Source organism: Xenopus laevis, chromosome 5S, assembly GCF_017654675.1.
Source record: "Xenopus laevis strain J_2021 chromosome 5S, Xenopus_laevis_v10.1, whole genome shotgun sequence".
NCBI lineage: Eukaryota > Metazoa > Chordata > Amphibia > Anura > Pipidae > Xenopus > Xenopus laevis.
In genome coordinates, this window is record NC_054380.1 from 12,925,999 (window position 1) to 13,057,341 (window position 131,343).

At 40.7% G+C, this 131,343-nt stretch overlaps 1 protein-coding gene across 3 annotated transcripts; it reads left to right on the forward strand.

Annotated features, from left to right (window-relative positions):
• Positions 1-35,634: 35,634 nt before the first annotated feature.
• Positions 35,635-120,186, forward strand: susd4.S (sushi domain containing 4 S homeolog). Of its 3 annotated transcripts, none has more exons than XM_041564240.1 (9): positions 35,635-36,095; positions 36,939-37,093; positions 85,670-85,882; positions 99,665-99,844; positions 100,504-100,644; positions 112,054-112,245; positions 113,550-113,694; positions 115,978-116,339; positions 119,179-120,186. In XM_041564240.1, the coding sequence occupies exons 2-9, from the start codon at positions 36,973-36,975 to the stop codon at positions 119,205-119,207; spliced, it is 1,383 nt and encodes a 460-aa protein (XP_041420174.1). In that variant the 5' UTR covers positions 35,635-36,095; positions 36,939-36,972; the 3' UTR covers positions 119,208-120,186. The 3 variants fall into 3 exon arrangements, with proteins under 3 accessions (XP_041420174.1, XP_041420172.1, XP_041420173.1); XM_041564238.1 differs by having other exon boundaries at positions 35,637-36,095; positions 100,456-100,644; XM_041564239.1 differs by having other exon boundaries at positions 35,639-36,095; positions 100,456-100,644; positions 115,978-116,333.
• The last annotated feature ends 11,157 nt before the right edge of the window (positions 120,187-131,343 follow it).

A 131,343-nucleotide genomic window follows, 5' to 3' on the forward strand; every position in this document is an offset into this window, starting at 1 on the left:
GCACAAATAAATCCACATAGTAACCCCTTGCAACCAATCATATGTTTGCTGTCAGACTGCAGACCAGTACATGCTACCTTCTCATTGGTTGCAGTGGGTCGCTAAATTATGGGCAAACATTATACCTTTTATAAAAATGTATATTTATACTCTGTTCTGCTTCCATATAGGTATTTCTACATAAGTGAAGTATATGTACATATCAAATTCTTTATATCTAAACTGTAGGTGCACAGATTTGTTTGCTGTTAGAGACTCGGTGCCCCACTCATGCCAAATGTATTTTTTTAATAAAATTATTTCTAACCATGTCTCCCCCACTTTATTCATACACACTATTTACAGAATGGCGTCGCTTTAAAAATCACATGGCAAAATAACACAAAGGACCAGTTCAAACCAATCCCCTGGTTATATCAGTAAAGGCCTGGAATGGCAGTATTGGCACTAGGACTGACTTGCCATTTGGTTGTTTAAAGGGAAACTTTACCCAAGAGCTGTTATTTTTTGCATAATGAAAGAAAATGTCATGCTAAGCAACTTTTCATTATACATTCAAAAAACTTGACTCCTGAAGCTAGTTCTTCTCCGTGTCTGTTAATCAGCTGGCTTCTGCTACATTGCTTCGCAAGTCATAAACAGAAGTGCAAGAACAGCCAGAGAAAAACTGCTTCCAGTAAAAATGAGAGAGTTGCTTAGAACTGTATTTAGTTTCCCCTTTAAACTGCTATTTGGAATGGAGATGAAATTGAGGTATTTGGCTGTATGTAGTTTCAGGGGACTCGGTAGACAATGCAAATTTTTTTTTTGCAAAATAATTGTCTGCCCAGTTCTCAAGGTTGGGGTGTGGGGGCAGGTCCGGATATCCTGGGTTGTGATTCTAATTCACTGCCCCACCCACAGGCCCGATACCTCCTATACTGCAAAGTTGTACAAATCAATTGAGGTTTGTTTTAAAAATGTTGAACTCACTTTTGTACTTGAATAGGCAAGTTACATGATTATTTTCCCCTCCTCTTTATCACATGGCAGCAAATCCATCATTCTATAGACTCCAGTGATCAGTGACTGTTGCTTAGGAAATGCCATAGTCCCACCAAGTCATTTAGAAATCTGGATTCATTGGGCATTTTGAAAAACTGTTACTAAGCCCCATCCTTATGCCTGAGATTGTAGCTATAGAAAGGTTTCAATTCTCCACTTCCAACCAGTGTAAGCAACAGCTGTGCCCTGCTTTACAGCTGAGATCTAACTATCTTTATAACAGAGCATTCTGTCCCAGTGGCTGCACAGATCCTACTGATCCCCAATTGTAAGCAGCAGTCCTGTCCTGCTTTATGGCAGCTGAGATTCTAGCTATCTGTATAACAGAGCATTATGTCCCAGTGGCTGCACAGATCCTATCTGATCCCCATTGTAAGCAGCAGTCCTGTCCTGCTTTATGGCTAAGATTCTAGCTATCTGTATAACAAAGGCTTGAGAGCACAGGTCTTAGCAAGGAAATACATATATAGTAAAAAAACACTACTAGCTTAATGTACTGATTGATTAGCTAAGGATAAACAAAATATACATATTACAAAATCATTTTCCTAAGCTGCAGGCATTTCAGCATAATTTAAGACATGCTCCTCTGCGCAGAAATACAATGTTCGGTACCGGAAACATGTACAAGGCATTTATGCTTGGCGGTGCCAGCTTGGGTACTGATACTGAGCGTGAACAATAACACAGTCGTTAGCATATTTGCAAATGAGGTTAGATTGCATGAAGCAAGAACAGACGACCCTCTCAATTCAGTCCAATTACACATTAGCCTTGTTCTTCGCTAATTGAAACAGAGAATCAATCTCCTCGCCCAGCTGTGCCCGCTAATAATAGTAGGATGCCAGGCAGGGAGTGTGGAGCACCAGCATATTCCAATCACACTGGAGCTCTTATAGGAAGAGAATTGCTCTCCAGTTAATGTAAATTGGGCTACATTATATAGTTCTCCCTGCCAATCAGTATGACTATCCAGGATGTGCTTTGTTATTTAAATGAGGCTATTTCTCCAGCTGATTCTTAAACTCATATTGTCTGTATTAATGAGATATTTCCCTAACTTTCACTTACCAATCCCTCAATAACCTGTTTCCTTCATTCTGTTTCCCTAAGTCATGTAAGATGATGTTTGATAATACGTCTTTGCTCTCCTAGATACCCAGCTAGAAGGCTAGTTAGGGTGACATTTGAGTAGCACACTTATTGGAGCCCTGGGTACCTCTGGAACTATAGCAGGGTGACTGTTACCCCAATATTTCTATATATCTGTAACCTTGTTATAAGCTAAGGGGGCCCAACCTCAAGGCCAGTTAGGGTGAGATTTGGGGTGAGTGCTTATTTGTGCCCTGGGTACCTCTGGAACTATAGCAGGGTGACTGTTACCCCAATATTTCTATATATCTGTAACCTTGTTATAAGCTAAGGGGGCCCAACCTCAAGGCCAGTTAGGGGGAGATTTGGGGTGAGTGCTTATTTGTGCCCTGGGTACCCCTGGAACTATAGCAGGGTGACTGTTACCACAATATTTCTATATATCTGTAACCTTGTTATGAGCTAAGGGGGCCCAGCCTGAAGGGCAGTTAGGGTTAGATTTGGGGTGAGTGCTTATTTGTGCCCTGGGTACCCCTGGAACTATAGCAGGGTGACTGTTACCCCAATATTTCTATATATCTGTAACCTTGTTATGAGCTAAGGGGGCCCAGCCTGAAGGGCAGTTAGGGTTAGATTTGGGGTGAGTGCTTATTTGTTCCCTGGGTACCCCTGGAACTATAGTAGGGTGACTGTTACCCCAGTGTTTCTATATATCTGTAACCTTGTTATGAGCTAAGGGGGCCCCGACAAAGATTGGGTTTGAAACAAAAAAGTCCAACAACCACAGTGCAGTCATGTATATCTGGTGGGGGCGCGGAGGTCTATTCTACATTTTTTAACTTCACTATCATTACGCAGAAGAGCATCCAGTGTTTTTGTTTTTTTTAGTTAAAAGTTTCTCTTTAAATGTGCTTTAAGTATTCCAGTGGCTTACCTTCTATCTAACAGACTAGCTCCATTCTGCAGCAAGGTGAAGTACCATACTGTCTGTCATCTGCCCAGCTGAACCGCATTCCATATGACAAAGCAGCAGGTTTTTTGGCCAGTAGAGGGGGAGCTGCCGCATCTGCTGAAAGGCTCAATGTTCCATATGTGGAACACGTTGGCTTTCCTGCTGAGAGAATGCTCTTGGGAAGGATAAAGGGAGATTTATTTGTTCCCATAAAGCAGTTGGCAGAGGGATGATTCGGCCAGGCTATTCCTTTATACAAGTTGAAGTAAGTAGGTCACTTAACTGCGCAGGCTCCTCACATGCAATGGCAAGTCTGTGCCAAAATAACTATCCACATAAAGGTTAAATTAAATTTCCAGCAGCCACCAACAGGATATCATTTAGGGTGCCACATAGATGTCAGTAGCCTTTTTATAGATGTGAGGGAGAACAAAATCAGAAGGAAATTATACATTCACCTCACCTAGCTTCCAGTTTCAGTCTTGTATCTGGCTACAGCCTTTTAATATATCCTTACATAGACCTGCCACAAATCTTAAGCAGTGAATTTACAGATTATAAGAAAAATAACACCATTGAGTGGGAAGTTGAAGGTTGTAGACCAAAGTTATCTATTATTTATATATAGAGTTAGCAATCTATTAATGATCCAGAGTTGGTGAAGGTGGAGAACTAAGACTGTCCAAATAAAAACACACTTGTGTTACTCTTGCACCCCCTAGTGGTAAACCGATGTAAAGTCACATTAGCCTTTAAAAAACTTAAAGCTATTACAGGGTATTATTTATAAGGGCTCTTATATAGGGGTTTACCAGGCCCGGACTGGCAATCTGTGGGTTCTGGCAAATGCCAGAGGGGCTGCTGTTCAATGCCATAGAAAGTCACTATTTAGTTGGCTGGTTGAGGACTGTTTAGGCCTCTATGTACTTGAAATGGCAGGGCCTATTTTGACTCCCAGTCCAGACCTGGGGTTTACAGTAGTGATGTGCAGGTCAAGAAAAACTCAACACCAACCCTACATGCGCCCGCCTACTGATGACATCACAAAACATGTGGTGCAGGCACCCACCTATATAGCTGGAAGTCGGAAGCCGGAAGTATAAGATCGCAGAGGGTGCAGCAAGGTTGGCCCAAACCCAACTGGCCCGTGGGTACTATCTGGCCGGCCCGCAAATCACTAGTTTACAGGTCCTTGTAGTGCTTTAAAGGGGTTGTCCACCTTTGAATGAACTTTTAGTAGAATGTAGTAAGTGATAATCTAAGGAAATCTGCAATTGGTTTTCATTTTTTATTATTTCTGTATTTTGAGTTATTTAGCTTTTTATTCAACAGCTCTCCACTTTGCACTTTCAGCAACCGGGTTGCTCGGGTCCAAATTACCCTAGCAACCATGCATTGATTTGAAGAAACTGGAATATGAATAGCAAAAGCCTGAATAGAAAGCTGAGGAATAGAAAGTGGCAATAACTATACATTTATAGCCTTGTTTTTAGATGGGGTCAGTGAGCCTCATTTGAAAGCTGGAAAGAGTCTCCCATTGCCCCCCCCCAATGTGACCATTGGATTATACAACTGATGTGTTGCCTGCCCCTGGTTGACAAGGATTCCAATGTGACATTGATATATATATATCCCTGCAGGTCTGTGTCCCGGGAAGATAATTGTTATCAGTCAGAGGCAGCTGTTCCTTTTGTCCAGCTCAGCCTTTGTTATTGGCCAGTGAGGCAGCAGGTACCTCATTCTCACCCCAGTATCACCAGTATCACCAGTCAGCTCTGTAGCAGACAGACAGACAGAGTGGGACACACAAGCACAGCCAGAGGCAGATCCCAAGGATGAAGGTCCCATCTCTGCGCAGAAGAGCAGGTAGAACTCCCTACCCAAGGCTGGAACCTACAGCAAAACAGCCACTAAAATGGGAGCAGTGGGAGGTAAGAGACCCGCACATGTGTGTGTCATATTAAAATGTAAGCTCTTGTGCTGTATTTACTGTTCTTCTTCCACCATACCAGTTACAACTTTCTCTCCCTTCTCGCAGCTCCTAGTGGTTTGTGGCTCCTTTTTGGCCCTGATGTACTTGTGGTTTTGCTACGAGAATTTCCATTTCCATATCACCCACTTCTACGCCCACTTGGGCTATCCAAATGCCCAGCACTTAGTGGGACAAAGGTACCTGAGAGGTAAGTGGGCATATTCTGGGTGTTTACGTGAGCAGATGCTATTTGGACTAGCAACAAAAGGATTAACTGCATTGGGACATCTCACTGGAACCCAGTTGTTCGCTGGTCCACTTATAACACTTTCCCTTGTTTCTGTCACTTTATATTAGGCAGCTGTGGAGTGCTACCAATTCCTATTCCTAGGGGAAGTGAGAGCAGGCAGTAACCCTTCCAACACTTTCCCCTTGCCCCTTTAACTATATATTAGGCACCTATCTAGTGCTACCAATCCAAATTACTGTAGGGGAAATGAGAGCAGAGCAGGCAGTAACCCTTCCAACACTTGCCCCTTTCACTATATATTAGGCACCTATCTAGTGCTACCAATCCAAATTACTGTAGGGGAAATGAGAGCAGAGCAGGCAGTAACCCTTCCAACACTTGCCCCTTTCACTATATATTAGGCACCTATCTAGTGCTACCAATCCAAATTACTGTAGGGGAAATGAGAGCAGAGCAGGCAGTAACCCTTCCATATACAGTATTAAGTACCTATCTATTGCTATCAATCCCTATTTCTGTAGGGGAAATGAGAGCAGAGCAGGCAGTAACCCTTCCAGTACTCTTACCTTCCCAACGCCCGCACTACCCTTCTTTTATTTCCATAATAATGAATAAAAAAAGCAATAAAATTAAGATTATTGTGCAGCTCACTTGATGGCCTCATAATGAGGCATTTTATTACTTTGGGGTATCTTGTTAAGTAAATGATAAGTAACTCCAACAAGTATATTCCATATTGTTTGCACAGGGGTCGGAGTGCAGAGGGACGAGGCTTTGGCTGATCACTGGTTCAGGTGAGTTGCTGCTCTTTTATACAAAGGTTACATATCAACTTTAGTTGGAGGAGATGAAATTCTCTGCATTACATGCAGGTGTGAGTTAGAGAGTCTGTGGTTGAACTGACCCCGGTGCTAGAGGAGGACAGGAGAACAGTGACAGAGATGAATGTGTCTCTATGGCTAAAGGCAAAGTAATACAGATAAAGAGACATTTATTTCCAGAGCTGGAGTTTGCAGATAAGGATGATTTTTTTTCACTTGGGTGCTGGGGATTGGATTATGGGGTATTGTTGTAATAAAAAGCCGTCATATGCCAGAATTTCCAACAGCAATAAATGAATGTCACTTAATAATACAGTACATTCATCTCCTGCGCTGCAATGCTGACAGCAGAGGATCACCCTCTATTTACAGCCTTATATCACTCAAAGCAGCTGAAATCAGAGAAAAGAATGCAGATGTGATAAGTGCTTGTCTGTTTAGTGCACTGAGCTTTATTATTGTAGCTGGGTTATGGAGTCAGCCTCAGGTGGATACTAGCAAGGGTTAACATGTCAGCCCTTTAAAGGGGAACTAAAGCCTAACTAAAGAAGTAGCTAGAAATGTTGTACATTATGTTTTGTGCTTCTGTACCAGCCCGAGGCAACCACAGCCCTTTAGCAGTAAAGATCTGTGTCTCCAAAGATGCCCCAGTAGCTCCCCATCTTCTTTTCTGCTGATTCACTGCACATGCTCTGTACTGCTGTCACTTACTGAGCTTAGGGACCCACTCACAATATACAGTACACATAGAATATAACAACAAGGCTGACAACTATATAGGCCTGGATCATTGCAGTTATAGGGCTATAGTAAGTTCGTTATGTAAGAGACAGCATTTCTAGCCGTATTTTTTTTAGGCTTTAACTCTCCTTTAATAGTCACATATTAAATCCACATCTTGCATTGCTAAGCAGCAGTTTATTCAGTTGCATGACTTCATGGTAAGCATTGCATAACTGCTAAGTAGTTGCGAAGGATGTGGATTCTTTATGTGGCATTAAAAGGCATGTAAAGGCAAAACATAAAATCCCATTTTTACTTTCTTTAATGAAAAAGAAATCTATCTCCAATATACTTTAATTAAAAAATGTTTACCGTTTTTATAAGAAACCTGACTGTAAGCAGTGAAATTCCCCCTTCATTTACTGCTGTGGATAGGAATTGTCAGACAGTCCCTAACTGCTGAGCAGGGAAACAATCATACTTATGAACAGCAGGGGGAGCCCCCGTCTTACTTCCCAGCCATGCAGAACTCAAGCAGCTTTGTTTATGACGATCCCTAAGCAGCCCAGACCACACTGAGCATGTGCACAGTCTTAGTCTTGCAAAGATGTATAACAAAGTTACAAGATGGTGACCCCCTGTAGCCAACTTTGAAAGCATAAATCATTTTTTTGATTAGGCTTGTGGTGCAGTAAGTTCATGTTTATATTTAGTATACAAAATACAGCATTTCTAGCCTTATTCTATTTTAGACTTTACATGCCCTTTAAAGACCCAAGTAATAAGAGAATTTGTATAAATTTGTAGAAATCCCGTATCCCCAGGTGAGTGAAAGTGACATCCAGTAGCTCCTCCCTATTTATTATTCCCTGTTTCCTCAGTCGGGCGGTACAGAACTCTGGGCCAATGAGCGGGCAGCAGAACCGGACGCTGATCATGTAGGAAATTAAATCAGAGATGGATTTTGAGCAGAAAAATGGAGTCTCGTATATCAGAGTATTCTGGCAGCATCAGGGTTAATGATGATTTATTACTCTGCAAGGACTTTTCTTCACTTTTGATGAGCATGAGAACATTTAGTAGCTGTTGTACTACAACTCCCAGCAACCTGAAGGAACACAGCATGGACATCTAACAAACAAGTTGACCCAAGAGCAATGTTATTGCCAGTGTTCTTTTGTGTTCCCTCTATCACCCCCCCCCCCCACAGTCACATTGGTTCTGTCTGAAATATATTGATAAAAGCGGTTTGATCATACCGAACAACATTTTGGAAACAGAACAAAATATTTGCCGCACGCAGAATATAAAAATCAGATAAAATGCATCCTATTAAACTCCTATTAATGTATAATAAATATTATTAAAAAGTATCCAGCTTGGCCTTATTTAATTATTAGGCGTAAGTAGGTGCTATTTATAAATTAATTTTCTAATTTTTAAAAAAAATTTCACCACACCCATTTTTGTGGCCACACCCCCTCATTAACATGTTCATTTTACAAAATGTGGCAGGTTATGAAAATTTCTGGGTTTTTTATTTGTTATTACAGTTTTGCTAATGAAGGTGAATTGCCCTTTAAGCTGCAAGTCACATTTTCTCCAAGAGACCTGCTTATCTTAAATTGTTACAATTGCTTCTTTGCTTATCTTAAATTGTTACAAAAGTGCACCTGCCACTTATTCTGGGCTCTCTGCCAAAAGCCAAATAAGTTTTAGAAACTTTGTATCTTTTTCTGGCTGCTCAGGGCAGGAGATCAGAGAGAAAGTCGGGACATTTCAGTAACAATCCAGGACTGCGGGCTGAGCTGTCAAAATCAGGACTGTCCCATGATAAATGGGACAGTTGGGAGGTATGGTTTGATATGTATGTACTATATGCCTAACTCACTCATCTCTCCATTTTTAATTAGCATTTGCCTTTTTCTCTTTCTGGCGAGAGACTGAAGTGAAAAATATATACTCTTGCCTTTTTTCACCAAAATCTGCCCCATGTGTCTGCACCCAGGCCGACCCCGGAGTCAGCTCATTATACACAGGGTGAGAATAAGCCCGGTGTGACACTGGCCTTAGGGGCCCTTACACATGGGTGTTTTTTCATGCAGTTGGTCTCCTTTCCTATAGGTACAGACCCATAGGTAATTACTTTATGCTTCACTGGTGTAATTTATAGGAGCACATGGTGCATCTGAAATCATTAATGATCACTCATGGGCAGTGTCCCCTTTAACCATAATATAGGTGTATATCTACTATGAACGATTCGGGCCGAATACCGGATCAAATTAAAATTTGCATATAATTAGGGAAAGAGTGGGGAACATTTTTTGTAACTTCCTTGTTTTGTGACAAAAAGTTTCGTGATTTCCCTTCCCGCCTCTAATTTGCATATTTGCATATTCAGTTCAGCCAGGCACAAGGATTCGGCTGAAACCGAATCCTGCTGAAAAAGCCTGAATCCTTGCCAAATCCCTAACCGAATCCTGGATTTAGTGCATCCCTAATATCTACCTCTTTATCTACAGGGTCTCGGCAATCCCATCCCATAATAATATCATATGCTCCTCCCTTCGTTTAGCTATTTGTTATACACAAATACACAAGCAATGTAACGCCATGATATATCATTCATTTCAGCTTTTTGTTCTAATATTTCTCGACCATCGAAAAATACATTTGTAGAAATATAAATCATTTATACGCTAGAGTAAAAAAATGGCATAAACAAAATATAGATATTCCAAATAAGCATTTCCTTGGTTTTTTTGTATATGGTAGAATAGTTAGATTCTGTTTGAATTTAAATCTGACAAAAATGTGTTAGGAGTAAAAACACTGCAAATGCAGATTATTACACAATGAATTCGCATTTCCTGATATCTGGTAGCACACACACATCAACACAACATAAATGTATATATAGTAGATGGCTTAGGGCCCACAGGGATTTTTGTGGAATGTTCTGTCCAAAGATCTTTCTTAGGGAAAGTTGGAAATACCAATCCATAAGAAATTTCTCTGAGAAAACAATGTGCCAATCACTATGGTCCACACACACACACATACATACAAATCTCTATCTCCCTCTCTATTTAATTATTGTTCTTTATTGTACTGGTAAATTCCATTGACAAAAGGAGTTTATAGTGAGCACCATAAGCAGCTTTTGGCACATGGGAAATTGAGAGCATTTTGTAGCTCTGAGGGAAGGGAACAAAGAGATTCCATGTGCCATATTGTCCTTATCCATGATGAAACCACCACCTTACGGCTACTGAAAATTAAAATTAACAACTGAACAGAAAAACTAAAATAGTTTATTGTATATATATATTTATTCAGGAATGGGATTTGTTATGCAGAAAACCATTATCCAGAACCTCCAAATTACGGAAAGGCCATCTCCCTTAAGGTGGCCATACACAGGTATGCTCACATTGAGGTGGGCGATATTGGGCTGATCCAATCGTGGGCCCTAGGGCCTAATGATCGGATCAGAATGGAGGTGATACAGCGGTCAGATCGACCAATGGGATTTTTGGCAGCTTTTATCGCCCCGTGTATGAGGGCCTATAGACTCCATTTCATCCAAATAATCTCTTTTTTTCTGTTATAATAAAACAGTACCTTATACTGGATCCAAACTAAGATTTAATTAATCCTCAATGGAAGCAAAACTATTTTCTAGTAGATGTAAGGTCTGAAGATCCAAATTATGGAAAGATCCGTTATCTGGAAGACCCTAAAGGGTCTTTGCATTCTGGATAACAGGTTCCATACATGTATGTGTGTATATATATATATATATATATATATATAGATATATATTATTTTTTTGTTCAAGATGGACCAGCACTCCAAATATTTCCAAGTAAATAGTTTATTATAACATAACTCGTGTTTCCCCCCCCCAACGAGGGCCGAAACGTTGGATACACGGATGATGTTATAATAAACTATTTACTTGGAAATATTTGGAGTGCTGGTTCATCTTGAAAAATATACACCCCATTTGACAAAGCAACCACGAGTGGATTGAGGAGTAAGAGTGCAGGTACTTTAAGAAACACTCACAGGATTTGCACAAAGAAAAAATAGGTTTATTAAGCCAATATTACGGTTCCGCACAGGAACCTTTCTCAAGGAAAAGGTTTGCGGAACCGAAACGTCGGCTTAATAAACCTATTTTTCATTCAGTAAATTTTTTTTTCTGTTTGTGCAAATCCTGTGAGTGCCAGTACTTTGGACAATTTATATATTATTTTTCTACTAGAGCACGCAGGTCGTTTAACTAACTTTAAGGTGTGCAACCGCCAACCTGTTCCTACCGTTATATATATATATATATATATATATATATATATATATATATATATATATGAGGAACCTTGTATTTGTCTATATGTTTTTTGTGGTCACACCCTCATTGCACCCCCGCCTAATGATTTTAAAAACTAGTGGTGAGCACAACTTTCCCTTGTTTGTTATAGTTATACAGGAGCAGTGACCAGCTCCATGTTGTAGCTCCCACCCTTCCCAGCTATAGTCAGGTGATCCCACTGGTGTCTAATAAAAGGGCAGCCAAGTTTGGGAGTTTTACTTTGAAAGCAGCTAGTAAGTTGCAGGTAAAACATATTCGTCCCTTTTATAAAATGTATAATGAAACCATAGAATTCTTAATGAATCAAATGAAAATTGAGCATAGGACTGGCCAGATATGGGATGACTTTGACGTAGTTGGCAGCTTAAATATATTGCAATATATGGACAAACAATCCCTGTTTTGTTTAAAGGGTAAGGCATTTTTCAGTAGCAGTATGCACAAAATGTCTCAATGTCAATATATTGATAATGGGTTGAGTGCAGAGGACTCTTGTATTTGTCTATATATATATATATATATTTATTTTTTTGATGTATGCTATATATGAATTTTGCATTGGAGTGTGGGCACACAGTGGACGGTATATATAAATAAATCTCAGTTTGCACAGTTCATACTATCCTTTTTTTAGCCACCAGAGGGAGCTGTTAGATATCGTTTCTGCAAATCTCATTTGATCAACTCCATCTTTTATTTCCAGAAGGAGCAAATGGTGGTACAAAAATGTATATGCTGCACAAAAAAAGTACAAGCAAATTAGAGCAGGTTCTGTTAAAGGCTGCATAAACCTACCGTACAGATTAAAGTAGTGGTCTTTTAAGCACTTGATTATTTAATTTAATGTCCCTTTTAAAGAGAACTAAAAAATGGACATGGCTAGAATTTCCACATTTTGTATATTGAACTTATGGAACCAGCCAACACACTCACATGCTTAGTGGGATTTTAGCAGCTGTTGATAAACTAAGCTTAGGGGTTGTGGCAAATCATCAAGCAGAAAATTTGGTTGGCCTGTAACATAGACTGATGCTACAAGGCTGATTCTAACACTAATTGTACTGGTTTCTGAGCTGCCATTCACAATTAATATGAATTATTTACAAATTAGCCTTATATTGTGACATTTCTATTCTTTGTGTACTGTATATTGTGAGTGGGTCCCTAAGCTCAGTAAGTGACAGCAGCACAGAGCATGTGCAGTGAATCAGCAGAAAAGAAGATGGGGAGCTACTGGGGCATCTTTCCAAACTATTATTCCTCCTCTCCTCACTCCTTATTATATAACCTCTTTATTCTCCCAGTCTTTTATCCCTACATACTATACTCAATTATTCCATTATTAAGCTTATTAAAGAATGGCCATGAAATAGGCCAACTGGTTAGAAGCACCTGGGCCAACACTGATTGTAAACACATGATACATTTCTGTAAAATAAGGATAATTCCTGTTCAGCTGAAATTTTATGTGAATCATTTATACCATCCATTTAATCAGATCTACTGCTCCATGCCTTTAAGCAATTTGCTTAACACTTAGGTCTTAGGGTAACACTTAGGCTGGGGTAGGAGGGAGGGGGCTTTATGTAAACTAGGGGGTAGGTTTTTTAAATTTAGGGTTGAATTCTCCTTTAAGTCTGCTAATAATCACTAAACAGTAAATAAACCCTATAGGATTGTTTTGCCTCCAATAACAATTATATTTGCATTGGGATCAAGTCCAAGGCTCTGTTTCATTGTCAAAGACAAAAAGGTAATACTTTAAAAATAAAAAGTTACATTATTTGCTTTAAATGGAGTCTATGGGGGATGGCCTTCCCAAAATTCAGAATTGTCTGGAAAACAAGGTTTCCAGATAAAAGATCCCATATTGGTAAATCTGCATGTTCAATGTATACACCTATTTAGTGCATTGCGCTGCAGAATATGTTGCTTTATAAGTATGGGGTATTAATAATAAAATAATAATATGAGCTGGATATACAATAGCCAGCGAGCTGCCTATAAATAACCAACTCTGAGATATTTCGATGTTTTGATGATGCTGCTGGCACAACGTGATCATAGAAGCCTTTTTCTTCTGCTAAAGCCTCTCAGCACTTTGCTTTATTCCTGTAATCACACACTGTAATTTGCCGAGTTATACACTTACTGTCCTTTGCAAAATGATCATTTCTGTTTCTTCTTCAATTCACCAATTAGGGGAAGTTATTTGTCTCTCGTTTCTGTAACTAAATGCCGATTTAGATGTCAATGGCAGCGACAGCCGACTCCCTGCACAGAATGACATAACGAACCAAACGCACGACTGCGGCAAATATGGAGGGGAAATGTGTAGCTTACTGATCATATGTTGTGTATCATGTGCCCGAAGAAATCCTAGAAATACTCAACATTCAAAAGGATTAATCCATAACCTGAATTTCCTTTATCAAACTCTAAAGTAAATCGACATAGTAGCTTATTATGTGCACTGAGATGTCTCTAAGTTCAGTTGTATTAATACTAAATAATGGGAGCTGCCATGCTGTTGCTAACTGTGTACACAGAAAACACAGAAGATTTTCCTTTTTTCTCTATAGTAATAAAACAATAATTTGAGCTTGATCCAAACCAAACTGCATAATTCCATACTGGTGGCAAAACAATACAATTGGGTTTAATTGATATTTAAATTATTTTTTAGCAGATTTAAGGTATGGAGATCCAAATTACAGAAAGATCTAGAAAACAACAGGTTCCAAGCATTCTGGATAATATATCCTATAACTGTATGAAAAGAAGATTCATTCTATGTATCTTTATTTATAGGATTATAGGAACAGACATATTGTTGAAAACACTGGACTTTACCAATGAGAAATACTTTATGTATCAATATAGTGAACTATAAATCTTCCAGAGCAACTGCTTCAGAATAAGGGAAGAGACTGTGGAATAGCAGGTATAGTAGGGAGAGATGGTGTCTATAGTAACAGTGGATAATAGTCTCTGGGAAGGGAGTGTGACTGTGGGATAGCAGGTATAGTAGGGAGAGATGGTGTCTATAGTAACAGTGGGATAATAGTCTCTGGGAAGGGAGTGTGACTGTGGGATAGCAGGTATAGTAGGGAGAGATGGTGTCTATAGTAACAGTGGATAATAGTCTCTGGGAAGGGAGTGTGACTGTGGGATAGCAGGTATAGTAGGGAGAGATGGTGCCTATAGTAACAGTGGATAATAGTCTCTGGGAAGGGAGTGTGACTGTGGGATAGCAGGTATAGTAGGGAGAGATGGTACCTATAGTAACAGTGGGATAATAGTCTCTGGGAAGGGAATGTGACTGTGGGATAGCAGGTATAGTAGGGAGAGATGGTGCCTATAGTAACAGTGGATAATAGTCTCTGGGAAGGGAGTGTGACTGTGGGATAGCAGGTATAGTAGGGAGAGATGGTGCCTATAGTAACAGTGGGATAATAGTCTCTGGGAAGGGAGTGTGACTGTGGGATAGCAGGTATAGTAGGGAGAGATGGTGTCTATAGTAACAGTGGATAATAGTCTCTGGGAAGGGAATGTGACTGTGGGATAGCAGGTATAGTAGGGAGAGATGGTGTCTATAGTAACAGTGGATAATAGTCTCTGGGAAGGGAGTGTGACTGTGGGATAGCAGGTATAGTAGGGAGAGATGGTGCCTATAGTAACAGTGGATAATAGTCTCTGGGAAGGGAGTGTGACTGTGGGATAGCAGGTATAGTAGGGAGAGATGGTGCCTATAGTAACAGTGGATAATAGTCTCTGGGAAGGGAGTGTGACTGTGGGATAGCAGGTATAGTAGGGAGAGATGGTGCCTATAGTAACAGTGGGTTAATAGTCTCTGGGAAGGGAGTGTGACTGTGGGATAGCAGGTATAGTAGGGAGAGATGGTGTCTATAGTAACAGTGGATAATAGTCTCTGGGAAGGGAGTGTGACTGTGGGATAGCAGGTATAGTAGGGAGAGATGGTGCCTATAGTAACAGTGGGTTAATAGTCTCTGGGAAGGGAGTGTGACTGTGGGATAGCAGGTATAGTAGGGAGAGATGGTGCCTATAGTAACAGTGGATAATAGTCTCTGGGAAGGGAGTGTGACTGTGGGATAGCAGGTATAGTAGGGAGAGATGGTGCCTATAGTAACAGTGGGATAATAGTATCTGGGAAGGGAGTGTGACTGTGGGATAGCAGGTATAGTAGGGAGAGATGGTGCCTATAGTAACAGTGGATAATAGTCTCTGGGAAGGGAGTGTGACTGTGGGATAGCAGGTATAGTAGGGAGAGATCAATAGCAAATGGAATCGCTGACTGTCCTACATAAGCAGATCAATAGCTACACCCAGCGCAGCAGTTTCAGGGTATTTACCAGACAGAATAATATATTTTTATTTGCTGAGTGCTTGGGGTTTGTACAGTACATCACAGAGAAATGCATCTAATGCTGTGGGACAGCTAATTGTACCATAAAATAGCAATGGCATAGAAATGGAAATGCCAGGAAAAATCATTTTCTTTAATAAGCATTTTTTTGTTTTTAATTTATTTATTGGCAGCAGGATTTTTCTCTTCCTAATTTTAGGAACACTCTATTTCTATTTCTCTATAATAATAAAGCAGTACCTTGTACTTGATCCCAGCTTAAATATAATTAAAGGGTGGTTCACCTTTAAAAGTTGAAGAATGTTATAGAATGGCAACTTTTCAAATGGTCTTTATTATTTTATTTTTTTTTATAGTTTTTGGATTATTTGTCTTCTTCTTCTGCCTTGCTCCAGTTTTCAAATGGGGATCACTGACCCATCTAAAAAACAAATGCTCTATAAGGCTACACATTTATTGTTTTGGCTACTTTTTATTACTCATCTTTCTATTCAGGCCTCTCCTATTTATATTCCAGCCTTTTGTTTAAATCATTGTGTGGTTGCTAGGGTAATTAGGACCCTAACAACCAAATTGCTGAAATTGCAAACTGGAGAGCTGCTGAATAAAAAGCTAAGTAACTCCACAAATAATAAAAAATTAAAACCAACTGCAAATTGTCTCAGAATATCCCTCTCTACATCATACTAAAAGTTAATTTAAAGGGGAACAATCCCTTTAATCCTTATTGGAGGCAAAACTATTCTATTGAGTTTATTGATGTTTTAATGATTTTTTTTAGTAGACTAAATGTGCAGAGGTCCAAATGATAGAAAGATCCCTTACCCATAAAACCCAGGTTAAAAGCATTATGTATAGCAGGTCTCATACCTGTACTTATTCTCCCATAGGTACAAACTGCATAACATTTATTAATTGGCTCAACATTATTGCTCCCAAATTATCAGGCACAAAATTGTCGTTGATTTGTAATGAGCACAATTATTCTTGGATTCTTTGGTGGGGGGGGGGCTATAATTGTCCAACATTGTGGAAATAAACATGGCAGACTTTGCATATTTGTGCAGCTTGCTCCCATAATAAAAGGAGGTCCAATGTGTAGAAATTAGAATAGCTGTGTGTGTGACACTGGCCTGTTAATCATTGTGTACAAATGTTGCTTTTCGATCATTGCTCTGGGTGCAACATTCCAGAGGAACAGCATTGTTCTTTGCACAGCATTGCTTTCTGGCACCATTGCTTTCTGGCGCCGTTGCCCTCTGTGCAGTTGAACTATTGACTCCTGGACTCCGACAATGGCAGTAGCGCAGATTCTTTTACAATTTCCTTTTGTTATACATTTTAAATGGGAACATATTACACCCTGTGATTTTGAGAAAAAAGGCTAATTTATCTTAAAAGTAAGTATACAGCATATATTCCTTTCTATTTCCTTTAAGCTGTTGGTTCTAGTTGTCTATACAGCAGAATATTAGGCAAGGCCAGTGATCAATATCTAAAATACTAATTATTGATACACAACCCTGTAGCCTGGAGATATATGAAAAGTTAAAGAAATACTATCATTGCATGCAGTCATCTCTAGTGATGGGCGAATTTGTCCCGTTTCGCTTTGTCAAAAAATTTGCGAAATTCGCAAAATGACGAAAAAATTTCGAAATGCTAATTTGTGCCTGCCGAATAAATCCGCCCATCACTAGTCATCTCCCCTTTTTATTCATATCACTGCAGAGACTGTTCTACAGTGCTGGACAGGTGATCCAACAGGCATTTATGGAATGCCAATGTATAAGGCTTTGGGGGTTTTCAATGTTTTATAAATTACATTAGAAAAAATTGAAAGTGTTATTTGCTTAACCTGAACCCTGTAGAAAATGTAATATGTATTTCGGAGCTTACCAGGCTTATCAGGCCTGGACATGTCTGGGGCAGATTTGGGGTCTTTCCTAAACTGTTGCATTTTTCTTATGTTTAAAATATTTTATTTGATTTTCACATTAAACAATAGAAATCAATATGACAACAAATAAAATGCAGACTAAGAACATTTTCTGCAATTAGTACAATGGCCTGTTATTCAAAAATGCACAACTATCAACGAAGAAATACATAAAATAAACTAACTAAAACTAACTAAAGGTGGCCATACATGGAGAGATCCGCTCGTTTGGCGATGTCGCCAAACGAGCGTATCTCTCTCCGATATGCCCACCTTGAGGTGGGCAATATCGGGCTGATCCGATCGTGGGCCCTAGGGCCCAACGATCGGATCCTAGCGAACGGGCGGTCGGATCGCGGGACCACTTCAACGAACAGATGTGGCCGCGATCCGACGGGATTTTTAGTCCCATCCGATCGAGATCTGCCCGACTTTCGGCCAGATCTCGATCGGGGAAGCTCATCGGGGGCCTCCATACACGGGCCAATATACTGCTGACTCGTTCTGTCGGCAGCTTTTATCGGCCAGTGTATGGCCACCTTAAACCAGTGGATGTAAAGACAATCAAAAAGAAAAAAAAGCCCACTGTCCTCGGGAATTTCAGATTGCCCAATATATTGTATAATCATTGAAGGAACTGAGATATTTGACTTCTAGCACTGGAGTCACAGATCTCAAAGTAAGGAGACCATATAAGGGCAAAGAAACACGCTAAGATTCGGGGAGATTAGTCACCCAGCGACAAATATCCTCTTCTTCGAGGCGACTAAGCTCCCCGAACCGATCGGCGCGGTTCGTTTTCCAAAGTTGCTTCACGAGGAAGCTTCTGGCGACTTTGGAAAACAAAGCACTCCCAGTGCCTAGAATCTACATTGCCGGCGGGAGGCAGTTCTGGGAGGTTAGTCGTCCCCGAAGAAGAGGCAATTTATCGTCGGGCGACTAAATCTCCCCGAATCTAAACGACTCTTTGGAATTATTTCCTTTTGTTTTTACTAATAAGGCTTCCTGCCAACTAAGCTGGTTCATGTAAGAAATTATGGGGTATATTTATCTAAGAGTGAAGTTAATAGTGAAGTTCCGCCACTAGAGTGAAATTCCGCCACTTCCCATTCATTTCCATGGGGTTTTTAAAGGCGTATTCATCAAAGGGTGAACTATCACTTTCACCCATTGATAAATACGCCTTTAAAAATCCCATAGAAATGAATGGAGAGCTGCGGAATTTCATTCTAGTGGCGGAACTTCACTCTTTGATAAATTTACCCCTATGTCTGATAATGAGAGGGACTCTTTTTGTAGCCAATAATTAAAGAAAGGCTTCCTGGAACAGCCAAAAATAGGGTTGTCAATATTTTACTCTCTTGGGAAATAGATTTTATATTAGAAATTGAAGAAAGCCTATTCTTATCTAGAAGCAAAAAAGATAATTTAATTCTAATTTTCAGACTAATGGCCAAAAAACTAGTGACTTCCCTTCAAAATATACTAATCTTCGGGCAAGTCCATGGCTAGAGGAAAAGGGACACATTGATCTCGTCACACTTAGATGCTCCATTTTTGGGGACTCAGGTGCTGGGCAGTTCCCAGAATGGCAGCATTATATTTCCTCATGTCAGTGCCCAGGAATATAGGGGTTTGTTTAATCCGGTGGTTCTGTTAAATCCAATGCTTGGATCAATATCAATAGTTTCTGGTTATCTTCATACAGTCAGACAAAGGAAGCCTGTAATATTCTATAGGGCCAAACGTCTATTTTTTATATAAATTTAAGCTGAGAATATGGGATAGGATTGAGACAATGTAACGTCAGTACATTAAATACTACAAATAAATGGGAATTGTAGAATAAAATCCAGAGAGAGTAACTATCCCAAAGTGCTTTCTGTGCTTCCCTGGTGGGCTCTTATGCATTTGCATTATCAGTGCAGAGCCTTAATTACCCTTCTCTCTCTTTTGCTGATTAATGCGCTTCTCATTCATATACTGGAAAAATAAACAAGGACGGTTCAGCGTCACTGACCAATGGCGGGGGGGAATGGAAGAGAAAGGTGAAAATCAATGTTAGGGGGGAGATATTAGCACATCAAGGTAAGACATAGGCCATGGCTCTTTTTTAGATTCTTAAAAATGCCATTTTAGAACTGCCTATAAATATAGACTTTTTCTAACAAGTATCTCCATTCACTTCTCTTTCCTATAAATATTCAGTACAACATATTGGCACATGTTCTTTTTCCTCATTTATCTGCATATTTTATTATTCCTGTAAGTGGAAGCTAACATTCATTCTAAATTGCCATTACGAGTAGCAACCAACCAGCCATTCGTTTTGATCAGTCTGCACAAAGTGAGACATTGGAAGCAAAGCGAATAGATGGCACAGATCCTGTCTGATCCCCATTGTAAGCAACAGTCCTGCCCTGCTTTATGGCTGCGATTAGAAGGAATTAATTAGAAGGACTTATTTGAAAAATTGGGGCCTTTAAATGTCTTTAAAAGAGAACTAAAGCTTAATCAAAGAAGCAGGCTAGAAATTTTGTACATTTTGTGTTGAGTTTCTGTACCAGCCCAAGGCAACCACGTCCCTTTAGCAATAAGGATATGTGTCTCCAAAGATGCCCCAGTAGCTCCCCATCTTCTTTTCTGCTGATTCACTGCACATGCTCTGTGCTGCTGTCACTTACTGAGCTTAGGGACCCACTCACAATATACAGTACACATAGAATAGAAATGTCACAATATAAGGCTGATTAGAAATTAATACAGATAATTACTACATGGCAGCACAGAAACCAGTGCAATTAGCATCAGAATTTAATAATCAGCAAACCTGTAGCATCAGCTTATATTACAGGGGAAGCTCATTTTCTGCTGGATAATTAGTGACGAGCCCTAAGCTTAGCTTCTCAACAGCCAATCAGAGCCCACTGAGCATGTGAGTGTCACAGACACTTTCCAAGATGGTGACCCCCTGTGACAAGTTTGAAGTCCTGGATCATTGCTGCTATTGACAAGCTGAAACTTTAGGCATTTTTAGCCATATTAATTTTAGAGTATGCAGTCTCTCCTGGGCTTATATATACCATTTGCTTTAGTCAGAATAATAAATGAAAAACACCATCCATAACATTACGTGACCTCTGTGCTTGGAGTTGGGAAACCTTAATTAAAATGTTTATTATAACCTGTCATTCATTAAATATTGCCCTGTGCTTGTCGTTGCTCGTGCTCAGCTGTATATCTGGCCAGTAGGTTACTGTATGTCGGTCAGCACTGCCAGATTCTAAACCTCAGAGAAGAATGTGAATAGCAGATCAGCTCCAAAGCTCAGGAAAACGTCAATTATTTGCCACTGCATTCCTAATCTATTGGCACGATCTATGAATATTTACTGTTAATATCTCACTTTTCATTAATCAAATATTAATGCCTTGGCTATAAGCTGAGCCTGAGATTCCTTCCTCATCTCTCTGTACTGCCATTAATCATAATCTAAGAGATAAATAACTTATTCCTAATATTATGATTGATCTGCTTTTAGGCTTCCTTCAGTGAATGTGCAAAATGGATTTAAAATAACAATCTAAATTATATATTACTGCATAAATGTTAGACTTGTATTAGTTAACATTACTTAAAGGGCATGTAAAGTCTAAAATAGAATAAGGCTAGAAATGCTGTATTTTGTATACTAAATATAAATATGAACTTACTGCACCACAAGCCTAATCAAACAAATAATTTATGCTTTCAAAGTTGGCCACAGGGGGTCACCATCTTGTAACTTTGTTAAACATCTTTGCAAGACCAAGACTGTGCACATGCTCAGTGTGGTCTGGGCTGCTTAGGAATCATCATAAACAAAGCTGCTTGAGTTCTGCATGGCTGGGAAGTAAGGCGGGGGCTCCCCCTGCTGTTCATAAGTATGATTGTTTCCCTGCTCAGCAGTTAGGGACCATCTGACAATTCCTATCCACAACAGTAAATGAAGGGAGAATTTCACTGTATACAGTTGTTTCTTATAAAAACGGTACACATTTTTTAATTAAAGTATATTGGAGATAGGTTTCTTTTTCATTAAAGAAAGTAAAATGGAATTTTATTTTTTTGCCTTTACATGCCCTTTAAATAACCACATGCCTAACGTTGGTGTATAGTATATGTTTTCACCCACTGTGGCTATTGAAAAAGACGTTACAAAGAGATAGATGTATTTTAGTTATGCATTAGCTGACTAAAGACAGGACATTAGCTTCAATGAAAATGATTGTATGTAAAGCATTGAAATAACTAACACAGGTATGGGATCCATTATCCAGAAACCTGTTATCCAGAAAGCTCAGATTTATGGAAAGTTCGCCTCCCATAGACTTTATTATAATGAAATAATTAAAATTTTTAAAAATGATTTCCTTTTTCTCTGTAACAATAAAACAGTAACTTGTACTTGATCCCAACTAAGATATAATTAATCCTTATTGGAAGCAAAACCAGCCTATTGGGTTTATTTATTGTATACATTCTTTCTAGTAGATTTAAGGTACGAAGATCCAAATTATGGAAAGATCCCTTATCTGGAAAACCCCAGGTCCCGAGCATTCTGGATAATAGGTCCCATACCTGTATAAAAATTAATAGCAGGTGTTACTTATCCTTAAAAACAAGGTTACACCATGGCTCGTTTTATAGGGAGGAAATCATTTATCCACAGGTTAGGATTAGTAACAGCACAGAGTAAAGGGACTAAATCTAATGCACAGTTTGCTGCTGAGCCTTAACAAAAGAATTTAGGAACAGTGATGTATATTTGTATTGAATATTGATATATCTCCCTTCGATAAGGAATATACCTGCAGATATTTAGCACTTGCCTGATGTGTGAAGCTGAAGTTTTCAGTGGAGCTGTTCTATTGAAGGATTATGAAAGATTTAAATGGGGAACAGTTAAAGGAAATACTGTGCTTCTAAGCAGCTATTATACACATCCATTAAACACAGTGTGGTGTGTAATCTATAAGAATGCATATAGATATCTATCGACATATATATATTGTACAGGACTCCAGGGGTGGGTCCTGGACGACAGGTATATTTCCCCTTTATTCAGGTACCTGGAGGGTGCACAGCAGGGCTAATTACTGCAGGTGTGCAGGCGTTAAGAGAGCCCTTAGAGTTCAGGACAGGGGTTGGGTAAACACGTGAGGTCTGCACAAGCAGAGTGTGTTGGAAGCTGCTCTCCTGTTTAAAAATGGATTCAACGTGGATATTTAATGTCTCTGTCTTAAGTATATTGATAATGAGTTGAGTACAGAGGACTCTTGTATTTGTCTATATGTATTTTGTGGTCTGGGTCTCATAGCACCCCCGCCTAACGGTTTTTAAAAATGAGTGGTGAGCACAACTTTCCCTTGTTTGTTATAGTTATACAGGAGCAGTGACCAGCTCCATGTTGTAGCTCCCACCCTTCCCAGCTATAGTCAGATGATCCCACTGGTGTCTAATAAAAGGGCAGCCAAGTTTGGGAGTTTTACTTTGAAAGCAGCAAGTAAGTTGCAGGTAAAACTTAGTCCCTTTGTAAAATGTATAATTAAGCAATAGAATTCTTAATGAATCAGATAAAATTGAGCATAGGACTGGCCAGATATGGGATGACTTTGACGTAGTTGGCAGCTTAAATATATTGCAATATATGGACAAACTATCCCTGTGTTGTTTAAAGGGTAAGGCATTTTTCAGTAGCAGTATGCACAAAATGTCTCTGTCTTAAATATATTGATAATGGGTTGAGTGCAGAGGACCTCTTGTATTTGTCTATATATATATATATATATATATATATATATATATATATATATCTATATATCTATATATATATATAATCCAAAAAATGAAGGAAGCACTCACGGCAGATTTTTCTTAGAAAAACTTTTTACTGGATCATGCAAACATCAACGCGTTTCGGTACCTCAAGGGACCGTCATCAGGATGTCACATCCTGATGACGGTCCCTTGAGGTACCGAAACGCGTTGATGTTTGCATGATCCAGTAAAAAGTTTTTCTAAGAAAAATCTGCCGTGAGTGCTTCCTTCATTTTTTGGATTGTATGCTTTACCTGGCTAGCACCCGGCCCCAGTGACTATTGGTGAAGGTGAGTGCCGGCTTCACATGCTGTTATATATATATATATATATATATATATATATATCTATATCTGTCTGTCTATAAAGTATATATCTACGTGTCATCTATTTTTTTAAATTCTTTATTTTGTTTGCCTGCATTCATTAAAAATAAAATATGTTCACACTTCAGATTTATGCATATTACGATATCGTATGTAGTATATCATAGTATAGTCCACTTTACAGTCATGACACATCTCTTTTACAGAATACAGTTCAATTAAAGGTATATTTTACATACATGTTATGCATGGTGTTTGCTAATATTATCTATATTATATTTATCTATCTCTCATCTATCTGCCTATCTATCTGATAAATATAGGGTATAATGTAAATTTATGCAGTTTGTTGGATCTCCATTGTGATTGCTGATATCCTAATATTAAAATATGTTATACAAGTTTTAATGCATAATGTGACATCCTTTAACTTGATCATAAATGCTAACACCACTAAGCACCTTTTATTAGAAAATATAAAACAGCTTATTCATACATAGCTCTTGTGTGATATATACACCTAATTTATCAGGGTTGGACTGGGCTGGCAGTACACCAGGAAAAAACCCGGTGGGCCACCCAGGTCACCCTTCTTCTGTTGGCAATCCCACATTCGGGGGTTTGCTGTTGCTTGCAACTGGGGTGGCGGCTCCCATGCAGCAGTCAAATTACAAAACAGAATGAGTCCCTTCCAACTTCCAATGATTTATATATGGGGCATTAAAATGTAATTATATTATACAGACTCCCTTTTAGGTAATGTCTAAATCTTGCTGTGAGAATTTAATAGCCTCCACAAGACAATAAATGTTCTCCCCCTTAGGGCATAAAAACCTGGGTGTATATACCCCAGGTCCCACGCTGCTGGGCACACTCTATAATGAATAGATAGAGGATTTGGGAAAACCCGCACTCACCAGGAAAGACGAGTGGCCCGGGTGCATCGCCCCGAACCCGTAGCTATGGGTGATGTGCGCTCCAAACGAAAATTGCTGGCAAGCACTCCAAGGTCCACTCGTAGGGTAAAATCATCAAAGTTTATTTCAACAGATTAAAAGAAACATTTTTGTCCTGACGCATTTCGTATCAAGGATATGTAGTCATAGGCACAATATACATTGTATCAAACGGCTATTTAAATCTAAAAAACGGAAGTGACTTCTTTAATCAATGCATGTTAATTAAAAACATCAGTTTACCTCCCCCTGTTTCCTTGATCGGCTGAAACATTTTATGACATTGCATGTACAAAAAGATCGCTTGGGCACAATTCATATTTATCTTTTAGACTAATTATTTACATTCCACAGACATATCGCATTCAAAGATCTATGCACACTTGTATTGATCCTGCTAAAGTTATATAATATATAAGTTATCACTATTAAATCTTTCTTTCAATAGTCATAAATTTGCAGCATTTTATGATCAAATACAGTTTATCTATATATATATATATATATATATATATATATATATATATATATATATATATATATATATGTGTGTGTGTATATATATAGAGGATTGGTTCAAAAGGTGAAAATAGGACCACTTAATTTAAATTCAATCTAACAGATCTTAATTCATACGATTTTTATACAGCATTTCATGAATATAAAATTTATATCAGTATCACCTTTAATTGCCAAAGATGTAATATACGTATATTATTTTCAACTATAAACAAATCAAAAGATTTAGCCCTAAACACAGCAGGCTATGTCAAATTTCAAATTAAGCCCTGCTGGCTGTCGCGTTCCCAAGGTAAATATCCAGAACGCCTCCCTGTGAAAGAGCTTGGCTGTCAGATCACCGCCCCTAACCGAGGATTCAATCTTCTCAATCCCTTGTATTTTTAATTGCCTAATATCACTTCCATTACACTCCAGAAAATGCTTCGATACTACAGTGACCTCACTACCCAAATTAATTTGGCTAATGTGCTCCCTCATTCAACATTTCAAATTACGTGTGGTACAACCCACATACTGCTTGGCACATTTTAAACAGGTGAGTAGACTACTAGCCTAGTATTGCAATTGATTTAATTCTTTATTTCAAAGCACTTTCCTGTAATGCTGCTAGTAAAAGAGGTCGAAACACTCATGCTCTCACAGGTGACACACCTATTTGACCCACATTTGTAAGTACCTTTGGTATGAACTGAAGCCAGGTTCTCCCTATTCCCTCAGTTTGAATTCCACTGGCAGCCAATATGTTTTCCAAGGTCTCTGCTCGTCGTGTGACGAACTTGCTGTAAAATCTTATGAAAGTTTTCATCTCCGTATAAAACAGATAAGTATTTGTTTATAATACACAAAAGACATGAATATCCTGTAAATTATATCCTTATAAACGGTGAGTAGTGATGTCATCAGTTATAAACGGTGAGTAGTGATGTCATTTCTGTCACATGACTCACTAAAAATTGTGTATTATAATAAATAAAGTACCCCCAGTTGTAAAATATGAGGATTTTAGAAGTTACCTCGGAGTTCCATGACCTGTATAAAAACACTCGGCCTTCGGCCTCGTGTTTTTATATGGTCATGAAACTCCTCGGTAACTTATAATATCCTTATATTTTACAAGAGGGGGTACTTTATTCACTATATAATACACAAAAGCCATGAATATCTTGTAAATTATATCCTTATAAACGGTGAGTTCTGATGTCATCAGTTATAAACGGTGAGTTCTGATGTAATTTCTGTCACATGACTCACTGAAACTTGTGTATTATAATAAATAAAGTACCCCCAGTTGTAAAATATGAGGATATTAGAAGTTACCGAGGAGTTCCATAACCTGTATAAAAACACTCGGCCTTCGGCCTCGTGTTTTTATATGGTCATGAAACTCCTCGGTAACTTATAATATCCTTATATTTTACAAGAGGGGGTACTTTATTCACTATATCATTTTCTTAACTTGCGGGTATTGCCTACTGTAAGATGTTATAAACATCGCCACATCATTGGTTCTCTCACCTACCACTTTTTTACGATCACTTATTAAATTCAATCTATCCTGCCTCAAAGCTTTTGTGAATGCCACCTCTAGGGAAGCTAAAGGGTAACCTCTGGCTAAAAAACAATCTCTTAGTTCCAAGGATTTAGACAAATATTCAGTATCGGTACTACAATTTAGACGGAGTCTTTGAAACTGTCCAAACGGTATGGCCCTAAACACATGCCTTGGATAGCACGAGCCAGCCCTCAAGAGAGAATTCCCAGCTGTCTCTTTGCGATACACTGTACTCACAACTTTTGTACCCTCGTGTGTCAACTCTAAGGGGCCGATTCACTAACTTCGAGTGAAGGATTCGAACTTCGAATTTCAAAGTGTTTTTTTGGGCTACTTCGACCATCGAATGGGCAACTACGACCTTCGACTACGACTTCGAATCGAACTATTCGAACTAAAAATCGTTCGACTATTCGATAGTCGAAGTACTGTCTCTTTAAGAAAAAACTTCGACCCACTAGTTTGCCATCTAAAAGCTACCAAACTCAATGTTAGCCTATGGGGAATGTCCCTATAGGCTTTCCTAAGTTTTTTTGATCAAATGATATTCCTTCGATCGTTGGATTAAAATCCTTCGAATCGTTCGATTCTAAGGATTTTATCATTCGATCGCACTATTTGCGCTAAAATCCTTTGACTTCGATATTCGAAGTCGAAGGATTTTAATTCCCAGTTGAATATCGAGGGTTAATTAACCCTCGATATTCGACCCTTTGTGAATCGGCCCCTAAATCCAGAGCACCCAAACGTGATGGTGAATTTTAAATTACAATCATTGACATTTAAACTCTGTATAAATCCAATGAAATCATTTTCAGTGCCAGTCCATATAAACAAGAGGTCATCCACATATCTTTTGTAAAAGTGCACTTGATCCAAATCATGGGAAATACCTCCAAAGATGTGAGTCTCCTCCCACCACCCCGTGAAGAGGTTGGCGTAGGTGGGCGCAAACTTCCCACCCATCAACGTCCCACATCTTTGGAAGTAAAATGTTGAATCAAATTTGAAAAAATTGTGCATGAGCAAATACTTCAATGCTTCCAAAATAAAATTATTTGTAACGTCATCATAATTGCTATACATGGACATGTGATATTTTACTGCTTCTATTCCCCTTTCATGCAGAATGTATGAATATAAGCTGACCACATCCACTGTGGCCCAACTCAAATGACGACCCTCCCAAGTGACCCGTTCCAAAAGTTGCAATACATGCTTGGTATCTCTTAAATACGAGTCTAGCCGTTTCACTAAGGGCTGTAGCAGCATATCAATAAGCTCTGATAAATTTTTGTTTAGGGAGCCCACAGACGATACAAATACACGACGAATAAATATCTAGATTGATGGCGTTTGCAGTTCTGCGTGTGTCATCTTCAGGCTGTAGGCAAACAAAGACAAACAGCAAGGAAATGTTTATGAATGGTCTCTTGACAAGAAGGAGAAAATCAATACAGTGTGATAGAAGGCAATTTGCTAGCTGTGTGACAGGCAGCATTCAGCAGTAGGGGGGTGAAACTACATACTGTACTCTCTGCTGGGAACCCACAGATCTGCTTCCATATCCTCCTGCCTATAGCTGACTATAAGCAAAAAAAAAAAAAAAGGCATCTGTGGACTTTTGTTTAAACCATCTGATTACCCAGTCCAAAATATGCACAATGTTGTCCCTTTTAATTGTAGATTGACTGCAAAGTCTTGTCCTGAAATGTTAGCCCTGATAACTAATAACCGCATGCAGGGGTCCTCAACCTTTTTTGCCCTTGAGCCACATTCAAAAATAAAGAGTTAGGAAGCAACACAGGCATGCAAAAACTTCCTGGGGTGCCACATAAGGGATCTGATTAGCTATTTGGTAGCCCCTATTTGGACTGGCAGCCTACGGGAGGCTCTGTTTGGCAGTACAACTGTTTTTTATGCAACTAAAATTTGCCTCCAAGCCTGAAATTCAAAAATAAGCCCCGGTTTTGAGGCCTCTGGGAGCAACATCCAAGGGGTTGGTGAGCAACATGTTGCTCGAGAGATACTGGTTGGGAATCACTTACACATAGGATGACTATAGGATGTTATTCACTTTGCTACCTTCCTCCTCTCCTAGCCTATGTGCCTAATAAAAAGCAGCAAGATCTAAATCAATAGTTAGTCCATGTGGGGCCAGACTGTTAAGTTTAAAAATCCATTACCTTTCTCTTTTAGACTCAAGGATATCTGTTTTAAGTCCATGAATACCAACCCTTGAGGGCTCCTCACCATGATGCACTTTAAAGTGTCTAGGGAGTCTATGGTTCACTTTAAGCCCTTTGATATTTTGTATGTGCTCGGCTATTCAAGTGCCCAACGATCTGATGGTTCTACTGATATAACATTTTTACAGGGGCAAGTAAACTATAGAAATTGATTGACAATTAATAAATGTATCCACTGTAATGCTGTGTTTCTTTCTCCAATATCTTTTAACGCAGAAACACAACATTACAGCATTACCAGCATTGGATAGGTTTATTAATTGTCGATCAAGTTTTGTAGTTGCCCCTGCAAAAAATGTAATGTCGGTGAAACCATCAGATCGTTGGGCTTGCTGCTTTTTAATTGATTATGTGCTATGTACAGTATAAGGTTGATCCCCTATGGTTAAAGTATTTTTGATTGTTTACAGTTTGTATTTCTACTGCTTGTATGTAAATAGATCTTGTATATTTATATATAATAACTTTAAAGGGGGTGGTTCACCATTTAGTATGTTATAGAAAGGCTAATTTGATGCACCTTTTTGCCCTTTCTTTTTTTCCCCATTTTTTATAGTCTTTGAATTATATGCCCTCTTCTGACCCTTTCCAGCTTTCAAATGAGGGCAGCCATCTAAAAACTGATGCTCTGTAAGGATACAAATTTATTGGTATTCCTACTTTTTATTATTCATCTTTCTATTTCAGCCGTCTCCTATTCATATTCCAGTCTATTATTCAAATCCATGCATGGTTGCTAGGGGAATTTGGACCTTAACAATCAGATTGGTAAAATTGCAAACTGGAGAGCTGCTGAATTAAAAGCGAAATAACGCAAAAAACACAAATAATAGCATGCTCTACGTAATGCTAAAAGTTAATTTAAAGGTGATCAACTATTTAAAGGATCAACATCTTTTTTGTTCTGTTACATGCTCCGTTACAAACAGCATTTCTGCTTTAGTATTATATTCTGTAGTTATCAACATGTGTGTGACAGAAAAACATTGTTGTTAAGTCTATTGTGTGGATGCTCATTGCAAATAGATACTTAACATTTTTTAGCCTACCCAAACAAAAAATTCACCATCCGCCTTTGTGGAGCCTTACCAGCGCTCTGTACAGTGGAAAAATAATGGCAGCCACGTTTATTAGCTACGAGGACTCCAAGGTCCTTTTCCATTATGGATTTGCCTAGTGCAGTCCCATTAAGGGTATAAGTGGCTTGGATATTTTTACATCCAAGGTGCATGACAGTTATCGACATTGAATCTGCAGACACTGATACATCACTTTCTACATTCATGTCCCTTTTCCACTTTCTAACAAAAGAATTACAAAATACAAGAGCCCAGCTGGTGGTGATAAGGAAACTTGTGACCAACCCCTTAGAGAGGCAAATGGCTGCTTAGGTAAGGTTAAACTTCTAGCTGAGCTGACTCAGAAACTAGGGGAAATAAAGCAAAAGGAAATGAAAGGTACATTCAGTTCTTAAAGGAGAAAGAAAGCTACCAAAGCAGTTTATTGTCAATAGATTAGCCATAACAGAACAAGCTATAACACTATATTTATTCTGCAGAATGCTTTACCATACCTGAGTAAACAACTGTAGAAGTTCTCTGTTTGTTTAGGATAGCAGCTGCCATTTAAACTTGGTGTGACATCACTTCCTGTCTCAGTCTCTCCCTGCTTGCTCATAGCTTTGGGCTCAGATTACAGCAGGGAGGGGAGAAGGGAGAGGAGCAAACTGAGCATGCTCAAGCCCTGCCCTGGAGGTTTCAGCTGAGAAAAGGAAGACTGATACAGAAGCCCATGTGTACACAGTAGAAGAAAAGAAATGCTGTGTTTCTTTTGCTAAAGGTCTCAGAGCAGCATTACTTTGAGGGTTTAATGATGTATTTATATAGACCTTTCTGATAAAGCTTACTTAGTTTTAGCCCTTCCTTTTCCTTAAATATTGCCATCATACAAATCCACAGGAGAAATAAATAATGATGGTATAGTGTCCCTTTAAAGGTATAAGGTGACTGCCCTATGGGGTGATGGAAGGCAGTGTGGTTGATTCAGAAGAGGACAGAGTGGGATAATGTATATGTGTGATCGCTTTGTAGAGAGGCTTCACTATAGAATAACCTACTATAACGGCACAGAGGTTCATGAATGTCACACTCTGACTCTATTCTTTCTGTGGGGAAATCAGCTTCACAGCATGGAATTCTATGGCAGCTGCTTATTAAAGGCGATTGTGACAGCTTCCTTCAAATCCCCTATAATCGTCTAAAGAGAAACTCCTCATTAGGGTCTGCAAGATTCTGTGCAGTTAAGTGGCGCACCCAGTTAAGTTCTGCTTTAAAAGATTTATTTTTTTCACTCTGTGTATTGTCATATCTATCAGATATTGTGGGTTCCAAATCCATTATGGCCAGTCTGTGCCTTTACTAATGAGAGTGTCTGTCAGGGCGGCACAGGAGTTATCCTGCCTTCAGACTTAGATTCATTACGTTTGAGCTTTCCTAATGCTTTCCCTCTATAAAATTATCTTCTGGAGACAATGGACTTCATTTATCAAGCATCCAAGTGGTTCATGTAGTACCAGTTGGTGTAATTTAGGGTCCATATAAATACCATGTACAGATAATGAAATAAGATTCACGTTACTCTTCACTATCTCCCTCTCAGCAACTGCCTCTCAGATTTAGATTGACAGGTATGGGACCTGTTACCCAGAATGCTCAGGACCTGGGGCTTTCTGTAATTTGGATCTTTATACTTTACCTCTACTAGAGAATCATGTAAACATTAATTGTACCCAATAGGCTGGTTCTGCCTCCAATAAGGATGAATTATATCTTACGTATATTATATCTTAGGCTCACTTGGATCAAGTACAAGCTGCTGTTTTATTAGTACAGAGAAAAAGGAAATCATTTACATATTTGGATTATTTCATTATAATGGAGTCTATGGGAGACGGCCATTATGTAAATTGGAGCTTTCTGGATAACGGGCTTCCAGATAATGGATCCCACACCTGTAATAAATAGATGTTCCATGATAATTAGTGCTTAGTGTTGAATTTGTTGCACCAAGAGTGGCTATATAACTCTGACTGCAACTGCATTTCAAGTAATAATGTTAATGGGGGATAAAAGTCTTCTCAAGAATGAATGTAAATATGTAGGCTTCAAAGATTACAGAACTGATGAAACCTAACCCTTTAATTATACTTGAATGGATTCAAATTGTACTTCTAAAACTCTTTTACCAAGTATTACTGTGTGTTTTTAGGTAAATACATTAGAAACATACTCGGTGCTCTAATAATGAGCGTCAGGAATGTTGATCTATAAAGCTCTTTGAGTCTTGTAAATCCACTGGGTAAAAGTCTTATAAATATTTCTTTTTGACATTTTATAAACACAGATGCTCTCAATAATACTGTAATTCAATTATTATACCTCCAGCCACAAACAGAGCTCACGTGCAGGATGAATTAGAATCCTGGAAATCTTTGTGTCTCGCACTCAAGTAAATGAAGATATACATTTCCCACATTCAGTCTATGAACAAGACACCATCTGGATTCAGGGTCCTCAGAGTAACTTGTTGGCAGTAGATTGCACAGCTCAAGCATTTGCCAAATGGCTTATTTTCTCTTAGCCCACAACAGTTTACCCCACTAATGATGCTGTCAATATCCTGGGCATAACCACATCATCTAATTATACCATTCCCTTTATAGAATCAGCTGTCAATTTCTTGTGCTGCAACATTTTTATTTCTCTAAAATAAGAACAGTAACTCAACCTAACCAATCAGAACTGCCAAATCACTGCTCATTTCTGACTGGTTGCTAGGGGCAACTGCTCTAGAGTGGATTTACTTTGGGTTTGTGAATTGCCCTTAAACATCCAATCTATTGTGTTAGCCAACAGAGAAACATATCCCAATACATCCATACATTATTATCCTGCATTTGCTATATATATATATATATATATATATATATATATATATATATATATATATATATATATATATATATACACAAATACAAGAGTCCTCTGCACTCAAAATATAACAACTTTCCCTTGTTTGATATATATATATATACTTTGAGAAAGGCTTGAGTGCAAGCCGAAACGTTAGTTACTTATATTGAAATAAACACCATTTTTGATTTTGATAAGTCCTGTGAGTGCGAGCTTCTTCACTTCTCTACTTAATTTTTGGGCATATTGCACCCAGGCAGCGATGACTTTTTGACGTGCTGTGCCGGCTTCCTGATTATCTTATATATATATATATATATATATATATGTAGTGCACTGATATATCACACAGTAATTAATAAGAATAATTAATAATTCCCATCAATCCCTGTAGAGTTTACAATCAAATGCTATGCACATTAGAGTCCAGGGCCACCATTAGAAATCATGGGGCCCCGTACAACAACATTTTTGGGGCCCCCTGGGCCCCGCCCACACTGCCACCCAAGCCCCACCCAATATCCCGCCCACTCCACATCACAGTTAAAAGACGACACAGACATCAGCGCTTAAAAAGTAACCCCCCCCACACACAAGTTATAAAAAGCTATTGATGGTCCTTATAACTTAGAAAAAAAACATTGGTGCCAGGGTCCTTATAACTTAGAAAAAAAACATTGGCGCCAGGGTTCCCCTTAAAAGTTAAAAAAAATTGGTGGCTAGGCCTCCCTTCCAAGTTAAAAAATAATTGGGGCCCCAACAAATTTTTAAAAAAAAAACATTGGTGGCAGAGGCCTATAGAATATTAAAATAATACATTGGTTGCCAGGGGATTAAAAAAAACACAAACTAGTGTTCAGTAGAAATTAACTCATGGCTTCAGGGCTTCAACTTCGCCTCCTTTCGTGATTTCAGGTCTTTTCGCTGTTTCGGGTCTGTTTTTGTGGTTTCAGGTCCTTTTGCTTTTCGGCACTTCCGCATTCGGGACTTGAAAAATGGCCTTACGGCGCTCGTAAAGGGGGCCAGGCTCTTTCAAAACTGCAGCACTGCCCGGCCCCCCCTTCATGCCTGGGCCCGGGACACTTTGATGGCGGTCCTGTTAGAGTCACTTTCATTAGAAGACAATTAACATACCAATATGATTGTTTCTACTGTATCAGGAAACCCAGGGAAACAATGTACATTCTATTCACACAGTATCCTGCTCAGAAAGGATCCCAAGTGCCCACATACCCAGCCTGCATCTCTTTTCCTCATAATATATTGTTTTTACCATGTAAAAAGCTTCTGGTCACTAGGCCAAGCTAATACCTTTCTTTTCTGTGAGAATATTCTATAATCAATAGCAGAACAAAATGATTAATTGCTGGATGCTGAAGTAACAACACATGGGGCCCCTTTATATTCATTTAACATATGTTATTTTCTCATTGTATGTGTTTAATGGAAATATCAACAAGGGAGTGCTTTGTTCTCTCTGAATTCTATTAAGATGTTATTGAACCTGCAATTTTAGTCTTGTGTATACACCACTGCTAACTCGGTTTCTGGCCACTTCACTGCTTATAGTCCTGTAGTATCAGTATTCTTCAGTACTAAGCACTAAACTGAAGCAGCCCCCTAAGTTTGCTCATAGTCTGTACAGAGAGATACCATAAAACTATGGCAGCATAGGTATTCCCCTGTACTAAGCACAATTCAGCAGGAACAGCCGCTAAGTTTGTTCATAGTCTGTACAGAGAGATCCCATAAAACTATGGCAGCATAGGTATTCCCCTGTACTAAGCACAATTCAGCAGGAACAGCCCCTAAATTTGTTCATAGTCTGTACAGAGAGATCCCATAAAACTATGGCAGTATAGGTATTTCCCTGTACTAAGCACAATTCAGCAGGAACAACCCCTAGATTTGTTCTAATTACGGGGCACATTTACTAAGGGTCGAATATCGAGGGTTAATTAACCCTCGAATTCGACCCTCGAAGTAAAATCCTTCGACTTTGAAGTCGAAGGATTTACCGCAAATACTTTGATCGATCGAAGTAAAATATCGTTCGATTGAACGATTAGAAGGATTTTAATAGATCGATCGAACGATTTTTCTTCGATTAGAAAACTTATGGGGAAGGTCCCCATAGGCTAACATTGTAGCTCGGTAGGTTTAAAGTGGCAAAGTATTTTTTAAAGAGACAGTACTTCGACTATTGAATGGTCGAATAGTCGAACGATTTTTAGTTCGAATCATTCGAGTCAAAGGCGTAGTAGCCTATTCGATGGTCGAAGTACCCAAAAAAAACCTTCGAAATTCGAAGCTTTTTTTACTTCGAATCCTTCACTCGAGCTTAGTAAATGTGCCTCTACGTGTGTGAACCCTAAAAAGCTTTGTTGCAAATAAATGAGTTAACAATTTAACCTTTACAGTAAGGACTAAAATGAGAAAAAGTAAAATATATCCTTGACCTCTCTAGTGCAGAGTAAGGGGTTAAACCAATAAGAAAAATGAAAATATATTTTATAAAACCCTCCTCAGTTATGTAGTTTCCTACAGACAGACACAAAGGGGGTAACAAGTGATCGGCTCCAGTGAATCGGCAGAAACCTGCAGGCAGAGATTCAGCACCACGGAGAGCTCAGAGTGGCCCGGCTGCGCGTCCCCAAGAACAAGTGCACGCGCATCCCAGGTGAGACTTGTGCAATTGTGCAGTTTATGGAGCAGGGGGAGCTGCGTGCGGCGCGTCTGTTGCAGGTAACAAGCGTCTGATACAGGAGGAGAGAGGCTGTCGGACAGTTGTCATTCATCTCCAGCGCTCGAGCAAAGAGGATCTGTTTGTTTTATGTTCCCAATGACCTTATCAGGATGCAATATCCGCGCAGAGGAGGAGGAGGGAGGCATGTCTGATCGGGGAGGAGAATGAGGAGGGCACAGCTCTATACTGTATTCCCGAGCTTTGCTGCTGACGAGCAGAACGTGTCAGGGAATCAGTGAATGGAAAGCAGCAGCAGAGTCGGCTTTGTTGGAGCAGAGACAGGAGTTGAGTACAGCAATGCCCCTCTGCTCATTGGCACCCAGCACCCCCTCTTACTGGAGAAACCCTGACAAGTAAGTGGCACATTCTATCTGCTTATTTATCCTTTGTTACATGGGCACCTGCACCCCAAGCTTGTACCTGGCCAGAGCTTTATGTAAGAAGGAACAGTCTGGGTCCCATAATTGGTGTGTACCCCCCCCCCCCAAACACACACAGATCAGCAGTTATAAGCAGAATGAACTTGTATCCCACATATTCATCTCTTTTCTGGGGAGGGCTAAAACTGGGGGATGGTGTGTATAGTAAGGCAAGGTGGTGTTGGCAAGAGGCTGTAGTTGTAGGGATGGTGCTTATAGTAAGGAACAATATTCTCTGGGGAAGAGGTGGTTATTGTGGGATACAGTTTATAACAAGGTACAACATTGTCATGGGAAAGGATTCTAACTGTGTGATAGTGTATTGTAAGGCAAGATTGTGCCCTGCAACACAGTGTGGGTAGTAGTAAAGTGTGGGAGTGCATAGTTACTATGGTATTGTGTGAAGGAACTGTAACTCTGGGATCATTAATTACACGCTAGCATTTATTTATAAAGAGCCAGGACAGGTACATACTGCTTTCAACAACTTGCTCATGATATGTGTATAGTAAGGCAAAAACGGCATTACTAGACTTTATATCAGAACTGACAAACTAGCCGCCTCTGTTATTGAGCTACTGTTCCTAGCAATGAAGGATTTTAGGAATGCTGGCAGTTGAAATGCAGCAGGTTGGATAGTACTTGCCTATATAAATAATAGGGCCCCATCCCATGGAGACTCAGCTCTGTGCCTGACAAGCACTTGCCTTGATGCCCCCTGACCTTCCCTGGATCTGCTCTGCACACAATGAGCCTCCTCTTGCCTCTGTCCTACAGGTCTGCGCGCTTGGATGCCTCTACTTACTGAAAGATGTGTCATGGAATGTGTGTGCGGAGGGCAGATCTCTTTCTAGGTCAGCAGCAGTCTCTCCTGGTTCTGCTCCTCTACGTTCAGCTGTCTCTGTGCTTCGGCCCTGTCCATCTGTCTGTGGGTGAGTGACTCTTCTCTATGAGCGGGAATGGTGCAAAGGGAAACCTTTCATAGCTGCAGCCTTTCTGCCTATGGTTGGGGGTAAGAGACAGATCTCTTTAACATAAATGCGTTGGCTAAAGTTCAGTGCTTATTTGTAACTAGCAAAGTTTGATCCAGTGTCATTCCTTCTGGGGTCCCAAATGTTGTGCAACTGTCAGCATGCTTTAACCATGTGCTATATATCGGAGGAGACTGGGAGAGGAGGCAAAGTAGCATCTGGGGAGCAACAGTTACCAAAAAACCTCCTTTAATGTGAAGTTTGTCCCCCTAGTGCTCTAAAGTCACTGAGAGTCTTTGGCAAAGAAGCTGCTACTGCAACATAGTTTCATTGCCAGTGTCTGTGTGTCTGTATGTCTGTGTGCGTGTTTGTCTGTATATGCATGTGTGCCTATGTGTGTGTGTGATGTGTCTGTATGGCTGTGCATATTTATATGTGAGTGTGCTTGTGTGTTTGTATGTGTGAATGGATGTGGGTTATGGTATGTGTGATTATTTAAGGATAGATATGTAGATAGATAGATAGATAGATAGATAGATAGACAGACAGACAGATGATAGATAGATAGATAGATAGATAGATAGATAGATAGATAGATAGATAGATAGATAGATAGATAGATAGATAATAGATAGATAGATGTTAGACATAGATGGATATAGATAATAGATATAGATGATCAATAGATATAGATGATAGATATAGATGATAGATATACATTATAGATAGATATAAATTATAGATAGATGATAGATATAAATTATAGATAGATATAGATGATAGATATAGATGATAGATATAGATAGATAGATAGATAGATAGATAGATAGATAGATAGATAGATAGATATAGATGATAGATATAGATAGATAGATAGATAGATAGATAGATAGATAGATAGATAGATAGAAAGATAGATAGATAGAAAAATAGAGATAGATGATAGATATAAATTATAGATAGATATAAATGATAGATAGAGATGACAGATAGAGATGATAGATAGAGATGATAGATAGAGATAGATAGATAGAGATAGATGATAGATATAAATTATAGATAGATATAAATTATAGATAGATGATAGATATAGATGATAGATAGATAGATATAGATGATAAATATAAATTTTAGATAGATAGAAAGATATATAGATGATAGATATAAATTATAGATAGATAGATAGATTAGATAGATATAGATGATAAATATAGATGATTGATAGATCTAGATGATTGAGATAGATAGATGATAGATATAGATGATAAATATAGATAGATATAGATGATAGATATAAATTATAGATAGATATAAATTATAGATGATAGATATAGATGATAGATAGATAGATAGATAGATAGATAGATATAGATGATAGATATTGAATATTGTTATGGGGTTGTGTGTGTATGTGTATCAGTGTGTGAGTAAATGTATGTCTGAATGTGAGATTTTATTTGTCTTTGTGTGTGTGAGTCTGTAGGACTGTGTGTGTGTATTTGTAAGTCTGTATGTGTTCTTGTGTGAGAGACTGTCTGGCTCTGTGTGTATGTTGGTCTGTGTGTGCTTGTGGTAGAGACTGTATGACTGTGTGTGTGGGTCTATTTGTATATGTGTTTGTGTGCATGGCAGAAGACAAATTGGTCTTCCAGTTCATCTCTTCTTCACCTATTGTTTGTCGTGAACTTGACAAGATGAGAGAGAAGTCTCATTTCGCAGACCAGTAATCATTGCAGCCAGTAGCCATACAGAGCTCCCCAGCTGAGAGAGCAGAAGAGAGGGACGGCCTGCAGGGTGGGAGTTGCTGTCGGAATCTCCTTTGTTCTTGCGGCTGCAGTCGGAGGTGTTTGCAGGTGGAAACTTGAAATTTCCATGACTCTGTCTGTTTATTACAGTTGCTGAAGCTTAACTCTGTCATTTGCTTTGTTTTGCTTGGCATGCATGGGTTTCTATTGAACCAGCCAGTGCAACCCTCCAGCAGTTATTGAGCTACAGCTCCCAGAATCCACTGGGTGACCTTGGCTGCAGTTCAGCAACAGCTGCAGAAAATGTGCCGCATGTTTCATGCATTAAATGTAATGCATTTCCCTGTTTCACTTATACAGGAGTACTTCTTTATTCTGTATATGTGCTTTTCTGGTCCAAAAAAAGCCCCTTCAATAGCACCTTCCCTAGGTACTTTCTGGAGATGCTAGACTAGTCTGTATTCCTATAACCTGTATCGTTCAGCCAAACATTAATTGGATTTTTTTCATAACAATTAGAATTTAGGACAAGGATCTGACAATTGAATTTAAAATTTCTATAAACTTGTCCTTTGGTTGGATGAATTAGGGGCAAATCTACCCAATAGCAAACACTGAGACCCTTTTGGGCAATGGCACATGGGGCAGTTGTGAGCATTTTGCTGTTCTTGTGAACTCCAGCTTGGCAGGTGGGTGGCAAAACATTTAGAGCTGCCCCTCCCTAACCCTAAATAGTTATCACCTAGATTCACAGGTCACTTAATCACCTAACCTCTAATCCACCAGTGGTGCACAAACAATTGCTATTCAGGGCAATGGATGGGGTGTTTTGCCGCCTGCCCGCGGCGCTGAGTCAGAAATAAAGCAGGACTCAAAAAGCTTTGGCATTGCTCTTATGCTCTCTATTTGTATTCATAAAGAAAAACCAATGCAAGTCTTTGGGTGATTACAAATCAATAAAATACTTTTCTGCATCATTACGACACTGTATTGGCGCCAGAAAAAAAACATAGATGGAATGATGGCTCATAAAAAAGAACATACATGTTAAATGTGCCCCTAAGGGAATGTGCAGATAAGAACATATTCATTGCATTGGCTAAATTCAGTATATGTACAGATGGTAGTGTTACAGTTAATTAATTTAGTAGAAAAAAAACACACACATACATATGTATCGATATATAATATAAAAGAAAGGTTCACACTGTCATAAACTTCTATAAATAATATTGTTTGGTCATTTAATTACTGCAGAATTATACTATTTTTGACTTGTGACATCACTTGCAAAAATTGTGATGTCACCTTAGAGCCCCCGGACCCTTATTCTGTTTTATAGGCTACAGGATGAATCAGTGTTAGACTGGCCAGTGTCGGACTGGGACACCAGGGGCCCACCAAAAAACCTTAGACCAGGGGCCCATATAAAGTTTTTAGACCAGGGGCCCACTCTCAGTACTATTTTCTTCCTCTCTTTATTCACCTAGTCCCTTTTCTTTACATAGTATAATCTATTATTCCACTTATTTAGCCACTTTGTTCTCATATAAATAGGGAATGGCCATGAAATAGGCCAAAAGTTTAGCAGCCTGAGGGCCCACTGACACCTGGGCCCACCGGGACTTTTCCTGGTATACCGGTGGGCCAGTCCAACACTGAGATTGGCCCACCGGGATGCCAGGAAAACTCCCTTGGACCTAGGTGTCAGTGAGCCTCTTGCTGCTAAACATTTGGCCTATTTCATGGCCATTCCCTATTTCTATGAGAACAAAGAGGCGAAATAGATGGAATAATAGATTAAATTATGTAAATAAAAGAGACTAGGAGAATACAGGTTGAGTGAGCAGAGGAAGAAGAATAGTACTGAGAGGGTGCCCCTGGTCTAACATTTTTTGGGTGGGCCCCTGGTGTCCCAGTCCGACACTGAGCTGAGTTCCTCTCTAACAGCAGTTTCCAAACTTTGGGGTTCAGAGCCACGGCTGGAAAAGAGAAAAACATAAGCATCAGGTAGAGTGAGACTTTTGGAAAATGTTTTGTCTTTTGGAAACTGAGGTTAGATTTGGGGTGAACTCTTATTTGCTGTGATAGATATTGTATTATTGGAGTCATGGCCATAACCAGGTCAGGTACATCAAGATTATAAAGGCCAAGTGATTTCTAGTGATGGGCTAATTTCACGAAACGAATGGGCGTCTGTTAATTGTTGCCAGCATCTAAATTGGCGCCAGCGTCCAAAAAACTTTGATTTTCTCTGCAAATTTATTCACCGGCAGCGAAATGCACCAATTCGTTGCAAATTCCGTCACTAGGGATTTCTAATACAGCTTATAGTTTTCAGCAGCAGGTACAGTATCTCAAGGCAAACAAAACAGAATATTCACGTCGAAGGTCATTGTGTTTCTAAGATGATTGTTGTGCGTCACCTGTAGAAGAATGTTAGAGGTTTTTAGTTCAGCAACAACCAGAGAACTGTAGTGTGGATATGACTTCCTTGTATCTTAAGGGTATTGCCCATTATTCCTTATAGCAGAGAGACGTCACAATAGTTAACATCATACAATTGTGACCACACCATTGCTTGTCTATTACAAGTTATACATTCATTATATCCTATATGATACACAAAAGCCATGAATATCCTGTATATAATATCCTTATAAAAGTCTCTAAGTGATGTCATCAGTTATAAATGTAACTTAGAGATGTAATTTTTGTCACGTGACTCACTAAAACTCGTGTATTATAATAAATAAAGTACCACTTGTTGGAACATATGCAAATATTAGAAGTAACATCGAAGTTCCATTGTGTATATGGTCATGGAACGCCTCTGTGAGGGAGTACTTTATTCACTATATACACACAATGTGTGCTGTCCAGTCTTTCTGATTGATTTTTCTATAAAACCCTCTCATGCAGGTGTTTATGTCTCTTTGCCTTGAGAGAGTGGGGGTAAAAATAAACAATAAGCCGGCAGATTTATCCTTGTCTAATTACGGAGCCTGGTTATTTGTGTGCCGTGTACGGAAATCTACGTGAAATATTGTTCCTTCCAATTTATTTGCCCTCTCAGCATAAATTAACCACTGCTGCATGATAGGAATTTTTGCCAAACAATTGCTCACATGGAGGAACCTGCCAGGCTGAACCAAAGCGAAGGAATCAGCAACTTTACGAGGACAATTTAATCAGGAATTGATGGGTTCACTTGGTTTCTTGCAAATGTATGTTTTTTATTTTAAAAAAACTACCTGTAATTTATATTATATATATCTTAACAAAAGGCGGTTGAAACCATATGCACAATTCCATGAAGGGTCCAGGAGGCCATTTGAACTAATTAGTACCCTTTGCTCAGTTCTATAAATAATTAAGCTCCATATTTGTAAATAATTTTGTTCAGTGAGTGCCAGCGTGAACAACAACAAGTAGAGGGCTGCCGACTTGATGCCCCAGATCTCATACTGCATATTATTCTGGTTTGCAATAGAACAGCCTGTGAAAAAATGGCCTACTGAGTGTAGCAATGGAACAACTGTGTAACTCCATCTGCTGCATGAATATTTTAGAGCACAGCAAAAGTATAATGTGCAGACCTTTTGGAAGAAGCTATTGGCCTTCCTTGTGGTTAAGTTGTACAGACACAGGGAAAGCACAGGGCAGGGATGCCCACTCCTATACTTGATGCAATCTGAAGTCTACATTTGGCTTTCCATTTATATGTAAATTTTATGTTGTTATTTCATGGCAAACATTCAGCATAGTACTAGGGCTAAACTGGGGTGGAACAAATAAATGGCTGTAATGGTTTGGGGATCAGTTATTTCAGCATTGCCCCATGATGGGCACCAAGGCATGTGGGTAGTAATGTAACTATACCCTGTGGGGCCTGGGTGCAGGTCGTGCAGCTGGGATACCCCAACCCCCTTCCCCAACCCGAGCTGATTTTCAATGTATTTTTGCATACGTGAGAACCACTGGTGGGCCCTGGTACAGTCGCACCACTGGTAGTTCTGCCAGTGCACATCGGCAAGAATCTTATGTGAAGCCATCTATGAGCAGCAGTACTGCAAGGGCAATGGCACTTGGGGTGATTCCTAGCATTTTGCCAAGAGGCCAGATTAGCAGGCAGGAAGCTAAATGCAATGAACTGCTCCTCCATTAAATTGAATGATGATCTCTCCCAGTGTACATGTGCTTCTGAGTGATATCGCCTGACACACAAACACACTGGAAGGGCCCAGACAAATACAATGCATGCAAATAAAAGTGCATGTAAAATCCCATTTTTACTTTCTTTAATGAAAAAGAAACCTATCTCCAATATATTTTAATTAAAAAAAATTATACAGTTTTTATAAGAAACCTGACTGTAAGCAGTGAAATTCTCCCTTCATTTACTGCTGTGGATAGGAATTGTCAGACGGTCCCTAACTGCTCTGCAGGGAAACAATCATACTTATGAACAGCAGGGGGAGCCCCCACCTTACTTCCCAGCCATGCAGAACTAAAGCAGCTTTGTTTGTTTCCCTGTAGAGCAGTCAGTGACTGTGTAGAGTTTTGTATAGGATTTTATTTTGGCCTTTACATCCCCTTTACTGTTTCCAACTCCTGCTGCAGGGACAAAGATCATGGAGCCAGATTTAAACAGATAAACTGGGATTCTATTTGGAGGAATATTTTGCTGCAGCCACTGGTTCTGCAGAAATGTTGTATTAAACAATACAAAAACTATAAAATCCACATTAGATTACATGACAACACAGGAACCAGTGCAGTCTGCATATTCTGATTATTAATCAGTCTTGCTGTATCAGCTTCTGGCAGATATTATTTGACTTGTGCTGTTTTGATCATTTATGATGATCCCTAAGCAGCCCAGACCCCATTGAGCATGTGCACAGTCTTAGTCTTGCAAACAGGCCCGGATTTGCGGCAAGGCCGCATAGGCCCGGGCCTAGGGCGGCAAAGAAATAGGGGCGGCATGCAGCCCAGCCGCCGTTCAACTGCACCAGCTGCGCCGGCGTTTTTTCGCCAGCGCGCTGGGAAGGCGGGCGCTAGGACCGCGCGACCGCCTGGTCAGACCGCGCGGCCTAGGGGCGCCCAGAAGTAAAATCCGGCGCTGCTTGCAAAGACGTATAACAGTTACAAGGTGACCCCCTGTGGCCAACTTTGAAAGCATAAATCATTTGTTTGATTAGACTTGTGGTGCAGTAAGTTCATGTTTATGTTTAGTATACAAAATACAGCATTTCTAGCCTTATTCTATTTTAGACTTTAGTTCCCCTTTAAGGGGCAATACGACTGTTCTGCTGCCTTTAAGCTGAAAATCACACTGACAATGATCGTGTTTGCCATCCAAACCATTCTGTCATTGTGGGCACAGATCCTATCTGCAATATATTGTTAGATACAAGGATTAGATGAGAAAGCTTAGGAAGGCAAAGTAAAAACTCCACTGTAGTTTTAATGTAATGATAACTGAATATAGCCAGGAAAGGATAGCAATTATTTAGGAAATGCTAAAATTATAAAAATGGTAGCATCCCTATATTAGATTTATTATATACTGAAATAGAGTATTTATTTGAGAATTAAGCTGGAAATTTAACTACATTTTTTTTTACTAATTTACTAAATAGTCACGTTCCCAGTGTCAGACTGGCCCACCGGGATACCAGGAAAACTCCCGGTGGGCCCAGGTGTCAGTGGCCTCTTGCTTCTAGCCATTTGTCCTATTTCATGGTCATTCCCTATTTGTTTAGGGAACAAAAGAGGCTTAATAATGGAAGAATAGAGTAAGTAGATATAAAAGACTAGGAGAATAAAGAGGTTGAGTGAAAGTTTGGAAAATGGGCTAAGGGTCTAAGGTTTTCTAGTGGGCCCCTGGCATTCTAGTCCGACACTGCACGCTCCTCTAAAAGGTTTTTTTTCTTACTCACACTTTCTGTGATGTTTCTATCAAGCTGGTTTCAACCAACCGGGCACGGTGCCATTGAGAAAATGCCTGCCGGTGATCTATTAATATTATTTTGATCCATTGCTTTACGTACAGGAGAAATATCCAGGCAGATTAAGTCTGACACCACTGGTCTCCTGCCATCAGAAGATCATTCATTACACGTCCCATATCTGCTTCTGCACTGTGAGCACTTTCCAGAACAGTATTTCTTACTAGATAAAGATACCATTGCTGCCCATAAACATTCCATGCATTCCTTTGTTTCCTCTAGAAAATGATCAGACTTCAATAACTCATATCTTTTATGATACTACCCAATAGCGGGTCTATGCCAGTAACTTATACAGTGGATATGAGGACCACAGGGGTGCCGGGTCTTCTATTTTATTTGATGTTATCTTCTTTGCTTAGAATCTGGTAGCATACAGGGTACAGTGAATGGGCACAGGCCTGAGGTGTGCCAGCATATGGGCCCCTAAATATCACAGCTTAGATATACCGTGGCTATTGTGTTATTTTAATATTTTGGTCTTTCTGGCCCTTTACAAAAATGGATGAGAAACCAAGGGACCAAAGGCAGAATAAGAAATTCCTTCAATAACATGAATCACTATCGTCATTAATTGGATTTATTTGTCATTAGTCACACCAGGCAGCATTAATTCAGACGTTAGAGCCAATGGGGGACCTGGTGGGCTTCTGAATTATATGAAGTTTCAGTATGATTTCCCGACAATTTCTACTTACCCCACTAGTTTAGATAGGGCTGGGGTTTTAAATGAGAGTGGGATGTGTTGGTGTTCATGGTGGGGAGGGGGGTAATCTTTAAATATGAGTAGGGATGGGCGAATTTTTTCGCCTTGTTTCGCAGCAAAAATGACGCCCATAGACTTGTATGACATTGTACGTAAAAAAAGACGCGCGTCAAAAAAAATTTGCTGTGCGATAAAAAATTTTTGACGCCCATAGACTTTAATGGGCGTCGGCAACATTTCTCCGGTGGCGCATTTTTGGTGAAACGAAATGGGTCAAATTCACCCATCCCTAAATATGAGATGAAGAAGAAGTATTATTCCCCTCTGAACAGAAATAAGCATCTACTTTAAATTGTGCCAGAAAAAAAACGATGTTCCCCAGCTTGGAGGTGATAAATTGTTTCTGGCATATAATCTCCGGGAGAATATTCCAAAGGTTATTTGCATAGGAAATGTGCATATTTTATATTTTTAATGCTTTCATCTGCATAACATTTTCACAAAGAGTTGGTAGTATGGGAAAGAAAAAATTATATTTATAGTTAATTTGGGGGGAAAACAAGGCCATCTTCATCTTTGGTATGGATCCATATTTTCTGTATGACGTAGAACTATCCAGACGATAGCTGTTGTTGAACTACAGACATTGGCTGTCAGAGGGGGCTGGGAGTTATACATCACCAGCTGAAGATTGGGAAACACTGATATCAAGTATTACTGCCTTCATCATGCCCTAATGTCATGTCTTGCCCTATTGCTGCCATCTTACCCTGTTTTTATCTTGCGCTACATATTTCCTCTAGTCCTTCTGCTGCCATCTTTCCCCACTGTCACCATCATACTCTACTGTCACACTGTGCATACTGTTGCCCCCTACTCTCACCATCTACTGGGCATTTGGCTATTCTACTGACCTCTTGTCCTTCTGTTACCATCTTGCGCTACTGTAACCTTCACTGTTTCCATTTTGCCTTATCCCACTGTTACTTTCTTCCTCTACTGTTGCCATTTTGCCCTACAATCAAGTTTTTGCTCTATTGTTGACATTTTGTCCTTCTACTGCCAACCTATACTACTGTCACTGGTGTTTGTGTAGTCCAGCTTGTGCTATGTGTGTCCTTATTATACCCATAAAACAGTAGTGTGTAAATTTACACTTTGAGCTAGTTCTGTACCTGCTTATACAAAGAGCACAGATCTCATTCTAACAAAAAGCAGGTCAGATATCTATTAAGATCAGCTCCTCTATTCTGTTTAACCACCCAGAGCACCAAGGAGTGTTACGCAGTATTGGCCTGTGTTTCTCAATCTCTCTACAACAATGAGCAGGACAAAGCTCATATTCTTGTTGCTGACCCAAAAAGAAAGGTTGGATCTCTCATTCTAGCTCTGATTCAAATAAAACAGAGAACTGAGATTCAGTGGAGTCCTAAATCTTTCTATTGACTTAAAGGGCACCACAGGGCTCTCATACTCCCTAATGGTATGAAGAGAAAGACACCACTTTTTCATTCTGTTTTGTAATGCAAAGAGCAAGGGACCTTCTTCTCTCATTCTGTTCTGTAATACAAACTATATAGTTTTCCTTCCTCGTTCTGTTTAGCGATCTCAAGAGCAGGGGGTCTTGAGATCACTCTCAATCTATACAGTGATAAAAGAACAGTGACCATCCTCTCTTATTCTATCCAATGATACAAATAACAATTACCATCCTCTCTCATTATATCCAGTGATACAAAGGGCATTTACCACCCTCTCTAATTCTATACAGTGAGCAATTACCACCATCTAACATTCTATCCAGTGATACAAAGAGCAGGGGACACCCTCTCTCATTCTATACGGTGATACAAAAGAGCAATTACCACCATCTATCATTCTATCCAGTGATACAGAGAGCAGGGCATACCCTCTATTATTCTATCCAGTGATACAAAGGGCAGTTACAACTCTCTCTCATTCTATCCAGTGATACAAAGGGCAGTTACAACTCTCTCTCATTCTATCCAGTGATACAAAGGGCAGTTACAACTCTCTCTCATTCTATCCAGTGATACAAAGGGCAGTTACAACTCTCTCTCATTCTATCCAGTGATACAAAGGGCAGTTACAACTCTCTCTTTCTATCCAGTGATACAAAGGGCGGTTACAATTCTCTCTCATTCTATCCAGTGATACAAAGGGCAGTTACAACTCTCTCTCATTCTGTTCAGTGATACAAAGGGCAGTTACAACTCTCTCTCATTCTATCCAGTGATACAAAGAGCAATTACCACCCTCTCTCATTCTATCGAATGATACAAAGAGCAATTACCACCGTCTCTCATTCTATCCAGTGATACAAAGACTACAGGGCTCCCTCTCTCCTTCTATGCAGTGATACAAAGAGCAAGGGGCACCCTCTCTCATTCTATCCAGTGATACAAAGAGCAGAGGGCACTATCTATGTCATTCTACTCAGAGGTACAAAGAACATATTTCTCTCTTCAATAAATGGTCATAAGCTGGACTGTCCCACATATAAATATCTGCTTGGCCCCAGGCCACATCACAGCAAAAGGCAACAATTCTTATTACAGACCCCTCCATTTTTCCCTGTAAAAGTCTCAGTATAACATTTGACAAACAGGGGGCTGTAGATTTCTGCTTTGCTTGGAAAAATCAGTATTCTGCTCAAACAAAGCCTGGGACTGGTTCAAGTCATGTAAGCTAAATGAGCATAAATCAGATAATGAGAGCTTGAGAATGTGGAGGGAATAGGTTAAGGTTTACATCCCTTTTCATAAGAATGCAAGGCTGACCTAATTCCTATGCCAATGTTCCTGCTGTCTTGCATACAAAGAAGGCAACTCACTGGTCCCATTTTATCCTGGGTCTGATCAGCACCTACCTTACTTTCAAGTGGAATATCCCAGTAAATGAACACGAGAGATTTTATTTAGATTGTAACACACCGAATTCTTTTCCAGAGTTTTATTGTTTTGAAAACAAGGGGTGTAGGGTTCTGGTCACGGTTTTGCTCTGACGCTTATAAATTTGTTTTGTATGGCAACTGCTTTCCAATTATAAAGGGGCAACATATGTGGCAGTGAAATTTGGCATGCGAGTTGTATTTCAGTTGTTCACCTATGATTTTTCACAGGGCCCCCAGATGAAAATGCTTTGCGGCACTTACTGTATATTGGTTAAAATGCTCAGGTATAAAGGAAATACACATGGGAGTTGCCTCAAAGTGACGCATTCTGGTTTAAAGAAAAGGAGTCCTGGAATGAGTATATGTTATGTGTATGTGTGATGGTGTATATGATGTATGTTGGGGGGATCTAATTTGTGCAAAAGAAAAACACAACGTAAGATACTAACAGAATGGCATTGACCAAGGTCATTTATGCAGCTAAACAAAGAGCTTGAAAGCAAAGCATTCGAAAGTCTGTAATGATTTCTGCACAAACAATAAAAAAAGACAAATATTTGTATATTTCCTCTGCATTTGTGTATGAAATGGGCCAGAAGGCTGGGGGCAAAAAAATAGAAAGGAACTGTTTAAACAAATCCTATTTATCTTGTGGGTTTTTTTCCCATTCTTACAACTAGAGAGGATATGAAAAGCTAAAAATCATTGAGGTTAGGGTAGAAAAAGTATCAGCAGGGAAACATCATCATTTGCAAAAGTGCTGTTGTGCAAGAATGGTAATTAGCATTGCACCCTAGAGGTTCTACCTGTGATCTATCCAGAATGAGGCACGGGAGGCAGGTACCAAGTACACACAGGACCAGGAAATGAAGTGCAGCTCAGCATCGTATATACTCAGGCAGCTGAACATAGAGATGAACAGTTGCTGTTATATGCAAGACTATCTGATTCAAGGTTATTAATATCCAGTATATATAGGGAAAGAGTTGGGAAGAGGGGGGCACTGCATTAGCACATGCAGTATAAAGGCTTAGGGGCAAATTACTAATCCTAGAAAATTCGCCAGCGACGGCTTCGCTCAGAGCGCAACACTTCGCCAGGCATAGTTTCGTCCAGGACTACGCTAATTCTCTAAAATCTGAAGTTGTGTCCAGACTGCCGAACACTGGCGAAGTTGCGCTAGAGTTACTGCACCAAGCAAAGTGAAGTTGTGCGAGCTTTGCCTAATTTGTAGGGATGCACCGAATCCACTATTTTGGATTCGGCAGAACCCCCGAATCCTTCGCGAAAGATTCGGCCGAATACAGAACTGAATCCGAACCCTAATTTGCATATGCAAGTTAGGGATGGGAAGGGTAAAACATTTTTTACTTTCTTGTTTTGTGACAAAAAGACAGGCAATTTCCCTCCCCGCCCCTAATTTGCACATGCTAATTAGGATTCAGATTCGGTTCGGCCAGGCAGAAGGATTCGGCCGATTCCTGTTGAAAAAGGCCGAATCCTGGCCGAATCCCGAACCTAATCCTGGCTTCGGTGCATCCCTACTAATTACGACAGAAAGTTAAAGTTGAATGGACGTATATGTTGCAGCAAATACATTGCACTACACAAGCCCGGGAAACCTTTATAAAATAAAATAAAGTTGTTATATTGCCCTACACATGTGCCCACTGGATAGTTGATGTGCCATATGTTAGGAAATGTAGGGGGAAGCCGGGTACCCCATAAAAAATTTACGATCTTTTGCAGCCTATCACCCTGAAAAAAAGAAAAGACGCTAGTGTTTTTTGGGACTTTCAACAATTTTTTGAGGAAGTCCTATCTACTCAGTCTGGCGCAAGAGGTAACGTTCAGTAAAATCCGCATCTTAGTGAATTTGTGTAGTTACGTTCATTCGCCAGAGCGCAAATTTGCCTGGCGTTAGGGAGCGAAGTACTGCTTGAGTCTATCTCCTTCACTAGCAAAGTTATGCCAGCGACTGAGAGTAAATCGGCGAAGTTCCGAAAATGACGTCACGCTGGCGAATTTTCATTAGCGTTAGTCAATTCGCCCTTTAGTAAATTTGACCCTTAGAGTCCAGGGTTTTCTTTTTCACCCAGTTTTGGTAGTGCACATAAGTACAGGGCTCCCTTGTGCCTTGCACACTAATGTACAGGGGCGTAACTATAGAGGAAGCAGACCCTGCGGCTGCAGGGGGCCCAGGAGGTATAGGGGCCCCATGAGGCCCTAATTCATATACAATTTCAATAAATATTGGAGAAACAAGTCAACCTCTAAACATTTTGGGGGCCTGAAAAATAATTTGCTGTGGGGCCCAGTAATATCTAGTTACGCCACTGCTAATATAACACAACAAGCACAAGAGCAAGAAAATAATTTTAAGGGTTTCAGTTTTGTAGCTAATTAATGCACCCAGTGCTTGCTCTAACCTTTAGTAACGGGTCCCTAAGCTCTTAAGCACAGCAAAAAGGGGGCTATTATGTCCCTGAAAACACTTTCATTTGCCATTGTCTTCATGTTCATGATCCATGATCATTCTATGCAAATCATCATGTTGGATGCATTTTAATATTGTTTATTCGTTTTTTTGAAATTCTGAAGATTCCAACACTCTGTGTGGCTACAGGGTGGTCTCTTTCTGTGAATGTCCTAATGCTGTGACTGATTGGTAAAGAATACAGTGAAATTGCTAAGCACAGCAGACAGCGGTAATTAACATAAGGCAAATAAATGCTTCTAAACCAATTTTGGGTCCAAAAATAATGCTGGTCCCAAGAGAAAATTTGAAAAAAAACTGACCTAAACCTTGCTACTTATTATGGCCGTCATCATGTTACATTCAGAACATTGAAGAAACCTCTTGCAGCAGTTCATTAACATGAGGCCTGACAAGGCATTATTCCTTCCCTGTGGTCTTCCCCCCCCCCAAAATGCAGAGAAAGCAGAAAATAAAGCAGAGGCTAACTCATCTGAGACCATCACTAGACTTTGGTCTGCCAAACAATGCAGCTTCACCAGTATTAGAGTTAGAGATGTGCACGTCAATTGTGGTTTGTTCTCCTCCTCAGTTGTCAACCCCAACCTGATTTCTGCTGTCAGCCCCAATCCCATGAGAGAGCCTGGCACCCTTCAGAATGTGAGATTTAAATCACAGTTAAGGTCATTAATACAAAGCAGACATGAAGACTGGCATAGGATATTATATAAATCTCCCAGCTCTGCAAGTGGGATTGGCTCTCCAATTGGTTGGTAGCACGACATCCCAGCTGTCCAGAGCCACATGTGAAAGAAAATCCTTCTGGGCATCATAAAGATACTAATGACAAGGTCAGATGCTGGACTGAGCAATAACAAGTAGGAAAAGCTGATATGTAGTGTACTATATGTACAGGCTTCAATAAGACAAGGCTTTTATAATGCCCTATTGCAGTTGCTTAATAAACGTTCAATCAGGGTCTTTAAACTTTTTAAATCAATTGTTTTTGCCTTCCGAGTCTTTTTAGCTTGCAAATGGGGGTCACTGACCCCCTCTAATAAACAAATACTATATATAACTACAATTTTATTCTTATTGCTATTTTTTATTACTAGTCTTTCCATTAAGGCCTCTCCTATTCCAATTCCAGTCACTGGATGCATGGTTGCTAGGGTAAGTTAGATCCTAGCAACCAGATTGCTGAAATAGCAAACTGGAGAGCTGCTTAATAAAAAGCGAACTAACTCAAAAACCACAAATAAAAAATGAAAACCAATTGGAAATTGTCTCAGAATATCACTCTGTACATCACACTGAAAGTTTACTCAAAGGTGAACAACCCCTAATAAGAGGTAGGTTCTGCTTTAAGGGGTAGTTCGCCTTTAAATTGACTTTTAGTATAATGTAGAGAGGGATATTCTGAGACAATTTGCAATTGTTTTTCATTTTTTATTATTTGTGGTTTTTGAGTTATTTAGCTTTTTTTTCAGCAGCTCTCCATTTTGCAATTTCAGCAGGGTCCAAATTCCCCTAGCAACCATGCATTCATTTGAATAAGACGACCTAAAGGTCTTTAGGTCATTCATACCTTAAGGTATGAAGATCTAAATTACAGAAAGATCCGTTATCTGGAAAACCCCAGGTCCCAAGCATTCTGGATAACAGGTCCCGTACCTTAAATCAAGCTGATTACCCGCTAACCCCCCTGAATGAGGGAGAGGTTTGGTAATGCCCCCCTAAACTCTTATAAGCTTGCATCTAGGACGCCCAGAAATACGGGGAGTAAAGGTGGCCATACATGGAGAGATCCGCTCGTTTGGCGATGTCGCCAAACGAGCGGATCTCCCTCCGATATGCCCACCTTGAAGTGGGCAATATCGGGCTGATCCGATCGTGGGCCCTAGGGCCCAACGATTGGATCCTAGCGAACGCAAACGGGCGGTCAGATCGCGGGACCGCATCAACGAACAGATGCGGCCGCGATCCGATGGGGTTTTTAGTCCCATCCGATCAGGGAAGCCCGTCGGGGGCCCCCATACACAGGCCAATAAACTGCCGACTCGGTCTGTCGGCAGCTTTTATCGGCCCGTGTATGGCCACCTTTACAATTATAAGGTTGTCAATCGTCTCATTTCTTCTGTGATGGCAATTCTGAATAGCTGTCTGATGATGTTCATGATGAATAGTGCATTATATTAATTATATATGCCGGCCAGACATTTGTTATGCTATGCCTTTACATTTTCATTTTGTACTATATGTACTGTATAGAGCTGTGCGCCTCTGTATTCTCACTTTAATGGCTTCCGTTTACCTGGAGGTGTATATTAAAGAGGAATTGTTTATAGCACATTATGCCTGTGGCTATTTATTTCTGAGTGCAGATTTTCATGCACTTTTTGTATTATTGATCTAAGTGTTGATCCTATTCCCCGCTCCCCTATGGGAGTTTCATAGTAGCTGCTTGTTGAAGCGTTAAGCCCGGGGACCTACAGCTATTTATGAAGTAAATGTGTGTGTGTTAAACAATAGATTTGTTTTCCAGGGGCTACAGGCACCTGCCTATTAGAGTTTTGCTCAGGACTCACACTGCCTTAAAGGAGAAGGAAAGCTCCAAGACAGTTTATTGGCAACAGATTAGCCACAATAGTGCAAGCAAGAATGCTATATTTATTCTGCAGAATGCTTTACCATACCTGAGTAAACAGCTGTAGACACTGTCTCTGTTTGTTTAGGATAGAAGCTGCCATATAAACTTGGTGTGACATCACTTCCTGCCTGAGTCTCTCCCTGCTCACTTACAGCTCTGAGCTCAGATTACAGCAGGCATGGGAGAAGGGAGGGGGAGAGGAGCAAACTGAGCATGCTCAAGCCCTGCCCTGGAGGTTTATGCTGAAAACAGGAAGTCTGATACAGAAGTCCATGAGTACACAATAGAAGGAAAGAAATGCTGTGTTTCTTTTGACAGTATACTCAGAACAGCATTACTTTGAGGGTTTACTGGTGTATTTATATAGACCTTTCTGATAAAGCTTACTTAATTTTATCTTTTCCTTCTCCTTTAATGCCACCGCATTTCCCAGCTGTCACCATCTTGTCCTTCTGTCACCAACTTGTCACCAGCTGGAAGGCTAGGAGGGGGAGGAATTTATGTTTCTGAGCCTTTTTTCAGCTCCTAGGATGGGCGAATTTAACCCGTTTTGATTTGCCAAAAATTCACCACTGGTGAAAATTTGTCAAAATGCATTAAAGTCTATGTGGACAAATTGTTTTGACACACAACATTTTTTTTCTCGCATTGAAGTCTGTGGGTGTCATTTCCGTGGCGACTAAAAAATTCGCTCATCCGGCAGCAAGCCTGACATTGTTCTTCATGTGCCCAAGCCTTTGTTTTCTTTCAGTCTAAGTCACTGAATTAATCTCCATCATTTGCCAAATGAGGGGTGTGCATGTATTAGCTGAATGGAAATAAATGGCTTATGCTTTTTGCGTTTCATTTCTGAAATCCCACTACCCATGTATAACAATTACACATCGACAACTAAGGGTTATTAAGGTAAGATACATATTTTTAAACCAAACATAGAAATGTTCAAAATGAAATTGGATATTTTTTAAAAAAATGTGCCTAAATGCTGCGATTATCACCTTGCAATGGAGCTCAGAAAATGAATCAGCCACTCATTCTGCCGGATGTGTCCATGAGCAGGAAAATGAGGGTACAGCAGCACCGCAGCAGATGTCTGGCCTCTTAAAGGGCATGTAAAGGCAAAAAAATAAAATCCCATTTTTACTTTCTTTAATTAAAAAGAAACCTATCTCCAATATACTTTAATTAAAAAATGTGTACCGTTTTTATAAGAAACCTGACTGTATGCAGTGAAATTCTCCCTTCATTTACTGCTGTGGATAGGAATTGTCAGACGGTCCCTAACTGCTGAGCAGGGAAACAATCATACTTATGAACAGCAGGGGGAGCCCCCGCCTTACTTCCCAGCCATGCAGAACTCAAGCTGCTTTGTTTATGACGATCCCTAAGCAGCCCAGACCACACTGAGCATGTGCACAGTCTTAGTCTTGCGAAGATGTATAACAAAGTTACAAGATGGTGACCCCCTGTGGCCAACTTTGAAAGCCTAAATTATTTGTTTGATTAGGCTTGTGGTGCAGTAAGTTCATGTTTATATTTAGTATACAAAATACAGCATTTCTAGCCTTGTTCTATTTTAGACTTTACATGCCCTTTAAGAAGTCTAATTACAGGGATATATCATGTGCTGATTTTGTATATACTGTCTGGATGTATATATATATATATATATATATATATATATATATATATATATATATATATAGTTTTAACCACATGTAATGAAATGTATTTTAATAAAAGTAAATTCTCAGTTTAGCAGCAGCATATATTTACTTTTATGAATGTTTATTATATATAAAAACTTCTGAAATCATTATTTTGGCTCCCCCTTTCCTTACCCTGAGCTTGCAGGCCAGTTATTCATAGGGAGGATTGGGACTGTGAATAATGACTCCAGGGGGAATGTACCAGCACATAACATGCAGAGTTTGTCAGAGGGGAGTTGTGCATTTTGCATTTTTTCTCCCTGATTGCTCTTTGGGTGCATGATGAGCATCATTTGGAGTAAACTGAACACTTCCATATCTAGCAGGCTGTTAGTCAGTACTGACTCATAGCTGTTGGTTTAACCAATAACGTACACAACATTTGAAGAATAGAATAGAAAGAGAGAGTGCTAAAGGCAGGCAGCTACTCATACAGTTGCGCTGCTTTGGAACTGGTAAGTAGTAAGCACAGTGGTGTAATTATAGAGGACGCATATCCCACAGTCGCAGGTGGGCCTGGGGAACAAGGAGGCAGGACTGTTGGGTCTGCTTACTCTATAGCTAATTAAAAAAACCCTCTCCGCAAGTCTGGCGGTAATGGGCGGAGTCGGGCAGGGAGTGGGTGGGGCAGAGGCGGGACATGGGCTGGATGGGAAGTGGGCAGGAGTATGGGGATCGGAGTCCATCAGAAGATGTTTTTTTGCAGGGGGGCCGGCACATTTTAGTTACACCACTGTTAATAGGGTAAAATATATTTATACTTCAGTGAAAGGGCTTGTGCTCATCATCATACTTTTTGCCTTTTGTTTTAATTGGGTTTGAGAAATGTCTATGGTTTTTTAAATAAACCAATCCCCCTTGCCCCAGCTTCAGCCTTTGAGATAAGAAGTAGCTCATTAAACAGAGACTTCATAGTCTATAGCTGATTTGTGTTGCTTGTACAGGTATGGGACCTGTTATCCAGAATGCTAGAGACCTAGGGTTTTTCTGGCTAACGGATCTTTCTGTAATTTGGATTTTTATACCTTAAGTCTGCTAGAAAATAATTTAAACATTAAAAAAAAAAAAACAGGCTGTTTTTTCTTCCAATAAGGATTAATTATGTCTTAGTTGGGATTGAGTACAAGGTACTGTTTTATTATTACAGAGAAAAATGAAAATCATCTTTAAAATGTTTGATTATTTGGATAACACAGAGTCTATGGGAGATAATTCAGAGATTTCTGGATAACAGGTTTCCCATACCTGTACTTAATTTCCTGTATGCCTGTTTAGTGCAAGAAATAATAAAACCTTGTTTTTTTAATTGACTCAATAAGTACCAAGTATGTTCAGTACTAGCCCTTATTCACGTTGGACACATGGGTATATTTATATCTGATAGGATTTCAATTCTGCAGTGCCAGTGGCAGAGGTTATGGGAAATATTGCTGTGAATACCTGGCCTGGAGACAACTGGCTGATTTAAATGGAGGGTAAAGGGAACAATCGCCTCCCTCACAGACACTTTAATTAATTACATTCTGTCTCACATGAATCCCTCCTCCTACAATCTGCTTGTTGCTTGACTGCCGCATTTGACGCAGGTTGCTGCATGGTTCCCGTGCAGGGCTCAATTCAGACTGCAAGAAGGAGCACAAGTATATGGAAGTGCAATAAATGCATTTTGATGCAAGTAGCTGTCCCATAACACTGACTGCAGGGAAAGTACTGGGATCGAAACTGCATTTGCAGATGTACATGTGCTCTGTAGTCACTTTTGATGCTTGTATGGGAAAGTGCATTTCCTTTTCTTTCAAGTCACCTTTTCTACTTCCTCTCTGGCAACGATCAGCATTCCAGCCTTTCTTTATGGCAGGGATTCTCGATTTACACTGAGGGGCCGATTCATTAACTTCGAGTGAAGGATTCGAAGGTAAAAAGCTTCGAATTTCGAAGTTTTTTTGGGCTACTTCGACCATCGAATGGGCTACTTCGACCTTCGACTACGACTATCGAAGGATTCGAAGTAAAAATCGTTCGACTATTCGATAGTCGATGTACTGTCTCTTTAAAAAAAAATTCGACCCCCTAGTTCGGCAGCTAAAAGCTACCGAAGTCAATGTTAGCCTATGGGGAAGGTCCTTTTTTTTTTGATCGAAGGATATTCCTTCGATCGTTGGATTTAAATCCTTCGAATCGTTCGATTCGAAGGATTTAATCGTTCGATCGAAGGAATAATCCTTCGATTGTACGATCGTACTATCTGCGCTTAACTCCTTCGACTTCGATATTCTAAGTCGAAGGATTTTAGTTCCTAGTCGAATATCGAGGGTTAATTAACCCTCGATATTCGACCCTTGATGAATCGGCCCCTGAGAGTCGCTGTCATATCTTTACAAGGTATGTCAAGGTCAATTATCCATCATCCATAATGCTATTATGTAAATTAAGCCTCAACTTCTTTTGTGACAAACAAATAACACTAGTATCATTGCATTACCAAATGCAGGACAGGATGCAAAGTGCAAAAAATGGTGCAATCTCTCATGTTTTTTGCACTTTGTGTCCCAACTTCTTTGAAGTTTCAGAAGTATCTGGGCTTCATTTTGGACTTGCAGGGGGGAGACACACTTCAAGGTGCAGAGCACTGCCAGACCCCCACAAGTGCTTTTGAAATTAGCACTTATGCACTAATCGAGTGGATCTTTGCCCACCAAGGAGGAGTATTATATGGGCCAATCTGGAGGAAGCTTTGTCAATGCTTCAGTACTGCCTTTGCCAGATAACTTTTAGGCTGCCTGTTGTTCTAGCCGCATAGACAGGACAATAAGCTGGCGACTCAGTCTGGAGGGACCAGTGGCTAAAATCTGCATTTGTATGAGCCACTTTAACAGAAAGAAGCTTGGCAGTTATGCAAAAAAGAACCTCCAATGACTAAGGAAATGTATCAGCTGGCGTAACAGTGCACTGGAAGTCAGATTTCCTCTTCGCAGTTCTGCCAGCGCAGCACATCTGATCCGTGTTTGTGTTTGTACCTCTGTGCATGAACACAGGTCTCAGCCATATGGAGCCTTGGCACATCTCTGATTAAACTTTGCAATTGCTAATAATCTTTGGGTTCTGGAATCCAGGAGAGGTAACAGACAGATGCATCATTTGTTAGATTTAGTCACAGAAATGTGTCCCCTTCCCCAACCTGCAATATCCACAATTGTGTACACAATGATAGAAAATGTCAATCCTAGAAACTTCCCAAAATACATTCATTAAAACTTTTCAGTGGTTTAAAATCTATTTGTAATTGTATTTATAATTGCTAATAAACGGGTTCTTCACCTTCCAAACAAGTTTTCAGTTTTCAGTTGAGTTGTTGGTCACCATAAACAAAGACTTTTTTTCAATTGCTTTCCATCTTTTCTTTTGCTGCTTGAGTTCTGCATGGCTGGGAAGTAAGGCGGGGGCTCCCCCTGCTGTTCATAAGTATGATTGTTTCCCTGCTCAGCAGTTAGGGACCATCTGACAATTCCTATCCACAGCAGTAAATGAAGGGAGAATTTCACTGCATACAGTCAGGTTTCTTATAAAAAAAGGTACACATTTTTTAATTAAAGTATATTGGAGATAGGATTCTTTTTCATTAAAGAAAGTAAAAATGGAATTTTATTTTTTTGCCTTTACATGTCCTTTAATGACACTCAGGGATTCTACTCAGCAGGGACAAATATAACTGTATCAACAACTAAAGGTGGCCATACAAGGGCCGATAAAAGCTGTCGGAAGACCGTGTCGGCAGCTTATTGGCCCGTGTATGGGGGCCCCGATGGGCTTCACCGGCGCAGATCTCGATCGGATGGGACAAAAAATCCCGTCGGATCGCGGCCGCATCTATTCGTTGATGCAGTCCCGCGATCCGACCGCCCGTTAGGTATCGTTAGGATCCGATCGTTGGGCCCTAGGGCCCACGATCGGATCAGCCCGATATTGCCCACCTCAAGGTGGGCATATTGGAGGGAGATCCACTCGTTTGGCGACATCGACAAACGAGCGGATCTCTCCATGTATGGCCACCTTAAATGTATCAATTGAGAACAGTTAGAGCCGATGACCCCCCTCGCAGAGCTGCTTTAGAAGGTGAAAAATGAAACTTTACTTATTAGAAAATCAAATAGAAAATAGAAAGTAATTGAAAAAAGTTTATTTCTGATGAACAATCTGAAACCAACTGAACTGAAAAAGTGTTTAAAGGTGAACAATGTAAATGCCAGCAGGATGGCACTCAGAGCAATTCGTTTTCCAAAGTCGTCTGAAGTTGCCTCATGAGGCGATTTACATTCTAGCCAACAGGAAGGCAGGGGAAGGCGTTTCAGGGAGATTAGTCGCCCCGCAGAAGAGGAGTTTGTGGCCGGGCGAGTGGGCGACTAATCTCCCTGAATCTGACCGTGTGTCTCTGCCCTTAAAAGTGGTGTCTGGCTACACTTCTGGCTCTGACTCCTAGCCAGCTGATTAACAGACGTAGAGAAGAACTGAAGTCTGCTATTTTTTTATGAGTCAGCCCAAGGCTAATGCCTTTGTAAAGGCTGATTTCAGTCCGCAGAAAGAAATAGACCAAGAATCAGCCCCTATGCTGGCATCTGCTTCCTTCCTCGTCTGCTAATGTGTCGTGGTGGAGACGTTAGCTCTCTAGGTCCATTGCAGGCACAATCAGCCGATTTTTTTGCTGTGTGTGCTTGCACACAGGCTAACACAATGGTTCCAGGCGCATGTAAAGAAGAAAGCAGATGCCAACATAGGGGCTGATTCTTGGTCTGTTTTTTTTTTTGTAGGTCAAGATCAGAGCCCTCTTGTGGCATTAGCCTAAGAGTACAGAATGACACTTAGGGGGCCGATTCACAAAGGGTCGAATATCGAGGGTTAATTAACCCCCGATATTCGACTGGGATTTAGCGCAGATAGTACGATCGAACAATCGCAGGATTATTCTTTTGATCGAACGATTAAATCCTTCCCCATAGGCTAACATTGAGTTCGGTAGGTTTTAGATGGCGAACTATGGGGTCGAAGTTTTTTTAAAGAGACAGTACTTCGATTATCGAATGGTCGAATAGTCGAACGATTTTTAGTTCGAATCCTTCGATTCAAAGTCGAAGGTCGAAGTAGCCCATTCGATGGTCGAAGTAGCCCAAAAAACACTTCGAAATTCGAAGTTTTTTTACTTCGAATCCTTCACTCGAAGTTAGTGAATCGGCCCCTTAATCTTTAAAAAACGTAGCGTATTGTGGAAAGTTGCTTAGAATGTAATTTTCTTTCATTTCGTGGGGACACTTTCGCCTATCATCCCATTGTTTACATAATGTTGGATAGAAGAGCATGTTGGGACTTGTATTTCACAGCTGCTGAATCTCAGTCCCTAATGGATTTGAGATATTTTCTTCTGATACAAATCTCCCTTTAGAATGTACTTAGCATGCAGGACAGTGTGAGGTGCCTTGCTGATTGCCCGGAGACTTTGGAATGGCCTCATTTTCAGAATCCATCTCACACCTACACATCTCAGCTCCAAGATATCTTTATTCACTTACTTGCACAGAAGAGGTGATTGTCGGACTATTACCCATTCTCCTTCTCCTTCATGGTCCATATCTGAACGCCAGCTCTTATATCCAGACAGCACGATATAACCATCCCCTTGGATTTGCCCCCTGACACCACCTTCCTGGTAATTGTAGAAGAACCTCAATGCCCTCAGTCTCAATTGTAACATGACTTACTGAAGTATATGGTTTGCAAATTTGCATTATGTAAAAGGGTATAACAGAACAAGTATCATCTTTGGCATTCAAGGGACAAATGCCACACTTGTTTCAGTCTGGAGCCTCTAGCCATGGCTATTTAATATACATACAGAATCTTTCGGTCAGAATCCTGTACAGATTATCATAGACACCTATTTGAATATGTAATGTGTAGCTCACCAGATGCCGCTGCCTATGGGAGCCAGGCTGTCTAGCTTACAATAACACACAATCTGTTCATAGATTTAATAAAGTGTTATTAGGTGTCTCTCACCTGTAGTGACAGCAGCACATTTGTGACTTAGTAGGTCTGGATCCCCATAGATATGGAGTATGCCACTGGCATTTAAAGGAATACTGTCATCAGAACGCATTAGTTAATAGTGTTACTCCAGCAGACTTTTGCACTGAAATCCATTTCTCAAAAGAGCAAACAGATTTTTTTGTATTCAATTTTGAAATCTGACATGGGGCTAGACATTTTGTCAATTTCCCAGCTGCCCCTGGTCATATGACTTGTGCCTGCACTTTAGGAGAGAAATGCTTTCTGGCAGGCTGCTGTTTTTCCCTCTCAATGTAACTGAATGTGTCTCAGTGAGACATGGGTTTTTACTATTGAGTGTTGTTCTTAGATCTACCAGGCAGCTGTTATCTTGTGTTAGGGAGCTGCTATCTGGTTACCTTCCCATTGTTCTTTTGTTTGGCTGCTGGGGGGGGGGGGGAAGTGAGGGGGTGATATCACTCCAACTTGCAGTACAGCAGTAAAGAGTGACTGAAGTTTATCAGAGAACAAGTCACATGACTTGGGGCAGCTGGGAAATTGACAATATGTCTAGCCTCATGTCAGATTTCAAAATTGAATATAAAAAAATCTGTTTGCTCTTTTGAGAAATGAATTTCAGTGCAGAATTCTGCTGGAGCAGCACTATTAACTGATTCATTTTGAAAAAAAAATTTTTTTCCCATGACAGTATACTTTTAACTAGGATTGCTACTAGCTATGTGTATGATTGCTCAGTCATAATATGCTGGCCCTGTGATACACTCAGCGTGTTCTTTAAATTTCCTCCATGTAGAGTTGTGGCCTAGTATGATAATTATTCTGCCTGCAAGTGGTGCAGAGGACTGGTCCTTCCTCGCTAGAGATAAAGCCCCTTCTATCTAGAGCAGGGGTCCCCAACCTTTTTCAACCGTGAGGTGTAAAAAGAGTTGGAGAGCAACACAAGCATGTAAAATGTTCCTGGGAGGTGCCAAATAAGGACTGTGATTAGGGTTGCCACCTTTTGTGGAAAAAATACCGGCCTTCCTATATTTTTATGGTTTTTCCCTATAAATAACATTGGCATCAAGCACCATTTTTACCTGCCAGGCTGATAAAATACTGGCCAGGTGGCAACCCTAGTTGTGATTGGCTATTGGTGGCCCCTAAATGGACTGACAGCCTACATGAGGCTCCATTTGGCAGTAAATCTGTTTTTTATGCAACCAAAACTTGCCTCAAAGCCTGGAATTAAAAAATAAGCTTTGAGGCTACTGAGAGCAACATCCAAGGGGTTGGCAAGCAGCAAGTTGCTCACGAGCTAATGCTTGGGGATCACTGATCTAGAAGGTTGCAGGGTTGTTATGTCCGAGTAGATCACCAGTTGAGCGGGTTGGGGTTGAAATTTGGCGAACCATTGCGGGTTAGGGTTGGTTGTGGCTCAGGTTGGGGAAGTACACTCTTCCACTGCTCCCGAAGACTCTGTGCTGTGGAACCAGAAGTGTGCACGACGAAATGATGAGTGTCGGGTGTGGGTCCTACGATGCAATATTTTGCAAGTTAGGGTCAGGTGCAGGTTGAGTTTTTGCTGACTCGCACATCACTATTGCAGGTGTCCAGAATTTATGGGGTCGCACATAAAAATATAAAGTTGCAATATTTCCTTATGGGTGCTGGAAATTGTAGTTCAACAACAACTGTATGGCCACAGTTTGGGCATAACTGATATAAAGTCATATCAAGGTATAAAGCTGGGGAGCCAATTTAGCAGACTCCCCCTACTTAGATTTTTCATTACGTGGGGCCCCATGTAACGTGGCCCTTGATTGAACTCCCCTGCGGGCAACTCTGCTCTTATCCTGCTGCAAACAGACGCGGCCATTTGGATTCTATTTAGAAGAATCAATTAAATGTGATTATGGTAATACATTCAGAAGAGGCTTTCATGTATATTTATGTTTTCAGATGATTATTTTTTGGGGGGGCTTTTTGCAATTAGATTTTTTTTTTTTATGTGAGCAGCTTGCCAACATTGCCAGATGAGGAAAGGTTCCTAGCGGATTCTTTATGTGTAATGTGACCTTGTAACAAGAGATCAGCAATAATAGGATTTGCAGGGAGGACAATGTAAGAATGGAACCTGAAAAGAATTATCTTCTCTTTCAAGCCGGTTACCGAGAGGAGACTGATAATTTATGTAACGCTGCGATTCTTGTACTGAGAGAACATGTTTTATAGAATCTGTCAGAGCTTAAAGGGAAAGGTGTTATGGGGTTTTATGCTGCAGCAGATTACCAGTCCGTTTATGGGGCCCTCAGGTGGTCCCTCTCATTGTTATTAGATCTCAATCAGGCAGCTTTAAATATCTTGTTGGAGGTTGGAACCTTGATGCAGTCCGCATTACATGATGGTGAAATCAAGTAAAGATCTAATTGTTTGTTGACCTCCCCAAATGAGCAAATCCTGACATGCATGGAAAGCTTAATATGTAGCCACAATGGTCGCCTGCTGTTGAGGATGTTATCTTTTTCTAAAAAGGCCTGCAGTTTCATAATCATGTAAGTTACATTCATTAGATGTAAGGAAAAAATAAATAATTAATAATGAATAATTAAGCCTTTAGGGCTTATATACTAAACAAGTGCAAAGTAGAAAAAATCAGAGCAATTTCCTGTTGTTCTTTTAACTTCAATGCAATTTTTTTTTTCTCAGAATTCTAGCTTAAATGCGCCAACCACAGTCAGACACAAGATTTTGTGGCAGTTTCTAGTTTCCCAAGATTTGCAGCAGTAGGTAAAGTGTAGCTGTGATGAAAGGGGCGGGGCATGGGAGTAAACATGAGCACCAATAGTATAAGCACAATCTGTACAGGGCAGGTGATAGGTACAGAGCTCCCTTTAGAGTGAGGCACTATGTCCTATACCTTTGGGGTAGATAATATGAAATAAGGATACTTATCGATATTTTATTAAGAAAAGTATGTATTTTTCTATAACTCTCATCAGCTGTTTAAATCCTTACCAGGGAAATTCCTTTTTCAGTAACCCATTTAAAGTTGTCAGTTTCACCCTAACATGGGATCATTATAGCAGGATCAGATATAATAGCACCCAGCAAGTGCTGAGACTTACACTGGGATGTGCTATTGTGCTCAATATCAGTGCAGCATAGTCACCTGGCCCATAGAACTGATAGGTGATACCATCCCAATGTTGTTAATAGGGCAGAGGCAACATATACAGTATAGGGTTGCACCAGTCGTACACACGTTGTTCACTATAGAATAACCCAAAACCCAAGGCCAGCCCACTAGATCTCTCTAGCTCATAATACTGTCGGATCTACAACTGAAGTCTGTGCCTAATCTGACAGGGTCCCTTTGTCAGCTTGAAGTACTTCTGCGATCCATTCCATCAGATTTGGCAGTGCCCAGGGTCGGACTGGACATTGGGGGCCCAATGGGTTCCAAAGCTCTGGGGGCCCCCGTGCGCATGCACAAACTCTGGACCCCCGTGCACATGCGTGAGCGGCACACATGTACAAAGTTTGTTTTTTAAGTGGGCCCGGCAGATAGGGGGAGGGGATCTGGCCTGGGGGGCCCATGAGGGCTGGGGCCCACTGGGTTTCTTCCCGGTGTCCCGCCAGCCCAGTCCGACCCTGCCAGTGCCAAATGAATTTTGTCTCTCCTACAAGGTAGTCCCTGGATACTTGGTGGGTTTATTCCTCAACATAGGATCCTAGAGGTCTAACTCTTAAGAACGCCAGACAGGTGGGCATATTGAGGAAAGATCCGCTCATTTGGTGACCTCCCCAGGATCTGCACACATATGCCCACCTATAGTTCTTTCTGGTTTAGGGCAGAACACAATAAGGAATTGGCCAGATCTGTCTGTCAGGTTTTTACTTAACTACTATTGCAATAGTTACATACATTAATATGGCACAAAGTTTAAGTGGACTTTGTTTCTAAAACCCCAGTTCAAACCTCTGTGTCAGCTCCTTCTGACCTTGGCCAAGCCACTGAATGCATCACAAGACAGCTTACTTGATTGCTGTAAAGTTCTTTGGGCCCAGTGGAAGAAAAACAATTTACATCTCCTTTACCAGATGGATGAGATATGTGATGTGAATGCCTGTTGTGTCCTGATTTTACCTTGGTGCTAGCTATGGGCACCTGGGGTAACACATCCTGGATCCAATAAGAAGTGCCCTAAATCTCAGTGTAGTTGGAGGGAGAGCCCTTAATAAGTCAGGCATACTGTACATTAGCACTACTTGTTTACTCATAGCAACTATTTATCCCCATCTTCCATGGGCTTTGAAAGGAGGATCTCACAGGTATCAGGTTGTTGAGCACTGCTGAAATAAACTCAGCCATCCTCCGACCAAGACTCCAATTCTTATTGTGCCTTGCATGCTTCTTCATATGTCTGTAAACCATTCAGCAATGCATTGAATAGAAAAGAACAAAGTAATACTGCTTTCAATTGTAGTTATGGCAACCTGAATAGTTGCTGTCACAGGCTATTGTTGCAATAAAGCTTTCCTAGGAAGATTACACTGGATGAAACTATCAGTTTCTGTTGACGTAAGGTTGATGGGAGTGGCTGTTGTGTGACAAGCACCTTGTATTTAATGTGGTTGAGTAAACACTCACTACATAGATAGGAAACTTGCTACAGGATCGGGTATTAATGGTACATTCTCTACTTGGAGTAAGGTTCTTAGTAAAGTTGCTCAGGGTTCTGTATTGGGTCCACTTTTATTTAACTTGTTAAATAAAACATTTAGGGATGCACCAAATCCACTATTTTGGATACGGCGAACCCCCAAATCCGAATTCTTCTGCCCGACCGAACCAAATCCTAATTTGCATATGCAAATTAGGGATGGGAAGGGAAAACATTTTTACTTCCTTGTATTGTGACAAAAAGTCACGCAATTTCCCTCTCACCCCTAATTTGCATATGCAAATTAGGATTTGGTTCGGCCGGGCAGAAGAATTCGGCGAATCCGAATCATGCTGAAAAAGGCAGAATCCTGGCCCGAATCCCGAACCGAATCCTGGATTCGGTGCATCCCTAAAAAAGCATGCAACATGAATTAGGGGAGAGTATTATAAGTAATGTATCAGTGTTTGCAGATGACACAAAACTATCCAGCCCAATTAATTCCATCCAGGATGCGGCACTTGCAACATGATCTTGACAAACTGGCAATCTGGGCGGCTAAGTGGCAGATGAGATTCAATGTCGATAAATTTAAGGTCAAGCACCTGGGATGTAAAAATATCCACTTATACCCTTAATGGGACTGCACTAGGCAAATCCATTATGGAAAAGGATCTTGGAGTCCTTGTAGATAATAAACCACCAAGAATATGCAGTACAGTTTTGGTCTCCAGCAATTAAACGGGATATATATGAATTTGTCAACGTTCAGAGAAGGGCAACTAAGCTGGTAAAACTGGACTCTCCACACACGGTCCGAAAATCAGATCTTTACGTCTATGGCCAGCTTTAGCTATGAGGAAAGACTGTCCAAATTGGGGATGTTCACGATGGAGGAGAGGAACTTAAGGGGTGATATGATAACTATGTATAAATATATAAGGGGATCATATAATAATCTCTCTAATGATTTATTTACCAGTAGGTCTTTCCAGCTGACACAAGGTCACCCATTCCGATTAGAAGAAAAGAGGTTCTGCCTAAATATTCAGAAGGGGTTTGTTACAGTGAGAGCTGTGAAGATGTGGAATTGTCTCCCTGAATCAGTGGTACAGGCTGATACATTAGATAGGTATAAGAAGGGGTTGGATGGTGTTTAGCAAGTGAGGGAATACAGGGATATGGGAGATAGCTCATAGTACAAGTTGATCCAGGGACTGGTCAGACTGCATCTTGGAGTCAGGAAGGATTTTTCCACCTCTCAGGCAAATTGGAGAGGCTTTTTTGCCTTCCTCTGGATCAACTAGCAGTTAGGCAGGTTATACTGTGTATAGACTTAAACAGCTGAACTTGATGAAGGTGTTTCTTTTTCCATCCTCACTTACTATGTACAGTATGTATGTATAACTTTTACTATTTTTTCATGTTACTTGCTTTAAAAGGATTAAACTATCCCCTGGCACCCCACAGTACATGGCTTATGTTTAGGGGAGGAGAGGTCCCAGTCCTCTGCTGACAGTGATGCACAGAAGGGAACCACATAAATTGTTCCATGGGGAAGTTAATTTACGATGCTCGTGACAGGTAAATGTCTCTCCCTTTGCACAAGCTGACTGTAGCCTAGATTCCTTCCCTTGGAAATGTACCTAAAATGCAGCTTGGGAAATCAGGCTCGTTCTTCCCCATGCTCAGATGCGCATACATTCCTATAGCATAAACCATCTAATTACAGCTTTGAAGCTACTGACGTTTGATGGCTCCTTTTAATCTCCCTAAACGCTCAAGAGAAAATGTACGACACGCAGCTATCAGAAAGAACACCCAGATAATCTAGTATCATGGTCAGTAAGTACCACTTGCTCATTTGCTGGAATAATGGCTCCCTCAGTGAATCACCGGCTTTATTGAGATACATTTGTTTTAATCTTCTTTATGGGGAGTCGAATCTGCTATTCCTGTCCCCGTCGAGTCTCATTTTATTTTGTAAGGGTAACAAACCATCCCTGATTTAAATGCCCCTTGCTAATTGAAAATGAAATGGCTATATCTGTTTTTTTGCCCAAAGAATGATGGTTAGGAGGGCCATTAATGTCACTGAATTATTTGAACAACCCCTTGCACAATGTTGCTTCTCTTCTCCAAGGAATGTTGGTTTGTTTATATAGTTGCTTTAATATTGGTTGTGGGGGATACTGGGAGCTTTAGTGCAACAACAGTTGAAGTACATGTAATGTCTATGCTGGTATAGTTTTATTGTATGGTATCTCACTGTACAGGCTATGAGAAAACTTAGAGGTCTGCTCCTGCTGAATTGTGCTTAGTACGAGGAAAACATACTCTGGCATAGTATTTCTTTGCAAGTCTTATGAGCAAACATAGGAGGCTGTTACTGGTTAATAGTGGATTATTCTGGTACATGAAGGCTGTGAACAGAGAACAATGGTTTCCTTTGCAAGGCTGAAACTGCAAGTCTGATTTTAATGAAATAAAGGGGAAATAATTATGCATGTATCTCTGCTTATTTCCATTAGATGGAAAAAAATACAATTAGTTGGGTATTCCTTTTTATACAGGAAAGTGTTAGGAGAGGTGATTTACAATTACCCAGGGTGCAAGTGCTAGAGCACTAGGGGGTGTTCTGTAACCTCCCAACATTTTGGAAAGAGAAATGTCTTAATTTTACAAAGTTAGGCTATTACAGTTTTGCTAATGAAGGTGAATTGCCCTTTAAGCTGCTAGTCACAGTTTCCCGAAGAGACCTGCTTATCTTAAATAGTTACAACTGTACCTTAACTTAGATTGTTACAAAGGTATCCAAGTGCATGTGCTATGTATTCTGGGCTCTCTGCCAAAAATCAATTAAGTTTTAGAAACAATGTATCTTTTTCTGGCTGTTCAGTGCAGGAGATCAAAGAGGCCCGGGTTCTTGGCGAGGCCATTAAGGCCCTGGCCTGCATTCTAAGAAGCACTCGGGACACACAGCACCACAGATTGGGGAGGGGTGTGCACGCTAAAGTGGGCAGGCGGGCCTTAGGACCATTCGGCCTAGGGGCACCCATGAAGAAAATCCTTGCCTGTCTGCAAAATAACATTGCAAAGATTTTAAAAACAGAGGATTTGGGGTTAAGTCTGTATCACTTTAATCTGATCATGTAAAGGAAAGTATTAATTGAGTAAGTCTGTGCCATGCCGCTCCAGAAATATATTGGTTAGAATTAAAAATACTCCAGGGGTTGAATGTATAAATCATTAATAAGTCCTCTTCTTAAATATAGAAACTTCTATAATCCTTAATAAGCTTTCCCAGAGGACATGGGGGTATCCCATGCAGTTAGAAGAAAGAGGTGTCCTCCTTGGAGTTTTTACAGTGCAAATAGAACTCTAAGGGAATGAAATCCCTGTAGAGGCTGAACTGACAGTTGTAGGTGAAAGCCGATGGCAGCCAGGCACCTAGTTTAGCAATACAGAAAACAAAACTGACTATGATTTATTGGCTCAGGGTTAATAATACCATTTGGAAATATGACAAGTATTTTGAAAACCCTTTGGCTATTTAAGCACATGCTTTAAAGTGCTTTTCCGACTGTGGCTTCTACATCGACCCTTTATCTGTGATCAAAGGCACACGGTAAAGCTGAGATTTTCTCTCTATGGCTGTGAATCCACGAATCTGCCGAATGCAGATATTAATAAATGTGAATGGAATAGTAGACACATTCGGGATATGAGAAAGTTTTCTTATAAACAAAAAGTCTGTATTGTCTTGGCCCCTGAACAGCATGGAACTCATAGTCACCATATATGCAGCATCTAATCTTGTATTGGCAACTAGCCCAACTTAGATTGCCCTGACATTTGCCAGCATTCCTTAGATCAGGGATGTCCAACGGCATGGGAGGCATAGTCACCTGACCCTGACCCTGCGAGTCCAGACAGCCAGAGTCATTTCATATTGGGTGTTTTAGGTACAGGTATGGGATCAGTTGTCTGGAAGCCCATTATCCAGAAAGCTCTGAATAACAGAATAGACTCCATTTCATCCAAATAATAAATTTTTTTAAAAATGTTCCTTTTTCTCTGTAATAATAAAAAAATATATTGTACTTCAACCAAACTATGATATAATTAATCCTTATTGGAAGCAAACCAGCCTAGTGGGTTTATTTAATCTTTATATGATTTTGTAGTAGACTTAAGGTATGAAGATCCAATTTTCAGAAAGATCAGTTGTTCTGGATAACAGGTCCCATACCTGTATAACATTGTTATGAAAGTAGACCTCATCATTTGGACTCTTTTGGAAGGTAGGGGCACGTGCACCACCATGAGATAGACCAGGAATCCCCAACCTTTTGAACCTGTGGCTGTGAGCAACATTCAGAAGAAAAAGGAGTTGCGGAGCAACACAAGCATGAAAAATGTTCTTAGGATGCCAAATAAGTGGTATGATTGGTCATTTGATAGCCCCTATGTGGATTGTCAACCTACATTGAGGCTCTGTTTGGCAGTACAACTGGTTTTTATGTAACCAAAACTTGCCTCCAAGCCTGTAATTCAAAAATAAGCTCCTGCTTTGAGGCCACTGGGAGCAACATCCAAGGAGTTGGAGAGCAACATATTGCTCATGAGCTACTGGTTGTGGAACTGGTTATGGATCCCTGAGATAGACCAAGAATGCAAGCCAAGGTCCAACTATATGCAGCGTAGCCTGATCTAAAACAGGAATGGGCAACTTTCAGGCCCCAATTACCCCAAAACTACATTCCAATAAGTTCTGAACAGCTGCAAAGAAGGATCTTGGTAATTACCAGCATCCCTTACATCAGGGATGTCCAGTGCCACCTGACACTGAGAGTTCAGCCAAAGACATGCCTTCTATGGTCAAAGGCAGAACATTGCTTTGTAAGTAGACCTCATCAATTGAGCTAATTTGAAGGTGGACACATGCTCCTCCTTGGGGTAAACAAAGACTGTGAGTTAAGGTCAAAGTAAATGTAGCAGAGCCCTCCAGAAAGTCCAGTAAATTATGAAGGTAGTAAAAAAAAAAGACTTGACATGTGCCAGCATCCCTTAGATGAGAGATATCCAACTTGCATCGTACCCATGCATTGCCCGGGGTCACCTGACCCTAAGAGTCCAGCCACACTCAAGTGTTTAAGTTTAGATTTATAATGCAAACGTATCCCATATCCTAGGCAGCAATCAAATGCAAGAACATTAGCTATTCTTGGTCACTACCGAACGCAGCATTCATTAGCTGCCAAGGATCATATGTGGGTGGAGGGATCTAAGGGGGTGTTAAGTAATGGGGTGCATCTTGTAACAGGCGTGTAGTCCTTATGATTGTGACATTGTAAGAGCAGAGTTACCCACATATGCTATAAATTATGCTTTTTCTTCCTTGATTGCCAGAGATATTTTCAGAGCATAACCGCACATTCTGTGAGTCAGTTTGGCATATGGGCTTATCTTTTCGAAACTAATTAAAAAAAAGGAAACGTGTGTATTTTTAGTGCCCTGAGACTTTCTTTTCAGAAAAGACAATTAACTGGAAAACCAAAACAAAAGAGGGCCCTGCACTGCGTTGCCCATTTATCTTGTGGATTACATTTAATCCGCTCAAAGCTAATGTGTAGGTGATGAAATTGGTAATTAAAGATATTACATTAAAAATATTATAGGTATTGTCATGCTCCTGTGGGGGGTGCTGGAAGCAACATTATACAATACAAAGCATCTTTCTTCCAGTCGGCATGCACACAACAATGAGATTTCATCTTAATTAACACTCTAAGCACCAAATAATCTAGAAGGTAAAAAGCCTACTTCTCCCAGATGAAGGAAACTGCATGCGCACAGAGAAATGATTGCCACTTTTCTTTATTCAAATGTTTGGCCTTAGAGAAAGATACACACCAAGATAATTAGGGCAATTTGTATGATATGTAAAAATCACAGGAAACTGCATATTATAAACTCAGCAGCATCTCCCATTATGACTTACATTCGTACAGCTTTTTCCTGTTATCATCAGGGATTCAACCAACTTGCTTTCAGCAGGTATCAGCAGATCCAACCAACTTGCTTTCAGCAGGTATGAGCAGATCCAACCAACTTGCTTTCAGCAGGTATCAGCAGATCCAACCAACTTGCTTTCAGCAGGTATGAGCAGATCCAACCAACTTGCTTTCAGCAGGTATCAGCAGATCCAACCAACTTGCTTTCAGCAGGTATCAGCAGATCCAACCAACTTGCTTTCAGCAGGTATGAGCAGATCCAACCAACTTGCTTTCAGCAGGTATCAGCAGATCCAACCAACTTGCTTTCAGCAGGTATCAGCAGATCCAACCAACTTGCTTTCAGCAGGTATCAGCAGATCCAACCAACATGCATTGAGCAGGTATCAGCAGATCCAACCAACTTGCGTTTAGCAAGTAGCAGATCCAACCAACTTGCTTTCAGCAGGTATCAGCAGATCCAACAACTTGCGTTGAGCAGGTAGCAGATCCAACCAACTTGCTTTCAGCAGGTATCCGCAGATCCAACAACTTGCGTTGAGCAGGTAGCAGATCCAACCAACTTGCTTTCAGCAGGTATCAGCAGATCCAACCAACTTGCTATCAGCAGGTATCAGCAGATCCAACCAACATGTATTGAGCAGGTATCAGCAGATCCAACCAACTTGCGTTGAGCCGGTAGCAGATCCAACCAACTTGCTTTCAGCAGGTATCAGCAGATCCAACCAACATGCATTGAGCAGGTATCAGCAGATCCAACCAACTTGCTTTCAGCAGGTATCAGCAGATCCAACCAACTTGCATTGAGCAGGTATCAGCAGATCCAACCAACTTGCTTTCAGCAGGTATCAGCAGATCCAACCAACTTGCGTTGAGCCGGTAGCAGATCCAACCAACTTGCTTTCAGCAGGTATCAGCAGGTCCAACCAACTTGCTTTCAGCAGGTATCAGCAGATCCAACCAACTTGCATTGAGCAGGTATCAGCAGATCCAACCAATTTGCTTTCAGCAGGTATCAGCAGATCCAACCAACTTGACTTCTAACTTGTATAAGTTGTTTTGTCTGGAAAACAAACCAGCGTGTCTTTCAATAATAACTGAAATCTTTTTGCGCTATCCAATTTCATGTTACTAATAATTTAAGGTTTAACAAACTTGCTGTTTAAAATAAGACAGCCTCTTTCCTCGTGAAACCGGATACACACAACCAGCTTCTTGTTCCCATATAGATTCAGAAGTTTAGCAAACTGGCAGTCAGCACAACAATTATCACTTCTTTGTAGAGGTAGTGCACGTTCTTCAATGGCCACTTTCCACTGACATCACAACTAGGAAAGTTAGAACTACACCACAGGATTATTTTCTTTTTTAAAAAGCCTTTATTAGTGCTTTAAGGTGCTGCATCACAGCTATGTGCTGTGATGCTCTAAAGCACCAATAAAGGCTTTTTAAATAAGAAGAAAATCCTGTGGTGCTGTTCTAATGATCCCAAATTTCTTTTTTCCTGCACTCAAGAGATTAATCCAACTTCCTTTATGTAGTTGTCTCCATCTGCCGTCAATTTTCTGCACAATCCAAAATTAATAAAGTGATTCAATAAACTTTTCTATTGGTATAGTAATGTTCAACCAACTTGATTTAATATCATTTATGTATGCGTATGACCTGAACAAACCAGAGTAGCATTTCTACATATCTCCAAATGAAATAATTTTGCACTATCCAAAATCCAACCAACTTCCCTTTTGCCAGCGTTGTAAAGTTCAACCAACTTGATTTGGTATCAGTAATTAATTTGCTTTCATGAGGTATCAGAAGATGTAACCAAGCTTATTCAGTACCACTAACTAACTTGTTTTGCTTAGGGTTCACCTGAACAAACAGTACATCTTTTTTTTAATACTGTATCTCCATCTACAATCCATTTGTGCTATGCAAGAATAAAAATGATCCAACCACTTTCAAGGGATACTGTCATGGAAAAAACATTTTTTTCCAAAATGAATCAGTTAATAGTGCTACTCCAGCAGAATTCTGCACTGAAATCCATTTCTCAAAAGAGCAAACAGATTTTTTTATATTCAATTTTGAATTCTGACATGGGGCTAGACATTTTGTCAATTTCCCAGCTGCCCCTGGTCATGTGACTCGTGCCTGCACTTTAGGAGAGAAATGCTTTCTGGCAGGCTGCTGTTTTTCCTTCTCAATGTAACTGAATGTGTCTCAGTGAGACATGGGTATTTACTATTGAGTGTTGTTCTTAGATCTACCAGGCAGCTGTTATCTTGTGTTAGGGAGCTGTTATCTGGTTACCTTCCCATTTTCCTTTTGTTTGGCTTCTGGGGGGGAAAAGGGAGGGGGTAATATCACTCCAACTTGCAGTACAGCAGTAAAGAGTGATTGAAGTTTATCAGAGCACAAGTCACATGACTTGGGGCTTCTCTTGGCTTCTCGTGTAGGAAGCAAAGGCATGCATATACTTCAATCAAACTGGCAAGGCTCTAGAGTGATATTTTTGCTGCAAGTGCATTGCAGGCTTCTAAACTGAACAGAACAGCTGGCCTGCTATGGTTAATGTCCCACCACATGCATTTATTCAGGAGAACGTGCAAATCTTCACAGTGGGCCTTCATTATTTCCATTCATGCACAATAAATAATAGATAAACATCATTTGGCAACAGAGGTAGGTGCTAGTGTGTAACTCTACATGATTCAGTAGTTAATGTGTTTGTTTAGAATAAGAACTTCCATGCTAAGGCTTAGGTTGGTCATCATAATGTTAACGATGCATAATAATGCAAGTGCTGCAATTTGGCCAATGTGTTCAACCAAACCAAATGCAAACCCTTAAAGTCATGGGCAACTCAATGGAACACTTTTTTGTTCACAGCTAAATAGCTAATAAATAGCTAAACAGTGAACCCAAATCTTTTGTGTTTTTGTTTGAATTCAACATTCATGGATTCTGCTTTCCAATCAAAGCCCCCCAGAAATGGAATTACCCCTAGTACTAATTCTTAATATACAAAAATCCCTTATTAGTCCAGAAATAAATATTAAAAACACTAACACACAAGTATTAAGGTTTTTATTATTGCATCTGTTTTAAAACATATACCTTCATTTGTTTCCATTCCTCGCTCTTCTTGTCATTTTTTAGCATGTTGTGTCTTAAATATCCTAATAAAGGACTTTGGAATCTTCAGAATTGGTGCCCAGGTTTAGCTCCATTTTTGTTTTCTTATTTTCCCTATAGGAAGCTCTCACTCATTTGAGGGTATTGAAGACAAACATCACACAGAGTGTATCATCGGGGTCAGGTGACACACACTATGGTTAAATATTATAAAGAAGAAATGTCAGCTTGTATCCATCTTTCTGTTCTGTTCCAGCTGTAAATAATAAAAGTGCAGTGGGGTTGTTTCCTTTGCCCTACTTCGCTTTCTGCAAATCACTCTTCTAATTGGTCCTGTTGATGTAGAGTGTTCTTCCCTCTGCAGTTAAATTTTGGCACCCACATTTGCATTTATGTCTTTCACTCCTTTCCTGATCTTTCCAGTTCTCTTTAGCAGTCTTCCCTTCTTTTCTCTTCACTCCTTCACTTGGTCTTCCCTGAATCCCCCACCCAGATTCCTTGCCCATTAGTTCTTTTTAATTTCCTCTTCCATTTATCTGTTCTGCTTCCTTGCACTTTTCTTTTTTTCTCTCACTTCTAATTACTGTTCTTCTTTTCACCAACTGATTTCATTATAACCTTTTTCTGGTCATTCTCCTCTATGCGCACGTGCACTCTCATACATGCCCATTATCCAATCACATAAGAGAGTAGTGCCAGACAGGGGGAGAAGAACCATAACAAATATAAGAGTAGCTGGAGGGTTTTATTGTGATGGGAGGGCAGTTGAACATTCTTAATCCTGCATATATTAGGGGCAGAACAGCAGTTGTAGCTAGGGTGAAAGGGAAAGATAATGACTGTAGGGAACCACAGAAACTGTTGAAAAGTGGGCAAATCATGGCTGCTTCCAATGAAAGAGTTGTGCTTAAGTGTCCTTTGGGTTGCTTTGGGGTTGCATATAGCTAGAAAACACAGAACAGAAGTTGTTGGTAATGTGAGTGGGGGTTAGTAGATGTTGTAGAGAAAGATATGGACCGTACGGAAAGATATAGACCAAAGGACAAGATCGTGACAGTAAGAGAAAGAAACACAGTAAAAAAAGTTTGCAGCAGTAGGGCAAATAATGCCATATGGCATGAGTTTAGTATAGAACCTTTTAAACTACACGCAATTATTTTTTCTTACTTCACTTTAGTTGTTGTGTATAAAGCTGTTTGACACATCTAAGCTTATTCTTCTCCAACAGCCCAAATGTAATGACTTAACTCATTTCAAAAGCCTGTAAATCAATTATTCATTGCCCTGACGCCTAATAGTTTAGAGCGTGAAAGTGAAAAGCTTATTTCTGCCCCCAGAAAGTAGGGAGGTTCCTATGGTATCAGTGAAGATACAAGCCTCTGGGAAGGGAGTGTGACTGTGGGATAGCAGGTATAGTAGGGAGAGATGATGCCTATAGTAACAGTGGGATAATAGTCTCTGGGAAGGGAGTGTGACTGTGGGATAGCAGGTATAGTAGGGAGAGATGGTGCCTATAGTAACAGTGGATAATAGTCTCTGGGAAGGGAGTGTGACTGTGGGATAGCAGGTATAGTAGGGAGAGATGGTGTCTATAGTAACAGTGGATAATAGTCTCTGGGAAGGGAGTGTGACTGTGGGATAGCAGGTATAGTAGGGAGAGATGGTGCCTATAGTAACAGTGGGGATAATAGTCTCTGGGAAGGGATTGTGACTGTGGGATAGCAGGTATAGTAGGGAGAGATGGTACCTATAGTAACAGTGGATAATAGTCTTTGGGAAGGGAGTGTGACTGTGGGATAGCAGGTATAGTAGGGAGAGATGGTGCCTATAGTAACAGTGGGATAATAGTCTCTGGGAAGGGAGTGTGACTGTGGGATAGCAGGTATAGTAGGGAGAGATGGTGTCTATAGTAACAGTGGATAATAGTCTCTGGGAAGGGAGTGTGACTGTGTGATAGCAGGTATAGTAGGGAGAGATGGTGCCTATAGTAAGAGTGGGATAATAGTCTCTGGGAAGGGAGTATGACTGTGGGATAGCAGGTATATAAGGGAGAGATGGTGCCTATAGTAACAGTGGGATAATAGTCTCTGGGAAGGGAGTGTGACTGTGGGATAGCAGGTATAGTAGGGAGAGATGGTGCCTATAGTAACAGTGGGGATAATAGTCTCTGGGAAGGGAGTGTGACTGTGGGATAGCAGGTATAGTAGGGAGAGATGGTGCCTATAGTAACAGTGGGGATAATAGTCTCTGGGAAGGGAGTGTGACTGTGGGATAGCAGGTATAGTAGGGAGAGATGGTGTCTAAAGTAACAGTGGGGACCCAGTGCCACTAGGGTTTTACACTGTTGAGCACAAATAAAAAAGCAAATGCACATTATTAGATGCAAATCATGCAATGATGATTTTCAGCCATTTGTCAGGTTAATGATCCATAAGAATACATGAAAATATCTTACAGTATGTTCTCAGAACTGGAACTCAATGATGTCAGCAGCTAATTGACATTCACATGCCAGGAAATTCAAGTACCGTATATACTCGAGTATAAGCCAAGTTTTTCAGCCCCCAAAATATGCTGAAAAACTCTATCTCGGCTTATACTTGGGTCAAGTGCAAAAACAGGTGCCGGCTTCCAAGAATAGTCTCCAAGAATATTCGCCGGCGTCCAAGAATGGTCGCCGGCATCCAAAAACGAGACGCCGGCACCTCCAATGGGAGCAGAAACCCTCAATTTTTTGATTGAAACTTACCAGAAGCTGCTACATTTCTCACCCTAGGCTTATACTCGAGTCAATAAGCTTTCCCAGTTTTTGGAGGTAAAATTAGGTACCTCGGCTTATACTCTGGACGGTTTATACTCGAGTATATACGGTAATCTCTTTCTTGTTCACAGAATTGCCAAAATGATTGTTCTGATGGTGAAATGTATTTGTGGGCACAAAAGTCACAGTGGCAGCAGAAATACAATTCTGATTTTGTGAAATGCATTTATACGTATTTCATATACACATGGTCAGATTGATGGATAAGTGTCTATCATTTCTGCTCCCCAATGATGGTTGTGTTATAAAGGAGAACTAAACCCTAAAAATGAATAGGGCTAAAAATGGCATATTTTATATACTGAACTTATTGCACCAGCTTAAAGTTTCAGCTTGTCAATAGCAGCAATGATCCAGGACTTCAAACTTGTCACAGGGGGTCACCATCTTGGAAAGTGTCTGTGACACTCACATGCTTAGTGGGCTCTGATTGGCTGTTGAGAAGCTAAGCTTAGGGTTCGTCACTAATTATCCAGCAGAAAATGAGGTCTGTAATATAAGCTGATGCTATGGGTGGAATATTAAATGCTGATGCTAATTGCACTGGTTTTTGTGCTGCCGTGTAGTAATTATCTGTATTAATTACTAATCAGCCTTATATTGTGACATTTCTATTCTATGTGTACTGTATATTGTGAGTGGGTCCCTAAGCTCAGTAAGTGACAGCAGCACAGAGCATGTGCAGTGAATCAGCAGAAAAGAAGATGGGGAGCTACTGGGGCATCTTTGGAGACACAGATCTTTACTGCTAAAGGGCTGTGGTTGCCTTGGGCTGGTACATAATTCCAAAACATAATGTACAACATTTCTAGCTACTTCTTTAGTTTAACTTTCCTTGTCCTTTAAAGAGGAGTGGGAAGACTCTATAGGTCACATATCAACTGTTATAAGAGATGAGCAGGTCAGAAACCCCTAAGGAAACTGTAGGACTGGGAAAGCCCAGGCGCCGTGCAAGGAGAGGTGACCTGCCGGCTGTCATATTCTCAGTGTCACACTGTCTATATGCAGCTCAGAGCCCGATGCTGCTCAAACTGACAGACTGTGTCTGTTCACTCAACTACAAACCCAGACATTCTCTGTCCTTTGGGCTCGGAACTACATTATACAAAAACTGCCTTGTGCTAAGGACTTGCAGAGGACACAGCTAAACACAGCCCTCATTATATATGTTGCATAATTACGTTACTGAAATGTTAATGTAATTGGACTGCGTCTGTAAATGCACTTATTGCTCTGATTTAGTATATCATGTTGTGTAATATAATGATAAGGGGACTTGACAGGAGCTGCTGTTACATACAGCATTAACCAACAGAGTTAGGGACTTATTGCTTTAATTTGCAAATCAATTTCCCATAGGAGTTTGCAAAAATGTAGATTGACTTTGTGGTTGTTATGTGACTCCCCCCCTTCTACTCCTTCTGCATTGTGCAAGGGGAACAAATGGCAGCTCCTATTATATGAATACTCAATATATATATCTCAACCTGCTTATAGGCCAGGTCCCCCAGGGCCCATATGTATATAGAAAAGTCACAGAATAGATACAGCCCAGATTATTTCAGGGACCAAAGCAAAGAGCATATCAAGGGCATGTACCTGCTGAAAGTTGATATAATGAAGAAAGCACTTCAGTAATTTCTAATTGCATTCAAAGCCTCATATAGGGGCCCAGTCTGCCCAGTGTGACAATATCCTGAGTTTTCCTAAATCCATGACTGTTTTACTTTAATGTCTATAAAATAGGATTTTCTGAACGATATTTGATTCTTTTACAGGCAAAACACCAGAATCTGATTTAAACAGGCTGTACCTCTTCTGTGTATCAGACGAAAGCAAATAGGAATTTAAAATACAGGGGTGTAACTACAGAGGAAGCAGACCCTGTGGCTGCAGAGGCCCAGCAGGTATAGGGGACCACAAGGCCCCAATTCATATACAATTTTAGTAAAAATCGGTGAAACAGGTCAACCTCTAGATATTTTGGGGGCCTGAAAAATAATTTGCTGTAGGGCGAAGTAATATCTTTTTACGCCATTGATAAAATATATATAAATAGGTATGAAATGGTACATGGCACATGTCATTATGTGCAATAGATATTACACTTTTTAAGCTGTGATTAGGCAAAGACTACAGTGAAATGCATGAAATGTAGAACCAATAACCTCTAGGGAGCCAAATTAACGCGATTTCTGCCCAGACTTTGGCCAAATCCTGTTATGCTTAGCCTGCCATTATGGGGGTAACAATACAGGTGAGCCCTAAGAGGCCCAGACTAATACTGGGTTGCTCATGGGCATCCACATACAAGCTCCATGGACATTAGCGGCATGTTATTCACAAAAGTAGGAGCACCTGTAGGTACAAGGCACAGTTGCTCAATGTTGACGTTATGCACAGGGCTCCCTTGAGCCAATAACTAAGCTTTGCCTCAGATGTGCCATTAAAGACGCATCCGGCACAAGACCACTGCTCTGCATCACTGCCAGACATAAGTACTATGAGTATAAACATGGATTTTCTATTGGAGTCAGTAATAATTCCATGGCTATGTTGAAATGTTACCTTTCAGGAGAGAATTTTATAAAAATCACCCAATTGCAACTCAGTCGAATCCTAATCCAAATCAAACCTAATCCCTCTGTTCTGTGTCCTTATCCAGCCTTAGAGAGTGCATTTGATTCCGCAGGGAATCAGTGACATTTCCCACAGAAGAACATAAAGCTTTATGAAGCTCAACAAGCTGACCTTTAGCAGAGGGAATTATCCTCTTACCCCTGCTCTGTTGCATACCGACACTGGGCAAAGCATAGGAATAAAGTCATTTTAGTCTAAGTGCTAAAAAGCTTTTTAGATGCCAGGAGGTCGGGCAGTTGCCAGTAGGTCCCTCAACGGGTCAGTATGCTCTTATTGGAAATTCCCTTTCTCTAGAATCCCTTAATGTTCTTTGTTTGTGGACAACTTGTCGGCCCACTGTGCTTGCTCCGCCATTCAATTTCTTCTGCTTTATGAGCAGCAACAAATCAGAGTGAGCATTCGGTGCTTTGTAAATAAAGCTCTGCTGCCTACAAGACCTGATCTGATAAAACCATAGGACGTCGCCTACCTGTTTGTATTATAACACCAGACAGTGCAGACTGGCTGCCTCTAAGCCCCTGTGATCCAGTGGCAGTAATACTGTCTGCGACCCTCAACCCTTTGTGCCACAGCAAATGCTGTTTTGCAGGCAAAGTCAACATCTGGCTCTCAAGCTTTTGCTGATCTACATTTCTAACCATGCACTGAAAAGTATCTCGGGAGTTATGGTTAGTTTAGCGTCATTTAACAAGGTCTTATTTTACCACCCATTGTTGGAGAGGGAGCTATAATTTATTGGAGATATTTTGGAGATATTTAGTATTCAGCAGAGGCATGGGCCTATAGTGCAATGAGGTGGGGGGACAGTTCCTATGGCAGTGGTATAGTAAGGAAAGTGAGTGAACCATTGGGTGGCTAGACAGGCAAGTGTGCAGAAGGGAGAGGGGTGATGGTGCTGGGGATGCAGATGGGTAGGATACAAGTATTATTGTTTTGGATGTCAAAGCCAGGCCAAGTAGTATTGACAACCAATACAAAGTTACTTGGCCTGGTGTCCTGCCTGCTGCCCCTCCCCAAAGCTTGCACATCTGCCCCATACACCTGCCACTCAGTCTGCACAACTCCCCACAGTTTGCCACTTGCTCCTTCCTGCTCCATAAACTGCCCCCACCAACTGTGCCCAAAGTACAAGCCTTGTCTGGCTACCCCTACTTCTGGCCCTGTTGGGCGGCAATGCAACATGGCCTGCATACCTCCCAACTATCCTGTTTTGTGCGGGACGGTCATGATTTTGACAGCTCTGCCCGCAGTCCCCAGTTTTTTTACTGAAATGTCCCGTTTCTGATGACAGAAAAAGATACAAAGTTTCCAAAACTTAATTAAAATAAGAGGCTTTTTGGCAGAGAGCCACTGCTCTTTAATACAATTGTAACAATTTAAAATAAGTAGGAGAACTGAGACTCACCGCTTTAAGTACAATTTCACCTTCATTAGCAGAACTATTATATCATCTAAAATATTGCCCTATAACCCCCAGAAATGTGTTTAAACGTGGCAAATGTAAATTGGACATAGTAATTGGGGGGGGGGGTCATAAAATGGGCGTGGTCAAAAAAATGTTGGAAGGTATGGGCCTGGTTCTTATTTAGTGGGATCCAAGGTCCTGACCAAAAAAGTCCAACAAGACTGTCCTGTGGGATAACAGGTACCCAAGATGGCAAGACCACTTTACCTTGATATTGAACTCAAATCATTTAGTTAAAGGGGGCCCCAAAATGTCTGCCATGAGCTACCCTATGACCTCTGAAGAAAGCCCAGACTGAGGCTTTAACTGTCCTTGAGCTCTGCAACAAGTAAAATATTAATGAGACCTATTTTCCCTTTGGAGATCATTCTGAGGAATATATTTATTTTCTGGTTTGTATCCAGGGGCACAGCCAGTTCACAAATAAATCGGATCACTGCCTCATTTCAGCGCTGTGCTTCACTAGCATTAAATTGCTTCTGCTGGTCTGAACAGAACATTTGAGTGGCGCTTGCAGAGGCATCTCACCCATGAAGATTCCCTGGCACAGGAGACGGAATACAGTGCTGGGAGCTTTTCAGGATTTCTGATTTGTGCCGTTTCTGTTGGTTTCTAAAAGAGCTGCTGCTCCTGCGGGTTGGACTATTTACAATGATTTATTTGGGTGGAAATCTGATTATTAAAGCCCAAGGATAATCAGGTAACACAAGCTCATCAGAAGGAAGAAAAAAAAAACAGGATAGTGACCATAATAAACATGTGCTCCACTAGCCCCAACATGTAGCCCCTTCCTGACACTTCTAGGGCAGAATACACAGGATACTTACCTGCTGGCTTGGGAACCCTTTGTGATACTGGTGAGAAAGAATGAAAACATTATAAGAACAATACTTATTCATGGGGACCCAGAAGGACTGGCTGGATAATTAGTAAAAGAATAGGATAGATGTCACTAATGACACTCCCCACTAATAATTCCAGATGGGTTACTAAAAGGCACAATGTCCCTTCCCTTCCCACAGGCTCCTTGTATGTATGTGTAGCACTATAATAAACTGACTTTACTTTGGTCAGTTTAAGCTACTAGCAGTGTGTGGTTATACCACAAATGAGGCTCTCTCTCTCAGGTGTAAGCCCTCGCAGCGGGGTGGAGGCAGGGTGTAGTGCAACTGTAACCAGGTGCAATAGCACAATGATGGGCGCCAGTAGTTCTTTAACCCTTAAACAATGAACTGTCTTTATTTAACATAGCACACAGCACATAGCAAATATCCACAATGGAGTTTAGAACAATCAGACAGCCTAAAGGTAGCATATACTCACAGTACCAGTATAGGCTGAATCCCTACAGGCCAGGGAATATACAGCAGAGAGTGTTGCAGCTTGTGAGGGGTATTGCCCAGTTTTCAGGATCTCTTTCAGTGGCAGTCTAGGGGAATTCCTACCATCCCTAGTCTCAACACTTTAGTCCGTACTCTGGGTCAGTAATACCCTGGGATCTTAATCCCTCTAATATCCTCGGCGGAGCCTCGAGCTGCTCAACTAAATAACCTATCTATCACTCCTAGAGTGATCTATAAAAGAGTATGCTATCTAATTACTAGGGCCAATGCGCCTAGGGTCGTCATGTACCCATTCCCTTCCAGCCTACTTGGTTGGGCTAAAGTAATGGACCCAGACCTCATGGTTCCCAAGACCTTTATACTACTGCACAGTGCCATCTGGTGTACACTGTGAGAACTACAGGGGTTACATAAGCACAAGGTCCCCATAAGGACCCACTTAGGTGTCCATATTACTAGGGATGTGCCTGTCTGTAATGTGTTAGGGTGTCTAAATGTTCACATCCCTACATACTGTATGTATAGCAGGGGTGGATTAATGCACAACTGCACATGCTCCCTTAGGCTATGGCTTATAGTCCCAGTGTGATCAGGTGCCCATCTAGATTTTTTCATGTATTTCTATTTTTTTCTCTTTTAATATTCATTTTATTTGTGATGCTGGGTCCGTTCAGGTGCACCTGCTTGGAGGAGAAGGCAGGCAGGGCTCATGCGTGCACCCGGATGTGTGCAGCTCCATTGGCATCACTGGTGCATTCCAAACCTGACCCCGCATAGAGAGCCTGGATATGCACACATCCAGACCCAGCAGTCGCCTAGAAAGGAGGTCTGTGGATATAGCCTGGGGCCCCATATGTAATTAATCCACCTCTGGGTAGTAGGTGCAAACACGCGACCTGTCCTCACTTGGGAGCCACATACTTTTCACAATATCCTTGTAATGATTTTCTGCCTACTTGTTTCCTATCATGGGAAGGCTGCATCTTAGGTAGCTGTGCAGCTCTACCTCTCAGCCGCCACCTCCTGGTCACCTTGCGTTTGGCAGAGGCAGCCGACCAGTTGTACTGGTGATGGTGTTCCAGGCCGCAACTCCCAGCTGAGCTCAGAAGGGGCAGCCCCCCTGCTTGTCTTTACAGTCTCTTTATAGCTTCTAATGATGCCTCAATACCTTTGAGCACCAATACTTCTGAGTCCCTGCTTTCCCAGATGCCCCCAGGGGCTCCTGGCATCCACTAGATTAAAAGAAGGGACTATCTTGCTGATAATGGGAACATAGCATGGTGGGCAATCATGTCTGTTTAGCTGTTTATATTCTTTGCACTGCTACTTCTGACTCATAGTCACATAGTAGTTTAGGTTGAAAAAAGAAACACAACCATCAAGTTCAACCTTTTAAGTCTATATTTATATAACCTGCCTAACTGCCAGTTGATCCAGAGGAAGGCAAAAAAAAACATTTGAAGCCTCCAATTTGCCTCAGAGGGGAACAACATTCTTTCCTCCTTTCGGACCAGCCCCTGGATCAACTTGTACTATGAGCTATCTCCCATAACCCTGTATTCCCTCACTTGCTAAACACCATCCAACCCCTTCTTAAAGCTATCTAATGTATCAGCCTGTACCACTGATTCAGGGAGACAATTCCACATCTTCACAGCAATCACTGTAAAAAACCCTTCCAAAAATTTAGACAGAAGCTCCTTTCTTCTAATCGGAATGGGTGACCTTGTGTCAGCTGGAAAGACCTACTGGTAAATAAAGCACTAGAGAGATTATTATATGATCCCCTTATATATTTATCCATAGTCATCATATCACCCCTTAAGCGCCTCTTCTCCAGCGTGAACATCCCCAATTTGGCCAGTCTTTCCTCATAGCTAAGATTTTCAATACCTTTTACCAGCTTAGTTGCCCTTCTCTGTACCCTCTCTAATACAATAATGTCCTGTTTGAGTGATGGAGACCAAAACTGTACGGCATATTCTAGATGGGGCCTTACCAGCGCTCTATACAGTGGAAGAATGACCCCTTCCTCAGACTCCTAAAGTAATGTGACAATACAGCTGATTACAAATTCGGAGCAGAACTGACTTGTACTATATTGCTCCAAGAGGCAGAAAACAGAAAGGGATAAGCATAAAAAAAATGAATCCAACATTCAAAGTGCCATGATTTGTCTTATTTTGCCCATTTTAGGATTTGACGATCTGACCACATGCGCTGTTCCCGAGGTCCCAGAAAATGGATACAGGACACAGAGCATGGGGATTTTCTTTGAAAATGCTGTCGTCCGGTTCCACTGCAAGAGCGGGTACAAGCTCAAGGGCCCCTCGAAGAAGATGTGTGTGCAACTATACAATGGGTCTCTTGCCTGGAAGCCCAGCGACACACCAGTGTGCCTACAGGAAGGTAAGACTTCTTGTGCTTCTTGTGTTATAGGCTGTAAGGATTGGCTTTTTTATCATTTTGTTATTATGTACCAGCATTTTATATGGGCCCCAGATTTGCCATTCCTGTGCAGTACAAGGTATGCAGTACATATGCTGTTGGTTCATGATGTATATAGAGAAGAAGCTTTCCCCAAGGCAAGCTCAGGAACATTAGCTTTTCAATTGAGCTTCCCTGGTGGCACATGATAAAAATAGATAATCGGAGATGTTCTTAAAGAACAGTTAAAGCCCGAAACTAGTCTGCAGCATGCAATAGTAGCACAGAGCTGCTTTATCAGCCAGCAAGCACAGCAGCCCTAGGGCTTAAAAGCAACCACTTTCCAACATGGATCCTGACTGATGCTTCATGCCCCAAATCTCAGCACATGCTGAGAGCTCAGCACCCATACGTGACTCTCTATATTGGCAGAGCATGCCCCTAGCTTGCAACCTATTGAAAGAAACACCAGGTTAAATTAATTTTAGTGATGGGTGAATTTTTCTGCCAGCCATGGATTTGTGGCAAAAATTTGATGCAACAAAAAGTCACTGCGACAAAAAACGCAGGGACAAAAAAACCACAGCAGCAAAAAATGGCCATTGACTTTATAGCATTTGGACAAAAAAGTCACCTTCAGAAAAAAACGCCCATTGACTTTGAGAGTCATTGAGAGTAAATAAATTGTCACGTGTCAAAAATTTTTTCCGGTGGAGCGAAATGGGACAAATTCGCTCATCGCTAATTATACTTTCTTGTAAGCGCCTTCTCTTTCTAATGCTGTAAATCAGGAGTGCTCCAGTGAGACAGCACAGAGCAGGGATAGACTCCCTTTTGGCTCCATCTGTTGTAGATCTTTAAATCACAGGTTAGGGGTCTGGTAGGCCATGAATTCCATCTAAACAGGGGCATATTGGACATATTAAAACTGACATAACTTTGTAGTGACTTGAGACAGATCAGAGGCAGGTGTCCTTTTTGGGCTTCATTTGCACAGAGCTTTCAATCCCAGCATTCCTCATGTTGGTATGCTGGGAGTTGAATCCCCAAAGATTCCCTGTTCCTGCTTTTAAGATTATGTATGTGATGAGCTTCTAAAAGTTCCAACTCTGAAAGATCTCCGGAGTTCGGCTCATTTCAGAAGCTCCCAGGTGGGGAACTGATAAGGTTGAAATGCAGAGAAGAATCTTTTTTATTTCACAGCGGTTTACGTGCAGATGGAGCGGCGTATTTGATCTTGAAGTGAGATTCGTGGATGGAAAGTAGATGCCAAACAGCGGGAATAAATTATAGGAAGATGAGACGTAGTGACCTTGTGTGCGACAGTCGGAATACATCAGTAGGAGCAGATTGTTTCTGTAAAGGACCCATAAATAATAAGAAAGAAGTGGAATGACAGTAGGAGCAGCACTGTGCTTCCCTACTTGTTTAATAAATAGAACAGGTGGGCAATGGAATGTGTTGAATCTGTGGCAAACATAACATATTTAAAGGGCAACTAAAGCCTTCCATCTAAAAGCTGGCATCTTTGGGTGCTCAGAAATAGGCAGGTTCTTGTTCTTATTGGCAGCCGATCAACCTGTAGAATTGATCAGCTTTCCTGACAGTCCTCTGATAAAGCTCATTCACATATCAATGGGGTTGAGTGAAAAATCCCATTGGCCATGAACCACATTAATGTCAGATGTCCACTTAGTGATGTACTACAGACAATTTTAACTCACCAGATATGTCAGATACAGGTATATAACCATCCAGTCATAGGTTAATATCTCCACAGCTGTCAGTGCCAGGTAAACAAAGGTGCCTCAAAGGAAATGTTCTGCACCATAAGCCTCTTCAAGATGAAGACAAGAGAGAGCCATAACTTTGGGGCCCAGACCCCCACCACCACTAATGAAATGCACAAAGGATCCCTATTCCCCCGTGGCTCAACTGTGTCCCCCTCCACTGTCCCTCCATAAGGGAGCACAGAAACAGGCCCGGATTTGTGGAAAGGTCACCAAGCCGGGATTTTAGGGGGAGGCAGGATTTTAGGGGGCGGCATGTTATTCAACCAAATCCACATTTGTTCAGAATCACTGTGGATGCACAGGAGATAAAATAGTTTTTTAAATTTCCCATGTGCCAATCCCCATTGCTGCGGTCCAGATGATGAAAATTTTCATGAATAAAAGGGATAGGACGGGGCGGACAAACTTCAGTGGGACTAGGGGTGCCCACTATGTAACTCCGGCCCTTCACAGAACTGCTCATACTAGCTACCCTACCAACCTCACACTTCTACAGTGTTCTATGGTAGAAGATATAGACTCACTCTCAGTATATAACCCATTCTCAGGTTCTCAGGTTCTCAGGTTCCAGTTATTTTCCATAGTTTTGGGTAAGGTCCTCTACCACTAGGGCTGCCACCTGGCTGGTATTTTACCGGCCTGGCCGGTAAAAATGATTGCTGATCCCAATGTTATTAATAGGGAAAAAAGTTAACTATATAGGAAGCCCGGTATTTTTTTCCAGAAAAGGTGGCAACCCTATTTACAACTGAGGTCTCTTGCCTCTTGCTCCTATTGGAGCCTCCAGTCTCAGGCCCTACAACAGAAACCAGCTTCTCTGTAGAATGATGTCCAAAGAGATAAAACTATGGAATCCCTTCCATATAATATACTATAGAATAACCATATAATCTCTAAGCCATTTGGTACACATCTATTTTGAAAATTAGCAGATCTCTCCTCTGTTCTTTCAGCCATACTTACCTTGCCTGTAATTCCATGATAGTTTTTGGATCATGCATACACCTGTGGCCATGGGTTCTATACTTCAGTAGTAAGTGCCAGTTATTAGCTTGTACTCATCCACATTACTCTACTAGAAGGAGAAGGTGCATCAGTTTACAAGTGTGGGCAACATCAGTCTGCCAGCAATTTTCAGGATGGAATTGGGTGTAGAAAATGTTTTATGCTAATATGAGTCTGTGTCGTGGACACACTATTCAGTGTTTTCATACAATGTGCATTTTTATAATGTGCATTTTTATACTCAGCAGATGCAAGGACACTTGTTTTAATTTAATCTCATTTTTATTCTTAGCAGATGGCCACATGCAAGGACACTTATTTTAATTTAATCTCTAGGCCTTAAAAACAACATCACGTAGGGAAACAGATTGTAGAAATGTGAATCATAGAAGCGAGGAGGCAGTCAATATGTTAGCTCAGCAGGGTAAAACCATGTTGCATATGTCTAGTGACAGTATCCAGCACTGGCCAATGTAGCTCAATCATTGCACTCATAAACGCACTCTATGGGGGGAATATACTGTTTTTACAACTCTCTGGGACACAGCCTTGTAAATATGGCTGAACAATGAGACTGGTCTGTATTATGTTATGAACCCATAACAAACTAGTGTATGCTGCTGGCACTGATAATCATTAAACATGCTGCGTCAACGCACAACGTCAGTGTGTGACGCATGACTTTGCTCGTTTGCTGCAAAAATCAGCCTTTAAAAGACACCAAGGCCCTACAGACCTTGCCCGATTAAAGGTTCAACTTGTGTGTTCCTGGATGTGTTATTATTCATTCTGACTTTGATTCCTGATCTTGACCACGGCCTGTTATATCGACTAAGCACCTTGCTGCCTGAACTGACCTCTGCCTGGATTTGACTTTGCTACTTCTTAACCCCTTGGATACTGTGAACTGGTGCCTGTTGCTTCCTCCTTGGTCCTGACACACAGTTTCTTTCAGGTATCCTTAACCTTGTTTATTTACATTCCCTTTTAGAATGAGCATTATGCTACCACCAAGTATGGGCCTAGGAGCCCGTATTGTCCAAGTTCAACACCATATGGGCCTCTAAAAACATGGCTGTCCAACAAAGGCTCAAGGCATTTTATGGCCTCCAGTCTGACTAATGTGTATAGAAAACGGATCCGCAAACACACACTGGTTAATGCAGTCAGGGAGTATCCCCTTTTATTCAGCCACCAAACATTCAACGTTTCGGGGGGGAACACCCACCCTTCTCCAGTCTGACTACACAGTATACAGAATACTATACTATAATATCATCATATAAGCAGCCCACGCATTGCAGAGTTGGATAGCAGTGCCCTAAAAATTCTGTGATTATTACTGGGGATTAGGGACCAGAAAGTGCTACATATAAGGAAAATTGATGCCTCTCCCATGCCTTAAATTCACCAGGTTCCCTGTAACTATCTTAACTGTCCACCCTGATGGCAGCCCTGCACGTGCCTGTAGGCTGGCACCATCCTCATTATCATTATCATTATAAGTTACCAGTCTCTAGTGTCACCTCTGCGGCTTGCCTAAATTCAGCAATGCTTCAAGCATGTAGTTAGGTGCGAGATGAACTGAAAATATGGCCTGCAGAGGAACGGCCATCGTGCTAATAATGATCTGCAGAATTCCATGGGGGCCCACTCAGCCGGTGCGGTTTAGAGCACATCTGGTGCTGTTATTAACAGTTAGCAGCCATGATTACTGGAGCAGAGTGGGAATCACATCATCATAAATGCAACGTGCAGCAATAAATGTGCTTACTGCAAAAATATAACAGCCATCATCACTGAAATGCTTGCACGCTTAAAGGGACACCATCATTTATTACCCTATTTTGCAGCTTTGCCCTGGTGTTATACAGCCTAAATGTTTGTTCAGCCAATAGCTTCTTTGAAAACACTTATAATCCCTGAGAAATATCTCTTGTTTTTGCTCTTGCTTATGACCCTGTCAGAGCAGTAAAACATTCAATATTGAACTCATAGCTTGGGTGCTGTAAAGCTATTAACAACTGGCCAACCAATGAAAACAGAATGTATGTGCTAAGGATGGCTCTAAACATTAAATAATGATATTTCAACTACTGCCCAACAATCTCCACAACTCTTACCATTATACTTGGGCTTAATATGATAAAGGGAGCACTCACTGATCCTCACAGCATGTTCCGCTGTGCTGCCACGTGTAGACGCCCCAGAAGCGTGGAAAGTCTGAATTAATTTCTTGGACATATTGAAAATAGTTTAAAAACATGGTGCGCACAAAAAGATACACGCTTGATGCGTTTCATGGTCCAAGCCACTTCCTCGGAAACTTTTTAAACTATTTTCAATGAAGTATTGATTTTAATTCCACGAGTGTTCTGTGTCCAAATAATTCATTATACTTCTAGAGTTACAGCAGCCCATTAATACTGAAGAACATCCTTTATTCACGGTGCACCTTTGGCAATGCACATGGTCAGTAAGTACAGAGCAAAAGTAATTTTTCCATTGTGCATATGGGGGTGTATGGGCAGGAGGAACATGGTCAGGCTGAATGATGTTAATTGTGGTGAAGATGGAGAGGCTTCAAGATGGAGAGGCTTCAGGGAGCATTTCATTCTCTCTCATTGGGCGGCTGTGCCCCTAGACATGTACAGCAGCTCTATACAAGATTGCCACCTGCCCAGTTTTTGGAAGGGCTGTGACTGTCCCAGGGAAAATTAGGAAATCCAAAACAGGACGACATGGTGATCAACCAATTGCTGACACGTCCCCTGATGTCACTGGCCTGTCCCCTGAAGTCATCCTCCAACCCCGATTGGAAAAGGTGGCAACCGTAGCTCTATAACATGGGTAAAACAAGGGCTTTAGATATAGATAAGTATTTTGGGGGTCATTGTATTGGATACCGACACTAGGAACTTCATCAAAGTATTTAATTAGCCCCATCAAGCTGGAAGTCTGCTCATTGTATTTATTACCCTATAACATCCAGGGAATGAATAGACTTGCGCTTCACCCACCTGTAACTTCACAGCCATCGAGAAAGACTGACCTTGCTCTGGGCTGATTAGTTGTTTGAGTGGAGTCGGCCCTCTCTATTTCTCCTGATTTCAGGTCGTGCCCAGCAGTGCACTCTGCACAATCAATTTCCACTTAATGAATCTAAGTCAGCAGTAAAAGGCACCCAGCCCTTTAATAAGCTGCTGATGTATAGAGCTTGTGCCTGTGCTCTTCAATTTCAGTACAGTCTGACAGCCATTGTCATGATCTTGATCGTGATTAAGGGAGAATAGCACTGCATAGGCTGCAGCGCAGATTTCATTCTGTGAAATCCCTTTTGGGTGCTGAACCCACCAGCCTCTGGGTACAGCCTTCTTCCAATGAATCTGCACCAAATCACACAAAAAAACACTTATTTGAATTTCCACGGCTAAAGCATCACGCAGTATTTAGGGGAGGAATACCCCTTTTTTCGAACGTGGGCAGGCTTACAAGTTTAATTATGAAATATAGATACTATTAGTTATTTTTTTGTGCTAAGCTATTTCGAGCAATTTTCACTTCCCAACTTGCTAGTCACTGTTGCCGGAGCAGTAGTTAGTAAAATGAATTGCCAGTCCACGATAAACCCTCTCTGTCATGAGTTGCTCCTCCTAAATGCAATCTTTATTAAGGCTGCAGATAAGGGAAGGGAGGAGTTTGTTTACACAGAGCTCGTTATTGAAACTTGAACCTGTTTAGAAGTTTATAATAGCAATGAAATAGAAAAATAAGGGGTATTATAATATAAGTGCACCTAAAAGGAGCACCAGATCTCATATTGCTACTTGTACTTTCCTGTGAGAGTGAGCAACAAGCTGACTGCAATTTAATGACCCTTAGCCATCATGTGCTTGCCTGTAGCCCTTTGTAAATGACTTGTTTGATGATTGTGCCTTTTATACTGAAAGTAATACGGAGGATCACTGTCCCCCAAGTACAGCCTGTACCCCCGTCTGTCAATGTTTTAGGGATGTGAAACGTACAGTATTCTGATTACATTACAAGCCATGAGAGAGGAGCGACTTCTAGTTTAATAGAACACCGGATAAATTAAAGGCATGATTTATCGCTGACCTTGGATTCATGTCCCTGCTATGATTAATAACAAATCTGCTCACACAGATCTCCTTGGGTCATTGCCCATCTGGAATTTAATTCCAATTCTAATTTAAAATGCCCAGAATTTTTCTATGGAAGGGTGCTGAATGTGCGCTTTCATCAACCCACGGCACATGCTGCTATAAACTGTACCACTTGTTAGATACCTGCCTGATGAATGCACCCCACTGAGATGCCATATTGTTACAAGATACAGGTATGAGACCTGTTATCCAGAATGCTTGGGACCTGGGGTTTTCTGGATTACAGATCTTTCCATAATTAGGATCTTCATACCTTAAGTCTATTAGAACATAATTTAAACATTAAATAAACCCAAAAGGCTGGTTTTGCTTCCAATACGGATTAATTATATCTTAAGGTGGCCATAGACGCAAAGATCCGCTCGTTTTGCGACATCGCAAAACGAGCGGATCTTTCCCCGATATGCCATTAACGAGCATGGCTATATCGGGGGTAATCTGAACATTCAGCCGTATGGCCGAACGATCCGATTACGATGTGCAATTGGCTCCGGTGGGATCGGTCGGGTCAAGATCAAACCTGTCTGATCGACCAAACGACCAATGACGAAAGATGTCGGCACTCTCCACACACGATCTGAAAATCATACGAATCATCGATTCGTACGATAGGATCTGTGCGTCTATGGCCAGCTTTAGTTTGGATCAAGTACAAGGTGCTGTTTTATTATCACAGAGAAAAAGGAAATCGTTTTCAAAAACTTGGAATATTTGGATAAAATGGAGTCATTGAGAGACGGCTTTTCTGTAATTCAAGGCTTTCTGAATAATGGGTTTCCGGATAACGGATCCGTTACATGTATCATATTCCTGTCACCGGCACTCTTTCTTTTGGTCTAGTATTAAAGTGCATCTCTTGATTTCCTTTACCCATGCAGCATTTTCCCTGGAATTCCAGTGTAATAGTGACAGAGCTTAAAACAAAAATAGCATAAAATTCTTTTGGCACAAGTCTGTTGCTGAGGTTTATGAAACCCGGTGTCAGAACCATGGAATTACCATCATATTTAGGATGTTCATGTAATAAAAAGGTGCGTTTGTGCACAGTTCATCATCTATATAAAAGTGCAAAGAGTAAAGTGAAATGTGCAGCATTTGAGTAAAGTGAAATGTACTTGCACTTGCAAACAAGGCATGGTGAATTTGCTTCTGTGCATTTATTAGAACTCATTTATGAACATTGTGTAATGTGCTAAATTCAAGTGCAAAGTGTTATTGGCAGTAGTGACATCAGGTCCTCCTGTTAGCTCTAGTGTGCAGATACTTAGGGGCAAATTCACTAAGCGCCGAAGCGCCGAACGCTAGCGTTAATTCGCTAGCGTTAATTCGCTAGCGTTTGGCATTTTCGTTACTGCGCAAATTCACTAACGAACGCTGGCGTAGTTTCGCTAGTGTTACTTCGCACCCTTACGCCTGGCGAATTTTCGCTAGCGACGTAACTACGCAAATTCACTAACTTGCGCAGTGTACTGAACGCTACCTTTTACGCTAGACTTCCTTCGCCACCTCAGACCTGGCGAAGCGCAATAGAGTAGATAGGGATTGTTTCAAAAAAAGTAATAATTTTTTCTAAGTCCCAAAAAACGCTGGCGTGTTTTCTACATTATGGGTGATAGGCTGAAAAAGATCGAAAATTTTTTGGGGGCTCCCCTCCTTCCCCCCTACATTTCCTGACTCATGGCAACTTACCTAGACAGTGGTCACATGTGTAGGGCAAAATAAAAATTTTATTTGCTGATTTGAAGGTTTTCTAGGCATTTGTAGTGCTGATACGTATTCCTCCATTGAAATTTGAATTTGGCGCCGTATGCAAATTAGCCTTCGCTAGCGTAACTTCGCTTTACATAGCGAATCAACGCTAGCGAAACTTCGCAACCTTACGCTACCCCTGAGCGCAACTTCGGATTTTAGTGAATTTGCGCTGGCGAAACTACGCCTGGCGAAGTGCGGCGAAGCGCGGCGAAGTTTCGCCTGGCGAAACTACGAATGTTAGTGAATTTGCCCCTTAGTGTCTGCTTATTGCACATTTGTAAGGAGAATATATATTGTTGATGAAAGTACCTTTATGAATAGCCTCAATGCATCCTCAGTGTAGTACATGGCTGTTACACTTGAATTTGTAAATGAGATGAAATTAGTTACAGAGATGAACATGTTAGAGCAGCATGTGTCCAGCTCAACAAAGCACCACAGACAACTCACACTGGGCACAGAACCCACTCATTGGACACTTTTATTATTCACAGTGAAAGCCAGAATAGCCAATATTTATCCACGCACTCGAATGATATATTCGGCTGGATTTACTTGCAGTTCCAGTTGAAATCTTCTAAATACTGAATAGATTCTAATTTAAATGTGGGGTAATTTGGTCATACTGGCCATGTCAGAGTGCTTAGGTAAAATCACTAAGTTAGGTTAAGTGACAGTTTGGAAAATAAATTGACAGTACAGACTCATTTACCAACACAGTGCTCCATGCAACATGCAACATTTCTTTACCCACAATGCAGCATTGTCGCTGGCATTCTACATTCACTGCATGTGCCTGTTAATTAGCGTACTCTACAACTTGTATGCAACTCACCAATGCAATGCAGATGCAAGTTAGTGATGGCAGAATGATTTTGCTTTTTCTTTCTTTTTTTCTTTCTTTCTTTCTTTTTTCATATCTATGAATCTATAAACACATAAGCATATTCTTTCTTTCTGCTTTCTCTCTCTCTTTCTTCATTCTTTCTTTCTTTTTCTCCTTCCTTCTTTCTTTTTCTTTCTCTTTCTCTCTTTCTTCCTTCCTTCCTTTCCTCAAAATGTATCATCTATGAATCTATAAACATGTAGTGACCCATAGGGTTAAAATTCCCCTATGGCTTTAATTCCCTACCCATGCTCATTTCCCTAGTTGCTGGGCAGATGCCTATGAAGCTAGTTGTAATTTACATATCCCAGTTATTGGCCAAGAGGTGTTGTGACCACATCATGTCACACTTTGGTATAGTGAGTGAGAAGGGGTGGATTTTCCTCTTTGACTTTTGCTTGCTGACCCAGCTGGATGTTTCCAGGGAGCCTGGGTACAACAAGGCCCAGTAAAGCCTGTTTGCCCTGGAGGGACTTGAACCTCTAGTGTGGAAGTCAGGGACCCTGTGAATGAGGCTAGTGAGTGGCAGGAATATAATTGTTATAGACTCTCTAGGAGAGTAAGACAGTGAGGGAAGATATAAAGAGCAGCTTTGTGCTCCATTAAGGAGGTGTAGCAGGGAGCAGCTTCCCTGGCTGTAAGATTTACCTACAGTGAAGGGACACAGTGGATAGCGTGCCAGGCTTTAGGTTCTCCTCCCTGACCACTCAGGGTGCTGGGTGAAGGGAATATGTACTGCCTTGACTACTTCCTCAAGGAATGCACCTGCATCTACCTCTGAAGCTCTTTGTGAGCCAGCCAGCTCGGTGTGAGTTGCGTGTGCCATATATTCTGCAAATGCCTCTGTACTGATGTAAGTACCCTGTGGATCATTTGTCTCTGACAAATAAAGTTTATCCTGTTTGACTGCAAGAACCTCCTGGCGCCCATTCTTTTCCTGTTTTATTGCACAGTAGCAGTAGTGGGAGTTGTAGTTATACTACACCACACCTGAAATCTTCCACTTAGCGGAGGTCCTAGCCTGAAGTGTTTGAGTCACATGTAACCTATGCTCTAAGCACTAGCTGGACATAAACTCATTTTGTTCTGCCTAGCCCAAAATAGCAAACACATAAGCATATTCATCCTTACCTTTCCCTCCCTCCCTCCCTTCCTTCCTTCCTTCCTTCCTTCCTTCCTTCCTTCCTTCCTTTCTTTCTTTCTTTCTTTCTTTTTCTTCCTTCCTTCCTTCCTTCCTTCCTTCCTTCCATTCTTTCTTTTTCTTCCTTCCTTCCTTCCTTCCTTCCTTCCTTCCTTCCTTCCTTCCATTCCTCTAAACTTATCATCTATGAGTCTATAAACTCAGAGACTTTCTTTCTTTCTTTCTTTCTTTTTCTTTCTTTCTTTTTCTTCCTTCCTTCCTTCCATTCTTTCTTTTTCTTCCTTCCTTGCTTTCTTCCTTCCTTCCATTCCTCTAAACTTATCATCTACGAGTCTATAAACTCATAGACTTTCTTTCTTTCTTTCTTTCTTTCTTTCTTTCTTTCTTTCTTTCTTTCTTTCTTTCTTTCTTTCTTTCTTTCTTTCTTTCTTTCTTTCTTTCTTTCTCGAACTCATAAACGCATAAGCCTAACATATACACTCTTTTTACCCTGCCAGGGCCCCACCACTGATTGTATGACCCCCACCTCACAGAATCCAATTAACACGTTATAAATAATTGATCATTGCTTTCAGTTCCTGATTGGAATAAGCTATTTCCATTCTGTACTGTGTTACTGCCCAATATCAGTATCGATCATATGTCTTAGTGTGTAATGCTGACTTTGACCTACTCACTAGTACCTTACTTTGTTCCTTCTCATTCATTAGCTGGATCACTGGGGTAATTCAGGAAACTGAATGTTACATTGGGCATGTGGGTAATCTAACCATGAGCAGAATTCTGGGAAGAGGGTCTCAGCTTTGAGGGGTTATAAATAGTGATGGGCGAATTTGCGAATTTTTGTGGGCGTTTCGCGAATTTATTCGCTGGGCACGAATCACGCAAATTCGCCGCGAATTCGCGCCTGCCGAATAAATTCGCCCATAAGTAGTTATAAAGGGTCTGCAGTACATTGAGATGTGTACATTACAATATAGGGAACTCTGTACAAAATATCATCAGCTGCCAATGGGAACGGAGAGAGCGTGTCCACACAAGCAGCCGCAATAACAAGGGAGGGCTTCCAAAATCAATCTTTATTGAGGCATATTAAATGCAGGTAATATAAGGCAGAAACCTCAGTTCAATATGGTCTGCAGCCTCCAGACGCTCCATCACAACCACAAATTAAATAACAAAATAGAAAAAAAGTTTATTTTATAAATGTGAAGCAATCATCTGATTAGTTGCGCAGTCGTCATTTACTCTCTGCTTTGGAAAGTCAGTTGTTCTTAGGCTTCCCAGTAATACAAAAAGCTCATTTTAATCATTTCACTTTCAGATGTTCCTATATAAGTTTATTTGCCTGAATACGCTGTGGGACAATTACTTCTGGCGGGTGAGTGGGTGGGAGTGGGTACAGTAATGGCCCAGCTATTAAACCGACAAACTTCTGAGTCATTTTCCTAACAACATCTTCCAATGTTGGCAAATAAAAAGAGAAAATTATTTTCCCAGTAATGCGCTTAGAAAATCTGTTGGGGATTTATTTTCTCTTTTGCTTTTAAGGAGAAAGCAAATGAATCCATGATTTCTGTACCAATTCTGCAATTACATTTTTATCTCTGGTTTTCGCTGTAGCTGTAAATGTGAGCAAACAACGTTCAGGTTGGCACTGGCACCCCGACCCTGAGGTTTGATATTTTGGGTGCATGTTGGTCACACTCTGACCATCTCCCTCTTACGCTCCTGACTTTGACTTCAAAGATAACAATTCAGGTTATAGGGAGAGTTTTCTGACTTTTGTAAGCTCCAGGGGGCAGGGACCTCCTTCTTCTTTCTTTAATACTTAACTCTTAGTCTTTAATGTAACTGTACTTTGTATTTAATTGCATTTATTATTGTAATGACCCCTGTTTGTTCTATTCCTTTATTGTTCTACTGTACAGTGCTGAGTACGTAAGTAGCGCTATATAAATAAAATATACATACATATAATGCACAAAATGCAGGTAAATAAGGCTTCCTGCACAGAACAACCGGTGTTTTATCATTATGTTGGATATTTCTAAAGAAATAAAGTTAATGTAATATAATATATTAAGTATAATATAATATAACTGTATAACTCAGCCTGCAGCCTTGTGCCTTTATATGGTCACAGCCCCTCAGTGACTTCTAATATCCTTATCATTTACAGTAGGGGGTACATTATCCCTTATAACACATGAGTGATACTCAGAGTTCCCTGTATAACTTAGCCTGCAGCCTTGTGCCTTTATATGGTCACAAAGAAACCCCTCAGTGACTTCTAATATCCTTATCATTTACAGTAGGGGGTACATTATCCCTTATAACACATGAGTGATACTCAGAGTTCCCTGTATAACTCAGCCTGCAGCCTTGTGCCTTTATATGGTCACAAAGAAACCCCTCAGTGACTTCTAATATCCGTATCATTTACAGTAGGGGGTACATTATCCCTTATAATACATGAGTGATACTCAGAGTTCCCTGTATAACTCAGCCTGCAGCCTTGTGTCTTTATATGGTCACAGAACCCCTCAGTGACTTCTAATATCCTTATCATTTACAGTAGGGGTACATTATCCCTTATAATACATGAGTGATACTCAGAGTTCCTTGTATAACTCAGCCTGTAGCCTTGTGCCTTTATATGGTCACAGAACCCCTCAGTGACTTCTAGTATCCTTATTATTTACAGTAGGGGGTACATTATCCCTTATAATACATGAGTGATACTCAGAGTTCCCAGTATAACTCCCCCCATGACCTGTATAAAAGTGCTCGGTCATGTGTGTGGTGACTTATAATATCCTTATATTTTACAATAGGGGTACATTATTTAGTATATCTACTACAAAGAATTTTCACTGGTTTATATTTCCATCTATGAATGGTACAACATGCTAGAGTTTGTCTATAATTCAAATAAATTGGAATGTTATGTATGAATGGTAATGACATTAACAAAAGAACTTGTCCTGTTTCTGTATCAAGTCACAGATTGCCTTGCTCCCTACATTGAAGACGCTGATATTCTTAACAAGACCTACAAGACGGGAGACAAGCTGATAATGAGCTGCCGCGATGGATTCCAGACTCGTTACCCCGACTTGGACAACATGGCTTCAATATGTCAGGATGATGGAACGTGGGATAATCTTGCCATGTGTCAAGGTGTACCAAGTCAAATCCTATTACATTAGTAGCACCGGGAGTGAAACTTATAAGGGCAGCTGTCTCATTGGATAATAATACAACCCCCCCACACACACACTGGTACCTGTAATAAAGAGTTTGTTGTCATATACTGTACAGGTATGGGACCTGTTATATAGAATTCTAGGGACGTGGGGGTTTCCAGATAAGGGGTATTTCTGTTATTTGGATCTCCATACCTTGGTTCTTGACTAAAAAGTTGTTTAAACAATCCAATAGGATTATTTGGCCTCCAATAAGGATTAATTATATTTTAGTTAGGATTAAGTAAAAACTACTGTTTTGTTATAACATAGAAAAAGGAAATCATTTTTACAAATTTGAATTATTTGGTTAAATTAGAGTCTATGGAAGATAGAACATCCTTGCCAGGACGCAGATAAAAGGGGAAAATACATAATAAATTGTATTACAAGTCTCTTGTACACTAGGGATGTTCATCCCGTTCAATGCAGGTCAGTTTATAGACAGAACACTTAATACAATAAATAAATACTTTTACACTTGACTTGATCCATTAGTTCAGGATGGAATTACCATTGCTAATGCTGCCTGTTTGTTACTTGCAGGCTGCCTGAGACCCCTGGTTCTGCCTCACAGTTACATTAACATTTCAGAGTTCGATTTCTCCTTCCCGGTGGGCCGAGTGGTCTATTACCAGTGTTTCCCTGGCTACAAGCTGGAAGGGGCCGAGTACATTGAGTGCATGTACAATCTCATCTGGTCGGCGGAACCTCCCCGGTGCCTTGATGTGGAAGGTACTCTATGATTTATTCACTCATTCAGTGTCTATTTAAATGCTATTCACAAAGTGAGTATCCTATGTTTTTGCAAAGCACCTCCATGGAGAAGTATATACAGTATTTATACATTCAGAGCAATGGATTTTTAATTTGTGTGGGTTATATTCATATTTCTGGGTTAGGTTTTACTCTTCTCTTGCTCCAAGCCCAGATGGCTGGTTATGGCATATTGGATATCATTTGCTATCAATTTGACCAGTTAGATACTGTACATAAAGAGGACACAATTCTGCTGTAGTGCTGAGGGTGATGTTTGTGCTTGGGAAGTCTACTTAAAGGGGATGTAAGGCCAAAAAAATAAAATTCCATTTGTACTTTCTTTCATGAAAAAGAAATCTGTCTCCAATATACTTTAAAGGAGAACTAAACCCTAGAAATGAATAGGGCTAAAAATGCCATGTTTTATATAGTGAACTTATTGCACCCGACTAAAGTTTCAGCTTGTCAATAGCAGCAATGATCCAGGACTTCAAACTTGTCACAGGGGGTCACCATCTTGGAAAGTGTCTGTGACACTCACATGCTCAGTGGGCTCTGATTGGCTGTTGAGAAGCTAAGCTTAGGGCTCGTCACTAATTATCCAGCAGAAAATGAGCTTCCCTGGCTGTAATATAAGCTGATGCTACAAGTTTGCTGATTATTAAATTCTGATGCTAATTGCACTGGTTTCTGTGCTGCCATGTAGTAATTATGTGTATTAATTACTAATCAGCCTTAAATTGTGACATTTCTATTCTATGTGTACTGTATATTGTGAGTGGGTCTCTAAGCTCAGTAAGTGACAGCAGCATAGAGCATGTGCAGTGAATCAGCAGAAAAGAAGATGGGGAGCTACTAGGGCATCTTTGGAGACACAGATCTTTACTGCTAAAAGGCTGTGGTTGCGTCGGGCTGGTACAGAAGCCTAAAACATAACATACAACATTTCTACCCTCTTCTTTAGTTTAACTTTCCTTGTCCTTTAATTAAAAAATGTGTTTGCGGGGCTGGGGCAGCTTTGAGGGGGGGGGAAATATTCTGTTTGTAATTATAGCAATCACATTGAATAGAAGCCGTGCAAACACAATTACACAGTACAACCGATCCCTGCAGTCTCCTTGCTCTTGTACGAGCCCATGCACAATTCTAGGGTCCCTCTGGCGCATGTTTGTCCTCTGGGCCTCCTCTGCTTCCGGAAAGGCACAACAATCAATACTTTATTAAGACTATAATTCCCAAGGCGTTTTGCTCCAAAGATCCGTATGTTTTTAGACACGTTGGAAAAGATAGGTTGAACAGCAGCAAACAGAACAATGGGCTGTAAATGGCAATAATCCTATATATTTCGGAACGTGTGGGGGGCAAGGTTGTACATCTTCACTTTGTCTTTGGCTTGTTGCAGATTGAACAGGCAGTGGCCATATTTCTCCAGGGTTAAAACATTGAATCATTTTGACAGCTATGTATGGATCAGATATCTAAATGTCAATGCGTCTTTCCTGATATATTTTCTTCCCCCCTCAGCAAAGGCAGTAGGATGTATTTCTGGCTCCCCTATTTCTCCTGTGCTAGTGACTCGCTCTTTGTGGGTACACGGCCAACAAACATATGCGATAACAGGAGGGGGCAGATGAAGATAATTACTGCAGATAAACTGGTTTATTGTTGAGCCATACAAGCAGAATGTACGTTTCCCCATAGCCACAGACATATTGCACTTGTGTGACTGCTTTGCCAGGCCAAGTCTAATCTCCAGTGCAGCTGCACTTGAGCGCATCTATAACAGCTTAGCCTGGCGAGTGTACATTGCAGCTGTGACCAGGCACCTCTGTTACTGCTTTGCCCGTCCAAATGTAATCACGAGAGTATCTGCGATTTTGCACCAGTATAGCTTTTCTAATTCTGATTTTAAACTCCTTTTTCTATAAGCTTCCATCAGAGTGTTCTAGTCCAGCCCACCTCTTGAGTCGCAGACTTTCTGACCCTTTCCCTGTGTTCTGCCACTAGTCAGAGCGTTCTAGTCCAGCCACTGCTTGAGGTTTCTCCTGCCACTGGATGATATCCGAATGTTCTAGCCCACTTCTTGAGTTGAAGGCGTAATACAATATTCTACATTATATAATATTTGCTACAGCTCTAGTAGCCCATAGCAGCCAATTTGGTTGTTTTCAAACAGGTGAGCATTAACTACTACTGATTGGTTGATAGGTGACCCATCAGCACATCATTACATTACCCCTATAAGCTATGCTGGTATTCATATCTAGTAAGCAGGGTGCAAAAGACATTTGACCAGGCCCGGATTTGCGGCAAGGCCGCATAGGCCCGGGCGGCAAAAAAATGGGGGCGGTGTGCGTCCTCATTCAATTACAGCAGCTGCGGCGGCGTGTTTTCGACGGCGCGCTGGGAAGGGGAGGTGTAGGTGGGCGCTAGGACCGTGCTGCCACCTGGTCAGACTGCGCAGCCTAGGGGCGGCCGTCAATGAAATCCGGCGCTGCATTTGACTCAACTGAATTCATAAAGAGAGTGTGTTAACCAAGATTACTGATTGGTAGCATGACCCCCAGGTGGCTAAGCATAAACTGCCATATCCATTTGTTTGGTGAGCTTGCCTGATCTGGATCATATCGGGTTGATCTGACTGATGGCCAGGCTCCAAAAATCAGATCATACATAGGGGCCTACAGATCATTCAGAAGTGGATTACATCAACATGGCAGCATGGTCCTCATCAGACAGCAAAATCAGATCTGCCCAATTGCTATCTGCAGGGGCATACTACAGTGGAATCAGACCCTGTGGTTGCAGGAGGCCAAGTAAGATCTTAATTAATGAGCAATTTCAAGATATATTGGTAGAGTCAACATACTAATAATTAGAGCCCTAAATTAAATTTGCTGTGGCACCCAGTAACATCTAGTTATGTCACTGGCTATCTCTATGATTTTCAGCCTGATATCAGTTGACCAGGCCTGTCGTTGCATCCAATAAGTCATACCATGTATAGCCCCTTGTAGAGTTTGGCTCAAAGGCTACTGAAGCGTATCAGCAAGTGGCAATTTCAGTCATTTCTAGGTTTGGCCAGACTCTGCCTGGGAATTCCATTAATATATACAGAGGGGAAACAAAAATAACATTTTGTTGCCCTTTATCTGTGTTTTCCCCAATAACTTTTCCCTGGGGTACAGTTAGATCTCGGGATTGACTTGATTGTGATCCAATAATGCAGTTACTCTGAAATGTATTCTTGAAAAAATCCTGAGCTGCGTGAACACAAAAGCCGCATGAATCCATCGGAAACAAATTCTCTAATATTTTATTGACCGGATTTGTGCTTTGCCTTGAGGAATTCTTTCAGCTTAACTCAGACGCACCCTTCCCTCTACAAAACACTTACTGTAATGCTCACGTTCTTTTATTGTACATAAAGCCTGTTTAGTTGGTGTCATTTCCATATAAATAGGGAGCCCTGAGCACGACGACATGTAATTGCATCTGAAGGGTGACAACAATTGCTGCTCCCAGCTACATGAGCTTTCAACCTCGCTGATATAATATCTGCCTTCAACCTTCCCGTGTCTTCTCTTCTCACAGCTTGTTACTTGGTGATGTTATAATCTTCCATAAATATTTACAAATATTTCATTCTCTATTATTTTGTTTTTTTGTTAAAATATATATATTAATGTTGCCAGCTGAACTAAGTACAGCAGCTAATGTATTCCTATTGTGGTTACCAGGGGTGATATGAATAAAAATGAGTTGAAGATTATTATATACAGTACATACAATCTCGTTTAATGCACCAGAAAGGCTCATTCTAATTCATGCAGCTTGCTTTGTGTTGTGTTGGCATAATGTGTTGAATTCATTTTCCAACTCCTTTCATTTATATTTTCCATGAAAGCAGTGGATATTTGTTGGGTCCACTGGGGTTTTATTTTTGCGCCAACACTGAGCTAATTACATACACTACTATGTAGGAGAAAGAATGATCCATAGACATGTTATAGACATAGAACATGTATTAAAGGGGACCCATCACCCAAAAAAAATGTTCAAAATCCTATTTTATCACATTAGTCAAGTACTATTAACTTTACTTACACAATATAAATTATTTGAATCTTGTTTCCTTCAGTCTGGGAATTCATAATTATAACAAGCAGGCAGGAGCCATTTTGTGGACACTGTTATTAAGACAAGTCTTGTATCAACTCAGAATCTTGTTTGTGCACCAGAATGGGGGACCTGATTTCCATTCCCATGTACTGGTTACACAATTAAATGGTGAAAAGAACAGGGGAATTTGGGGAGAGCAGTGACATCTGGGAAGTGCAGAATGGAAAGTGAAAGTAATTGTCTGCCCCGCCTCTATACCTTAAGGCATAGAGGAGGGGCAGACAATATTTGATTGACAGCTGAGATTTTTAAATGAACTTACAACAGCTATGAATGCTTTAAGAAAAAATAGAAATTGGATTTCATGTTTAATTTGAAAATGACAATGAAATGAAAATTATACAGAGTGACAGGTCCACTAAATTTAGAGCTGTAGCCCCTAATTTGGTACACAACAATGCACAACAAGGCTGTTCAACTGGAGGCCCACCAAAATATATGTTTACAGCCCTTGGCTTGCCTCTGGGCTCCATAGAATTCCTTGGTTTGATACAATCTGGCCTTCCAACATGTCGTTTGTCAACTAACTGGCCCATAACATGGAAAGAGCTATTGTACCCCTGCAACTAACACAACGCTCTTCTTTACCAGATAATTTAGTCATCAGTTATGGCCACCCATACCCAAAAGCTTGACCGCTGGAAACACAGAAGAGACATCACAATTCTGTAGGGGGAACATGATAAGCGTCAGAGTCAGTTGGAACCATCCTGTACACAATGCATTCAGTTTATTGTCCCCACCTAGCAACTGATCAATACGAGGGTGCCAATCATGGCTATCTTCACCTTGCATGACACAGACCCAGTAACTTTAGTTATTACGCCCTATTGGGCCAGACAGATTATTCTTGGCGTGCCCAGAATCATATAAAGCAAATGAATGTAAAGTCTTGGAGGACAAGGTTGAATGAAGGTGCTTTCTTCTCTGCATCGTTGGTTCGGTCTGTCTGAAGGTGGTCAAGGCATGCTTTAAAGTTCCATTCTGTGCGAAACTCAACAGGGCAGACACCCATACTTGTTAATTAAGCAACATAGGTGATTCTTTACAGTGAGGATAGTGAGTTTGGAAAATGCCCTACCGTGTGATGTTGTGAGGGCTGATTCTGTTAATGCCTTTAACAGGGGCTTGGATGACTTTTTGAACAAACATAATATCCAAAGCTATTGGGAACTTAAGATCTCCAGTTAGTTAATGTAGGGGACTGGTAAATTAGTCTCCCAGTATTATTTATCAGGCAGTCCCCTAGTGCTATAGATGCTTTACTGTGTCCTAAAATACATTTAGGAGGGGGACCTGTTTCCTTATCCAGCTTAAAACTATGCCCCTTTGGTGTTCTCACAGTTCCCAATAGATGGCACTGTGCTAAAGTATAAAGTCCCGGGCAGCCATGTGCTCAGGGTCCATTGTGTGCTAGCTCTGGCCTGAACAGGCAGGCAGAGCTCCAATGGAACCTAGACAGGTCAGTTCTAGTAAGGATAGGCTATTCACCTTAAGAGGTCACTCTAGGAGTGACAGATAGTTAGGCTATTTATCCTAGCAGCTTGAAGCTCCTCTTAGGATTGTGAGTGGGATTATGATCCCGAGTACCAATTGCCCAGAAGTAGGGACTAAGTGTACAGACCTAGGAATGTGAGGTTCCCCTCAGGTTCCACTTAGGGAAGAGGCTGAAAGCTGGGTGTACCCCGAGCACTTGCTGTTATACATGTTCTCTTACCTGCGGGGACTGATGCTGTAAGTATATGCCTATCCACTGTTGCTGTACGATTCTGTTTGCTCTGTTTGTAAACTCCAGTGTGGATGCTCCTTTCCAATAGTCTGGTTAAGTTATAAGAACCACTAGCGCCCAATTATTGTACCCTGCACAAAGTTACAGTTGCAATACACCTTGCCCGTCTTTCTGTTTTTTTGCAAATAAATTTTCGCAAATGGCGCACACATGAGACGGGAGTTTCCGCGAGTGCACCCAATGTGCGAGGATGTTGCGCACGAAAATAGAATCAACAGTAACTTAAATTCACACTTTGCAAAACTGTTTTGCGAATATTTTATCTGCCACCAAAGTTGTGGCGTAATTCATTCGCAGAGTGTACGCATCAATATTCGCAATTTGTGATTTTTGACATATTTAAAAAGCTCTTATAGACATTAGCATTGTGAAAAAAAAATGTGCTATTCTGTTTGCACCACACTTATTCAGCTTTATAAATATAACTGCTCAAAGGATGAAAAGGCGGCACTCCGGTAAAATAAAAAGGTGGTATTTATTCTAACAGGTCACTGACCAACATCACCTGACGCGTTTCGGGAGTAACTCCCATATGATTAATGGAGTAACTCCCGAAACGAGTCAGATGATGTTGGTCAGTGACCTGTTAGAATAAATACCACCTTTTTATTTTACCAGGGTGCCGCCTTTTCATCCTTTGAGCAATTAGCATTTCAGTGGGGACGCTGATGGCAGAGCACCCGGATCATTACAACTAAAGAATGGAGCTACAGGGGGTGAGTTTGAAGCGGCCTTTTTTTCTTTTTGTACTGTTTTGGTTATAAATATAACCATGCACATGGCAAATATATTCACTTTGCGAACCAATCTGCCTTGTAACTATTATAAATATAAAGTAATGCCAAGCTTCCCCAGAATGTACCCAATAATAATATATTTTTATCTCTCAGCTGTAATGAATTTTCTCTTTAACAATTTTGTTGATTGATTTTTATTTAACAAAGAAAGGAGACACACAAAACAAGCACCCACCAATAGTGGAATATGCCTAACTATCAGGAGAGCTGTAGAAAACAGTCGATACGCTCTTAAGTATTTTAGGCAGGGCAGCCATCGGGGGGGGGGGGAGAGTTGTAGGGGGCCCCGAGGGTAAGAGGGCCCAGCCACGCCACACTTACTTGATTATCGGGCACCCATCTTTGTGAGAGCTGCTGACTTCCGGAAGGAATGGACGTTTAAGGGGCCCTGGCCACCAATTTTCTTATAATGTGGGGGGGGCCTGGCCACCAATTTTGGCCACCAATTTTTTTTTTCTCATGTGGGGTCCTAGCCACCAATATTTTTTAACGGGGGGACCCTGACCACCAATATCTTTTTATTAACATGTGGGAACCCTAGCCACCAATATTGGGGTGAGGGCTTGCAGTGGGTGCAGCCCAGGGGGCCCAGGAAATTTTGTCGTATGGGGCCCTGCGATTTCTGATGGCGGTCCTGATTTTAGGAGCTATTCTGAATATACAGGAATGACTGTACACTCATGTTTATATAATGATGCTGTATATTTTACAATTATTTCATAGTTCCAATGTTAAAGGAATAGTCTGTATAAGTCAATATAAAATCTATAACTTCCTGCAGAGAGGCTGACACAGAAACACCAATACTATTCCTCATTTGAATGAATCAGCAGAAATCCAGTTCATGCATTTGAATATAAATTGGATCAATTCAGGACCAATCAATGTGCAAATGCATGCAAATCCACAGAAAAGAGATGCTAATCAATTTAGTAACTGCTGCCTGCTATCATTTTTACAACCAGACGCACACAGAAGATATTGCCATTTATGTACCAGCTTGTAGTCATAAACACTAAAACAAAGGCCAGAGACAAACGTGTGTTTTCTGCGCTGCCCATCGTTTGGCATTGGAGGATATAACTAGCATTTTAGTGTAGGGATGCACCGAATCCACGATTCAGTTCCGGCTTCAGACAGGATTCTGCCTTATTCAGCAGGATTATGGACGGGGAGGGAAATTGCGTGACTTTTTGTCACAAAACAAGGAAGTAAGAAAGGGTTTCCCCTTCCCACCCCTAATTTGCATATGCAAATTAGGATTCAGTTTGGTATTCAGCTGAATCTTTCGCAAAAAATTCAGGGGTTCGGCCGAATCCAAAATAGTGGATTTGGTGCATCCCTATTTTGGTGCTATAATACAGCAGTGGGAACTATACACCTTTGTTCTATATGAGCCCAATAATGTAGGTTTGTGCTTTTACTATGTATAGTTTGTGTTATTGCACCTTGATGGTTCTGTAGAGAAATTGGGAGAGGAATATATAATATGATTCTCTGTTAAATCCCCTGTTTAGTGATTATGTCTAGGGGAATTTAAACATAGGTATGTGTATTGTGTCTTGAATGCGTTGTTGGGCTCTGAACCCCACCAGTAACCATGGAAGGGGTGTCAAGTCTGTTTCTGCGGTTATATTGACCTTAAAAACGAAAGCCCTTTAGCAGGGAAGATCTGTGCCTCTGAAGATGGCCCAGTAGCTCATTCTCTGCTGATTCTCAATCTCAGCCCATGCTCTGGGCTGTTGTCTCTTCCCTGAGGAACCCACTCACAATATACACTATTTATGCCATATATCAGTCACAATACAAGGCTAAATAATTATGGCAGCATAGAAATCAGTGAAGTCTGCATCAGAATATATTCATAATCAGCCCTGTAGCCTCAGCTCCTATGACAGATGAACCTCACTTTCTGCTTGATGATTTCCCCCGACCCCTAAACATAGCTACGGGGCAGTCCAGAGCCCACTGAGCATGTTCACTGCCACTGTGAGGACTCACCCTGATGGTCTAGTGGGGGTGCCACGGGGATGCCCATCGCACCCACGATGGGGACGCCCGACGTGTCCTTCTTCTTGCGCAACTGTGCACCTTCTGAGGGGAAAAAGCCCCTGCTGCTCGCTTCCGGATTTGATCTGTGGCGTGGATGACGACATCGCTCGTCAGGGTGTATATTTAAAGGCGCAGGCGCCTTTTGTTCATTGCCCAACGTTAGGTCTATTTTTTAGTTCCTGGGTGGGATTTTCTCTGTGTTCCTGACCCTGCCTGCCTAACTTGCTGCCTGTCCTGATTATTGCCTGGCTTTGACTACTCTCCTGTATTCTGTTGTGTACTGCGATTTGGTGTGTTTGACCTGGCCTGTGACCCCAACCATTCCTACTAGGGTTGCCACCTGGCCAGTAAAAATGATGGTAGATCCCATAGATAATAGATAGATAAATATATAGGAAGGCCGGTATTTTTTTTTCAGAAAAGGTGGAAACCCTAACTACGTCTCATGTATCTGTACCGCATCGACTGATTATTACTGACCCGGCCTGGCTTTTCACTAGGCTTCTTGTTTCCCATTCTACAACACCACTCTTGGTTCCCTTGAATGCTCAGAACTCTCTCTTTGGTTCTCCCACAATAAGACTTGGCGGCATTTGAGTAGCGGAGGGCTCCATCCAAAGGCGGCTGTTATAGGCGGAGAGGTGAGTCACGACTGAGCCCTTGGAGTCTGTTCTGAGTTTGGGATACCCTGTGTTACAGCCACTGACAAACAAAAGATGATCTAACAAGATCCAAGATGGGGGCTGCTGGGGACAACATTGAAGGCCTGGCTCATTACTGCTATAGGGCTGCTGAACCTGGGCTGGTACAGTAAGTTCAGCATTTCTAGCCTTATTCTTTTTAAGTCTTTAATAATAATAATAATAATAATAATATTCCCGATATTTATTTTGTAGCAACTCTGCGTATAATGCATTCGGAGATAATCTATTCAATTATTTGTATTCGGAACATTACAGTTCCACTGATGGGCAACCGAATCTCACTCTCTGATATTTTTATATTCCAAAACTGTTATCCCCTTCTTTTTTTTTTACATTATTCTGCTGTGTCCATGAGATCATTAGCACAAGCATGAAACAGGCAAAAAGGGCTTGTTACAAACATTTCTTGTATTCTGTCAACAGATTGAGGAGATGAGAAGCACCTTGGTTTGGAGGCGTTATGCGATGGATTGGGGGTGTTGGGCTGGATTACACATGTCGTGTAAAATGATCCCATTATGAGTTGAAGCCGTTTTATGTTGAGGAGAGGAATCCCACGCAGGCACATCATTAGCAGCCACAGTTTAGGCATCTGAGCTTCTGCTCACGTCTAGTAAACAAGCTGTTCCTCCCAGGAAACAAAACTAGCTAATGGCACGGGCCTCTTTAATATTTAAAGAGACACGATTTTATATACAAAGATGTAGATGAGTTTTAAAAGAAAACATGGAGCAGAAAGTATAAATATTTTAACAGTCCTTTCACTTTTTTTATTCCTAGTCTTTTTATTGAAGTGACTCCTAAGAAGATTTCTCTATAAAAGAAAGAAGAAGTACAATAAAAAGTATACGTTCTTCATCACTTAATAACATGAGTAAATGGGAACAGTTTTGTAAACAGAAATAGTCACTGGGCTGCAGGGGATAATTGAAAAACTGTGTCGGAAATAGACTTTTATTTTTTCCTTCTTTCTACTTAAGACATATTGGAAACCAAATAGCTCATCATGCTGTCTGCCCAGGGGTAACCAGATTATAACTGCAGTCTAGGACTGCTCCCAAAGGAATCTACTTAGGGATTTAAATTATATATATAGATATTGGAAAGTGGAAATTAGAGACCATTCATAATGGAATTTCATAATAGGATTAGTATTCAACAGTACCCTACGTCTAATCAAACCATAAATGATCCAGCAGAGGACATGGGGGTATTTTTTATAGGGATGCACCAAGTCCAGGATTCGGTTCGGGATTCAGCCAGGATTCAACCTTTTTCAGCAGTATTTGGATTTGGCCGAATCCTTCTGCCAGGCCGATTTGCATATGCAAATTGGATTTGGTTCGGTATTCGGTCGAATCTTTCACTTACAGGGTTAAATTGCACCAGGTATCAGTAAATGCCAACTGCTCATTAGTCGCCATGGGTTATTAAATGTCACGCTTGTTACTACAGCCCTCAGCTTCCCCACACTAACACTGGCAACATTTGCCCCAGTCCAGACACCTATCACAACCAATTAGTAACTGTTACTGCGTTAGTGCAGTTACAATAATAACGGCAAACAATGCAACGGTCATTGTGGGTTACACAGATTGCTTTGGTTACTGGACATGGGAAAACGTTACTGTCTTTGCGTGTGGCTAAACCTTAAGTGCAAACTTTGCCATGGTAACTCTTGGTTGCTCAACTAGGGTCACTTGCTGGGTCATTAGGGTCACCCTGTTATGCAAATGGGGTGTCTCTCGTGGTCAGATCTTCATTAGACATCCTTGCCCCAATGCAAGTATTGCAATAAAACTGTTTAGGTATGTTTTAAAAAAATGCTTTATATGGGATATTTGTTATTAAATCCTATTAGTCTGTCCGCTTCCTCCAATGGTGACCCATGGAGACTACACCTGCCACCCCCAGCCGTGCGAGCGATACAACCATGGAACGGTCATCGAATTTTTCTGTGATCCGGGATACACCCTGGCCAACGATTATAAGTACTTCACATGCCAGTCTGGGGAATGGTTCCCTTCTTACCCAGTCATTTGTTTCAAGACAGGTTAGTGCTTATCATGCAATTTTACCGGCTTTATTCCTATCCGGTAGTAGAAGTGACATGGTGACCATATTACTTTGACTTACCCAGAGCAGGGAGAAATGTGCTAAGGCTTGCACAGTGCACTTGTATGTAAGGCTAATGCCAAGCTAAAGCTTTAAGTATAAGTACAGTTTTGAAGTGCCAAGTTAAATGCATTGTACTTACTTTATACTTACTAAGGCTCTGTTTCAGGAAGGCATTTGGCCTGGGTTTCAAAAATGCTCTCCCTCCATGTCTCACTTTAAAAGAATAGTAACCTCAAAAACTTAGAGTAATTAAGTAATGAAAATATCATGTAGTGTTGCCCTGCACTGGTAAAACTGCTGTGTTTGCTTCAGAAACACTACTATAGTTCATATAAACAAGCTGCTGTGTAGCCATGGGTCAGCCATTCAAGCACAGGATACACAGTAGATAACAGATAAGTACTACTATAGTTTATATAAACAAGCTGCTGTGTAGCCATGGGGGCAGCCATTCAAGCACAGGATACACAGTAGATAACAGATAAGTACTACTATAGTTCATATAAACAAGCTGCTGTGTAGCCATGGGGGCAGCAATTCAAGCACAGGATACACAGTAGATAACAGATAAGTACTACTATAGTTTATATAAACAAGCTGCTGTGTAACATGGGGGCAGCCATTCAAGCACAGGATACACAGTAGATAACAGATAAGTACTACTATAGTTTATATAAACAAGCTGCTGTGTAGCCATGGGGGCAGCCATTCAAGCACAGGATACACAGTAGATAACAGATAAGTACTACTATAGTTTATATAAACAAGCTGCTGTAGCCATGGGGGCAGCAATTCAAGTTATGACTTGGCAATTAACAATTGGCTGAACACCACGCCATTAACTTCAATGTCCTGTCCAGATTTCCTAATTTTGAAGTCTAGACAGGCAGTTTTCAAATACCGAACTGTCCGGATGAAAAACGAACAGGTGGCAACCCTACTAATAGCATTGGCAGTTTGTCTTTATACATACACTAGGAGAGTACAACCTGGGAGCGCAGTATTCTCAGTGGTAAAAAAAGGCACCAGCAAGAACTGATGAGCTTTTCTATCTTATACCATGAAATAAAAGAGCTTGCACTCCATCATGGGATTTGGACTTTTACGCTAAACACAAGCAGTGAAAGCTCTGGCTGCTGTTATTTTGTCACTAGTACAACTCCCTATGCTTTGGCACAATATGCTCCCTGATGATGTACAGTCGCCCTTCTCTCCAATACGTTTCTTATTTCTAAACAGAGGCATCATGGCCGAACACAGAAGATACTCTGCTCACGACGTGGAAGATAGTGGCCTTCACGGCTAGCACTGTTCTGCTGGTGCTGCTGCTCGTCATTATTGCCAGGAGCTTTCAGACTAAATTCAAGACACATTTCCTTCCAAGGTTTGTGAGATTCCCATAATATTTTAAGAAAGGCCATAAAGAATAAAAATGACTCTACAAAGCAAAGCACTGAAAGGCTGGGCATATTAGCACAGTGAAAGGATACAATTTAAAGGGGGTTTTCAACTTTTATGTTATTGATATTGTAAGATACAGTAACAGGGTCGGACTGGGCTGGTGGGACACCGGGAAAAAACCTGGTGGGCCCCTGCCCAGACCCGATCCTTGCTGGCGCTCCACCAGGCTGTTGATCTCCCTTCCCTGACGCGCTGATGGTAAATTTACGAGCTCCAGGGGAGGGAGTAGAGCAAGTGGCGGCAGCCCTGTAAGGGGGTACGGGCAGCACAGCGGGGGCCCCATAGGAGTGGGGGTGGTGCAGGGGGAGGCCCATGGGGGGTGAGGGGGTCCCTGGGACGGCAGCCCGGTGGGCCCTGCACTCACTAGTCCGACCCTGTACAGTAATTTGCAATTGGGTTTCATTTTTTATTATCTGTAGTTTTTGAGTTATTCATTTTATTATTCAGCGGCTCCAGTTTGCAAATTCAGCAATCTGGTTTCTTAGGGTGCAAATAATAATTTGTAAGTAATAAAAAAGTAACAACAACAATGGATTTGTAGCCTTACAGAGCATTTGTTTTTTAGATGGGGATTGCAAAAAGAAAAAATGAAGGCTAGTTGAAAGGTTGCTTAGAATTAGCCATTCAATTACATGCTAAAGATTAACTTAAAGGTGAACCATCGCGATAATGAATTACTTGTCAATTGCAAGAAAATTAAGCAGATATCAGCCTTTTATATTTGTGTTTCAAATATAAAGATGTTGCACTATAGTCATACCTACAAAATAATAATGCATGGTCAACTTAGTTTCAGCTTCTATGTGCAGCAGGGACAGACTGGCCCACCAAGAGACCGGGATTTTTCCCTGATCCTGGGCCCTGCCAACTGCCTGCAAGCTAGCCACCAGCACATAATATATTAAAAATATTCAGCAAAAATAAAGACGGCTATGTGTTCCATTATGGAGTACAAGGCCATATTTATTTTTTCCCCTAGAGGTGCAGCGTAATTGACAGTAAAGTTAATGAGTAGCACAGCTGGCGAGTAGCAGGAGTGGGAAGCAGTGATAACTGGGTCTTTGAGTAGGGTACACAGGTACCCCGGTCTGACTCTGTCTGCCAGTAACAGTAATGTTCTGGACAATGGAATATGGGACAATGCAGGCATATTATCAGCACACACACCCTATTAAAGAGAGAATTATGGTAGCATAGGTATTTCCCTGTACTAAGCACAAATCGGCAGGAACAGCCCCAAACTTTGCTCATAGTCTGTACAGCGAGATCCCATAAAACTATGGCAGCATAGGTATTCCCCTTTACTAAGCACAATTCAGCAGGAACAGCCCCTAAGTTTGCTCATAGTCTGTACAGAGAGATACCATGAAACTATGGCAGCATAGGTATTCCCCTATACTAAGCACAATTCAGCAGGAACAGCCCCTAAGTTTGCTCATAGTCTGTACAGAGAGATACCATAAAACTATGGCAGCATAGGTATTCCTCTATACCAGGGATCCCCAACCTTTAGAACCTGTGAGCAACATTCAGAAGTAAAAGGAGTTGGGGAGCAACACTAGCATGAAAAATGTTCCTGGGGTGCCAAATACAGGCTCTGATTGGCCATTTGGTAGCCCCTATGTGGATTGTCAACCTACATCGAGGCTCTGGTTGGCAGTACACGTGGTTGTAATGCAGCCAAATCTTGCCTCCAAGCCTGGAATTAAAAAATAAACATCTGCTTTGAGGCCACTATGAGCAACATCCAAGGGGTTGGAGAGCAACATGTTGCTCACGAGCTACTGGTTGGGGATCCCTGCGAGTCTATACTAAGCACAATTCAGCAGGAACAGCCCCTAAGTTTGCTCATAGTCTGTACAGAGAGATACCATAAAACTATGGCAGCATAGGTATTCCTCTGTACTAAGCACAATTCAGCAGGAACAGCCCCTAAGTTTGCTCATAGTCTGTACAGAGAGATACCATAAAACTATGGCAGCATAGGAATTCCCCTGTACTAAGCACAATTCAGCAGGAACAGTCCCCTAAGTTTGCTCATAGCCTGTACAGAGAGATACCATAAAACTATGCCATTTGAAGAGAATAATAAACATTTACAAAGCTTAAAGATGCTTCAGGAAATAGCATTCCCCATCATTGATATCTAATATTATTTACATGGATCTTGTGTAAAATAACAATAACAATGGATATGATTTTACAGGAGTCCGCAGGACAGCACCGGGGAGCCGGACTTTGTGGTAGTGGACGGGGTGCTGGTTATGCTTCCTTCATACGATGAGGCTGTGAGCAGCGCTGTGAATGTTACTCCTCCGGGCTACACGCCACCTGCAGAACAGAGGAGTCCCACACCGACAGAGGAATCCGACCCTCCAGCATATCCGGGGAACCCTGACAGTTTGTGTGAGGAATCAGAGACCTTTGATAGTTTGTTGGATTCATCAGAACTGGCCCAAACTTTACATTCAACTTCCCTGACTCACATCAGAGCTGCATCTGCAGAGAACACGAACAATGGGGAAGCACCGTCCACCAGCCCCAGTATCGACATTGCAGATGGTAATGGTTTGTATAGGATTGCTTTCTTTGCATGGGGACTATAAAATAAACAATGCAATCTACTATTATTTGAGAATATGTTTCTTCTCATGTGAAGGGACTTTGCCTTGCAAAACATTTGCACTACTGAAAGCTCCAACGCATGGAATGCAGTAATGACATTGGTCAGATAGGTTGGTCGGCCTATTCCCAGCACTGGTAGGAAAACAACAAGGTGTTGTGGGCAAATAGACCTCATAATCTCAGCACCCTTGAAAACCACTGTGTGTAGTTTCTCCTTTGCAACAATTTGCTGCTGAGTATTTCTCCCAATGTGATTGGTCAGTTTGGATACATTCATTTTGGGGGTAATAAAGGTGGCCATAGACGCAAAGATCCGCTCATTTGGCAACATCGCCAAACGAGCGGATCTTTCCCCGATATGCCATTAACAAGCATGGCTATATCAGGGGTAATTTGATTGTTCGGTCGTATGGCCGAACGATCCGATTACGATGCGCCATAGGCTCCGGCGGGATCGGTCGGGTCAAAATCAACCCTGACCGATCGACCAAACGACCGATCGACCAAACGACCGATCTCCGCCGGACAAAAGATGTCGGCACACGCCACACACGATCCGAAAATCGTACGAATCCTTGATTCGTACGATAGGATCTGTGTGTCTATGGCCACCTTATGTGAATGTTTAGTCTTTTGCTACCATGCTCTGCAGTGTAGTTCAGAGATACTATGGAATGGAATCTGATTGGTGAGATTTAGGCACTTGTCATTTTTTGGTGCCTCTAGATCAGGGATCCCCAACCTTTAGAACCCGTGAGCAACATTCAGAAGTAAAAGGAGATGGGGAGCAACACTAGCATGAAAAATGTTCTTGGAGTGCCAAATACAGGCTGTGATTGGCCATTTAGTAGCCTCTATGTGGATTGTCAACCTACATTGAGGCGCCGTTTGGCAGTACACCTGGTTGTAATGCAGCCAAAACTTGCCTCCAAGCCTGGAATTAAAAATAAGCACCTGCTTTGAGGCCACTGGGAGCAACATCCAAGGGGTTGGAGAGCAACATGTTGCTCACGAGCTACTGGTTGGGGATCACTGCTCTAGATGGTGCTAGAGTGCAATGGCCTCAGTTCATTAAAAGCAACTTACTGAAAAAAATTGCACCCAGCTCCATCTACAAACAGGACTTAGCTCTAAAAAATGGTGTCTGGACACGTTGAGACAAAATGTGACATCCCGGGGGCTTCATCTCTACATATTTTGTGCATTTGGCTCTACCCTATTGAATGCTGAATTATTATGATGAGAGGATGGTGTCTAAAAAAGTTTGTAGCATTCTGTGTCCAAATGAATGGTTTGTGTTCAGTGGCGTAACTAGTTGTTACTGGGCCCCATAGCAAATTCAATTTAGGGCCCCAAAATATTTATAAGTTGGCCTATTTTACCAAGATATATTAAAATTGCTATTTAATTAGGGTCTCACTGGGCCCCCTACACTCCTGGGCCCCCCTGCAACCGCAGGGTCTGCTTCCTCTATAGTTACGCCCCTGTTTGTGTTACATGAAATAACCTGAGATGGGGCCCTTGGATATGCAGAGCAATTGCCTGTGGGAACCCCACGTTTGCACGCCCTTGTGAATGAGAGGTTGTTCCCTAATGTTTATTGAATTTGGAAATATTGTGTCTGAATACAAACTTTCTTTTTTTATAGATCAGATAAATTGTGCTCAGTTATGTCCTCAGTTGTAGTTGGTAATTTGTGTCACAGGATTCACTGAAACCTGTTTATTATAAAAAAAAAAACAATACCATTGTAAAATATAAGGATGTTAAAAGTCACTTTATAGTTTCTTGACCTGTAAACTCCGCCTGCAGCACAGAACTCTTCTATGAATATGAATATTTACAGTAGGGGGTACATTATTCCTTATAATACATGAGTGATACTCAGAGTTCCCTGTATAACTCAGCCTGCAGCCTTGTGCCTTTATATGGTCACAGAACAACCCCTCAGTGACTTCTAATATCCTTATCATTTACAGTAGGGGGTACATTATCCCTTATAATACATGAGTGATACTCAGAGTTCCCTGTATAACTCAGCCTGCAGCCTTGTGTCTTTATATGGTCACAGAACAACCCCTCAGTGACTTCTAATATCCTTATCATTTACGGTAGGGGTACATTATCCCTTATAATACATGAGTGATACTCAGAGTTCCCTGTATAACTCAGCCTGCAGCCTTGTGCCTTTATATGGTCACAGAACAACCCCTCAGTGACTTCTAATATCCTTATCATTTACGGTAGGGGGTACATTATCCCTTATAATACATGAGTGATACTCAGAGTTCCCTGTATAACTCAGCCTGCAGCCTTGTGTCTTTATATGGTCACAGAACAACCCCTCAGTGACTTCTAATATCCTTATCATTTACAGTAGGGGGTACATTATCCCTTAATTATAATACATGAGTGATACTCAGAGTTCCCTGTATAACTCAGCCAGCAGCCTTGTGCCTTTATATGGTCACAGAACCCCTCAGTGACTTCTAATATCCTTATCATTTACAGTAGGGGGTACATTATCCTTTATAATACATGAGTGATACTCAGAGTTCCCTGTATAACTCAGTTTTAAGATGAGAGGTTTGTACTGGGCCACAAAGAATTACAAATATTCTAATTGCAGGCTATCCAATGTTCTTTTTAAAAAATCCTCTACTAGTTTCATAATAAAATAAAATCACAGGCCCTCCTGTTGCTCTTAATGTGCTCAGTCACATAACAGTAAGTGTATAGAGCTGATTTCGATTGTAAAACAGCTTGTTCTTCCCTATTATAGAAATTCCACTGATGGACGAAGAGCCATGAAACTACAATGGAACAAGAACAGAAATGTGCAGAACACAGAGTTCTATGAACAATTTTTCTATTTATCAGAAACCTTTCTAGTCCCTGACTTTGTTGGTTAAACCTAAATTTAAAATGAACAGATGTTCCAGGGACTGTTCTTCCGGCTGGTAAACCAAAGGAAAGAAAGCCAAGAATCTGTAGGAGGAAGGGACTCGTTTTTCCATATGGAGAATTCTGACATTCTGGAATTGGAAGCAAGACCCGTGGAGGACACATACTATTTTCTATATACAGATTTCTGAGGATACAATTGCATATTGACTGAGAGAAGACTCAGGGTCTTTGAACATGTATTGTTTGGTCAACAGGATAATTTTGCTACAAGAATTCACAGTATTCCCCAAATATTTACCCTCATGGGAATCAGGGCTATGCGAAGAGGCTTGTGTAACACAATTATATTATTCCGTTCATGGAACAAACAAGAACCTTCACCATTAATTTCGGAGAGTGTACATTTGAAAGCGACAGTTTGGGCAACCTTTGCCAAATGGCGTATTTAAAGCGCACAATTACTTCAGGATTCAGTGGGTTAGAGAGTTTATTTCACCAACTTTAAAAAAAAAAACACAAGAAAAAATATAGTAATTGTTACGGGAAAAGGAACCCATGGGGTTGTTGACCAACTGCCCAAGTTTGGGGTGTCAGAGGTTTTTTTAAACTCTGCGAATGTCAAGGTGACAACTCCTAATGGTTTTGAAGGTCCAATAAGATCATTAGGGTCAGTGACTTTTAAAAAACAGTGTTTCTCACTAGACAAGGGGATGGTGCCTGAACTTTTGCACAAAATTACCTAAATATGAGATTTGCCAAGGGGTGCCCAAACTTCTGCATTCAATTATAACTGAAATGACATATATTTGCCTTCTCCCAAGGACACCATTCATAACTCCCACTGATGAAATTGTCTCTGCAAATAAACTCTGTCTCAATATTAGTCGTTCATTGTGAGAAAATGCTTCTTTATAATGAACTGTTGTAGCTAGGGAAGGGGATCACTTGCCATTTAATGTAGGAATTCTTTCTTAGCTTGAACTTTTCTAGCTTAAAGGGCAAATGCTTTCTTAAAGTTTAGTTTTCAGACAGTTCATCAGAAATAAAGACTTTTTCTTGTCTTGTCTATGTTCTATTTGTACGGAAGAGCACTGGGGCCAGCAAAAAAAAATTCTGATGAATTATGACTTTTAATCTTATAATTATCCCTTTTAAACTCATAATTATGATTTTTAATCTCATAATTATCACTTTAAAAAGTCGAAATTATGTATTTTAATCACATAATTATGACGTTAAAAAGTCAAAATGATGATTTTTAATCTCATAATTATGTCTTTTAATCTCATAATTTTATGACTCATAATTATGACTTTAAAAAGTCAAAATTTTGACTTTTAATCTCATAACTAAGATTTTCAATCTCATAATTTTATGACTCATAATTATGACTTTAAAAAATCGAAATTATGACTTTTAATCTCATAATCATGACTTTTAATTTTATAATTATAAATAAATTTAAAAGTCATAATTTCGATTTTTTAAAAGTCATAATTATGAGTTTTAAAAGTCATAATTCATCAGAATTCTCTGGGTTTTTTTTTTTTGCTGGCCCCAGTGCTCTTCTGCATATTTGTGATCATTTTACTAAAGTGTAAGTGTAAAGTTTCATTTTTCACCTTCCGGCTCTGGGAGGGGGTCGCAAACTCTTTAACTGTTCTAAATTGATACATTTAGTTGATATATTTGTTATCTTTGTCCCTGCTGAGCACAATCCTGAGTTTCATTAAAGTGGTGGTTCGCCTTTAAGGTACCTTTTAGTATGTTATAGAATGACCAATTCTAAGCAACTTTTCAATTGGTTTTCATTATTTATCTTGTATAGTTTTAGGGATATTTGCCTTTTTCTTCTGACTCTTTGAAGCTTTCAAATGGGCGTCACTGACCCCTTCTAAAAAACAAAGTTATTGTTATTGTAATTTTTATTACTCATCTTTCTATTCAAACCCTCTCCTATTCATATTTCAGCCCCTAATTCAAATTAATGCATGGTTGCTAGGGTCATTTGGACCCTAGCTACCTTATTGCTTAAAATGCAAATTGAAGAGCTGCTGAATAAAAAGCTAAATAACTAAAAAAAACTTAAATAATAAAAAATGAAAACCAATTGCAAATTGTCTCAGGATATTACTCTCTACATCATACTAAAAGCTGCCGATTTGATCCTTTACTCTGATTCGGTAGTTAATCAGCCCATGCATGGAGCCTTCTGATGGGCCTCCCTGACAAAAATAGGCCAGATTTCAATCTGGGCAAATTGGAAGAGAGAGCCACGTGTTTTGGTGAACTCACCAAACAAGAGGATCTTATAGTCACGTATGGCCACTTTTAGCCTGAACTGTACTGGCTGGATTGGTCACTTGCCATCTTTGGTATGACTTCTTCATGTGAACTGTTCTAGCAGACAAGGTTACCTGTCATTTATTGTTTTCTTATTATGAGCTGTTTTAGCTGGGGGTGGGAGTCAACTGTTATTCATTATAAGAATGCTTTTTTGGCATAACGTTTTCTGAATGGGTTGTCACTTGTCAGTAGCTATGGGAATGTTTTTTTAAGCTTCAACTGTTCTAGCTGGGGTGGGGTCACTTGACATTAATTAGCTTGTCATTTATTTCAACTATTATTCATTTTAAGACTATTTTTTTAGCATGAACCATTCTGGATGGGTCATTCGCCTGTCATTCATTGTGAGAATACTTTCTTAGCTTCAATTGTTTTATCGGAAGGAGCCATTTATTAGATTCAACAGTTCAAGATGACAGGGACCTCCTGTCATTCATTATTGCAATGCACTCTTAGCATGAACTGTATTGGCTTGGGTGGTCATCTGTGATTGGTTATGTGAATGGCTTCTTAGCATGGATTGTTCTAGCTGGGCTAGTCATCTGTCAAACTTTACTAGTTCTATCTGGGGAACCTCATGACATTTTCTTACCATGAACTGTTCTAGCTTGTGGGGTTCACCTATTAATCATTATAAGAAATGTTTGTTCTGGGTTGGTTAACTATCATTCATTTTAGGAATGCTTTCCTAGCTTGAAGTGTTGTAGCTGAGGGGGTGGGGGGGGTCCCTGTCATTATTTTTTAGGACTCGAAGAGTCTCAAGGAATTTATTGTGGGAATGCATTCTTCCTTTCCACTGTTCTATATGGTGGGTGTCACCTGTCATTCGTTATGTGAATGCTACCTTAGCATACATTGTTCTGGGTAGGGTGGTCACCTGTCATTAATTTCAGGAAACCATGAACTGTTCTAGCTGAGGTGATCACCTGTCATGTATTGTGGAAAAAGTTCCTTACCATGAACTGTTCTATCTGAGGTGATCACCTGTCATGTATTGTGGAAAAAGTTTCTTTCCATGAACTGTTCTAGATGAGGTGGTCACCTGTCATTCATTGTGGGAAAAGTTTCTGACCATGAACTGTTCTAGCTGATATGGTTACCTGTCATTAATTGCAGAAATGTTTTCCTAGTTTGAACAATTCTGGATGGGATGATCACTTTCATTCAGTCATTCATTGTGTTGGAGTTGTAGGGAATCATCTGTCTTTTCCATTTGTATTGAGATTTTGAAAACATTTAGAGGTAAATGTATATTTGACATATGTTTCTCCTACAGTAGCGTTACTGCAGTTTTGGTCTTGCCTTGGCAGCCTTTGTCTGGCCATAGCTTTCTTTTTTACTGATCGTAGTCTTCCTATTGTGTTATACGGCCAAGAGAGGACGTGGCTTAGTGGTTATGGGCGGGTCTTGTCTCTGTATTAGTGATTTTTGACAGACATTGCAATCCTCATATAATGAAACCTTATACACAGCCTCAAACTTCCAAAAGGTATTTTACTAAGCCATAACTTGTGAACCAAACAAACATGTCTCTAATATGGGAGTTCCTTCATTTTAAGTAAAAGGAGATGCCATGCGAAATTAAATGCTTCCTCGGTCACTTTTATGAAAAGCAGAAAATTATTATTTCCACAAATAGAGTTGGAAGATGGTTATAAGCAAATGGTATCCCCAGTGCTGTTCATTTCATCTTGTGAGTGGGGCCGTTTTTCACCTTAGGGCCAGATTATTTAACGTGAAATGTCATGGGGTGGGTGCAAAAAATGTTTTCAAGGCCATATCCAGGCCACAAGCCTCCAAGTATTGTGTATGTAAAAAAGAACTGAGGAATAAAACAAGGATACACTGTACAATGTTGTTACAGGTGTTTGTACCATTTTTTGTTATTAGTGGCTACACTGCTCCCCCTGCTGGTGTGCACTTGTCTCTGCGATCTCATTCTCTTTTTACCATTCGCTGAACCATCTGGAAATGCTGGATAAAGGGACCTGCAGGCCTGAAGCTGGAATTTATAATGGGCTTATTACATGGAAGATGATAAAAATGAATAATCATTTATTTCCTTTAATGTGCTTTAACAAAAGTGATAATGTTTTCCACTCTGGAGGTGGGTGGGGGGCTGCAGGGCTCAGCGCCGGGTAGTTATGTTACTGGTTATTTGCCCTTAATTCTTGTACTAGTAATGTGAAAAACCATTACAAACTGTGAAACTTTGGGGCTTATGGGCATACAATGTATGCCCATAAGCAGATGGCCATGCGGATACATTAAAGACAAAGAAGGTTCTGTGTATCAACATTTTCCTCTACACTGTTGGTATCCCTAGGGGGGAAATTTACTAAAGTGCAAAGTGGCTAACGCTGGGGAAAAATCGCCAGAGTGACGTCATTTTGCCATTTCGCCGATTTATGAAGGGTCCCTGGCGTAAATTCGTTAGCGAAGTAGATAGACTCTAGCGGTACTTCGCTTCCTAATGCCAGGCAAAGTTGCCCTCTGGCGAAGGGACGTAACCACGCTAGTTCACTAAGATGCGGATTTTTCTGAACGTTACCTCTTGCGCTAGAGTTTACTTTGTCAGTTCAGACCAGGCGAAGTGCATTAGAGTAGAAAGGAGTTTGTTCAAAAATAGTTGAACATTTTTCTGAGTCCCAAAAAACACTGGCGTCTTTTACTATTTACAGGGTGATAGGCTGAAAAAGATTGTACATTTTTATTGGGGTGCCCTCCTTCCCCCCTACATTTCCTAACATATGGCACCTGAACTATACACTGGGCTCATGTGTAGGGCAATATAACAACTCCATTTTATTTATTAAGGTTCCCTGGACTTGTGTAGCGTAATGTAGTTGCTGCAACATATACGTCCATTGTACTTCAACTTCCCGCTGTATGCTAATTAGGCATCAATAGCGTAACTTCGAACTGCTTATCGTATTATCGCTTGCGCAACTCCGCTAGCTTTTGGTACCCTGGTCGCAACTTCAGATTTTCATGAATTAGCGTTATTTTGTTGTTTGTAAAAAGTCCAATATTTGGAGCAATATCGACCCAATATGCCCAATTTATCTAGATTGAATAAACCTGTGGCATCATGCCACAAAAAATAATTCTACAATAAAAACAATAAACAATAATAAACATATACATTGGGATACTCTTGAGCAGAGGTTCTACTTCTGTAGGAACTTCTGTCTACTTGTCCCAGCATTTGACTGGGGCCCACTGGGGCTGCCTCTTCAGGAGCCCTCACACACCTCAACCCCCCGCCTTGAAAGAGGTTAGCTAAAAAATGGATTTATAAACACCTAGCCTATTTTCTACTATAAGTTGTTCCATAATATCAAATGCAGTGACAGCTGATAGACACCTTGTCCATTGTATTCAACGTTGGTAGACTATTTGTCTCAGAATATCACTCTCTATGTCATATTTAAAGGTAATTTAAAGGTGAACAGCTCCTTTAAAGGAGAACCAAACCCTTATTAAATCCACTACCCCCTACCCTACATAGACCCCACTCCCTGCTCCCCCCCCCCCAGCCTAGGTGTTACCCTGGGTAAATGCCCCTATCTCTTCAGGAATCTTCAGGTCTTCTTTCGGCATTCTCTATGGAACATTTTAGGGGAAATTAACTTATTAATTATTAATTAACGAATGCTCTGTGTAATGAGTCTCTTTCTCTCCTTTTATGTAGGACTTGTTGGCTCCAGAAAACTTCCTCCTCCTTGTACTGCAACTCACTTGTCTTTATTTTTATGACTATATAAAGGCAAGAAAGGGCAGAAATGATGCCTCTGCTGAGACAGAGTGTAAAGGAGAACAGAGTCCTGTTATAAAGCACCATAACGGTGAGGAAGATGAGAAGGAAGAAGCAATACATGTGAGAGAACTCAAAACGCAGAAGCCAAGACAAGCTAAAGTTTCCTACCAGAGGAAAAAACAAGTCTGTTTTGCTGATGAACATCAAGGATCAAAGAAAAGTCTGGGCTTCAATGCTAGAAAATGTTTATGTCGTTGTCCAAGTAAAACAAAAAGAAAGAAAACAGTTGAACGAGAACGGAATAATGAATTAAGTCGGCTCTTGAGCACATGCTTAGAAGGAGATTGCAGAGGAGAAAACCTGCGTAATTAGTTCCCTCAGGATAAAGACATTTTTGTGACACCAGAAAGAAACTCAATGACTGCACAGAAAATGAATGAAACTTCTCCAGGATGTTTCTGTGCATATACAGAATACTTGATAATGTATTGGAGAAGGCAGCCCTTACATTTAGGGCAAATGACACCAAAACACAGAAACGTTTTTCTATAATTAATAAATGACTGAGTTCAAATCAATCAAACCCTTTGTGCAGTTACTTTTATTTGTAAACTAAAATATCCCCCCCTTTTTTTAATCTTATCCAAAAACTGTCTACTGATCAGGGGTGACAGAACATTCTGAGTTCTATTTATTATTTCTATCTATTATTTCTATTCTGACATGCTTTATGCCACGGATCCACAGGTAGAGGACATGATTTGGGTTTCATTCTGGAATTGAGCTCCTCAAAGTTGTTATTTGTGTTTTTCTGTTGGCTGATTAAGATTTGGTCCATTTGGAGTAAATAAAGAGCAAGTTTTACATCACACAATTTTATACTGACGGTATTGCCCAGTTCCTTCTATGTTGTAGACATATGGCCTAACTCAAGACTTGTTTGAGGGCAGAGTTAACAAAAGTAATCCAAAAAAATGACTAGCTTCCCATCATTCATTTGGTTCTGCAACAGTGGTGTAACAAGTAAAATCCCGGCCTCTCACCACATTGCATGGCCTTGCGCAAATATTGTGAGAAGAAGGAGCTGCCTGGTTGCGTGGCCACATGCGAATATTTAAAGAAGTACCACCTGTGGAGGGGAGATTTTCAAACTATAAAGGAAGCCAACCCTGTGATCTGGATCCCCTTTTCCTTGCCCCCACGACTGCAGGGTCTGCTTCCTCTATAGCAGGGGTCCCCAACCTTTTTTACCTGTGAGCCACATTCAAATGTAAAAAGAGTTGGGGAGCAACACAAGAATGAAAAAGTCCCTTGGGTGCCAAATAAGGGCTGTGATTGGCTATTTGGTAGTCCCTGTGTGGACTGATAGCCTACAGGAGGCTCTACTTGGCACTATACTTAGTTTTTATGCAATTAAAACTTGCTTCCAAGCCAGGAATTCAAAAATAAGCACCTGCTTTGAGGCCACTGAGAGCAATATAGTGTGAATGAGTGTTAGCACTTATCTCTTTCGCTAGCAAATTGGCACCTGCGTCCGTTTGTAAATTGCCGATGTCCCTGCGTGCGGTAACGCTGGCGAATTGTCGCCAGCGTTTGCCACTTCGCCCTTTAATGAACCTGCCCCTTAGGCTTAGGTCAATTTGAATAGGGCAGGTACATATAGGTTGTATAAAAGTATAAAAGAGATCCTCTAATGCCCTAGACATGAGCCCACCCGAAAACAAATGTGACATGCCCCTCAAATGGTTGAAAAAAAAAATGTTAACACAAAAATCTTTACTAGTCAGAACTTTTGAAGGCAATCATGCTTTAAAAAATAAATTTAAAAAAACTGTGTTTTTTTACAACTTTTATGACTTTCTGGCATACAGGATATGATGTCACCGACATAAGATTGAAGAGGATGAAGCTTCATTTTATCAGTTTGCCAGGTCTAAGGTGGCGAAGGAAACTCTGGAGAAAGGTAACTTTCTGTAAAATTCACACTTTAGTGGATTTGCAGAGTAACGACTGTTGGCCTGAGCGAAAATGTGCTTGGCGATAGGGCACAACTGTACTAGTGACGGTCTCTTTCACTAGCAAATTGCCGTCTACGCCTGTAAATTGGCTATGTCCCTGCGGACAAGCCCGGATTTGTGGCGAGGCCACAAAGGCCCGGGCCTAGCCGCTTGCTTAGGAGCACTGGGGACGTGCAGCTCCCCAGTGCTCCGGTTCGTACATTCGTGAGATTGCTGGCGACAGGCACTAGAACTGCACGTTCGTCCCGCGGTGGTAGCATGTTTATCTGCTGGGAGTTTAGACACTGTACTTTACCATGGGGGGGTATGTTTGTATTGTTGGGGCAGCTGTAATGATAATGATCACTAGAGAGGTAAATGCCGGGTGTCTTCTTTATTTCACAGCAGCTTGTTTATCAGAAAGAGCAGCAAATACAAATGACTCCTGATCAAACCACACTGTTTGCACACTTGCAGGTCACACACGGGATATGGAATCAGTCTGTTGGGTGTATGACCTTATCATGAGAAACATGAGAGTAAAACCCTTCAGAAACCTCTGTAACAGATGTGATTGAATACCGAAGCAAATACAAACGCTTCTGGCGCTGCCGGAAATTGTGGGCAATACGTTTTTTTGCTTTATATAGGGTTTCAATTCAGTTCCTACATTCTCTTGGATTCAGCTGAATTCGAATCCTGATAAAAAGAAAAAAAAGTCTTGGATTCAGCCAAATCCTGAACGGAATCCGGGATTCGGTGCATCCTTATTCTTATATAAGTTATGTTAGGGCCAATATGTCCTAATATACATACAATTAAAAAAACAAACAGACAAACAAAATAAAAAGGAAAAGTTAGTGTATATCTGTATGTCTCTCAGGGTAGTTACAATTCATACAATACATATAAACTGTATATAAACTAGATATTGACCTTAGACATCCAAATTTTGTGAGCATCCAAAACTGTTTTTCCCCCCATAAACTCCTCGGTGCTGCTTTTTCGTATTCTAAATTGTTGGTCACCTCTCTTTCTACTTGTTTTTTCCAATATCTGGTAATCAAAATTCTACAAGCAGTAATTCTCAATATGTCCTTTTAAAGAAAGATAAATGACACAGATCAGTACTGCTGGCCAAGCTGTTTCCAAGAAGAGGGGCTGATTATTCTATTATTCTAAACCTATTACTCACAGCAGGAAAAATGCAAAGGGAGGCATTTTCCAACAGTGAAGCCAAATAGCTGCGAGTAATAGTTTTTACTTGTGGCGATCTCAGTATTATCCTGTGGAAAGTCTCAGAAGATTTGTCACCTGCAGTAGTGAAGGGTGACAAATCTAACCTATCAGTCCTCTACAGCACCATACAAGTGGGGTTTTTTTTGCCACTGTACTAATTAATTAATCAATCCTTTTGAAATTATGTTTATTTTATTTTTATTTTATTTGAGATTTTTTTCCTCTGGCAGCTCCTGGATCAGTCAGTGGTCACTGCTGCAGGGGTTAATTCCCTATCCAATCAGAAGCCTCAGTGCTACATGCGTCTGCTCTTATATTAGTGTCAGTAACCAGGGAAAGGTGGGTGGCAGGGGGCACCTTTGCAATGGGTGATTAGCACCAGACGAACGTTTATAGCGACATTCATTTTTAAACTAGGAACATGTCACTATTCCTTTAAATCAGAGATACAACAAACTGATGCTATTTTGGAGGAGGTTTAGATCTTAAAAAAACTAATTTAACCCCGCCCGGTCCCTTTAGCAGTTACAGAATAGGACAGAGGGGTTTACAGGCAAATTAGTCTTCGTTCCGCAGTTCCACAAGCAGTCAGGAGATGGCAGTTATGTGACACAATCCTTGTATAATGAATAAATCTAGGCAAAACCTCATTAAAATGGTTTAGGTAAGTGTTTCTTAATGTGGCCATAGACGCACCAATAATATCGTACAAAACTAATTTTCATATGATATTCGTGCATCTACGGCAGGAGATGAGCCGATCGATATTGGTAGAAGACTTGGATATCGGTCGGCTCATCAATCGGGCTGGCTGGAAAATTTTGATTGGGAGTCTTTGAAGGCACCAAAACATCGGCCACTGTTAGTGCTGAATTGTCAGAAACAGGTAGAATTGTATTGTTTCTCTCTGTATATCTGACAATTCAGCTCTACACGTGTGTATTGAAACAACGATCTTTCTTGTAAAAATCCAGGAAAGATAATAATTGTAAGTCTAAGGCCACCTTTAGTCATTGATTCCTCTTTCAAGTTGATGACAGAAAATGTGGTTTAGAGATATTTACAGCCCTTGTTTTAATTATTTTTTCAGATGTGTTAGTAAAAGTTTGATTTTAGTAATACGTTGTCATGTGATTGGAGTTGTATGGATACCCTAGTACAAGGGTCCCCAACCTTTTTCACCCGTGAGCCACATTCAAATGTAAATAAAAGTTGGAGAGCAACATAAGCATGCAAAAAGTCCCAAGGGGGTGCCAAATAAGGGCTGTAGCCCCTATGTGGACTGGCAGTACATATGGTTTTTAATGCAATTAAAGCTTTCCTTCAAATCAGAAGTTGAAAAATAAGCACTTGCTTTTAGGCCACCGAGAGCAACATCCAAAGGGTTAGAAAGGAACATGTTGTCCATGAGCCACTAGTTGGGGATCCCTATCCTAGTATATTGTTTAAATCTATCACAGTGATGGCCAATTGATTAACCACAAATATACAGGTATAATACCTGATTTTGACCAATTTTCATGATGCTTAAGACAACCCCCCCCCCAGTTGTAGGAGTGACACAGTGCCATGTGATAGGACTGCAATTACATTACAGAGAGCGGGGAGGCTCACATCTCTATTACTGTCTAGACTCCCACATTCTTCTTTGTAAAAGATTCCACCCAAGAAATGGACAATGTCATACGCATGCTAGAATTTTGCAATATTCCCCTTTTAATAAGAACAGCCTGTGCTTGAAGCACATTAGAGCACTGACAGGATCTTGGCTTTCTCACTCCAGTGTCATCAGCAAAAAAACATCTAAAGAAGGAGAAAATTGATTGCTGTTTAAAACCTAAGCTTTTAATGCATTTTATGCTCACAGATCAGTGATAAGCAGCAAAATCCTATAGTATATATATATATAAACTATAGATAGATTGATGGATAGATGGATAGATAGATAGATAGATTGATAGATAGCGTAACGACAATCACTGAAACTGATTTAGCAAGGAAAGAAAACTTGTTATAGAACAAGAGAACACAAGATCACAAGTTAATGGAAAATTATGAGATGATTGAAGAAAGCTTTACTTTTGTGATTGGTTGGTAGGTATTGTACATGGCAGAGTTTCCAATTAAATACATTAGGACCTTATATAATGGCGATACAATAATTCCTCACCCTGGTCCTGGGAGTACTGTGATAGCAAATAATTACTCCAAATCTCACCCTAACTGTCCAGAACTCATAACAAGGTTACACAAAAACAGTGAGGGTAACAGTCACCCTGCTATAGTTCCAGGGGTACCCAGGGCACAAATAAGCCCTCACCCCAAAACTCCCCCTTCAGGCTGGGCCCCCTTAGCTCATAACAAGGTTACAGATATATAGAAACATTGGGGTAACAGTCACCCTGCTATAGTTCCAGGGGTACCCAGGGTACAAATAAGCAATCACTCCAAAGACCACACCAAAGTGTCCATTTACTAATAAACAAATTTAGATTTTTGTCACAAATCTCTATAAATTTGTAGTTTTCCTATATTTCTTAAAAGCTCCATAAAAGATTGAGAAACTGTAGCCTGAGATTGAAACATAGTAACATAGTTGAAAAAAGACACATGTCCATCAAGTTAAACCTTTTAAGTCTATATATGACCTGCCTAACTGCCAGTTAATCCAGAGGAAGGCAAAAAAACCCTTCTTAAA

Coding starts and splice junctions, on each gene's coding strand:
- susd4.S (XM_041564238.1), top strand. CDS start 36,973: ATGTGTCATGGAATGTGTGTGCGGAGGGCAGATCTCTTTCTAGGTCAG. Junction 37,094..85,669: donor CCCTGTCCATCTGTCTGTGG/GTGAGTGACTCT, acceptor TGCCCATTTTAG/GATTTGACGATCTGACCACA. Junction 99,845..100,455: donor TAATCTTGCCATGTGTCAAG/GTGTACCAAGTC, acceptor TGTTACTTGCAG/GCTGCCTGAGACCCCTGGTT.